This window comes from Drosophila willistoni, assembly GCF_018902025.1.
Source record: "Drosophila willistoni isolate 14030-0811.24 chromosome XL unlocalized genomic scaffold, UCI_dwil_1.1 Seg141, whole genome shotgun sequence".
Lineage (NCBI taxonomy): Eukaryota > Metazoa > Arthropoda > Insecta > Diptera > Drosophilidae > Drosophila > Drosophila willistoni.
Genome location: NW_025814052.1, coordinates 10,086,466 through 10,230,644, shown reverse-complemented (window position 1 = coordinate 10,230,644; position 144,179 = coordinate 10,086,466). Strand labels below are relative to the sequence as shown.

Sequence of the window (144,179 nt, the reverse complement as noted above, 5' to 3'; positions counted from 1 at the left end):
GAGCACACTAGCGCCCCCACCAGCCAACGGCCAACTCCGGCCATATGGAAAAACGTTTATATGCATAACTTGGCTATTTTTAGTTCGATTTTGATTAAATTTGGAACTTTGCTGGATATTAGTATCAAATTTAAGTGTGCCAAATTTGATTGCACAAGGTAGAAAATTACGCGAGATAACCAGATTTTAATTTTAAATTACGGGGGCGGCTAGGGGCGTGTTAAAATCTTTACACATACAAAATGTGCGCATTTACTAAGCAAATATACATACCAAATTTAGTGTCTCTAGTTAGTATAGTGTTTGAAAAAACCGGTTATTTAATTTGCGGGGGCGGAAAGGGGCGTGGCAAAAATTTGAAACAAACTTGATAATTGTACATACTACACGAGTCTACATACCAAATTTGGTGGCTCTAGCTCTTATAGTGTCCGAGATCTAGGTGTTCATGCGGACAGACGGACAGACGGACGGACGGACAGACGGACGGACGGACGCACAGACGGACGGACGCACAGACGGACGGACGGACGGATGGATGGACAGACGGACATGGCTAGATCGAATCGGTTGTTGATTCTGATCAAGAATATATATACTTTATGGGGTCGGAGAAGCTTCCTTCTGCCTGTTACATACATTTTGGCGACTTTAATATACCATTTCATCCTATGGGTGTATGGTATAATTAGATTGGAAGCTCATTGGATCACTAATGAGAATCTAAAATTTCAAATGTCCTCTAATTGTTTAAATTAATAAGATTTCCATAATTTTAAAAGAATACAATTTGATAAAAGGATCTTGGGATGAAGTGTCTCTCTAACAATTAGTCAATCTGTCAATAATAAGAGAATTGATGTCACCTGGTGATTTGATAATTTCCTTTTCTTCCTGCTACTGTTATCACTCACTCTCTCTCTCTCTGTCTCTCTCCCTCTCTCTCTCTCTCTCTCTCTCTGCTAGTGTATTTTTCTAGCTGGAAGAACCGCTCTTACGTGTAACCTTAATTAAACGAGTCAGCGATAAATGATTTTAACGCCTGTCGAGCAGCCACACAAAAGAGCCAAAAAAAAAGGAAAAAAAAGAAGTAAAATAAAATAAAAATAACAGAAAAGGTGACGGGATAAGCTGCGTAAGCAAAACAAAAGCATCACACCTGAAAACCTACTTAGAAGAGACACACACAGAAAGATAGCTAGAGGGAGAGGGAGGGAGGGACGGGTAACAGGTTCATTTTCTGTTTTGGGCTCACATTACCTACTTGAAAAGAAGGAGAAGGAGCGAAAGAGACAAGGACAGAGGGAGAGTCCTACCGCTCGCTAAGCGGCTTTAAAGGACACGTCTCTGTTTATCTAGCACTACCTTTCTCACTCTCACTACCTTCGCCAAAAACAAAAAAAAAAAGAAAACCTAAGCAACAAACGAACAAGGACAAGGGCAATGACGCCACAGAAAACCCTAAAAAAAAAACATACAGAGACCAAAAACAAAATTGACACAAGAACACTGCAACAAATTTGAAATTTCAGACACTTTATTAAATAGAAAATTAGGAAATTTGGATTCAATAATGATTCTATAAAGATTTTTAAAGACAAGCATAACACTAGGACAAAGCAACAAGTGTTCACAGGAATGGACACAGATTGTCTTTGGATTGGATAGGCTTGGCCTTTCCGATTCTACCAGAATCGAGGACAAATAGTTTCCAACCCGGCCAAGTTAAATGGAATTAGCGGCGGATCTTTGAAGGGAGTTGCCAATAACTCTCGACTTTCCCCTAACGAAATTTTGGACTAGATCAGTTACTAACCGAACAAGTTTATGATTTGAACACAGAAGTCCTGTAAAGTTTACAAAATCCACTTGAAATCTATTTTGGATAATTGCTAATAACAAATTTTAATAATTATCAAAAATTCTTCAAGAAGGTTTTTGACCTTCAAGTTCTAATATCATCAGATAGAGCCTTCAGAATCTCTTAAGCTTACAATGACATTCGGAAGGCTTTATTTGTTATTAAACTGGTTGAGAATCATAATTAACCGAAGCAAGACATGCACCTAACGCCAAGGCCTTGAACTTATTTTGATCATCTTCTTCAAAGAAGTTTCAAATTTCTCATAAAAATTAATGAAAACGAAAATTATTTTAATAATTTGTAATACTTTTAATTGGAAATTTATAAATGTTTATAGGAATTATTCTATGTTTTGATTGTAGATTTTTGGCTCAGTGTATAACATGTGCAACCTTTGTAGGTAGCTCTTCCGCCTGTTTCTTCATGCGTGTGTGTGTGTGAGTGAGTGTGTGTTATCCTGTCATGTCCTGGCCAGTTTTGTTTTCATTGCGGCCAACATAAGTGACCAATTTTATGTGTCATTAAAATTGGACGCGCTGGCACTCATTCCCCTCATTCCATTCACCTTGTGTCCTACATCTCCTTCACAGTCCTTCCACTTGCTCGTTCTCGTTTGCTGCACTTTGTTTAATAACACGCCAACAATAACAGAACAGAACCGAACAGAACACCCGCTCTACATTCACCTACTAGCTTGCATAATTAAATTACACCTGTCCCTGTGGCTGTGTGCCTGTGTTTGTCCTTTCCCCGTCCTGTCTGGTCCTTGTCCTCATTTTCTTCTATTCGACCATTGTCTCTTTGGTTGGTTGGCTGACTATGAACGCTTAAAAGTTCATTAACGCGCCTGCGCACCAGCTTACCGCTTTTCAGATCTCACAGGAGGCCCCCTAACTTACCGGAAATGAGAGAGAGATAGATAGAGATGGATGGATGGAGTGGGAGAGTGAAAGATCCAAGCGTTTCTGGGCTTAGGGTTAACCCAGTGCGGCGATTATAATTAGCTAGAAGAAAACGGGAACAACAACAACAAAAAATGTGTACAGTAGCTACATCGTCATCGTGGCTGCCTCGAGGTCTCCCCATTCATAAAACTGAAACTATTTTGCGGCCAAATTAAAGCCGACTCTAAAATGCTCTAACTTAAGTACAAATCGTCCAGCAATTAAGTCCCTTCTCCTAGTCTATATGCTTCATTTTTTGGGGTACACTACTCTTTCCATCACGAAACGAAATTTCCAACGGCGAAGAGGAAATGTGTTATGCTACGAATTGATTTCATTTTGATATTTCTGATTTTTATAGTTTCTGTTTCTGTTTTGTTTCCATTTCAATTTAAAACCAATCTCTGCAAACCAGAAAACCCAAAGCCAAAGCAACATCCGAGACCTTACCATAAACGTCGATCATTAAAGGATCATTAGTGTTCATAATCTGATTATAATGCGCTCAGTTTGAGTCTGTTTTAGTTTAGTTTTCGTTTTATTAACAACTTTTACCTGATTTTGGTTTTTTTTTTGTTTTGTCTTTAGTTCGTTGCGTTTATGTGGATATCTCTCCCGCGGTGGGTAGGTGGCGTCGGAAGGGGGAATGGTAGGCAATTAATGAATGAAGCAAACATCCCGTTGCCGTGTTCTTTTTGGCTCCGGGTTGCGTGCCAACGACAAATCTTAAAAATATTTTCAAGATATCTCTTTGACCTCCCTCTCCCTCTGCCACTCTCTTTCTCCATCTCTCTCCCTGCTCTGTAGGTCTATCTTTATCTTCTCATCTCTTTTTGCGCTGCTGCTAATGATTGCCGGAAATAGAATTATGAATATGTTGGCGTGCATAATTTAAGGGTTTTTTTTGTTTTTTTTTTTTTGGTTGGTTTTTTAGTTATTTTGGCTAATTGGTCGACCGCCGTAGCAGCAGCAGCAGCAACAGCATCAAAGCTTTTAGATTTATCTATGGCCTAGCACTAAATAAACTGCAACAGATGGACAAAAAGAAAAAAGAAAAAAGGAAAAGAAAAGAAAACACAAACTCAAACGGAGAGACTCTTCGAGTCCGAGTCCATCCTGTCGTCAGCGTGTGCGTATAATTTACACTTGAGGTAAAATATTGATACTTGAAAAGCAATTTAGATAAGACGCCACAGAGACACGGCCACAAGCAGAGACTGGACTGGAAATTCCGCTTCACACCTACCAAAAAAATAACAACAACAACTGCAACAACAACAACTGCAAAAGGTGTGAGACGAGTTAAGTGCGTGGTGCACTCTACAGGACAACAAGGCTTGGGCAGCTGTCACTAGAGACGCACACGCAGTCGACCTTCACTCCATCCATCCTCATGACTCTGGACTCTCGTTAGAGCCAGTTTTTCTCACTCACTTGCTCTCTCTCTCTGTCTCTCTTAGGCTTTCGAGTGCTACCAGCTGTCAGCAAGAGACAGCCTAGTTCATACTATGAATACACCTCCTTTAGCTCTCTGCTACATTTACAATTTCTAGTGCTGTACTCCATCCATCATAATCATCATCCTCGTCGTTCTCCTCTACATACATTAATGACAGACCGAACGACCGACCGACCGACCTGGCAACCGACCCTTCGACGACCAGGCGACGGGACGACGATAACATCAAAAGGTTAGACATGATTTGTCCGTCAAGTGCAGACAAATTTCAATTCTCACACCCCCCACACAAAACATCAAATTCGAAACGTATAATTAACCTTCATTTATTTTCAAATTAACATTTGATCAATGTGATGCAAGTAGATGATGATCATAGCTCTTCCTCCTCCTCCTCCTTCTCATCCTTCCCAGACAGAGGAAACGAACTATTTAACGCCACTTTTTTTTTTTTCTTAAATTAGAGGAGGAGGGAGGAGCTGAAGTCGGAAGTAAGTAAAGGAATAGAAACTCATACGATCCGATTTAATACAGGCATTTTCTAGTTTAATAATATTTGGTAATATTTTCACAGTAAAGACCACAAAATTTCTAAAACTTTTGTCTTTTAAGGTCTATTGGAATAGAAAATGCTCTTACATATTGAATATAGATTAAAAACTCCGCTTATTAATTTCATTTTTCCTATACAAACATTGTATTATCGGATCTAGGGCTGTAAAATTAGTAAACTTTGCCCCTTAATGTATGCAACAGGTTTAATAAACTAGATTTTTTTTCAATAAATTAAACATTTTTTGTGAGCCAAGTATTTTGAATTTGTCTATCAGTAATGGTTGCTTCGGGAATCATTAAAAATTTGTTTCAAAATTTCTTTAAATGTTTGAAAAAGCGAATTCTTGTACTGCATATTTTAGGGGTCAAAGTTGCTTCATTTTAGAGCTTTATGTCCGCCACTTTACAGAGATGATTTTCCAAGTAATATTATCCCATCATATATCCCCACAACCATAAACTTTAGTTAACTATTGCATAGCTTTGGGGTTTCAGTTTTCTACATTTCACATATTTAAACGAGCTGTGAGAAAGTTATGCCAACTGCTTCCCCGTTAAATTTCCTGATATGATTTTAATTGAGATTATCGAGTTACCTTTGATATAATGATATATGTGTAATATATCCTGTCCTGTCCTGACATATTTACGGAGCGGCCCTCGCCAACAAATGTAAAGAACAAACAAACAGACACAGCCAGCGACCAGCATCAACATATTTTAAAAATTCCAAACGGAATTTACATAATATTTGTGAGGGACGACTCCAACCCTCAGCGCCACTCTCCCAACCACCCACCTTTCCCATCCACCCAGCTATTTTGTAGGTTCCATTAAGAGAGAGAAAAAGGAACATAAAATGGAAAAAAAAAAGTTCAATTGAAGAAAATGCTACAAAATGGCGCGCACTTATGCCAAATTAAACTTTTGCAACAAAAATGGCGCCCAACGTGGGGCTCACCAGCATCTCGCCTCCGGTTTTGGTCCTTTTCACTCACTCTTACTCGCTCTCTCTCTCTCCGTTTCTCTTTCTCTCTGGCTAACCATTATGTAACAAATTACTTTGGCAAAGTGCTCGTGTATTCGCTTTTTAAATATGCAAAAAGAGCGCAATTTGCATAAATTTGCCTCGACATTAAAACAATTTTAACTCGCAACACCAAACAAACGAGCAAGCAACAACAAAAAAAAAAAACACAGAACGAAAACAGCAACAACAACAACAAGAACAAAAAAAAAAATAATAATAATCCAAACAGAACAGAGTGTGGTCCACACCCCCAAAAACAGCCCAACCCACTTCAAGCCACCCATCCCAGCCCACTCTGCCTCCCACCAAAAAGCAAAGCTGCTGCTGCCTGTTGCTGGCTGGTGATACGTGTCCTGTTGGTGTCAGCTCCTGGTTTTCTAAGGGGTGGCTCTGGCTTTTTCTCCTCTCTCCCCCACTCACCCCCACTCACCCACTCCTCCCCTTTTGGTTTGGTTGGTTGTCATCGGTGGCAAATTAACAAATTTACGCCAACATCTCCAACTCAAAGGCGCAAGTGGGCTGCGTGACAAGGAGTGCGGGAAATATAAGTGTGGGTGGCGTGAGGGGGATTGGTGGGTGGTTGTTCAAAAGAGGAATGGGGGGGACTGGTGAACTTCACATTTGACATGTTTTGCGGTGTGTGTGTGTGTGTCCTTAATGTACTTTCGCTTTTGGGGCCCTTTTTTCCCGAAACTTTTCTCTTTGCCTCTTTCTCTCATTTACTTATTCGCCCATCTCTCTTTCTCTCTCTCTCTCTCTCTCTCTGTCACTCAAAATTAAATATTCCGGCACCATTAGTGTTAAAAGTGTTCACATTAAAAACATTTTGCATTTTTTTTTTTACTTCTTTCTCTCTCTCTCTCTCTCTCACTTTGCTTTTCTTTCGTTGAAAACTTGAAAAGGTCCTCACAAAATAACTTCGTCTTAATTTTCTTCTTGCCAACTTTGTCATTAGGCACTTCAAGGTGCTCAAATGGGATGAGGTGGGCCTTAATGTATTAATTGCATTCTTACTGCTTACTCGCAATGAAATCGAATCAATGGTTAATGTAAAAACCAAATTGAAATTGCTCAAAAATAACAACAATTATACAAAATGGTAATCGAAACTAGTACAAAAGTTTCGAAAACGTTATCCAAAGAAATGTTTTTCGATGTTTAATTTATTTATTAATTTGAAATCAAGAAAAGCAATTAAAAAGACATATATATCTAAAGACTTACTTTGATTCACTGTTCAAACGGAGAGCCCATACAAATTCTATATACACTCATGGACAAAAAAATAGATGTGAGACTTAGGAATGTCCATATACAAAAAATGTATGACAAGTTCTACGATCATAAAACTGATAACCAATGATTAGTGGTATTATCATGAAGTAAAATAAGTCATTCACATTTTAATTGCTGTTGAAAGCTTAACAACATTTGTAATTCAATATTATGAAAGTCTTGTTTTTCTACCATCTTTTTTTAAGATGTTAAGAGGGGTTTCTACCTTGTTGCGCCGAAAAGGCGCTTTTTAGTAAGATTATAATAGATCAATGAATGAAATTTTCAACACAAATGTTGGAAAAACTTTATTCTATGTATAAAAATTTTGTATCGGCGATCCGTGAAAAGGGGGAGGGGGGAGGAATTTTTCAATGGCATCCCGATTTTGTCCTTATGAAAGTCCTACCGTTCGCAAATAAAGTTTAAATCCAAAAATGAAAATTTTTTCTTAATCTAGACACTTTTCCGCAGCGCTGGTAGTAGAATTGGGAAAAAAGGATGAAAAATGAAAAAATTATGAGCTTTTTTAGAAAAAAAATAATTTTTTGCCTATTTTTCGTTACTATTTAATTTTTTAAATTAACAATTTTTAATATTTTTCGCCAATTCTTCTCCAAAAATGTAGTTTTGAGAAAAACGTGCGAAAGTCCTAGCTAAACCTTTTTTTATTCCAATACTATCCCTTATTTAGAAAAAAAATAGCATTTGAAAAAAATTCCCTTTTTTATTACATTTTTTTTCATCATATCTAAAACAAACATAATAATATGTCCAGGCCGTTTTTGGGTTAACCGATTTAAATAGCCCACTTTTTTTTTAAGCGCTTCTATTGTACTTTGGACTTACTTATTTTACTTCATGATAGTATTAACAATCTTTGAGAATCAGTTTTATAATCGTAGAACTTGTCATATATTTTTTATATGGACATTTGTCAAGTGCTAAGGCTCACACCTATTTTTTTTGTCCATGAGTGTATGTAGGTAACTATCAGATAATACACATTATTTTATTGTCGAGCGTTTATAATTGGATTTGGTATATTTTTAATAAAATTTGCCACCGATTTTAAAGAACTTTTGAAGTTGTAACAAAAAATTCTTCGATATTGAACAATTTTTCTCGAAAGTAGCTTTAGATCTTTCATTATCTATATCAAGAGCAGAAATCTATCAAATCCATAAAGAGAACATTTCTAAAACTCTATAATATATGTATTTCTACAAACTTGTTTGTCATTTTATTATATAAATTTTTTAAGTATTAAGTTTGAATTTTTGAGTGAAAATAAATAAAACTTCGAATTATCAAGTTTTTATTTAACTGCTAATGTTTTACATATGTATTTATAATGTAAATTAATTAATCTTTGAAAAGAACTTATTAAAAAGTGTTTGTTTTGGAGTTCATTGCTGGTGCTCAGACTTATCAATAATTTTTTTAAGTACAAAAAGTGCAAAAGTACAAAAGTTCAGTTATATTACGAGCATTTTGTACTTGAAATTGTGAAAAGAATAACTTTCCTTTAAAAGAAAACATTTAAACATTAAAACATTTTTTAAGGAAGAATTAAATTGGAGTTTAGAATACAACAATAAATTGATTCTATATATTGAAATAAACAAAAAAGAAGTTAAAATTTCGATTATTTATATTAAAGGTTCAAACTAAGCTTAAAGATTCTTAACGAAGAACAGCCTAAGCATGTTTTTTAATCCAAAATATTATTAAATTTTTACCCAATTTATTGTTATATTAATAAATTCAATTCTTTTGATTAAATAGTAAAAAATGATTTCAAAATTCACTCCGAAATTTCATGTTTCTTTTAAGTTTAATTTGAGTTGAATACATTAAAGTTATAATTATAATATTAAAATAAAATTCAAAAAATTTATATGTGTCGATTTTTATGGTCTAATTGTGGATAGATTATTTTAGTTGGTTCAATTGGAAAGGAAGAAAGGTAGAGGCCATTTAGGCCCTAACTTAACCTAACCTAACTGACCACTCTCTAAATCACACACACACACACACACACACAACAAGTAAGTGAGTGAGAGATGAGTTTGTAAAAAACACCAACTAAAATGTAATTAAACTTAATTTATGCGCTAATGAAGAAATTTTCAACCAACCAAAAATTAACAAATAAACACGAGACATGAAACGAAATGAAATGAATATAACGAGCTGAATATACTCGAACTTGTAGAATGGCTGGCGGGGAAAGAATGCCCAAGAGACGGACGAGGGGAAACGGACGTGTGTGCATTCATTAGCATGTAGACACAGGTATATAAATATGTATATGTATTTGTATAAATTTATATGTATTTTGTGTGCATATATCTTTTTTTCGGGTGACAAAAGTTTCCGGTTGGCCACGGCTATGAACTAATGGTCGTTGGTCGCTAGGTCGGTGACACACACACACACACACCATCTATGCGTGTGTTTGTGTGTGTGTCAACTAAAAATCACATAACAAAAGACATTTTAATTGAAATTTAAGTTAATTAGTGTGGCCAAGTTTGATATTTACGCATGACAGAAGAAAAAACTATCCAATGGGGGGCCAACTCCCCCATTCCCCTTCCCCAAACGGAATCTGAATCTGTTTGTAATTGACGCATAAAAATTATTATAGCCACACATAACGGCAAACGGCGATTTTTTAGTTGTCTTTTTGTTTTGTTTTTGTTGTCACTAATGAGACTCGGTTTTCATTATAATGTATATATGAAATAATTTCCATTTTCTATTTTCCTTTTTTTATTTTATTCATTTCTGTTGTTTTCGTTATGATTTAAAACCACAAGACAAAAATTTATGATGACCACCTCTTCGCTTCTCCTTTTGTTTTTCGAGTATAATAAATTGTCATTAGATATAGTTTATGACTTAATAATCGTTAGCAGAGGTTCACAGAGGTTTCAATTAGGTTTTCCACAAAAACAATTGTTGTTCATATCCCTAAGTCATTAAGTATTATGTTTATGTATTTTTAATTTGGCCTTCTTCATCCTCGAGAAGTTAAAAGCTTTGCTAATTAGTCATGAAGACTGGAGACCACTAAACAATCATTAATATCTTATTTTTAGTATTTGTTTTCTTTACATACATACATATATTTAGTAGCTTTTCTTTCTGCATTCTTGTGTTCAAAATTTTTATTGATTATGCCCAAAAATACATATATGAATGAAAACAGGAAAATAGCTCAGACTTTACTTGTAGTTTAATGGATTCGGTAACGTAAAGTCCTTGGGGAACCTTACTTTGAAATGAAAAAAAAAGAACCAACTGATAAAATTTTCAAAAAATATAAATATTATATTATTTAAAGATCTTAGACAACTTCTTAGGAAATCTCTTATGTAATTCTGTAGGATATTCTGAAAGAACTTCTTGATGGAATATTCTTAAAAATTATTATAATATTTTTTTCTTCTTTACTGTAAACTTTACTGTTTAATATAATAAAAGTAATTCCATTAATTAACTGCAAAACTCCATGAAAAATAAAAAATTCTCCGCGTTTGATAATATTATTTGAATGCATTTTAGGTTTCTCATTAATTTTCCAAATTTTTATACCCTTCCAAAAGGGTATATTAATTTTGGTCAGAAGTGTGCAACGCATAGAAGGACCATATAAAGTAAATATATTCTTGATCAGAACGACGAGACGATTTCAAATAGCCACTTTTGACTTTTCTCAATAACTTTGTTATTTTCTGAGTTATTGTCGTGAAATATAATATTGGTGAGTTTATTGCGCCTTTAAACGACTGTACCAAATTTGATCAAGATCGGGTGACTATATCATATAGCTCCCATAGGAACGATCTTTCGAAAACAGTGACTTTTGTCAATAACTTCGTTACTTTTGACGCGATTGCTTTCAAATTAAACATTTGTTAGTTTAATATATCTGTTAATGACTGTGCTAAATTTGATAAAGATCGGGTAAATATATCATATAGCTCCCATAGGAACGATCGGTGGAAAACAGTGACTTTGATCAATATCTTTCCTATGCTAAAATTGTAGGCCGTTCTTTCGCAAAGTTTAGCCTATTTAGAAAAAACGTTTTTCCATTTTGATGGCTATAGGTAAGGAAAGAGGCAAAAAGTCTCTTGTGCTTAAGAACGAAGAAATTATAAGTCAGGGGTTATAAGGTTTTATGTAAGTTACCTGAAAAAAAAAAGAATTAAAATGCTCAATTCATGGATAATCCTTTTATATTTGTATATAACAAATGTTTGTAGTTTTTTTCGTTAGTTAGTCTGATTCCATTAATTTGGTGTATTTTTGTTCTTTGTTCTGTTCTGTAATTTACTCCTATCCGACTGTTAGCCTACTATGGACAACATCACTTCATTAATCATATACCCCATTAGGCACGCAAACCAATTGATTGTCAAATACTCAGCAAAATATAGAGAGAAACAGAAACCAGAAGAAATACGAAACAATTATTTTTATATATTTTTATCGTTGCGTATTTATCTTAATTACTTTTGGTCTATTGAGTGGCGTCCTTCCAAGCGACTCTCATGATGTGTGTGTGTGTGTATTTTTTTTTTAACCTCTACCTACATATAGTACAATTCAATTTGGTTCTTTGTAACTCGATAGGGGGACAATTCGAAAAACGTCAAAACAAAAACCAAGCAGCAGCAGCAGCAACAGCAACAGCAACAATGTCGTCGATAACGTCGACAACGAAAACAATTCAATCAACTTTAGGCCATGTTATCGCCCCATTGATATCCTTTATATTGATAGGGTCGAGCATGAGGCGAGGAGAGGAGAGACACAGAGGTACACAAATGCTGACCAAACCTTTTTATTTCATTTCATTTCACTTAATTTGTTCTTTATTTTTTTTCTAGCTCCGCTTGCAATTAGAGAACCAAAGGCTTGACAACAACATCATCATCATCATCATCAACGACATCATCGTCATCGTCATATCAATTTACCTTTGTTAGACTGACCGAAGCAGATGGAGATGGAGTTCGGGGGGTTTGAGGGTTGGAGTTAAAGTGAAATATGTCATCAAAAAGGGGGGAAAACAAGAACACAAAATAAAATTGAAATCGTTTTGATTCACCGCAAAACGAAATAATTCATCAATCATGCACACTTGACCGAACGAGCCGTCCGCTTGCCCGATTGGGCCAAGTTCGAATACAAATTCAATTTGAAAATCCGAATCCGGGTCGAAGCAAAGTACCCACAGTGGTATGCCCACTCACATCTCAATTATTGTCGATAATTAATCGATTAATCTGCAATTGCTATAAGAAACATATTAATTCCATTTTATTTTCAAATCGATTTCCCATATACAACTACAAATTGTTAAATCCAAATTGAATCCAATTCATTGAAATCACAACCACTGTGCCATTTGACAAACGTTTACCTTCTCATACCTGAAACGATTCCTCGATTTGATGCTTAGAGACGAAGCATTAGAGCGCAGCCGCCAATTTTTATGGCCACATCCTTTAGTCTTGTGTTTTGGTCTCTTAATTGATCAACGACCAATGTGTGACAAATTGTCATCAATCGTGCGTTGGTGTTATCGATGATTGCCACGCCACGCCAACGCAAAATTAGTCCATAAAGAGAAAGAAAGAGATAGAGAGATCACGTTCTTGAACGATCCCTTATTTATGATTTATATAGACATAACCACAACGTTTAAAAACAGAAACCGAAATGTCGTCAATTTATGATGTCTCTATAGACTCCAATTAAACAGCTTAGATCTTAATTTATAGTCATATCTATATGAGATTTCCGCTTCATGTAATTCTCAACTACTTTTAGCGTTAAAGATTTGGTGGGTGGCAATTGCAATTCTGGAGCTCTTGAGCAAAGTCTACTGATTACGGCACATGTTGGTCCTTGAAATAGCTATACAGACAACATTCTTATCTCTTTATATTTGTAAATATATCAAAAAGGTCGAAACACAAAACTGGAAGGTTTCCAGGAATATTTTACAGAGGATTCTGATCCATCCCTGATTCAAACGATTTACATATAATACCTTTTAAAGTATCTTAACTAAATAAAGTATGATTAAAATATTCTTATTTTCCATGTATGTAGATCATTGTTTACTTTGGCAAAAATTTTATAGTTTTTAATTGTGAATTATTTGTGAATTAATGTAAGATGTAAGTTTTAAAAGAATTCTGTTGATACTATTAAAAATAAGTAATAAGGATCAACTGCTTGATCCTCCTGTTAAAAAGGTTGAAAAGCCTTAATCTAGTTGGTCATCTTAATGCGGTTTCTGTTTTTCTGTTTTTTCTTTTCTTAATCAACTGCAGTTGATTGAAGTCATTTTATTCCCACCTTTGGGATCCTTTGAACTAGATGGTCTTCTCTTGTGTAGACCTCACAGTATTCTTGTGTTTTTTTATCATAGTTTTCTTAATGTTTCGCACGCTTAACGACTGAATAATTTCAAGCAATTTAGCCAAGTTGAAGAGCCAAGTGAATGGGTGTCTTTGTCTCTGTCTCTCTCTCACACTCTCCGTGTGTGTCTGTAAATTGACAAACGTTCAAAATGTAATCAATGCGAGATGCGTAACCGAAACCAATATATGTATGTAAGTAGAGTGGATTGAAGAGGACTGAAGTGGAGTGGAGTGAAGTGAGGTGAGGTGAAGTGGAGTCATGTCGAGTGGTATGTGGAGCAGGCAAAAGGGCTTTTTGACCAAGTTAAATGCTCATTAATGCGTAACACGGAGATTGGCTTCAAAAGACATGCACCGAATGACTTTTAATTGTTATTAAATTACCAAACAAACTCGTTCAAAGTGAATGTGAACAACTGCAAGAGTGTGTATGTGTGTGTGTGTGTGTTTGAGTTATAATAGCTATATATGTACATACATATATATACGATATTTAACTATCTATTGTATGCCAGACTTTCGCTTATGGCAAAACAATGATTTTGCATATTATCTAAAGAAAGATGCAACTATTCCATTCCCCAAATTATTGACACTTGAGAAGAATTCAACTCGATTTGGTTTTTTTAGCGTAAATTGTTTGTTAATGAAACTTAATTGATTTCATTCATTAATCATTAATACCATGAAGAAGAAGAAGGAGAAGAAGATGAAGGAGTTGTTGCTTTTCGTTCGCTTCCAAGTTCAAGGGTTTTTCTCACATTTAGCTACACCTGACAATGACAATGACAATGACAATGATGACGATGATTACGATGACGTTGATGACGATGAATGTGAATGTGGGGTGGTCCCTGTATCCAGCACAGTTTTTCATTCCCCCCACCGACTTTCACTTTGTCCGTCCTCAGATTACACCTATTAGAAACAAACTAAATATAGCCCATATATCATCTTTCTAAGCTGTTGCAACATTATTTATGAAATAAAAAATATGATAATTTATTGTCTTTCAATCGACCATTACGTTAGACACACTCGTATACCCTTACCGAAGGGTAGAACTGTTTTGACGATTAATTCATCGATTTATAAGTCGATTACTTTTGAACTTTTATTATTCATAATAGTTGGCTATTAGTATTTGTATTTATTAATTAACTTTAACTCTAGACAGGCGAATTTCCAAAACGTCAAAATTATGTCGACTTATAAAATCGTTTAGGCAAGTTATCGATAAATATACGATTATTTCAATTTGGTAGTTTTCTATATTTCCGTTAGTGTATACAATTGTGAGTGATTGTATCTTTTTCATTTCGAAATATGAACATGTGTGTGGGGCACCGCTGCGGCACCACTTGGCGGGGACCGCACAAAAAGTGAACCGCAACGCAAAAGGGTGACAAATTTATGAGAGGAAGGTAACAAAGAGATTTAAGAAACCTGGAAAACTCTTTTGTTCTACCTTTCCATCTCTCTCTCTTTCTCTATAGTTGTCTCTGTCCTCTATGCATCTCGCTTGCTCTGTATCAGATGCAGGTTTTGGGATTGTTAAATTTATGTTTGGCTTTTAGCTAAATTCAAATTCTATCGCTCAATTATGTTTGAAAGATAAAAGGAAATTGTTGCGACATTAACACTTTCTTAATCTGATGTTCTGAATTTATGTGCGGCCATGGAATTTTGAGGCGGCGTCTCGTCTCCAGGTCTTTAGGTCCGAGGCAAAAGGCAAAAGGCACTCATGATGTGCCACGCGTGCGCACACATTGAGCAGCGGGTTTCATGATCTACTCGAAGTGGGGAGCGAGAGCGAGGGGCGGTTTTTTTTTTCGTTTCGTTCGATTTTTGAAGTTGTTTTCAAGTTGTTTCCTTTAAAGAAAACGACCCGAAAAGCCGAACCCTGTTTATTTTAAAATTTATGACCAAAATTATCGACTAAACGATGCAAGCAAAAACAATCGATAAAACTGAATTCTTCTCTAAAGGAATATATGTATATACATATGTATGTGTGTGTGTGTGTGTGTGTGTGTGTGTGCGTTTGAGTGTGTGCCGTTTGTCGGACAGAGATTGAATTTTTTAAAAGCCATTGCATTAAACGTCAAGAAAAAGAAAACCTTTTAATTTGCTTGTAACAAAAATTTGTTATCTCCTAAACTGTGCCATAAAAAACGAGAACGAGAACGGGAACGGGGACAAGACCAACACCGAGACGGAGGAGAATGAGTTCAAAAGGAACAGAGAGAGACAGAGACAGAGACAGAGAGAGAGAGAGAGAGTCTGTGTGTTAAGGGCTCTACGAAAAGCCAAGATCCATTTTAATATATCACAAGACATTGAACGGGGAAACGAAACGGAACAGAACTCCATCGAGAGTGATCCCGATCCCCACAGACTGAATGTCTGGGTTCAGGTTTTGACTTTGGTTCTTTTTTTTTTTTGGGTTTTTGTTGTTGTTGTTGTTGTTGTTGTTGCTGTTTTGGAGTTCACCTTGTGTGCACGCTCTTAAAAGGTGTTGATGTTTAAGTTTAACATTGTTTCTCGTTATCGTTATAGTTTAGTGGCAGCGACAACAAAAGCGGTCCAACAAACAAAACAAAAAAAAGAAACCAAGAAGAAACACCTTCAAACGATCTCTGGCACTCCGAAAAACCGAAAGAAAAATACACCAACTTGGGCTAATTGATGCAACTTTTATTGATGGCAACGCAGGTAGATAGAAAGAGAGGGCGCTAGCAAGCACAAATGTGGCAGCAGGGAGAGGGCGGGAGGGGGGAGTACGACCCCAAGAGAGGGTGGCCGATTGTGGGTTGTATTTTTACCTCAGCTCAGATAAGCATCAGTGCAGTGCTATGTAAATTACACCAACACACACATACACAACATCCATGGATATGTGTGTGTGTGTGTGTATGTTTGTATCCCAAACATTCACTTACAACATTTTACATTCCACACTTTTCCATACAATGAGATAAGCAACATCTTCTTGGTTCATTCTGCTGATTGCAAATTTATGATTGGTACTCGGCATCGAAATCGCATGGGATCTACATTCGAATAACGGTTTATTGCTGACTATAGCTTGAGTGGAAGTGAACTTGAACTTATGTTAAGTTTTTCCATATGCTTGGGACTATATTGTAAAATTATATATCTGATGTATATATCTGTTATATATACTCTGATGTCCGCTTCCCTCTAGAAAAAGCTATCTATTTTGTTAGCTTTTTCTAGAAGGGAAGCGAATATCAGAGTTGCATTTTTCTTTTGCAGGAGATCGATATTACCTCAGTGATATCGATAGAATTTAAAGAATATGAAAATATTTAAGTCATATTCCATAGACTAGGGTTCTTTGAGTTCTTAATTTCTGTATTATAACTTACTATTTCAAGTACTTTAAAGGAATGCTTAAGCTACATATAAAATATTTAGATACCCAACAAAAAAAATTTAAAACCATCAATTAAATATTTATGAAATTGTAATTATACGTGAATTTAGCCTCGCATATACAAAGGAACAATTGAAATAAATTTTGGTTGGTCGGCAAATTTTCTATATGTTTTTTTCTCGTTTTCTATTAAAATCGTTTACAAATTAAACGAACCTTTATTTCCGTATGCACACAGTTTTGGAAGTATTTGAAAATACAGTAGAATCCGGTAATAACGATTCCGCTTATAACGTCTGTCTGATTATAGCGGCTAAAGTTCGATGAGTGATTGGTTGGTCCGAATACAAACTTAAATGAAAGGGCCTCCGGTTAACGGATATAACGACGAGAATCGTCGGTCGATATAATCGGATTGTACTGTATGTAATTCGTCCAGTGCGATTGATTCTGTTCTTTGCACTTTTTGCCATCATTTTGGAATTCTTTAGCAGTTCTTCACTTAAAAATAACACTAAATTTTTAGATTTATAGATCATACCCATATGATACATATATCTACCCAAAGTATAATTCAGAGTCAGCACAGAAATCAGCATCCTAAGCAGAAACGTTGAAACTAGTTGGGAATTACAACGAAGTGAACTCTGCGTCAACCTTTTTTTGTTTTTTTCCAGTAAATTGATCATCTAGATTTAAAAACATTTGTTTGGCAAGTAATCGGTATTATCTATCAAGTGATTGACCTTTATAAATACAAAAGCAATAGAATTTCGTGTTGCCAGAATGCAAAAATCCGTTATAGAATGTAAAATGTTCTCGTCCATTCATTTTAAAATGATTTATTTGATTGGCAATTAATCATCTAGTCATTAAATCACACACACAGAGAGAGAAAGAGAGAGAGAGAGAGAGCGAGGAAGGGGGAGATTTTTGTTTGATTTTTGCATTGGGAAGAGAAATTGAGACTTCAAATGGATATAAAATAAGTATAAGGTAGCAAGTTAGTTCATCAAACGGTTTGTTCTTTGCATATTTCGTTTAAATATATTCATCACACACAAGAACCAACAACTGCAACTGATGGGCACTTCCAGCTTTAATAAATGCTCGGGGGAGGCAATTCGCAGGGAGGGGTGGGCAAACGATGAGGATGCAATCGAAGACCTTAAGACCCAGTTTGTTTTTTTTTTTTTTGTTTGTGTCGAGTTAGAGAGCAACTAAAGCCGAGAAAGGTAGGTAGGTAGGTGTGCTAATTGATGTGCCATCTCCTTGGCGCACGTCGTCATCTTCTCCTTCTCCTTCTCCTTTGTCGTCGTGGTCGTGGTCGTCGTCATGGCGTGGGCTTATCGCTCGTCCAAAAGTTTTTTTCTTCTTGTTTATTTTTGGGGCGTCATAATGTAAAGCATGCCAGAAACCAAAAAGAATCCAGGCATTTCCTAAGAGAGCCAAAGAAAGAGGAGCTAATGCATCAAAAAAAAAAAAAAAAAAACAAAAGCAAAAACAAAAAGGGGCAACTCGCAACTCGAACTATTTGATTTATGTATATGGATGGGAACAGGCTGGGTGACTTGTATGTGAGTGTGTGTGTGTGTGTGTGTGTGTGTGTGTGTGGTTCATTCGTTATATGTCGTTGGCTTAAAAGGAATTTAGAAATTTCAATATATACTAAATCTGTTTGCCCTGGAACCTGCCCAATTATAATCAATAATCTCATAACAAAAGAAACGGAAACACAAACAGAAAAAAAAAAAACAACAACACAAAATTAAACAACCACTAAAAGACTAACGAAAACAAAACGAGAAACCAAAAAAATAATTTAGCACTTATCTTTAAGCAAAATGTTAACTTAATTAGATAATTACTTTAATGTCATTTTAAACAAAACAAAACCCAAAAACTCAAATTCAAAACCGAACGCCGGACGCCGAACCCCGAACCCCGAACCCCACACATGAAAATTTCCAATCGTAGAGGCTTTTAGTGAATGAACAACACACATGGCCAAAAGAGTTAAGATGGGTGACCAACTGGCTATCAAGGGTGTGGTGGAGGGAGCGAGAGGGGAGACGTGGGGCATGAGCACACGCAGACATAAAACGAATATCGAATTCGAATCGAGTTGAAAGACAAAACGAGTCGTCGTCGGTCAGTCGGTCGGTCGGTCGGTCTGTCTGTCGATTCCATCTGAAATTTAATTAATGCACAATCTTTTATATTGTTTGGGTGAATTGACTTAAATTATTTATTAGCGAATAAAATTAAAAACTTAACGCCATAAAAGTGTTAAAACCACTTAGCGAGTTATTTGCCAAGACGATGCCGAGTGAATCTTCTTCACATTGACCCACCTCCTCTCCGGCAATCACCCCCCCCGCCCCACTGCCCCACTGTCCCCCGCAGTGCTTCAACAACTTTTCAGAAGTTCCAGCAAAGTCCCCGCTGATTTTACTCAAAATCCAAAATCAGAAATCGCTTTATTTTTTCTACTAAAACTTAAATCGATTTTCGATTTCAAAAAAAATTACAAAAGAACATATATATTTAAGGATATGCTGCAAAAAATGATATCTTTTATATGCTAACCATTCTTACTCTTGTTAAGTGTCTTCTAAGTTCATTGAAACTAGACTAAGTTTAAGTACAAGTATAAGTTATTAGTTGACTTCTTTGGCTTTGGTTTTCATCTCTCAAAATTATACTAGGAAATTGGATGCCCCTCAAGAATCTTCTAAAAGTTTTCTTACCTTTAAAATAATTTGAATTCATCTTTTAATTTTTTTTCACCCCATTAAGCAAATTTGAAGCCAACTAATCTACGTTTTCTTTCTACTATGAAACTTTTCTTACTCTTTTCCCCTTACTTTGCCTCTGTGGCTCCGATCCATAGAGATCGATCGATACAAGATCTTGGGGCAACTTGTCCACTTGTCAGCACGGTCAGATTTAGCTTTTGCTTTAACGTTGCGTTTTGATTTTGTCATTTTTCTTGTTGATATAAATATACTTAGTATGCCTTTTCGATTAACATAAAAAAGCAGTTAACGATTTGTACAACATTTATCTAATTTTATTTTTTGGTGCTTTTTATTTATATATATATATACATATATATATATATATATATAAATGTGTGTATTTGTGTGGATATATTTTTAGTAATTTTGAGTGTTTAGCAATAGCAGGCCAACGATTTTATTATGTGGTCTTTTGTTTAGCTTTGTGAAAATGATTAAATACAAATATAGAGAGCGTAGTGTGTAGGATATGAATGGCAGATCAGACTATATGTGGGCATGGTTTAAGTCGAAAGAAAACAAACCCAAAACCAATACTGAAAACACACACAAAAACCACCACATTGATCACATATTCATTCATCGTTTCGGTCAACTCAACTCACTTTTTTATGTTAATCAAAAAGCATCGAATTAGCTTCAAACTGTAGGACAAATTAGCCATATATCACGATATATGTAGGTATATACATATAGCTAACCCATTGTTCTCAATCAATGTCGAATGAAATCGAGTTAATGCCATTTTCATGCTAGATCAACTGATTGCATATTTATGTCCTAATTGCCTAATGGTCCTAGTTTAGTTGAATCGAAATTTCAATAATTTTCAATATTGTTTTAAAAATACTTTATTTTCTTCCTTTTTGGTCAGATGTTTATAACGCACAGAAGAAGACGTTTCCGATCCCATAAGGTATATATATTCTTGATCAGCATGGAAAGCTGAGTCCGTCCCTCTGTGCAAATCAACTTGACGCCGCCATCTTAAGAGCTTTTGGGCACTTGACACTTGATATTTGAGCTACTTATAGCCTGGAGCACATAAAGTATGAAAATTGTCAGAATCGTACCAATATATCATATAGTTATAGACGAAACATAGATGAAGAAATTAGAGTATCTCTATGAAATTTACAAATATGATAGTTTTGGTTATAAAACATCAGATTCCGAAATTTCAATCATATCGGATAAATATAACACAAGTTACAGTTAATATAAATAGGCTATACAACGTCATTGCTTTTATTCAGACTCAAGGCAGGTTAAGGCATATAATTTTTAATATTTAAAAAGGGACATTGTTAAACAAAAAATTATAGTAAAAAACGTTGTCTTTGTTTGTTTAACTAAATTTGTGTTGAATTTGTCTTATTTTTCTAAAAGAACATTAAAAAAAAAGTGCTACTAAATTGAATTAAATTGTTTTTGCCTTTGAAATGTTGTTTTATTTCAAGTATATATAGAGTACATTGTGTGTGACAATTCATTTGGTAATTTGAAACGCTTACAAAAGTTTCCAACCACCCTAAACCCCCACCCCCCACCGCTCTTTACCCTCACCTCTCGATACACCATTTCCATATCCTTCATCCTTGTGGCTGCTCAGTGGGAATTGAACATTGAAAATGAAATGTACATCAAAAATGTTCATCAAAAGTAATTTGCAACAACAACAACAACCAGAAGTGAAATTAAAATGAGATGAGAGAACGAGAGAGAGAGAGATAGAGAGTAGCCACATCCTTTTGAGTAGCTGTAAATGGCAAATGGATAGCAAGGGGAAAAGGAATGTACTCAAAACAGTCAGTCAGTCAGTCAGTCAGTCGTATAGCTTATGTTATATGACAACGGGGTGCTGCCCACCCCATATACCCCCCCCCCCCCACACTCTTCTTGCTCACCCTCACCCACCCATCCTCCTTGTTCTGTCATTCAGACCAAATTCCGCCCGCCCCATTTACCTTCCACTTGGTTTACCGCGCACATCAACACCCTCGGCTAATTGATGACAAATTATTATGAGCTGTGCGGCCACTCGGCAATGGGCAATCGGGCACCCAAATAAAACAGCCAAAGCCAATTTTGATGAATGGAAATGAAAATGGAAATGGAAATGAATGTGGAAATGGAAATGAAAATGCGCCAACTGACATTCTGTCGATTGTCGAGCTGACAACTGTCAAATTAGCAAACGAAACAGTCGACATGTTGAGGGGAGGGGAGAGAGAGAGATGAAAATACAAAAGGAATTAAGGCCAGAAATTACAATTTTACATATGTACAAACGAGAAGAGAGAACAAAACGGCAAAGCCCAAGTCCGATCGCCATACAAGGACACTGGCAGCGAGGGAAGTTTTAGGAATTGTTCAAAACTAATCAACTATTTTGTTTAATAGAATTTCAGCAACAAGTCATGATATCGAATCTAATGATTATTCATTTAGGTATATATACTTTTTTCTCAGTTGTAATAATTTGTTTTAGTTATTCAATTTATATTAAGCTCAATCAATCAACTCAGAAGTGTTTGAATATTGAAGATGCAAATGCCAAGTCAAGTACTTAAGAAATTCATGGAACTACCCTCGCTGGCTAATCCCCTCTATCCTCTTTCTCTCTCCCTCTCTTTATTTGTAGCTCTTTCTTTGTGTTGCGTGCCAGGCTAAAAATGCAGTCATCGCCTGCTGTTGCCTTTTTTTTTGTTGCCATACTCTACCCAAAAAATGGAGCATATTCTGTAAGAGACATCATTTCAGTTTCTATTAACTGCATAGGGTATATAAAATCGGGGTGATCCTCTTAATTTGTTCGCCCAAATTGGCTTAACAGCGAGTCAGATTCAGAGTCGTGATCAGAGACGGACAAGGAATCGGAATCGGAGTCGAAGTTGAAGTTGAAGCTGTTGTCCTCTCGTAATTGGATCCCAAAAGAAAAAATTATTATATACATATGTACATACATATATGTATGTATATGTATGAATGTAGCAACTGTTTGCTTTCTGGTCCTATTGTTATTGTTGCTGCCTTTTGTTTGGCCATTTGGGCATTAAAACCAATAAGCTCACGGGGTTTCCAATGCATTCGACTCTCTCTCAGCTTGACGTCCAAAACGGAGTAGAAGAAGAAGAAACACTTACATTGCTGCGGGCGCCGTTTAGTCACACATCAGTTGGCCCCTTAACTACCCTTACACCTCTATAACCTACACCTCACGTGTACTCCCGTACTTGTACCCGGATCCCTCCGCATTCATCCATTCTCTGTGCTCAAAGTTTCGTTACTCAAATCGGCCACGTGCCGTTTGTCAAACAAAAGCTTGACTTTTGGCGCCTTAATGGCCCTGCACACGCAAAAAACAAAAAGGAAACCAAAAAAAGGGCAACAAAAATCACACACACACACACAAAATCTTATCCTGAGACAGAGACCTCCCACATAGAGATATTATATTTATAAAAAAAAGCTAACGGCACTTGTAACCCAATAAAAAGTATCGTCTTTCACTAGACGATATCATTATCATGGGACCCTTAAACACACACACGAACACACACACACACACACAGAAACCTTTCTCACATTGGCGTGTGCCTGCAAATATATGATAAAGTGATAATGTCCTTTAATCAGCTCTCAAGAGAGAGTACTTCTATTTAAACAGAGGATTCTCTGTTAAAGAAATCGAAACTAAAAAACACTTGAAATATCCTGTAATAATACTAATTTGTTGTTTATTACCTAATTAGTCTGACAGCTGAAACTATTGTTTAAATTATTAATGACAATTTCAAATATGTGACTTTGAGAGGCTGTAAAACCCACAAAAATGCATTAATCGATACCAAATATTTAACAAAAATCCACTAATAATATATAAAACGAAAAACAAAGAATTTTATTCATTATCTCCTCCTTAGCTCGAATTATCCATAAAAAACTTAAAAATGAGCAAGTATCCACTTTTGTTCGTATAACGTAAAACTGATAGATTAAGGAATTTTTTCAATATTTAGTGCAAAGGACTTTGCACCTGGGCATACTTTCCACCAATTTTTCTATCAATCCGTGCGACAGAGTGCTCCATTCCGCTTGGACTCGACTCCAAAGCTCGTCCATTGTCCTGGGCGGATTATCGTAGCAAAGCCCATGATTTTCGATCGGATTTAGATCTGGGCTTTGGGCCGGCCACTGCTTCTTCAGAAAACTTTGATTTTCGAGCCATTCCTTTACAATTTTGGACGTGTGTTGGAAAATGACTTCGCTCTCTTAATACGCACTTTCATCTATAAAATCAGGAAGATTGGGGTCCACAATATGCAAATAATCTTCCTTTTTCATAACGCCATTTATTCGGACCAATGTGCCAGCGTTCCCATAGTAGATGAAGCACCCCCAAATCATCAAGCCGCCTCCTCCATGTTTCATAGTTTCTTTTACTTGGTAATTTTGAAGCTTCTCATTAGGACTATGCCAGTAATACTCCTTTCCATTTGATTGATATCTATTGATTATGGTCTCATCTGACCAATCATCCACATCCAATGAGCCTACCACACAATCTTGAATATACCTTGATCAAGTCACTAATATTCAATAACAAGTGTTGATAATTTTGAGCAATCTTTATGCTTAGTTAATAAATTTTCGTCTAGATTTAGATAAAACAGTGATCATAGGGATATTTCAACTCAAGGACCCATGATTTTGATCACATCTGGGTAAGTTAATTGGTTTGGCAACCCATTTTTGTGTGTGTTCGTCGCTTTAAGGTAAGATTAAATTGATGGATTAAAAGCCATTTGAGTTTACATTTACTTTAATAATTGCTTCTATATGATGATGCTATATTCTAGAACCGAATTTTCACTCCAATTGCTGTTGGGATCAAAATAGTCATATCAACAAGTTGGTCTTCTATTTCCTCTATACTCTCTCTCTCTGTATCCTTTGATTTCTGATAAGTTCGAAATAGCTATAAACCGATGGCATATCGACAATTTAGTTCCCTAGTTCCTCCTCACTACAGATGATTGGGCTTTCTTTGTGTGGCAACGGCAACGGCAACTGCGATGAAACGTGCTGTTGCACACACACAGTTAGAATTGATTGAAAAATCAAAAAGAAAGAAAAATCAAACGAAAAGCAACCTAAAACCGCAAATGCAATTGCAAAGCGAATTGCAAATCGAACGCATGCAAATTGGGACGCTGCGGCGTAAGTTACAAACCAACAAAAAAAAAAAAGAAAAAAGAAAAAAACAAAAACCAGTAGCCCATCAGTGAAAAATGTGCAGGTTCACGATGAAGAAACAGAAGTTCAGGTAGTCCGGCGGCAGTAGTAATCGGTAGTCAGTCAGTCAGTTAGTTGGTTGGCCAGTAATTTTCAACGTTTAACTGGCGACGACCGCCAAATCGATTTTGTAGCGTGGCGCCACAAAGCCATTTACGATAATTTAAAGCTAAATTCGAGACACGGAGAGAGGGACAGAGACATAGAAGACATCTTACATACATATATATATATATATTATTTCTATATATAAACCCTTCTTTGGCATCATTCAATATCTACCCCACTTTCTGTATGTGTGTGTGTGTGTGTGTGTGGGTGGGTGGGTTTACGGCTCTTTCCGGCATCTAAATTCGTTAAACACACGCACCAAAAAATGCCAAAATTTATTGATAACGGAAACTCGAAATTCCGCCATTTCAACGAAAAACTGTTTTGCGTTCTTTGTGCGCAACAAATTGCCTGTGTAATGAATAGACCCCACCACTCTCTACGTCACACGGAGAACCACCCAAACCATCCAACCACCTAAACCACCCATTCTATACCATATCATACCCCATGCATGATGTCCTGTGACAAATTTGCCTCACAAAGAAGTCGAAAGCATAAATAATAAAAAAAAAAAAAAGAAAAGGACTCAAAGGAAAAGTTGTCAATTAGCAGGGGAGATGACGTCGACGACGGCGAACGCATTGCACTAGCTTCCGGTGTGAAAGCATTTTGTCAGTTCGGATGCACAAAAGAAGCTGCCGCCACCAACGAAATAGAAGAATAAGGAAGAGCAAAAGATATCCCCATATTCAAAAATGAAAATGCAAATGAGCTGCAAGGAACATAAAAAAAACGACAGTAAAAAAAACCTAAAAACTTATCAATTTACACGTTTTATAGCATCTTTCATCATATGATGTAAAACTTTGAAGTAATGTCAAACTTCCAATCGCAAAAAACATCATGTGATGTAAAATTTTGATGTAAGCATATGATGTAACTTTAATGATTGTTTTCTTATAATTCTCAACTTGTTTTAATAAAATTGAACTGATAACCTTTTCAATAAAAGCAGTAACTTTCAAAATTACTTATTTAATGGCATTTTACATCAAAAATTGTAAAATTTTGACGTAATTTAATTAATACTTTCGTGTAATTCTCAATTAGTTTTAGTGTTTAACCTAATAACCTGTCTATAACTTTCTCTGAGTTTGATTAAGCTCATAAACCTTGGTAAAGCTTTTTTTCCAATTGTCAGAGTCAGAACTTAGTGATAATTGAAATCAAATCAAGAAAAAAAAAAAAAAATCGTTCCACCCATTTTATACGCATAAATAAATATTTCCTCGTGCAAATTTCTCAGTGGAAAAATGAAACTAAACTAAAACTTTCGCACGGTCTGACGACGATTTGACGGGCCACTCATAAATTTATAAGTACCACACACTTATTCGGCACTCGTTCAACTTTTTGGCACTCAATTCCAAAAAGAAAAAAATTTGTTCAAATCGATGCGAACTGAAACCGCAACAAATAATCAATTTGTTACAGAGGCGTTATGCAGACGACTCCCAGACTGTCGAAGGAATGAGGAACTCCCAGGCAGAGCAACTGAGTCACAGGAACATTACGCACAATATTCATAGAGAGAGAGAGAGAGAGAGACCCTTTGCGACCTATTTGAGACACTTGACGGGGCGATTCGTTTGTTTCCCCGCTGTTGACGCAGCCACTTCACGCGCAAAAGTCAGAGTCAGAGTCTCAGTTTTTGGTTTCGGTTTCAGTTTCAATTCCAGTTCTCCGAGTCCTCCGAGTGGATCTCAAGAAGGGGTTGGTCTTTGGCCCCGGTAGTTCGATTGCCGACAGCGGGCAGAGCAAATTGCATTCGCTTAGCCAGGCAACCCCATAAATTAAATCATTAACATGAGTGAAATCAAAATGAAATTGTCATAAAAAGAAAAAAAAAAGTAACGAAAATGGCCAGCGGCAGGCAGGCAGGCAGCATGTAAACAGGCTACATAAACAAACAAAGCAGAGTAGGGCAACCTAGAGATGGCACAATTCATTAAAGGTTCAAGTTGATTGCAGAAATCGACCAGGTCACTAGCTACTGCTTCTCTTAGAAATTGAAAAATTGTGATGTACGGACATAACTAATGTTTTACGCAATGTTTTTGTCATTTGGTTATGTTAGGCGAAGTAGAAGTATGCCTCAAAGGGAACTCAATCATGATTGTTTGACAGCTATAACTTGTAATCAACTCGACAGTGATTATCTGAAATGTCTGTAAATCGTATTACCAGTTGAATGATCCTGCTTCTATGTTATATTTTCGGATATTTCACTTTGATTCCACTAGCAAATGTTTCTCTTTAAGATCGTCACTTATCGATGTTTAATCAATTACTTATCGATAAAGATCTACCAAAAAGCACTTATCGATCTTTAATGATCAATTACTTGTCGATAACTTTTAGTTTAAACGAATGAAATTGAAGAAAACATTTTTCGATTAATCGCCCAAGTGAGTCGTGACTGTGTCTTTGTGGCCATCTCTATAAAGTGGCCTTAACCCCGTTTTCAATAGAGGGTTGATTGAAATTCCCTTCGCTTGCGTTTGCGTTTGCGTTTTTTTTTTTTTTTTTTGCAACTCAATTAGAAACGTTTCTGTTCCGGCTTGCCACTCGACTTGCGAGCGCGCTACGCGGCGGCGTCGGCGTCGGCGACGTTGGCAACGTCGGCTTCGTCTTCACATCAAGAGAAGGCCAAGCACTTTAAGAACTTCTCAATTTCTCCCCTCTGTCACGGTTAGAGCTCCTCGAAATGGCAAAATGTTAACAATTTTTAAGTGAGCAGTTTAGTGGTCGCTTCCCAGGCGAAAAGTGCAACAGTTTTTTAAGTGTCCTTTTGCCAAGATTCCTTCCAATCGAGTTCTCGAGAGTTTTGCTTTGAAGAGTTCTTCGGCTCGTGTGTCAGCTTGCATTAGGCTCAGGGATTTCCTTTCCCAAAACAAAGAGAAGCATTTTTTTTCATTTTCTTTTTTTTTTATTCATTCATCGACTGCTCTTTTTTTCTTTATTATTATTATTAGTACTACACACAATGGAAGTCTTAAGACTACGCACAAAAAAATACAAAAAAAAAATGATATATATATATATATATATATTTTATACTATATCGTTGTTGGGACTTAACAGAAAAAAAAAAATTTTGTTTTTAATATATAAATTTTTGGGGGATCAAAATTTCTTATATACAAAAAAAATCATTTACAAAAAATGTACAAAATATTTCTAATCATGCTTAGAGGCATTTTTATGGTGGAGAGGGGGGGAATGGGGATGGGACGGGCCTTAAATGTGATTGATAATTAATTTTTGCAATCAATTTTGCCTTGTCTTGGCCATATATATGTATGTATGTTTGTATCTATATATAGATATTTGTGTATATTTTTAGTTACAATCTGAGATCCAGCTTAAAGCCAGTTTTTTTGTTGTTTTTACACAGAGACAGAGCACTCACACCTCAAGAGCCAGATCCTCATCGTCCTCATCACTATTATCGTCCTCATCATCGTTATCGCTACGCAGTATTTTCCTTGAACCTCTTTCCCCCAGAGCCTCATCGCCGCCGCCGCCGCCGCCGCCACCGCCGCCTCCATCATCGTCTCCTTCTATATCGCCGTCATCATCGTCGACGTCGTGCTCCAATAACATTGCCCTCTCGCGACGCGGTGGACTACCCGGATTCAGTGGTGGACTGGGCGATTGCAAATGTATGCCCTCCGCCCCAGCATCAGACATCGTTAGGCCACGTAACGATTCGCTTTCACGTTCCCTGTCTCCATCCGTTTCGCTATTGGCGCTCTGGCTGGTGGCCGGCGAACGTTCGGATCGCTGGCCCATCAATTGACTGGCTGCCGCCGATGAGGGTGGCGGCGGCGGTAGTTGGGGTGGAGCTGGTGGGGCCTGTCCTGCGGCTGCATAGTAGCCACCCAGGCCAGTCGGTGGCGGTGGCATTCCTGGTATGGCCATGCCGGGCGGCATGCTGGTCGGATACATCCGATAGGCGGAGGCGGGCAGCGTTGGCTTTTGCAGGGCAGCTGCCGCTGCTGCCTGACGATAATAGATATCAATTGCTGAGGGCGGGGCACCGCCATGCGGTGATTGTGTCGCAGCAGCGGCTGCATATGGCCAAGCACTCAAATAGGGCGTGGCACCGCCATACAAACGCTGAAAAGCCGCATAGTTGCCAGCCTCGGCAAGTAATTCCAATCCCACAGCCGTTTGCCTTTTCCATTTAGTTCTGCCGAGAACGAAAAGAAGAAAAAAAAAACACACCAAATTTTTATTTCAGGATTAACACAATGTGTCGAAACAGAGAGTGAGAAAGAGACAGAGAGAGGAAGAAAGAAATTTCTATTAATCATTATTCTAAAGCCAAGGATGCCGCCGAGTCATGGTAGCCCCGCAGAGCTCAAAGTCCTTAGTCCTGACTCTTCTTCTACTTCAACTGCATTATGTATTATTACTGTTTATATTTCGCACTTAATTGTTTTGTCATTTATCTTGTGCCCAAAAAAAAAAAACAACAAAAAAACAACAGGGGGAACAACAAAATTAAAACCGTTTAAAATTGAACTCGAATCTAATTACTAGCGACCCGCCCAGAATGAGTTTTCAACTTTAAACTGCTCCTCATCCTCCTTTTCCTTCTATTTCTCTTTTTTATTTTCCCATTTTTTTTTTCCTTAATTTTCTTATTTTTGGCAAATCCTTTAATTACATCCAGGCGCCAGACACTCGGATCTCACTCTACTTGAAATGTCTTGAAACATCTGTAACATTTTTAAGCAAATCAAGTGACTTTCTAATCAATCAAGTGTATATAGGTTTAAGGCTTCTCTGGTGATCTAAACCACAAATAAACACTTGTTCTCATTTGCCATTCAAATTTTAGTTAGCTTTAAAGTACACCAAAAGAAAGAAGGTAGGACTCCCCCCCTTCAATAGGTTTTTGGAGAATGGGCCAGAAACGGTTACCACCCTCCACTAAATCGGACTCTAAGGGCTCTGCTTGAGGATTCCTGAATTTCTAAACCAGAGTGGCTGGTTTTAAGAAGGAAGAATCCAGTCAACCAGGTGGATACAGCGATATCACTAAAGCCACAGAAGAAAACTGCATTAATCGAAGCAAAGGAATGTGAAATTTAGTGAGAACATTGACCTTTTCCACTTGTAAGTTGTATCTAAAAACACAGAAGTGGGAAAACTACAATAATGGAAATAGAGAAATATAAGTTTTGTGAGTCATTTTTAAGGTCTTTATCAAAAGGAGCTCTTATTATATGTCCTTTTAGACCTTTTTTAGACCAAAAGGCGAATATCTAAAACGTTTTTAAGACCACTTCCGAGGAATAGTACATTCTGATCTGGATTTAGATCTGTCGATGTCCTATTACTTGTTAAAGTAATTAAATTAAATCGTTAGATTGAGAGCAACTACATATATTATACATATAAATGGACAGCTCAAAATCGATTCGTCTAATGGATTTTTCTTGGATTAATCTAAGAATTCGTAATTTATCTGATTTGTACATTCGATAGAGTACATTTTGAGTCTTATTCACTTATATTTTATATCTCACACACTCTCTACTCTATATATACGCTTTCCATATCCGGTTTGGTTTATGATTACAGTTACGGTTGTGTATTGCGCTCAGTTTCAGGTTCTTTGAGAACCTAAAAATATTAAATGTTGTGTTTACTCTTCTAGTTGTTGTTGTTGTTGTTGTTGTACAAACAATTTATAGAAATGTGACAAGTCATTGGGCAATAATTAAAAACGAAAATAGAATGCTATTAAACGTAATAAGGCAGCCAGACCAAATAGACAGAGAGACAAACAGAGAGTCAATCAGTCAGACGAGTGAACTGTGTGAACTATCTTTCTAGCTCTCTCTTCCTCCCTCTCTCTCTCTCTCTCTCTATGCCTATCGGTGTTTATTATTATTTGTTTTTTCTTTTCTGCTTTTCATTTCCTTGTCAGTTTCATTTACCATCCATCCATCCATCCATTTCGTCTAGTTGCAAAAAAAAAAACGAAACGAAACGAAAGACTTAGGCAACAAACTTGCGCACGTTGGGCGCAAAAAGCCAAACAACTCATTTAATAAACTGGCAAAGTATTCTTTACTCTTCTCTCATTTTACGATTCTTTGCGCAAAATGCAGCAAATTAAGCAATCAGCATAAAAACAAAATGCATAAACAGAAGGAAGAGAAGACATTAAAATGATTTTTATTGGAAAAGTGCGCGAATGGGAATGGGCGCGCCTCGTAAAAGGCGCTGATTAGCGACCAGTTTTCGAGCATCATCTACTCTCCGTAGTAATATGTTAAATTTTACAAAGGATACCGACACATATAGAAGAATGTGTGTGTGTGTAAACTAAACTCACCTGCGATTTTGATACCAAGTTTTCACCTGGCAATCACTCAATTCCAACTTATTCGCCAATTCCATACGATCCTGAACACTCAAATATTTCTGACGCTCAAACGATTTCTCCAAAGTCTGTAGCTGATGATCCGTAAATGCAGTCCGTGCCTTACGTTGCTTTTTACTCAAACTCAAGCTTAAATGTGAAGATGAATCACCATTGGCCGATCCATTGCCATTCTTAATACTATCCTCACCATCATCATCTTTGCCACCTAAAACAAACAAAAATTCAATTTACATAAATTTAACATAAAGATCAGTATAGAAAAATTGTGAAACAATTAAGATTAAATTCAATTCTATATATCAAGCAAAATGTGACAGATTAACATAGATTTCTAGATTTGACAAACAAAATCGGTAAATCGAAAAACGAAAATCATTTTGATGTGAGACACAAGCCAAAAATCAAAAAAAAAAACAAAAAACAAAAACCAATTATCGAAACCCCAAAACCAAAAATAGATACAGTTCTCCGACTCCCTGTCATGCTTTAGCCCATGCTGTGTGACTGACTCACAATCAGATTATTTTCTCTCTTCTTTCAATCTAATACCCTACAAAAGGGGTATACATATAAGGGGAGATAGTAGGGAGAGTTTAAGGTAATACTTAAACTTAAGACCAAATTCACTTTCCAAGTCATTAAAATCCATAACTGAGGTCTAGTTTCGAAAAAAAGTAAAATATAACGAATTAAATACACTCTGTACAAAATTTTACATACATATTTAAAAGAATTGTCAATACAAATTTTTTATGGCCCTTTCCAAGTGATATCCTCTGCCTCTGTCTATAGAAGCCATCAAAATCTTCGGTTTTAAAATACTTTACTTTAAACTCACTTCAAATATAATGCATAAATATGCGAATATAGAGAAGCAATTGAGGACAGAGGAGCAAAGGACCTTAACTTGAGAAAGAATCCAAACATTTTTGGCACAGTATTGACCGCCTATAAGTAAAAACACTCGCGTGTCACATGAGACGCGTGCGAGCGCAACAGTTGTTGCTGTTGCTCAAAAAGGATGCCGTCCGCCTATGGATCCTTGTTATTTTTTGCTTTTTGTTGATATTGAGCCTAAGCTTGAGAGCAAGTGAACTGTTCACTGATCGATCGGGACAAGGCAAACTGAACACGATTGCCTCGAATCACATTTCAATTTTGCTTACGCCTCAATGCCTCCTTCGGACTTTAGAGAGCCAGCCAAGTGCCAAAAAAAAATCGAAATATTGCATTGCTTTGACATTCTTGCTTAATTGAAATTGATATTTTGTCAACGAACAACAACAAAAAAAACCAAACGAAACGAAACGAAATGAAACGAAAAAGAATGTGAATCGAACGAGTGAGAGAAGAGAAAGAGAAGTGAGCAGCAAGTTTGTTGTTCAAGTCATTTGTTTGTAGGGTAAATTGTGGAAAATTGTATTCACTTGTTAGAAAATACCGTTACATAATAAGTAATTGTTGTTGTTGCTGCTGGACTATTTCTGTGTGCAAGGCCCACTAAACGCAAACATTATCAAAATGTTGATAAACGTTTAACAACAAACTGCAAAACAGACGAGGCAGAAAGATAGACAACAACAGCAACAACAACAATAATTAAAATGCAAAATGCAAAAAAAAAAAAAAAAAAAACTAATTGCAAGTTGTTGTTGTTGTTGCTGTTGTTGCTGTTGTTGCTGTTGCTGCTGCCGTGGCTATTATTGTGCAATTAAATGTAGAAGAAGCAAAAAAAGCAACCAGAAGCAGGTAATACGCAAGCAAAAAAGGAATGAGCTGAAAACCAAATACCGAGAATGTAGTCGATTTTTCAACATACCCTAACTTCTTCTTAGCATGGCAAACACTATAAACAGATATGTATTAACTAAAAGTACATTTGATTAGCCGAAAAAGTGCCTCAAATTGAGCTCTGTAGATGAAATAGTCTAGAACTGGTTTGATGGCAAATGTAATATACTCTTCATGGCGAAAGGGTATCTCCCTCATGCAATAGCAAATGATGAACACAAAAAAGGAAGTCTCATCGCTGCACACTTAAGCATGTTTAATACAGTTTAGCCACAAGCACTTAACTACAAATGCGAATGTGAATGCGAAACTGCATATGAATAAATGAATGAATGAATGAATGAATGCATAGAGAAGATAGAGGAGGGAGGCAGGGAGGGCAAGCTGAAGCAGTAAAAGAAAGGAAGATAAAGTGCAACACTCTCTTTTTCTCTTTCTCTCATAGATATTGGAGTGTGGCGCAGACATTGCGGAAATGCTTGGCTAACTGCGCTTTTTGGTAGAGAACAAGTCAACACACAGACACACACACACACACACACACACACACATTAATATTAGGTACTTCCAAAGTCAAAGTCAGGCAAAAGAGCGAATAACGAAACGAATGAAAAAAGAGCAAAAAACAGGCAACGAATTTATATATAGAAGAAGTGAGACGATTGGAAAAGTGTGGGAAGTAATCAGAGACCAGGGCGATAGTTAACGCAAAAGTTACAGAACTTTACAATAAACCATAAATGAAAAGACAATTAATACATTTTGTTGCTCATTAAAGATGGAAAATGAATAATAAAATAAGGATTATATAATTCGAAAGTATCAAAATGTAAACAAAAGATTTTCAACAATACATTTTAATAAATGAAAAAACTTGCTAAAATGATTCTCTAGTTATAGATTTTCTAAAATTCTATATATATTGTATTCTCTATATAGTAGATTTTTCTAAAATTCTATATATAGTATATAAATGAATCACAATCAGGTCTGTTGTTTTCGCAATTAATTTTGTCGCTTTCTTTTTATACCCTTGCAAAAAGGGTATATTAATTTTGGTCAGAAGTGTGCAACGCATAGAAGGAAGCATTTCCGACCATATAAAGTATATATATTCTTGATCAGCATGACGAGACGAGTTCAAATAGCCATGTCCGTCCGTCCGTCCGTTCGTCTGTCCATCTGGATCAACGCAAACTCCTCCTAGACCGCCAAATTTGATAAAGATCGGGTAACTGTATCATAAAGCTCCCATAGGAACAATCGGTGGAAAACAGTGATTTTGATCAATATGTTCGTTATTTCTTATGCTAAGATTGTAGGCCGTTTTTTCGCAAATATACGCCTTCTTAGATAAAACGTTTTTCTACTTTGATGGCTATAGGTAACGAAAGAGTTACCAAAAAAGTTGCAAGGGTATACAAACTTTCACGTGGTCGAAGTTAGCCCCGGCCCTCTGGTTAAAATTCATTTACCTACTTAATTTGCTAATGAATTGTTTGCCGTTAAGTGGGAAATATATTCATATATATATATATATCATCCTCTCTCAAATATTTCAATTTGTTCAATATGTTTTATTTAAAACAAATGAAATAAAACTTTATTATCCTTAAAAACAATTCGGAAACAAAAAAAAATGCCCTATGTTATCTCTGGTTATAAAAAAAAAAATTCTATAAAATAACCAAGACCATTAAATTTCAAAATTTAACACAAATTGTTAAAGTTGACAATTCCAGACGATTTTTAGTAAATATTTTAGCTTTTTTGATTTTGAGAAATAATATCAATTTTTAAGTTGAATATTGTAATGAATATCTTTTGAAAATTTCTATAATCGATTAGATTTTTAAGCCTTAATAACTAAAGTATATACTAAATAATGGCTTAATAATAAAAGAGAAAGAAACGGAACAAAACAAAATGCATCTAAAAAATGTTTCTAATGGCATTTTTTTTCTACAGATTTCAGAAGAAAATGGAAGATTCATCATTCACAAAGAGAAGAGGAAGAACTGAATGTATATGTATCTGCATAATTGTTGCTGTACCTTTAACTGTTTGCTGCTGTTGGCTTCTTTTTTTTTTTTTTTTTTTTTGTTCTTAGCAATTTGTGCTCATAAACTGTTTAATTGCAAATTAGCAATGGCATTTTCAAGTCCAAGACCAGCATAATGAAAGAACAAACAATGTTGCTGCCCTGCCTCAAATTGTTGCATGTGGCTTGGCCATAAAACAAAACAAAACAGAAAAAACGTTGAAACAACAACAACAACAACAACAACAGCAGGCCAACAGAAACAAGTTCAACCAGCAACAAAGGATTAAAAACAACTTATCAATCAACAGAAAAAGGAACTTTTATTTCTGCAACATTTACCATTATCTAATAGCATTTTGTTCTAATTTGCATAACAAAATGAGAAAGAAAATGTCTGAAAATCAATTAAAAATGTTGCCCCCCCTCAAGGCCAGATAAAAACGTAGGTTAAATAGTATATAGAAAACCAATTAACGATAAGATCAATAGCAAAAATTATGGCATACAATTTTTCTTAATTTATTCAAAAAATTGATTTCTTTTTTCTAGCTAAAGCTTTTAATTTGTTAAGTTGAAAATTTCTATAACAAAAACCCAAATTCAATTCAGTATATATCTTTTATTAGGAGTTTTATATTCATTGAACTCGAATATTATCAAAAAATTATAGTTCAGGTCACTTGAAAATGAACCGACTTAACGGTATCCATCTTCCCCTCCGTAAGTTAATAGAAGATATTCTTAGTTTTAATTTTGTCGTTGAAATCGATCTTGTTAATCTAACAGATGTTATAGAAAACTCTTATTAGTGTCCTTCTTCCTTATTTGTCTCTCTTTCTATGCCAACAAGGTCTTCTAGTTTTTAAGTTTTTGTTACGAATTTTATTTATAAGCTTTTTTTAAAGTCACATTTGAAAAGAATTACAAAATCGGTCAAGAACCAAAAATATATATATATAAATGACGTATCATGAGTGTTTTCAGCTATATTCAAAGGCAGGAAGGGTACATACATATGTATATAAAAGATTGAGCTTTTTTCATATTTTGAACATACAAAAACTAGATTCACCGTCTAAATGTTTCATGCAACGTTTTTCAACACTGAATGCCAAAGTGATTACATTTAGCAGTGTTTGTTTCTAAAGAAAAAGGGTATCACGATGTCGTCATTTAATTTGTAATTAACGTCATTTACTCAAGTCCGCACACACACACACTTACACCTGCCTGCTGTTATAGTAAAATTTTGTAATTGGTGGCTCTTCTTCCTCGACCTTCTTCTTCTTCTGCTTCTTCGTTCGTCTTCGTCTTCTTCCACCGACACCTTCCCATTGCCTCCCCCTGCAACCAAGCAACATTTCACTTTTTCCTCTTCACTACTTATTGCTCAGCTAAGCGAGTCAGTTTTTCCTATTTCTTTTGGGCCAACCGCACGCCATGCACCTTTTCCCTCCCCTCTCCCCCCGGAGGTAAGCTCACTGGTTGTTGTTGTTGTTGTAATCTATTAGGTTTTTATTGCAAACAAACTGCGTGTATTTTTACTGTTATGCCAGAAAGAAACAACAACAAGAAACAACCAACTCGAAAGAGGAAACATGCAAAATGCAAATACTGCAAAAGACAAGAAGCAAAAAATTTGAGACTTCTATGTAATAATAATTTATTTTTCTCCTACTCTTTTGGTGGTCGTCTTCGAAAATGGGCTAAGACAACTCTGGAAATGACTAAAAGTTACTTACACACACACACACACAGAGTTAGATGGGTCTTTAGGCCTTTTGCAAAACATAAAAAATTATGGTTAAGACGACTCTTTTCTAATGAGTAACTTTGCCTCTTACTCATGGAGTCGTCGTCCCCAGGCTAAATTTTTGTAGCTACTGAGAATATGAATTAACTACAGTTATAATGGGCATTTAAGTTAATAGTATATAAATAAATGAACTGAATATTCGTTTTTGTGAGTTTGTACTCTAAAAATGATTATGAAATACATGTTAAAAATGAAAAGCCTCCGATTAGCATTGTAATTTCAATGAAAAACATAAGGAAATTTATCAGATCTGGGATCTAAAGAACTCTTCATTTTATTCACAATTTTCAAACGATTAAATAAAGAATTTCAAAAGAACTTTTTCTACATTTTCTTAGGAATCCTCAAAAGAATTTTGCCTGCTTCCTTAGGAAATTTAAAGCAAACTATTTATATGAATGTCATGAACTGAAGAAAAACTACTCGAAGAAAAGTCTTCTCTTTATATTATTATTACTGTTTTCAGTATAGGATATGGTTGTTAACCTAACTTCATATATTTTACTATTGGGACTCGAACTCGGATCCTCCTTGTTCAGTCGCTCAATTCACTGAACAACTCAATTTTGCTAAGTTTATAAGTAGCTTCTAACTAAATTATTATAAAAATCAATTAGTAGAATTTGGGAGAAGTAAATAGTAGGTAGAAAATAAAGCCATTTCATTATATCAGAGTTTCTGTATAAGGATCTTAAATACAGTAGAATCCGAAACGACGCTCAAGGGACCGACGATTTTTATCGTTATTCCCGAAAGACGTACTAACCGGAGGCCCTTTCGTATAGGTTTGTATTGGAACCAACCAATATATATACCTACCTATATAAAACCGGACGGACGTTATAAGCGGAGTCGTTATAACCAAATTGTACTGTAGTTAGATGCAACCAAGGGCTGATGATAACTTAAGGGAAATTGTTCCTTTAGAAATCCAAAACTTGCAGAAATTATTCACACATACTCACACACACTAGCACACACACTAGCACACTTGCACACCTAACAAAATTTGATACAACATTTGAAACTAAGCTAAAACTCAAAAATTAAACCTCTGTTTGAGTTTGAGAATAGTTTGTATCGCTGATCTCCCTATAGAGGGTGAGGGGCGAAAAGGGGGGGACGGGGGACGGGTAATACTCACCACAATCATCACTATCACTGTCATCAATTGTGCTGGCCTGATCACCGCTAATGCTGCTGCCAGTGCCGGCGCCAAGAAGAACGCCGCTTGCATTGCCATTTTGAGAGCTACTGACACTATTATTGTTGTTGTTGTTGTTGTTATTATTATTATTCGTATTTGTGTTATTATTATTGCCCAATTGTTGGAGTGTTAAAGGTGAACGCGAACGTTCATCGTGCTGGCGATGCAGCGCCTCCAATTGTTGCAGCTGAAGATGATGATGTTGTTGTTGTTGCTGGGCATGATGCGGATGATGGGGATGAGCATGCGGATGCTGGCCATGATGCGGATGTGGGCCCAAGGGCGGCGGCGGCGGCGGCGGCGGCGGCGGCTGAGCTGATGCCAAATGCGGATGTATGGCATAGTGGGAGGCCGGAAAATGTGCCAAAAGCGCACTGGGAGGTAAATGGTTAGCCATCTGATGATGTGAGTGTAGGGCATTGCTCGTCGGTGAATGCCGTTCACGATAGTGTTCCCGTTCCCGCTCACGTTCACGTTCACGTTCACGTTCCCGTTCCCTCTCAAAGCGCAAAAGTTGCTGCTGTTGCACCAGATAATGTTGCAATTGTTGCTGCTGTTGCTGATGATGTTGATGAGCGGCTGCCGCCGCCGCTGCCGCTGCAGCAGCCGCAGCAGCCACCTGGTCCCGCTCTCGATCACGATCACGATCGCGTTCCTTAAGCCTATCCCGATGGTCATAGCAATCGGTTTCGGGTGGCGTCAATGAGCCACTACGTCGTCCGGATGAGGCTGATGATGATGAGGCAGCAGCCATTGCCGCAGCGGCGGCAGCAGCAGCAGCAGCGGCGGCGGCACTACCCGCCAATATATCGGTGATCATGAAACGCGAACGTGTCGCCTGGGCGGTGGTTGTGGCGCCAATTGCTGCTCCGACCGTGGCTGGTGGCGAATCACGCGGCATGCCGACGGCGCTGGATGCAATGATGCCTGCGGGCGCTGTTCCAACGGGTGCTACAACCGTTGTTGTGGACATTTCCGGTGGCATTGTGTTCATGTGGTTCGACAACTAGCACCACTTCTCGCTCGTTCGCTCTCTCTCTCTCTCTCTCTATGTTTCAGGCAATATTTCTCTCGCACAAACAAAACAAACAAAAAACATAAAAATTTACTTCCAAAAATATTTATATTTTTGGCAAAGAAAAACTACTGCACTTTGTTTTTTTTTTCTTCGGGGTTATTTGCGTTATTTTGTTTCTCGATTATTTAAATTTTAACGCACGGATTACGACGTCGTATAATGACAACCGTTCGCTTTTGCCTTTCGACTGAAACTGAATTTGGCCCGGAGTGCCAGTAAGCCAACAGCCGCTAACAACAAAAAACCAGTTGACTGACTTATTTCACAATGTATCTGTGTGTGTGTGTGACACACTCTCTCTCTCTCTCTCTCTCTCTCTCTCTCTGCACCTGTCGTGTTGTCCTGCTCACACTTGAGTGTGTTTGCTTGAAGTGTGGTGAGTTTTGTTGGTGCTGTCTATTGCCAGCATTTATTGGTCATAATTGGCAGCAATTGACATTCATTAGACTTCAAAAGCGGGCGGGTGGAAGAACGCTTATTTATGGGGGGTGAGTGCTAAGCATGTTGACGAAGTGTGTGTGTGTGTGTGTGAGTGGTGAGTTGTCGCCCACTTGGCCGTTTTGGGCTAGATAACGGTTATATTTTATGGCAAACAATTTTGTTAGCAGCATTCAAATACAAAATGCATGGATCTCTTTGCCCCAAATGACTCGTAAATTGCCAGTTTAAAGTTGTCAAATTATAAAAATCAAAAACAAAGAAAAAACATAAATTTAATATTACTATAATTCAATTTATTGAAACTTTCCAAAAAGTAAGCTTTCCGTATGAAAACGGAAACGGAAACCAAAAAACTTCAACTTCAATCATTTGCCATAACTTGCTATAAATGTAGTTTTATGGCAATTCGGATATTCAACATGGTTGCTTTATGGCAACCATAGATGTTTGTTCTCGTTTTGATGGACGACGGATGGATGATGATGTTGGGATGTTGTTGTTGTTGTTGTTGCTGATGCTGTTGAGATGCCAATTCGGCCAACCCTCTTTCTGACTGGTTCACGCTTACCCATACAAGCGCTTGAATCGAGAGCAAAACGAGAGAGCGAAAGAGAAGGAGATCTGCAAGCATAAGGCTAACTCGCTCTAGCGCAAGAAAATCTTCACACTCTTCCCACCATTCTTGCTTACACACACACACACACACACACACACATATTAGGACACACGCACATTTGTGGCACGCTCTCGCTCACTCTCTTTCTCTCTCTCTCTTACTCTTACGCTGCATCTCTTTTTCGCTCAGTTGTTGCTATTGTTGGTGTCTTTTGTTATTTTTGCGCTTGTTAACACTTTTTGTTTGGCATTTAAACAGTAAATTGGCAGCAGTTAAATGATGCCCGCTTGTGCTTTCTGTTTCTCTCGCTCGCTCTCTGTTGCCCAAAGTTATTGTGTGCGTCTCTCCCTCCTTTTGCTCACTCTCTCTCACTCACTCTCTCGCCTGCTCGTCTTGCTCCTTTTCTCTGTGTATCGATGTCAATTTGCTGCCTAATGTGCAAGTGAATAACTGAAGCGTGGCAACATCTTCAAGTTGTAGCTGCCGTGCCTGAAAAAAGGATGCTTAAGGATGCTACCAGGTCTCATGACTTGATCGAACGAAAGGGGGGTTGTGGGGACTCCAATATTAGATGCTTTGTTTGCTCTTAAATTACTTCAAAATGAAATCTAAATCTGTAATTTGCGTACTTCGTTTTCAAAAAACTTTCCAATTGAAATTCTACAACATTTTATAGTTCTTCTTCTTTAGCTTTGACCTTTTACTAATGAGGATTATGGATATATGAGACAGTGAGAGTTAAATGTATATGTACATATCTGGTTTATAATTAATTGACATATTATTGATATTTGAGTTTTATTAAATGGTATAAATTGGCTTCTTGTAGTTGTTAAGGGAATCAATTATTATTCAATTCAGATCATGAAATTATAAATTTATAATTAAATATTCAATGGAAATGTTATATTTTTTTACAGTCATTCGGATTAAGTCGAATTGAACCCACTAAACTAACTTTTTAAAATGTTAAAAACTATTATAAAAATGTCTAATTCTGTTGTTTGATAACTTAAAGAAATGAGTTCAATGATTATATGTATATCCTAAATGATTTATCATATTGTCGATTTTGTGATGATATTCTTCGTCTGCCATGTCGTTACTTGCAATACCAAACGAATCGGATAATGCCACAATTTTCTATATAATATTTTCCACAAATTGTAGGAAATTTCTTATGCCTTATTGTATAGCTCTCAGTTCCATATTTGAAAGGTGAATATTTCGATTATTGATTAGGTGAAAAAGCCGCAAAACAATCAATTAAATAATGTTAATTACTTTATATACACATTTATTAATAGTTTACTTAAAATATAATATTGTTTTAAATATTTTCCAAAACAAGCGTAGTTAGGATTTCAGAAACTTCCAACTGTTTTAATGGAAGGAATCAGGGATCCTGAGTGTGGAATCCCAATAATTTTCGACTTTTTTCACTTCCCTATACTCCCAACTAGTAAGTCTCAGAAAACTACCACGCCTCCCATAAAATATTTTCTATATCTTCGCTTACCTCTCAAAAACTGCAATCAGTGGCGGATCGTGCGCTCGATTTTGGGGAGAAAATCGAAGTCAAAAATTTGTTTGACCAAGTACTCCGACTCGGAATTTTCTTTTAATTTTGTTGGGGGGGGGGGGGGGGGGAGGGATCACCCTCTTTCACCCCCCATAGATCCGCTACTGACTGCAATGCCAAAACTAGTTGGGAATTACAACTAAATGAAGCTTAAAGTTTTGTAATTAATCATTTAATAATTATGATTGAATCTCAATTATTAAGTAAACATTCTAATTTTTCTTTCAATATGAAATTTATTACAAAAATGTGCATTTTATATTTTAAAAACATATAAATCTTAAATTTTTGTATAAAGAAATTGAATACTTGAAATAATTTCGACAAATTAATTTATCTTATTTGTTTTCATAGTTATTACTTATTATTAACAGATTGTTGTAAATTTGAGTTAATTTATAATTAAAATTAAGTTTTTTTGTGTTTAAGAGAAGAAAATTAAAAAGGGTCTAGAATCGTGAGAGTTGGTTAAAAAATCTGAAATGACAATTTTTTTTGAAATAGATCACATTGTGTCACATTTATGAGAATGATGTCTAAATTGGACAAATTGCGATGGAAGGGCGATTTGGGTCCAATCTCGTTGGGTTGGCTCTCACCTCAGCTCATAACGGTGATCCGTTATGGCCTGGCCCGGCACTGAAGCAAGATAAGTTAATTAAAGATGGATAGAGCAAAGAAATAATACAAAAAACAGAAAACTGAAACCCAAACAAAGAGCCAAAGACAAAGACAAAGTGGTAATGAGCAACACTTCACAAATGATTTAAAAAGACATTAAACAACACAGCAAAAAAGCCAAAAATTGTTGACAAATTCACGCAGTTTGAGCTCAATGGTCGGTTCCCAGCGCCCCCAAACTGCAGCTTCAGTTTCGGTCGCAGCCAAATGGAACTTTGGAGTCTCATTAAAAGTGACCAACTGACCATTAATGTGGTTGGCTCGTCACTCCACTCCACACCAGCAACTCTCTCGGTCTTTTGGCTTTCCACTCTGTGAAAAGTTATTTTAATTAGGCCTTGGACATCATTCCCCATCCCCATTTCCATTCCCATATCCATACCCATCCTCATCCCCACATACCCACAACAAACTGAAAACAACCCCCATGGGGATGAGCTTAAGTGCCTGTTGAGAATGTTCATCAGGGGGTAGTAGCTGACGACGATGATGATGATAATGATGGCGATGTATCCTGTTTGGCATTTTTGAAGGTGTCGTAATTGCACTCAACTCACTTGATTCTCGATAAAAGCGGAACACAAGGGACTGAGAGAGAGAGAGAGAGAGACTGCGACTGATTGCGATTCAGATTCTGAAATCAGATTCTGTTGATTTTTTGTTGTTTTTCTCGAATGCAAACAAATTAAAAACCACTTAGCACACAAAAAGGGAATATTGAGATAGAATAGATGAGTTGAGATGAGATGAAAGACCAAAAAGGCGATCAAATCACAACCGTGGCGTGTGGCGTCAGTCAAAACGAATTTAACAACAAGAGAAATATATTTTATATATATGTATACATAGGTACGTATACTTATTGATATATCCCCAACAACAACAACAAAAATATGACCAAAAATGTGAGTTTAACATCCTGTTTGAGACTTATACCTGAAGCCCCATATCCCATCTTAATTGAGGTTTAACACAACATTTACCGCTTTTCGCTAATCGCCTTGAAGAACGCCGGCCAGGCCAAACCCAAGCGGTATATATAAGCCACATTCATGCCACAGTGGGCATAATTCATACGGAAAACCAATTTAAAAACTAAATTCTAAATCCAATTTGAAATTGTTTCTACTCCTAGTCCTGAACATAATGTCTATAATCTTTGAGCTAGTTGGTATTGGTAAGGGATTATACAGATACCAAAATACAGTTAAATTGATAAAAAATTTTATTTCAAAATTCTGTAAAACTCTTAACTTTGAGTATCTGTAACTTGGCTTAATTCTTATCGATTTTCGAAAGTGACATCTCTTTCAAACGTTTTCAAATTCAATTTTAAAAAGGAAAATAAATCATTAAATCAAGTTAATCATTAAGATATCTTTTCGAAGCAGACCAAAAACTCCAATAAACAGTAAATCATTTCAATAAAACTTTTATTTAGTAAATTTTTTGAGTATTCGAAAACTTCATGTCTTTTTGTACAATCTTAAATAATGTCTATCAATCTGCATTAAAATCTCGAAAACTAAATTTTCGCCATTTTCGCATCATGTTTTTTACACAAATTCGCCTACATTTTAGTAGGTTTCTGATACCATTTTAAAATATACAAATTGCAATTCAATTGAGATATAACTTTTTGAAATCGGCTAGAAATTGGTCGCATTACAGGTTGGGAAAGAATAGGCAGATTAACCAAAATGATGGTTAATCTGCCTCTGATGGATGGTTAGTTGAAAAGTTTAAGAAAATAAAACAATTTTTTTGCGAATCATTATTGACCGATTTTCATTCATGTTCCAACTTACGAAACCTTTGACCCTGAATACTTGTATTTTCATTTGGATTTGCTTGATTTGGCACTGTTTCGCCTGAATAGTTTTGTATATATGTATGTATAGCTCATTGTGCTTATCAAGAAGATAAACCATACTTTTGTTAGTTTTTGTTATCGAGACAAATTAATCGTAGATTGAATATTAATTGTTAATTTTCTCATTAATTATTCATTTATAAGAATTATTCTAGTCAGAAAACAACTGACATTAAGTGACAAAAGTTTCAATCAACAATCGAAATGAAATCGTCCTGTTATCGATCCCCGAAATTATTGATAAATTTGCAATTTAATGCAAAATTAAAACTTTTTCTCTTTCTTATCTTTGTGTATCATTTCATGAATTTAGGAATTGAAATTTCAAAACGTACAGGACAACAAGAATTCCCAATCATTTTCAGAGCTGTATTCAAAAGATTCAACTAAATTATTGAAATGAAATGCTTGGAATAGGAACATCCTGAGAAATTTATATTGTATTGCCGTTTTATGAAATGTTGATAATATGTTATAATATGTTGATAAAAGTTCAAATATATTTAAAATTGCTTTGTTTGGAAATACCTCTCAAACCACTTGAATCGAAAACGGGTAACTATTTTCAGAGTTGTATTTGTAAAGGTAATCGATAAATAAGTGATATCAAATGCATGGAATAGGAACATTCAGAAATTTCTCAATTATTTTATGACAAAATTATTATCTTTGAAATAATTTTTTCCTATCAACAATTTATAAATGAGATCAGACTGAATGCTGTCCACTGTCCAATCGAAAATGGATGATTCCATGTTCCCCTTCCCCCCACCTTTTTTTGCTTCTGCTATGTATTTCGGTTTTTTTTGTTTGTAGGTAAATCTCGTGAATTTTCATTCATAAAAATTGTTGGATTTTTGATTATTCGCTTTTGTTTTTATTTCGATACGCGTATTCAGCTTAATAACAACACGTCTTGTCATTTCATTTTATTTTCGGGTCAGAACCTTCCCTCTCTCCTTCTGACTGACTGCCTGACTGACTGACGGATTGACTGTGGGTTTCCGTTGATCCCATTGAAAAACGTTCGACATTTCGTTTGTTCATCACGCAATGTCGCGTTTGCGTCTCGCGCGGCTCTTTTCATCAGGTCCTCTTGAATTTGTTGATTGTTGTTGCTGTTGTTGTTGTTGTTGTTGTTGCATTTATATTTAATAATATTGACGTTTTGGGACTCCACTCACTTTTTTGACCCTCGTTAGTAAGTTTCTCTACGCTTTCAATGTATATTTAATTAATTAATTGATTTAATTTTTGTCTGATTTCTGATTTGTTCGAAAAAACAGAACAAAACCAAAATGACACGAAAGTGTTTATCAAATTCTCTACTTAAATTAATTGCAACAAACGACTCAAATAAAATTAACTTTGTATTTATATTGATTGTGATTTGACTAAAAGAGATAGAGACTAAAATTGTTGAAACTTTTTCAAAATTCAAACTTAGTTCTCTTTAAAAAATGTCAGCAAACTTGGAAAAAGAAAGAAAAAAATTACAACAAATTTACTAGATGTACATGAAAATGGTTTAAAGGATAGTTTTTGACCAAATTCAATATAATTTTTCTGTCATTTTTTAAAACTATTTTTTAAATTTACTTACTTTCCATTTCTTTTTGCCATTTCTGACAGTTTTTTAGTTTTTAATTTGAAAAATATCGCTAAAAAAAAGTAAATCAAACTGTGTGGACAGAAACATTTCATGGAGTTGGTGATAAAATAAAAATGTAAAAAATATGATTTAAAAACGATTTACAGTATTCGAACCAAGTTATTATCGTTCTAATTCTAATTCCAAGTCTAATTATTAAAATTATTGTCAATATAATAGCAAGGACTCTTAATTACTTGCCTAAATTTTAATAAATAAATAATGAAAACTGGTCTAACTAATATAGAACTTATAATGAAATTACTGACTCACATGATAGGGCAAAAGATACATTTTTCGTTCTAGTTTTATCGTGTTAAATTATAGCTTTAAGTTGGACGTTCTATTGATATGGTATATAGTAGTGTTGGGTAAACAGCTTCAGCCGATTTTATCACTTTTCAACACTGAAATCTCGAGTAGCTACTCGAGTAAATATTTACATTTTATTTTGATAATTACATTGATTGTTTTAATAATAATTTATATATTTTAGTTAGTGGAAAAGTGAGCTCAGAATTGTCAGCTTCTTCACTTACTCATGAGTTACCCAACACTAATAAATAGTAATTCTTTTTCAACGAAGCTTTAGGCCTTTCCTTTCTCAGATGAGGATCATATTAAAAATTTCTAAAAATTGGCAATAGTCTCTTAAAGCCATAGAAAAAGTTGTAGACCAACTGTTTACCACAAATATTTAATTTAGCCCCAGATTCCAGATTCGCAGCCAATTGAAAAACTGCATTTTGTATAAATTTGGATCCTTCCTTAGAGTTGACTTTAATTTACACCACTAATTGTTTCTAAACTATTATTTTTCCTCAACTATTAAGAGTTTATATACCTTCTTTGTCGAAGAAAAAGAAGAAAGTTTTGACTTTTTTTTAGGTATATAGCAATTATTTCATTAGACAAATGTTTTCATTTATTGATAGTACACTTTATTAACAATGTTTGTGCAAAATTTCGTAGAAAAATATTGAATAGTTTTTAAGGGGTGGCTGTTTCCCTTAGAGGCCCTTTTTTGGAAGAGCCTTGCGGTGATAATTCCCCAGGGCGAACAGGTCAACCGACCCATATAAGGTAAACAAATTTCATTAGTTTTGTGTAATCAACGTTTGTGCATGAAAAGTGGATCGTTCAAGCACAAAAAACTTTCATTACGAACATTTTAAAAAAAAATTTAAGAAAATCGGTTCAGTAGTTTTCCCCCAATCCATAACACCGCAAAGTCATTATTCAAAAAACACCATTTCGAGATATTCGCGTTTAAAGTTTCAAGCTCGGGTTTTGGGCCGTGACGAGGCGCTTGGTTAGGAGGCGCTGTAACGTTTTTTTTTTTCTCGAATCTAAATTTTAATCCTGAATTCAAGAAGAAAATTCAAGAACTCATTCTGATGATTCTTGTCTTGCCTTTAACAACACTAAACTCTATACGAAAGAAAGATACATGCGTTGGATTTTGATCGCTTTCATTTCAAACCAATTTTTGAATTCAGATCTTTAAGCCCAACCCACAAGCTGATATGATTATGGATTGCTTTTCATATCTATCATTTCATTTGGTGTAATATATAGACTCGCCAACATCATGATGATAAGACTCGATCGTGTGTGTATATATGTACATATACTAAATAACAAATGACAAGGGACAAAATCGAAATACAAAAAGTTTTTTAACAAAACACACGCCTCGCCGTGCCTAGGCGATAGGAAAAATGTCAAGTTTTATGCTAATTTTGCCGTCTTTATATACCATCTATCTAACGCTTTGATAAGTTGTAATTCAAAAGAGCGGCTAAGTTAGAAGACGAGAGGTAGGAGGGAAGTAGGAGAGATTGGTTGGTATTTGGGAATAATATGCATAAAATTGTAATCAATGGGAATCAAAATTTCAATAATGACACAAATAAAAGTACAAAATCATGTTTGTTTAAAAGGCCATCGGTTTGTTGTTTTTTCTTTGAATGAGTGAATGAATTTATCGCAGTACAATTTGTGAAATTAATTTACGTCTATTTGGTTATATATTAGTGTGTGTGTGGAACTGGGCTAATTATGCAGTGTGTGTGTGTGTGCTCTAAAATGAGTTGATTGTCAGTTTTTGCAGATAAGTAAAAAGTCTTTTTGGTATGAGATCTTGAAGTTGGCCATTAATCGAAACTCTATCAAAATCTTATCGCAGCAAACACATCAAAAAAACGTTTCCCCACTCACTCATTCACCCACTCGACGAATGCTGCTCGCTCGCTCGCTCTCTTTCTCTCTCTCTCTCAACAAAAATAATAATAACAACAATCGGAGGGAATTGCCATTTGGCGTTGACAATATTTTTCATGCTAAGAGACTTTTAAGCTGTCAACGGCGGCGCTCATAAAAATCGACCACCAACTTGTGAACAGGCCCCAGACACTCGGACACTTGGACACGAGACAAATGCAGTTTGAGGTTGCCCAAGAGCGTCAAACTGTCTGCGGGTGCCATTGTTTAATGCATTTAATGTGGCCTCCAACAGGCATATTGGGGAGTGAACACTAATGGAGTCGAATTGCGGTGGGTCAAAGGGGGGAGGTGTGTTGGGCGGGTGTATTTGGGTTTTCAATCTACATGGCAGCAGTTAGATGCCGATCATGTTCGAGTCTTGTGCCATTTGTTGTTGTCTCAACTATTTATGTGCGTCTTTTCCATTTCATGCCATTAAGGCTAACTGGCAAACTGTAAAAATGATGAAAATCTGATAAAATATTGACTGAAGGAGAGCTCATATCATATTCAATTTACAGCTAATTGTAAATAATATTCTTCAGTTTAATTACAAAGAGTCATATAGGGTATAACAACTAGAATCGAGCGACTATAATCCACAATTCATTATCTCCCATCGAACTTCCCTTCAGTATTTCTATACCGTGGTGGGGAGGTGGCTAACGACACCTACATCGGGACTTATATATATTAGTTACTTATATAGACTATTAACAACTATTTTTAATCTCATGTAGCTAAAAAAATATATATTTTCCAATATAAATTATCCGTTGCATGATTTTGGGCGTAATATTTTTTAATTTTTCTATCGCTAGATTCACATTTGCAAAGATGCAATAGGAAATCTTGGGAAAAAGTAAAGTAAATTTCTTTCTGGACTTACAAACGAAGCGTTTTTTGAACTGAATCTGTCATAGGAACCCCAGGGGTTCATTTATTATTCTCTAAAGCTGTAAAATGCGAAAACTTTGCGCTCTAAAGTAGGCAATAGGCTGCTATTAATTGTTTTTTACAACATTTTTGCTCAATCTGCCGATTCTTTCCAACCTCTAACCGATTTAAAAAAAAAGGTATACCCTAATTGAATCGAAATTTAGTATACTTTAAAATGGCCTCAAACATTGGAATATAATATAAAAAAAAGGAATTTCGACACGATTTTTGAAAAATGTCATGATAAATGTATTTATTTGTCAAGATTTTATTCAAGAAAAAAAGACATTATTCTAATGTGAAAGCAAAGATATGAATTTTTCAAAAAATCCTTAAAAATGTAGGTACTAAATTAGAGTAAGTTAAGTTCATGAAAATTGTTTTTTTTTAATATTTTGCTGTTTTTTGACTCTTTTTGTCCTCGCTTAAAAATATGATTTAATAGTTAGAGTGAACTTAAAAGCATTAAAATAAGACATAATTTTTTTAAAATCCATTTAAATTTAGCTAAGTTCTAGATTCGCAAAGTTAAGTGTTTATTAAAAGTTTTTGGAAATTTGGAAATCAAATTTTTGCCCTTTTAGTTAAGTGTAAATTGGCAGATGAATGGAAAAAAAATCAAAGTTCATTTAAAATTCGGAACTGAGAGTAATTAAATAAGGAAAGTAAATTATGCTAAAATTTCATGTTGGTTTCGATGACGATTCGTTTTAATCACTATAAACATGGAAAAACCAATTTGAAAGACAATTTTCAGGACGAAAACAACAATAACAACAACAACAGCAACAACTCGCATGAATTTAAAAGGAATTGTATGACTTGATGTCATGTAATTTGGCAAGTCGGCACGTGCGCTCACTGCTCGTCTGTTCCTTCCCTTTCTCTTTCTCTCTCTCTCACTCTCTCTCTGTCTAAAGATGTTGACAATTGGCAATGGCTGCTTGTAATTCCCAATCTATGAATAACAAATAGGCTTGGAGCTACCCAAAACTAACTAACAAACCCGTTGGCCACGCTATACCCATGGAGGGAGATGTTTTGGGTGTTGGCTAGAAGGAAGAAGAAAATCAAATCATATTCTGAATTTTTAGAAAAACAACAACGAGGGTAAGCAGGAGAAAGCAAATGCAATTTTACAATGTTACATGAAACGGGAAATCGTCCTGTTTTGGAAAGAGATGAAGAGAGAGAGTGTATGTGTGTGTGTGTGTGTGTGTGTGTTGTGCGCTTTGACGCCCTTTTGATTTGATTGTCCCTGACAGGCAGGCAGTCAGCCAGGCATCCTCCCCCCGCCCCACGCCAACATCCTTCAGCCATGAATCCCCGTTCCATATTGCATGTGCGCCCATTTGTAATTCAAGTCAAAAGACATTCGTTGGATTATAATTTTCTTTTCCGTTTCAATGCATTTCATTTCCGTGCACAACGCATGAGCGACTGAACCTTGATCTATCACCCCCCACCCCCCTAACTCATCATCTATGCTTATGCTTATGAGTGTGTGTGTGTGTGTGTTTTCCTCTATATTTCTGCATTTTTTGACTAAATTACAGTTTTATGATTTTAATACCCTGTAATCTCTACCCACGACTATGCCGTGGTATATTCAAAATTGTTAAACAAGAAATTCTTAAATTCAGTCAAGCAAAATATTATTCAACTTCCCTATAGGATGTTCCTAAACCACATTGTATCATTTGTTGATGTTTTTAGTTGCTTTTTAGTTCTCTTACCAACACTGGTTCAAATGCCATTCGTTCTTTAAAAATGTGCTCCGCGAAAACGTTTTATTTTAAATAGTTAATTAATTTAACTCAGGGTATCCCATGGTCTGCAATCCATTCGAACTTGTGCCTTTTTAACAACATTATTATGCTAAAATAAGAGTCTGAAGACATCTGAAGAAAATAACGTGATCAAAATAGAAATGTATGCATTTCTCTCTTAATGCTCATTCTGAAATCAAAAGGTAGTTGGGTTGGGTAATGTAAAGGACTTCAAATGCCATCGCGTTATTTTATATGTGAGCTTCCTTTTTTATTATTTAAGATTTTGATTTATCTCTTTAAAGTGCAGTGAATGCTATAAGTATATAAATAAAATACAGTATGGTATACACCTATATATATACATATATATTAATAAATGTGATTCACGAATTGAAAGTATGGAATCCCCAAGAATTAAAAGCGAACGAACTATTACTATCTCTAATTGTCTCTAATTTGATCATTTTTTGAAGTATTTAAAAAGTATTTGCAAGCTAAAATAAAGTCTTTCAATCTTCATTAAATATCTCAACAATTAATTTGTTTGACATTTTAGCCAAATTTATAAAATAGAATTAAAAACAATATCCTGATTACAAATGAGCATAGTTGAATTAAAGAATAGCATACTTTGCGGCAAAAACCTGTAAGACCCCATTTTCATGGAATATCTTAATAAAAAAGAACTTGACGATTCTATAATAAGAAAATTAAACTTAAAATCAGTTACAAGTTGGCATAGTTTTAATTTTATTTAGCTTGAATCATATTTTTAAGGAATACGAGATTGTGGTGCGCGGAATAATTCGAATTTAAATTTTAAACCACAATTTCGATTTAGCGTCATCTATGAGATAAGTGCACAAAAGCGCTCTCTATCATTTTACTGTGAGTATTGAGAGCGTTAATAGTACTCATTGTGCTCGGTAAACTCAAATACTGGTTGGATTTTCGTAATTTTTGTGCTTCTTGCTTAAAACATCAATGGGAAAACGGAAAATCATGAATTAATCAAGGATTTTTAAACGTTACCCCTTTTTTTCGTTATATGTAGTTTCAACATCAATTGTTGAGAGAAATAGAAACTAAATAACTGTTATATTATTTGCAAAACATTGGCAAATGACGGGTAAAAGGAATTTTAAAATAATGTCCTGGCTGTTATTGCCTTTGTAAAAAATACTGGTTCAAATACTGGGATGTTAAAAAGCCCTTTGTGAAAATAATGCAATATAAAAGCTTACAAAATGGTAAAAGTATGACATGAACTTACGAACTTTTTAGGAAAGAAATAGGTTTTGGAAAAATGAAAAGTTTCAGCGCTGTTTGAATATCGATATTGCATGAAAAACACCCCTGGAAAGCACAATCATATCAGAAAGTGACAAACCAACACCGCTACGCTTCACTGTTTGAAAAAGAAAATAACGGTTGCTAAAAACAAGCTTTTATTCTGTAACGGTTTTACAATTTAAATATTTTCATTTTATTATTATTATCATTTTTAAATATATTTTGAGCCTAAGGAAGTCACTATATTGGAATACCTCGATGAACTAGAAATGGCATTAAAAAAGTTGTAATACCACAATATTGTATTTAATATCTTGAATTGCAGTTTGGCGAGGTCCAACCACTTGTTAATAACAAAAATAGTGTGTTATTTAAAAAATAATTTTCTAATTGTTTCATCCAAAAGTCTTCACAATTATTTTTTTTTTAATTCATATACATTACAGAATTAAAAAGATAAACAACATTTTTCATGACTTAATTAGGTTATTTGAGGTTATCTATGATTTTATAAATTAAATAAGCAAAATTAATTAATGACATAATTAGGTTATTTGAGATTATCTATCATTTTATAATATATAATATATAAAATTTCAATAAATTGTTTACTGCCCCCAGAAGCATATAATATAATAATAATATAAGTAATTTAATAATCAAATAAATAAATTATTTTAAATTAGCGATTAATTGCTAACTGTGTGTTTAAAAATATGAAACACATCTCCAAAATGCAATCGTTCTCCACATATACATATATATACATATTTTAATTTCAACACCCCCAAAACCGTGACATGACTCGGTTGCAAATGTTCGCTGGGTTATGCCCCATAAAAACGATGTTCGCTGGGTTATTGCGTTAGTGTTGTTTTTATTTACGAGGTGAGCGGTTGTGCCGTCGCTCGATGTTCAACAATTCTGTTTTTTAAAAGGTCCGAAAATATTTTACAAAAAATTTCAATAAATTGTTTACTGCCCCCAGAAGCAAGTAAAACAGAAGTAAATAAGTAAATTTGTGTTCTATTTTGTTGGTTGTGTTTTTTTTCTTCTTGTTGCTGTGTGTTTTTGTTGTTGTATTCAAAGTTTGTTTTGCCGGCAAAACGAATGGCAAAGTGACGCGCGCAACGGAATCCAGAAAAAAACAGAAGAAAACTGCAGACTGCAAAATATATTTCGAAAATTCGAATTCAAAAATAGCAACAAACGAAACGAAGCAGCAAGCTAGTGTGTGTGTGTGTGTGTGTGTTTGAGTGTGTGTGTGCGTAATTTAATATTACTTTCAGCACAAACAATTTGGTTTTTGTTTCTTGTCCAAGTGTTTTCAATTATTCCATTGTCAATAGAGGGGAGGTTAGTTGCTTAGTTGGTTGGGTTCGGGTATTGTGGGTTGGAGGGGGGATTAATCAGCTGAAGGTGAACCAGTTCGAATGGCGGCGTAACGTTTTTTTTTTTGGTTTTCAAGTGCAATTTATTTAGCCAAATGACGTCACTGCTCGACTCTACGATGATGATGATCATTAGAGCGTGTTTCTACTGTCTGCCCCTTCTGCTTTTTTTTTTTTTTTGTCTGTTTCCGATGATTCGCTTTGTCGATGATTCAATTCACATCTAAGGATCTGACGTCATTTCGATCTCTACTTTCTGCTTATGACTAAAAAGTTAAAAAGGCAACGAGACTAACGAATCGATATCAGCTGATAATGAAATAGAAAAACAAAGAAAAAAATAAAAGAAGAGGAATGCCAAAAGGCTGATAAGATTAGATAAAACGTACAGAAAAATTATTGCCCTTAGCCTCAACAGCAACAGCAACAAAAACAACATCATAACATCTTTTTGTTTATTCAACAATTTTTAGAGCAACATTTGAATTGGACAACAAAATAAACTTTGAAACCGGTTGCAAAACTTTTAGAATAAAAAATAAAGTACGAAAAAAGAAAAAACAAAGCTTACACACATACGCAAACACACGTCATTGTGCCATTCTATAGAGGGGAAAACGACAATTTAAAATCAGCAACAGGTGAGTCGATATATAGGTATGCATGAAAATGAAACGTATTTTGTCTAAAGGGGTGAATATACTTACATACATACGTAAAAGTGTATTTGTTTAAAGCCAACACTCGTTCAAAGTGCAGTGGCGGATCCTCGAGGAGGAGATCAAGGGAAATATCCCCTCCCAGGAACCATTCATTCAACAAAATTAAGAGCTATATCGGCTAATTTCAGAGTTAGTGAAAATTCCCGGTGTTCTTCTTCCGCCAAAGCTCAGGAATGTGCATGATCTCGTTTTTGTGATCCTTTTCGTGATCGACTTCGAGATGGAAGGTTAGGGTTAACGAGAGGACGAGAAAAGTGAATAGGGATGCTTGAATTACAAGAAAAAACTTCCATAATTTTATTGTGTTTTGAAACTAAAAGTTTTTATAATAAGTTTAGTTATTATTTATAGTAGTTACTGAATTGGGAACAGTTGGAAAAAGATATAGACAATTCTCTAAGATCAGTGTCTTCTACACTTTTAAATAAAACTGTTTGGCTTTGCTTTATTATTGTTTTATTAGAATTCTTACTAGAAATAAGTTCCGATGATTTACTTTTCCACTCATGGGCAATACCAAGGCGTCAGGGTGTTGCTCTTAAAACCGACTATAACCTCTTCGGAAAGCTACATACATATATTATATATAAGTTTGCTCCATTTTCAAAGTCTGACTCAATACGATAGCCTTCAAAATACTAAATTTTTATCATCATTTGAATATTATGCCATGAAGGAGTCATCTCATGAATTCGCTGATAAACTTTCTGGTTAATTTTTGTTTGCTGATTCTGTATCAAGTTTTCGACGAGAAGAGGTCTTGAATATGGTTCGTTGTATTGCATGTTTTCCACATGGCCCCGTCGTTTATCTTATACATTTCCGCTTCACAAGTTTTGTTGTCGCAATTTCTTTACAAAATGCTCATTTTTATTCCATTTTGTTGTTATGGTTGTTGTTGTTGTTGTTTTTGGCATGACCTGCATTCGTTTTTCGGGTTTTATGATCGCTGTCCGTCCGTCCCTCCGTTCGTAGTCTAACATTTAATGTTTAAACTTTAAACAAAAACAACACAACTGGCCGACAACCAACAACAATTCTCAAATATGGAGGTGAAAACATCTTTAGAAATATTGTAAATATTGCCACAAGAAATTCTTAAACTTGTCTTTCTCTTTGTAATTTTAAGAAAATTTTATTTTCTCATCGTTTCTATTTACTTAAACCATTTTCTTTTATTAACATATAGAAATATCAATCAGATCGAAGGTTGTCTTTACCGTTCTAAATGCCAAAATAATAAAAATCATTAAAAAATTATAATTTTAGTTGTGTTTTTCCCCTTATTAGTAGATTAACTAAAAAGAAAGTCATCGTAACCTCCTATGCATTAGATATAGAATTTAAACCCCAGTCAACTAGTTTTCATTCAAAAGGCCTTTCCTTCAGATTGTGTGGGATTTAAAATAATCAAGTTTTGTTGTTGTTGTTGTTGTTTGCAAGCAACATGTTTTAGTTTTTTTTCTTTTTGCCTTTAATACGCCGCAATTTGCAGTAAATTGATATGACTTAACCTCATTTGCGTGTGTGCAATTTGAGATGCCATCACGACACTCAGTTCCTCCCCCTCTCTTTACGCCTGCTCCTAACCCCCTTCCAATTGTTAGCACCCTTTGGCTTTGGCTTTTGCTTCTTGGAAACTCATCAAACATTAGAAAGTTGTTTGCTGGAAAGTTGTTGGTGAAAGAACATTAAAATTTGCTGATTAACTGGGTCACATTATGACCCTTTAATCCGACATTCGGTTGATAGAGGGCACTCCTGCCAACCCCCATTGTTGTTGCCTACTTTTGGGGTGGTTGGTTGGTTAGCTGATGCATTTTGTGTTGTGGCCATAAAACTGTCAGGTTTTACCCATATTGCCAGCCAAGTTGTCTAATTTATGAAAGAGCCAGCCAAACCAACGAGCCATTGCATGTATTGGGGCCATCGAAAAGGTTAAGGGTGGTCGGCTTGATTCTAAGAACATTTGCTCCACACAAAAGAAAGCCGAGCCAAACTACCCTTGCTTGGAAGTGGTCACCGCTAAACAAAGTGCAATACAATTGCATATTGAGTTACCCTAGATCGAAATATTATATATGTATATATCAGCTGTTTATGCAGTAGCAGATCTAGTTATAGATTTTTGGGGGTGAAATCAATTATATCATGGGAAATATATCGAAATGCTTAAGAGGTAAAAAAACAGTCTTGGGGGAGGAAATTTATTTTATTTCATCCCCCGTAAATGTCCCATCGACAGGTGTAGAAAAAAAATTAGAAACTGAGAAGGCGGAATTGAGATGAACGTAGCAATCAGAATTTAGAATTATAATTAAACTTGAGACACTTTTTTAAAATATTCCTAAAAGTTCTAAACACAATGCGGTCAATATCCCAAGAATTGATAACTAATTCGTAATTATGTTCTAAGAAGAACAGAATTCCACCAGAAGAATTTTATAATGTTTCCATATTATAAAAGAAGATAAAAGATGATTCATCCAAAGCACAAAATGGCAACAAATAAAACGATCCCAAAAAGGCTTCTCCAAGAAACGAACTGAAGATTTCACAAATCAATACCAATAATAGACTACTACAGCCCAGACACTAAACAATTCTGATGGCTAAATGTGACTCTCCTTAGACTTCATCCCCCTTCGCTCGGAATTGTACATAACAGGTGAAAAACATCGTCAAAAATCTTTACCTTTCCCATGTTATGAATTATGTTCCCAATTCCTCAAGCTCACACCTATTAATCTGTAAATTTGCTGCTTTTTTTTTCTTAATGCGCCCCGAACTTGGATATGCGACTCAGCCTAATGTTTTTTGGCTTTTATATCAAATGTGGAAGAGGATTAAATGGCAACATTGTTCTTAATTCTCTACAAATAAGGTAAAAACAGAAAAATCTAACTATAGGCTTTTTTAGTGCTTTTTATCTAAAGATGATAAATATTTTACAAAAGGAATTTTTAAATTCTAACATATTCGAATATTGAGACCAGCTTTCTGTACTCTAGTAATATTTCCTCGAATGAATTGTAAACTAAGGAAAGTCTATCCATGTTGCAGTTTTTTCCAAGTACTTAGATGTTCTTAAAAGACATTAATGATTATTAAGTAGATGGTTACGGATTCTATACTTATTTCTATGACGAGTTTCTACAGAAATTCCCTGAATATAAAGGCAGAATAGCTTAAAAAAGTTTGCTGTGTAAAAAGAGTGCAACAATTTGGCCAATAAAAAGTTTTTTATTGTGGATATTTTGAAATCAGATTCGCTTACTACGATGATTCCTAAGAAGGTCAAAACACCGTTTTAGACGGATTCCAGGTGTATGTGGGATAAAATCGTATTGTTAGGGTATTTAATTATTCCACAAGCATATGTAATTTTCCCTCCCTCGGCTTTATATTATTGCCTTTGCGTGTGCCGCCGCCAAAGACCAGTGAACTGCAAGAACAGAGGGAAGGGTAAGAGGAAGGGAATGTCCGAATGCAATTGGCGGCTATTTAAGTGGGTAAAAGAGAAACCACACACACACACACACAAAGTATGTCAAATTTATGTCGCTCTCTCTTTCTCTCGGTCTCTGTCTCTGGTATAATACTTTTTTATTATTGATCCAAGTCAACCCCGATCTAAGAACCAAATGACGCATGACACAAACTATGATGAAATTGTTGCGATTGCAACACACACCCACATCTAGGGAAGTCCCCCAACCGCCCCTTTACACCAACACTTGAGATTTAATAATACCAAAATAAAGAAAAAGGCGTTGGAAAAATTCTTTTTAAACGAAAGATTTATAGAATATATCAGAGAGCGAAGTAGAGAAAGAGAGACATTTGCGCAACAAAATTTGTGTCCACAACTTGTTGATTTTAATTTTGTTGTTGTTTTTTGTATAATAATGATTAATATGAATTCCCTTTTTACAAAAAAACCAACGAAACATTAAGCTAAAAATCCTAAAAATCTTATCAAACTCGGCGGTTTCCTTTCTCTTACGATGACGACATTGATGATTTAATTTTGTTCGAAATTTTTATATGCCTGTTGATTCAATCAACTTTGCTGCGAATAAATAAAATGCAAATCTATATGTTAATTTTGTTGTTGATTTCAATTTGAATTTGATTTCTTTCTTTCCACTAGTCAAAAAGTTCAAAGTCAATTTCCCTCGATAAACTAAAAGAAAATTCAAATGTTACAGAAAAAGATGGCAGTCGACCCTAGAATATACCTTTATCTAAACACGATTTTGGAATGAATATAGAAATTTAGAAAATTCTTAAGGTTCTGAGACTAACTCAAGTTTTGTTATTTAGTCGAATCATTTCGCATATATACCCTATTTGTTACCTCCCATGGCTAACCGAGGGTGTATACAAAATACAAAAGAAAAAATCTAAATTGTTTTATAAACAAACACAACAGAAAGAGAGAAAAAGCCAAGAGACGAAAATTGTTTTCAAGTATCCAAAAAAAAAAAAAAAGAAGAAATAATTTAGATATAACCTTGCCTTGGCGGATAGCGCTTTAGAAATTATGATGAAAACAGAAAAATGTCCAGAAAGATATAAATCTATATACATAGAACCGAGTATATATGTACATACGTATAGATATATATGGATATCAAGTCAGTAGATGGGGGAAAAAAATGGAGCAATATTGCAACAGTCGCCAGATGTTATACGTGTCTATATAACTGAGGACCTTATATGTATTTAACTTTGCCCCCCACCCTGCCCTCTGCCATGCCCACCCAGTAAGTTGGCTTATCGCTTGTTTGCTCGAGCACGTTGACTGTTAATTACCCATCAAGTAATGCACATATATACATATATATATATAGAATGTACACACAGTTCAATTGAGTTTCCTTTGCCCTTTTTATGACTCATTTTGTGCTCGAGCTGTTGTTTCAATGTAGATCGATCGAATGATTGACTTTATGTCACGTCCATATTATGCCTTCACCTTAATCTTCTCATGCTTTCAACTCCTACCTAATTACCGAACTAAACAAATTAACTTAAATTATGCGGCAATTAGCCGTCATTACTTTGTATATACTATATAGATGATATATATACATACAAATATATATATATTTGTATAATGTTTCGTGTTCAATTTGCACAAAGCACTCACTCAGTATCGTTACGTTTTTGTTTTGTTTTGTCAATGGGAAAACTTTTCGTGAGTTTTTCCCACCCATCAAATTATTATATACCCCACATAAAGGCCACATATACATATCTAACATTGTACAATGTACATGCTAATTGTACAATTTGGTATACATTTTCCCATTGCAATGCATATAAAAGTTAAACTTTATAGGGAATCAAAACTAAGTATATAGTAAATATTTTTCAAAACGTAATTATTATACAAATTCTAAAAAGTATGTCTTCTCGATTCTTCTAACGTTAAAACTTTATGGCGTTGAAAACAAGATTTTAAGGCGTTTTCAGCTTTAGAATTTCAAATATTTATACCCTTGCAAAAAGGGTATATTAATTTTGGTCAAAAGTGTGCAACGCATAGAAGGAAGCATCTCCGACCATATAAAGTATATATATTCTTGATCAGCACGACAAGACGAGTTCAAATAGCCATGTCCGTCCGTCCGTCCGTCCGTCCGTCCGTCCGTCCGTCCGTCCGTCCGTCCGTCCGTCCGTCCGTCCGTCCGTCCGTCTGGATCAACGCAAACTCCTCCTAGACCGTAAGAGCTACAGAGCTGAAATTTTGCATGTAGGCTTGTATATACTGCAGGCGTTGTATATCTCGGATTCAGCCGGATCGGATCACTATATCATATAGCTCCCATACAAATGGCAAAGTCACGAACAGTGACTTTTCTTAATAACTTCGTTATTTTCTGAGCTATTGTCGTTTAATTTAATATTGTTAAGTTAATTACACATATAAACGACTATGCCAAATTTGATCAAGATCAGGTGACTATATCATATAGCTCCCATAGGAACGATCTTTCGAAAACAGTGACTTTTGTCAATAACTTCGTTACTTTTGACGCGATTGCTTTCAAATTAAACATTTGTTAGTTTAATATATCTGTTAATGACTGTGCCAAATTTGATAAGGATCGGGTAGCTATATCATATAGCTCCCATAGGAACGATCGGTGGAAAACAGTGACTTTGATCAATATCTTCGTTATTTCCTATGCAGAAGAAAAACTAAGATTGTAGGCCGTTCTTTCGGACACATTAGCCCTTTTAGCTTAAACGTTTTTCCACTTTGAAGGCTATAGGTAAGGGAGAACTTACCAAAAAAGTTGCAAGGGTATACAAACTTTGACGCGGTCGAAGTTAGCCCCGGCCCTCTGGTTATTAATTATTTGTATTTATTTTTGCAAGTTCTTATTATTTGCATCTTAAAATAATCAAAACAACTCAAAATCGACATTTACTTTTTTTAAAGGATTTTTATAAATATAATTATTTCCTAATTATAATATAATTAATTTCTCAATAATCCTCTAACTCTTGCGAAACAAAAAAATCTACACCAAAACTAAAATTCGTTTCATTTAGTTGCAATTCCCAACTAGTTTGGGATGGACTTTGCAATTCTGGAAGTCTTTAGCAAAGTCTGCTGATGATGGAACTTGGCGGTTCTTGAAATAGCTATGCAGACATCCTATTAACGGCCAAACCTAGTTGGGAATCACCATTAGATGAAATGAATCAAGGGAAAAATGAATAGCACACAACTCAACAGTTTAAGAAGTCGTTTTTTGCTCCCCATACCTGCTTATCCATAAGACTAAGCCCAATAATACATTAAACCTTATGAAAGTTTAAAAGTTTAGTACATGAAAAATCAGCAGTTTTATAGTCTCAGTCCAAAACATACAGAAACTATAAAAGAACTAAAAAATTCATAGAAACTAAGTTAATTCTTGATTTTTTTTTTTGAGTTTAAATGCATTTTAAGAATTGGTGACCCCGACGCTGAATGCAATCATCAATAAATAAATCCTTATTTAATTTAAATTTTCTTTTGTTCCCTTTTGTAACACACAGAAACTAAAAAAGAACCAAAAGGGAATTATCCGGCGGATAAACTCATTGAAAGTGGACGTAATGTAGGTGTGCATACATATACCCATTTTGCATACCATGTGAGGGTTTACTGGGTATGCCGCTATAATAAAAGCGAATAAAAAACCACAACTGAAATATTGTTGGGTGTTTCAAAGTGTTGATAGGGTAAATTTGTAGCTAGTTCGGCACGCCCATAAAGCGGAGAGGGGAGGGGCGAGGGAATGGTAACAAATCAAGCGGAAAATTCTTAATTATAGCACCAAACTAAAATGAAATAAAGCATCCACCAAATCATACTGCTGATCACTTGATCTTATCCCTTAAGTTGTGTAGTGTATTAGTCGCCCCCCATTTCATTCTACGCCCCATTCTTTGTGTATATCTACTTAGTTTGTGTAGGTTTTGTGGTTTGGCCTCAGAGCCCGCAGCAATGAACTTTAAACAAAAACAAATCACTGCAAATGTTGCAAAAAAAAAAAATCAGCTAGAAAGAAAATCTAAAGTCGTTTTTTGTATGTGGGCTGGTGAAACTGAACGGAAATCGCCTTCCCCATTTTCAGTTTTGTTTTGCTTTTTTGTTTTCTTTCGAAAATATGAAATGTGACTTTAACTTCAGCTCTGCCAGGCATAACATAGGCCCTCATCGAAGTTACGCATCGCCAGTCACTAACTCTTGGCATTGGAATTTTTAATTTCGTTTTCACGTCACTCGAAGTTCCTCATACCCTTGGCTACTACCAGGTCTTCACGGGGGCGTTAGAAACAAATTCTAGTGAAGAGAGCCAGTCCTATCTATCCCAGGGCCCAATTTTATGCGCTAATCACAAATAATGTCTCTAGGGTGATAAAAATCTATCCTGATTAAGACTTTATATAGTCGGTGATACCTTGTTTCGATGTCAAACAAATCGTTCAACTAGAAAAATGTTTGCCAACTAACATGTATTTTCCCCTACCCCCATTTCCATTTTGCACCTCCTATTCGCTCTCTTGCGGAGCGGAAATGAAGAAATGCATTTAAAGGTAGGCGAAACTGTACTTGCCTCTTGCAGTGCAATGTATGTATGTACATATGTGTGTATATTATTTCGAGGGCTTGGCATAAATTTAGCAAAAAGGAATTTATTTTTAATTGAAATCCCAGACGTCAAATAATTTCCGGCCATGGAGATTTGAGTGCACCCTTTTCGGACTATTTTTAGTCAGGCGCAAAGCGGTAGGAAAAAAAAAACAAACAAACCTCTTTAATCTAATTAAGAGTGAATGTAATGGGATGATGATAAGAGTAAGCTTGTCCGTTGATCATGATGATGACGATGATAAGTTGATATGACATGACTGATGCAATGCGTTGATTAATTGAAATTCTTTTTTGTTTTTTTTTATTGGTGTTGTATTGTCGCGCACAGCAAATTCTTTTAAAATTTCAGGAAGTATTCAAGTTCAGTGTATATCATTTTATTTTTTAACCGCTCAAAAATACGGTGACCCCGACCCCGACAAAACTAAAACATTTTTAGCTTGAATTTCTTCAATCCGCCTTAGTTTCGACAAAAAATTGAAGACTGACAAACTGTCAGCTGGCATATAGAAATTTGGTAACCCCGACGAGATAAAATAGATTTTTGGTATACATTTCTTTTCTTGTGTTCTTTAGTGTTCTGTCTAGTCTTTAAAATATAGTTAAAAGTAGATTCTGAGTTTTTAAGAAATAACTTGAATTTGGAATGTATAATTTCATCTGTTACCGACATTTTTCTTAAGTTTTGTTCAGTTCTTCTACCCCAATGTTGTTGTGTGCGTGTGTGTGGGGGGTTCATTCGCCTTTCTGTGTTTTTTTTTTTATCATCACTTGGGATTTGCCTTCTGTTGTGTCCTTCTTGTGTGTGTGTGTGTGAGTGTGTGACTGGCTACTGCCTATTTCATTTCAGTTTGTTTGCCTTATGCAAATTTTAGACTTAGCCACCCTCTTTAGCCGCAAACGGGTTCAAAAACCTTTTTGCGGCACTCTGGTGACATTTGGCCGGAAGTTGACTTTTGCCTTTAATTGCAGGAACAAGCCCAAAAGAAGTAGCAGCAGGGAGTTAGTTTTACCCGTCATGCTAATGGGGGGTGGCAAGTGTGGGAGGGGATGGATGGCATTTAGTCGTGTGGAAGGGCTTTGCGATCCGATACGGTTGTCATGCACTTGGCGAAACGAAATTCCTATTGATTTTTGTTTTGTGTTTTTTATTTCGTGTCGTTTTGTGTGTGTGTGTGTGTGTGTGTATATTAGGCCAACCAAGTCACTGGGTCGCCAGGTAATACCCCAAGAGTTCCAGTGACTCGGGTTGAATTTATGACACCAATTATTTATGAATTCTAAATTTGTTTGGCGCATTGCCAAAAGCAACCAGCGCGCGACGTACGACGCAGACAGATAGACCAACTGGTAGATGGCGAAGGAGGAGGATTTTCTGGTGGGTAATTTGAATGAAATGGGAGGGAAAAGCAGAGGTTGGCTTATACGAAAATGTAAATACCCAGACTATAAATAACCAACGACAGTGTTTAGTCGCGCTATAAACCAGATTTCACACACTATATGTATATAAACATATGAATACTCTTTATCTCTGTATCTTATGCACATTTATTGCGATTTCGAAATATTGCATTCTGTTTATTCTCAATACTCAGCCACTTGTAAAAACATTTCAAAAACTCTACTTTCAAATATTTCTAATTACCAATGACGAAAAGGAAAACATTTATACAATAATGTATTCATTTTTTTTTTGCAATTTCTGAAAGGACATCTTGGGATTCAATTTATAAAAGAGGCCAAGACAAAATGACCAACATTTTTTATTGGCAATTTCAATTGAAAAATTAATATATTTACACATTTTAAACAATTTGTTGCATTTGTTAAAGTTTGCTTCGTTTTTTTTTTTGTTGTTTAGATTCCTTTTATTAAAGTATTACGTTACTTAAAGGATATCATACTAACGATGACTTTTCCTTTCAATTTGCTTGTAGCTCGGGCTCAAGGACGTCACCACGAGGATACCCAACAGTCCCCCACCTGAAACTACCCAAAAATAAAAAAATAAAAAAAGAAATAGAAAAGAAGTAAAAAAGTGAAAGGATAGTAAAAGTAACGAAACGCCAAAAGTATATACATACATATATATATATATAGGTAATCGGAAATATGTCAGGGCGCAGAAGTCAGACACAAATGGCGCCTCCACCGCCGCCTCCAAAGCCAAAGAAATCGCAGACAAATGGCAATGTTGCCCCACCGAATGGCACCGCCAACGGCAACAGCAGCAGCAACAACAACAACAATTTCAACAACAGTTACAACAGCAGCAGCAATAGCAATAAAATTGTCGCAGTCACAACAACAGGGCCAAAAGTTGAAAACTCCTCGTCAGAAATCGCTCAGAACTCGAGCGTCAATCCAAGAAGCCAGACGCCACCGCGCACAGAGCAGGTTGTGATGACGCCCCGTGGAAAGACAGCGACCAGCACGGTCATTTTGATTGAACGCAAACTGATCGATGAGATCAATGACCGTGTCCATGTGGCCGGCGGCGACCACACTGGCATCATAATCAACAAGGACACAATTGCCGGCCAGAAGAGTGCCAGCAAGGCGGCGGCCCTCTCATTGGAGTTTCGTGTATTTCTCGTCAGCGCCAATACAGGTAAACACTCGCAAGAGTCGCGTACATTGAGATTCTGGTTTCGTGATTGGTTGACCAACGATGAGAAGCAGGCACACATTGCCCAGGACTTTTTCAAAGAGCTTGTCAGTCCGCAGGACTTTCCCAGAGGTGAGTAAGCCACTCAAGTCGAGTCGCACATTCCTTCATGGCGATAAATTTGGCATTTTCCATTGCAGATTATGTGGGTTTCATTAAAAAGATAATGAAACTAATGCAACATGGCTATGCTGAGATACAATCGATTGAGATTGAGTTACGCATATTGGAGGAGACATCGGCACCGCCATCACGACCGCGTAAGTATGGCCAAAAGAAGGGTCCCTAACCCAATCTCCTAAACCAAGACCCATTTCTTTATCCCTAACTTTTTTTTGATAATGGTTGTTTCCCTCCTTTCTCTTTACTACCCCGTTCATGATGTGTTCTTCTTCTTTTCTTTTGAATCAATTATCATTGTTATTTTTCTTGGCGGGGTGTGACGACGGCGTCGGCGAAAAAAAAAAAAAAAAAAAAACACACACACAGCACGCGATGGCTACATCATCTACTGCTATGGCGACTGCAATCGCAAATTTGAGGAGGCGCTGCTAGCGCAGAAGAAAACAGGTGATGGCGACAATCTGATGAAGGCCATTTGGCTGGACATGTACACTGAACAGCTGAGCGCCAGGCGCAAATGAGTAACCAAAACCGTAACCCAAACCGAAAACCAAAAAAAAAAGACAGCCAGCAAGCAGCTTCTTCATCGGCGCGCTATCAATCAACTAATTATTGGCAAATCTAATCCTAAACTTATAACTTTTCCTCCCCTGTCTCTTACTTTTTTGTTATCAGTTTATTTGTTGTTATTGGCTATTGTTGTTGTTGTTGTTGTTGTTGTTATTTGTTGATTGTTTTGTTTTTACTCCACCCGCCCCCCTTCCCCCTTCTCAATTTCTAAATAATAATCTATGCAATTTGAAATATCAAGCACCTGAAACTGAACAAAATGTATAAAAATAAAAATAATCATAAAATAAAAATACAAAAATATATGTAAAAACTTTTCAATTTTTAATCTCATAACTGACGTTGCCACGCCCCATTTTAATGACATCTCTTGTGTGACATCCCAAGTGGCCAATTTGTCTGCTGCCTGCAATTAAAATGCGCTGCTTAAGCAATTTAACCAACTCTCAACTGAACTTAACTGAATTCAACTCGTTCTCTCTTTCTCTCCTTTGCCAATTCTCACGCCTCGCTCGCCTCGCCTCGACCAAAAGCATTGCTCTAATCCTGCCCACCCCCCATTCCCCTAGAGATATTTAGATGCTCCTGAATATGAAAACCTTTTTTACTAATAATCATCATCCGTCTGGCTGAGGCACTCAACTAAACTCATGGCAAATGCTGAATGCCATTTACGAATGCGTTTTTTTTTTTTGATTTGTAATAGTTATTGCAAAAAAAAGTCCTTTACAAGATCTAATCTGCTTCGCATAAAGTTCTTATCTATTTCAAATCAAATTCGTATACATAGAATAATCAGATCTGTCATTGTTTTCGATTTTATATCAATTAATCGGATTTGTAATTAATATCTGCTTTTCCATTTTGTCTACTTCAAAAATATTTTGAGTTTAACATCCTATTAAACCGATTCAAGTTCGAAAACGAGAACATTTCTATATAAAAATTTATCATAATAACTGCATGAAAATATTCAAAAAATGCAAATATTGCTATCGAATTTTACATTATAAATTCATTAAGTTTAAAAAAAATTCAGAGGGTTAGAAATCGGAATTAAAATCCGAAATTCAATGCAACGTTTTTTTTTTAACTTGACTGATTTGTTGTTAGAATTTTTCAATACCCATTATTAAATATTTTCTCTACTAGTTTAGAAATAATGTTTTTTTCTTCCCAAAAAGCAAACCACTTGCATTTCAATATAACTAACTATAAATTTTTCTTTCTATATATTTTATATGAACAGTTTCGTTAGAGGAATCACAATTTGAATCTCCGCCATTGACACAGGAAAAGGTGCTTGAACTCATTGAACAGGCATATCCCAATCCCGTGTCACCTGAGGATTTGGCCAAGTAAGCTTTATCAAAAATTGTTATTTATAATTGATATTAAATTTCTTTGCAATTGTTTTTAGGGATTATGGATGGAGCGAACAGGATGTGTTGCTGGTCATACAATCGCTGCAGGAGCGCGGTTTGATCAAGTTAATGGAATATAATGCCTACACTCGTATCCATCATGAGGATAAGGAGATCAAGGTGGTTAAACAGATGCCAACAATAGCCTCGAATAAGCAACCCACAATTGCCATCATAACGGCTCAGTATTGTGAGAAACTTGCTGTGGATGCCATGTTGGAGAACAAGGAGACGTTTGTTCGCTATACAACAGTCGGTAGGTGATTCCAGCTTATGGGCGAATCTTTTGGCTCCTAATCCCCAGCCGACCCCATTAAGCAATTCTGTCGAGCAAATGCAGCAGCAGAAGCAACCAAATGAGATTAACATATGGCCATTGCCGCGTTCTTATTCTCTACTAATGTTTTTCATGTCTTTTCACTTCTCTTTCTCTCTCTCTCTCTCTCTCTCTATTCTCTATATATTTTCTCTCTATCCTATCCCTATTCGTATAACGTTACCCAATTTGTTTGTTTGTTTGCCTGCCTGCCTGCAAAACGAAAATCAAAACACCTAAATCCAACTCTGTTAATAATGTTTCCCCCCCTTCGAAAATCAATATATATGCATATATATAACAGATTCCGATCCCAATCTAACGAACTCACTCAGAAAATCCAAAAAGAAACGAAGATTTGGTAAGCCCACGTTGCCTTAGTTCAAAATTTACTTACTCGAAACCAATTCACAGTCAAGTTCACAAAAATATATCAACAAAGGATAGCAACATAGTTAAATATTCAAATTTTATAAACTGTTATAACTAATTAATAATGTTTATTAGTAATAATTTCTTGTTTTGTTTTTAGTTTTGTGAACTTGACTGAAATTTATCGTTTTTTGTGTTGTCTTTCGTAAGAATTGTTGTTGTTGTTATTAAAATCTCTGGTAGAGGACCATTATTCAGTTGATTATCCTTGTCACGCACATGTCATACACAGCACACACACACACCATTACCCACCCACCCACCTCACAAGACCACTTATTACACGGGCACCCTGTATATAAATAGAGTCTACTCTGTTTTTTTTCTTTTTGTGACAAAATTTTTGTTTTTGGTTTATCTATGGCAATACGTGGAACTATATAGGATAATGTGTTTATAATTGATAATTGTTTAACCCGTTCACGCACAGGCGAATCGAATGTTTATACCTTGGGCAACATTGGAGCACATCGCATTGTGAGCACCAAACTGCCATCTGTGGGCAGCACACGGGAGGCGATGACAGCAACTGGGAACACAACAACCCGTCTACTGGGCACATTCCAAAAGGTTGATTACGTTTTCATTGTGGGCGTGGCCGGCGGAGTGCCACATTATACGGACTACAAGAAGCATGTAAGATTGGGCGATGTGGTCATATCTTATGTGGATAAACAGCGGGCATTGCTCAGCAACAGGTGAGTAAATGAACAGTTACTAAATGAATCAATTCAATTCAATTCATTTCCTATTCAGCAAGGAGAAACCCTATGTTTATGTGTACGAGAGAAGCGGCGAGGATGTGAAAACCTATTTCCCAATCAATGACTCACTGCAGCAGATTGCCGAGAGTCTGCAGGCGAATATGGAGCTAAAACGCCCTTGGGAGCAGTATCTGAGCGATGCCCAAAGGACGCTGGCCCAGAAAACGGACAGCGATTTTGGACGTCCCGATGCCAAAACGGATAAACTGTTCATGAACATTGGCCACAACGAAGTCATCGAGGTGGCCCATCCCATAGCCGCCGATGAGCAGCAACTTGTCAATGGAGTGCCGCGATTGCGTTTGCATCTGGGACCCATCGGTTCTGGCCGAGATCTGGTGCGGAGCGACGAGTTGCGCACTCAGTTTGCACGCAAAAACGGACTCCTGGCCACCGATGTTGAGATGAGCAGTGTCCTGGACAGCATCATTGGCAATTGCCGGGAGAGTTTCGTACTGGTCAAGGGTATATCGGATTACAAGGATGGCATGTCGACACGCAAATGGCAGAACTATGCATCTTTATCGGCCGCATCCGTGGTTAAGTCCATCATTTGTGGCATGGATGCACCCACCAATGTCTGAATGCACACAGAGTTTCCTCCTCCACGTCCTTTTCTACTCCTTCTTGTTGCATTTCAACAATTTTTATCAAGAATTTTATTCATTTGTGTTTATTAACCCAAAGGCAAATCGAGGGGATGGAATCCCCGTTTCCTCTATACAATTTTTGTTATTTATTTTGTTATGCTTATTATTTGCATTTGTTTTTTTTTTTTTTTTTGTACTACAATATTTAAATAATATATGCAAATGTAAAATGTATGTAATGTAATTTACACAAGAAACAACCAAAACCACATGAATAAAAATCATTGCAAACTTTTTGCAAAAGACCAACACACATTAAAGTCGTAGAAATTCAAATTGTTAACCATTAACTTTGGTATTTGATATTTCTTTGGTATTTTCCATGTATTTTTGTTTGGTATTTTTGTCACTTAAGCCCCCAACAATAAATAAAGTGAGGTTCACATTGCACAGTGGTCAGCAAGCCCACCAAATGGGTATTTTATGATATTAAACAAAAATATAATTTAGAATACAAAAAAATATATTAGATAATATACCAAGGTAGCTGACCCCAATTAACCTTGATATAAATAGGGGAAATAATTTTACATACGCTTAGTTTTTGAGCTAACTTCGAACCACTGTGAAGCGGTGAGAAGCTCAGTTTTGTTATTTGTTTGTTGTTTCTTTTGAAGCACGGACGCATTTTGACTTTAATTGAAACGAAATTAATCGAATTTAAAAGTGAAGTTGCAACACTATTCTCTAGCTGAAACATCACTTTGACATACAAATGTACGTTTTGATTTATTACAAAAAGGAGTGAAAATAAATATTTTATCAGGGGCCACGTGCATTAAAAACAGGAACAATAAAATTGAAAAACCAAATGTAAGTGGAACGAAATGCGGTTTTATTTTTTTTTATCACAATTGCGGCGTAAATTATTCTTACTATTTTTTCTGCCATGTGGAGTGAAGAAGATTGTTATTGTACTTATTTAATTTGTTGTTGTTTCATTCAAGTAACCGGTTTAATAATAATAACCAAAAAACAGACAGACACACACACACACACACTTTTAAGCTGTTGCTTCTTAAACTACAGCTTCATGAAAACGGGATACACGTGCTTACACGTTCCTCTGATTGTTCTGTCAGTGTATGCATGTGTGTGTGTGTCTGTGCGTGTTTATGCCTGTGTGTTTGTGTGTGTGTGTGTCTGTGTTGTGCGTATTTAGGCCTGGGTGTGTGAGTGAAACCGCTGAGTAAATAATACACAAACTGATAAGGTCTCGTTTCCTTTTCATACCTCAATCAATTTAATGTTCTGCTTTCTGTATCACTCTTGCGAACAGTATACGCAATACAAAAACAAATCGCCAGCAACATGTTGCCAGACAATGGCCATGCATGTGGTCGAATTTGGTTAACTGTCTGTCTGGCCACATGTTGATAAAGTATATAGACATTTGTTCGATATACAAAAGAAAAGATAATAATACATATAACTTTTGATTAAAGTAGGTTTAAACGAACTATTAGAATATGTTTTATCTATCTGTTAGAATAAAAACAAAAAAAACAATTGTTGAGCCATGCCAGGAAAGCTTTAGTATAGGAAATTTTAGTAAATTATAACTCAAGAATTCGAATAAATTTTTTTGAGAAAATTAGAGGAGATATGTATGTACATATGTATGTATAAATAAAATTCAACATTCCCCTTTTATAAAGGGAGTTTTGCTTTTAAAAGGATATTAATTCATGTCCTGACAGTTTTATTTATACCGTTTATCTTTGTTCTGCAAAATTTTCTAGTTTTGAACCAAATTAGAAAATTTTGTCACACTGTGATAGTTTAAAAATCTAGCAATGCTTTCCGGGAAGAATTTTAAGAGTATGTATTTATGTATTCCATTCATTCATTTATTCACTTTTGTTGATATATAGATACATACATTTAATTTGTTCGAGTAATATTCGAAGGATTAAGAGTTTATGCTACATTGGCATTTTCTACTTAAATATGTAATAATTTGCTAGCTATTCATGGTTAAAGATAATAATTATGATAATGATTATGAAATCAGTTGGGGAGAAAATTTGATTAAAAAACCCTTTGAATATACATTTATTAGATAAAACTAAAAACTAGAACCAGAAATGATGCTAGGATATTAATATGAGAATACGTTGAATACAATAAACAATCGAAAGTTATTGTGGAAACGTTCGAGCCTCACCGCTACTTGTTTCACATTTGGTCTATGGTGCAGTTTGCTTGTGAAGAAATGCCAGAGCAAATTATAAATTATTTTAAGTAATTTGTTTTGAGTGACTTGCAGTTTTTTAATGAGACAGATTGCGATATCAGCCTAGACCGGAGCTCCATAGAATAGTATAGTTTAAAATATTGTTCTGAATAGATACATACATACGTACATTTTGTTTACTAAGCTCAATCTGGAGTATCTATTATTGATAAACGGGTAAAGAGAGCGAGTTAGCATATTTATCTTATGTATTTATATATTGTTGATCAACTGCAACATACAACGGGCAAAATATTTTCCTAAACTTTAAATGTCCTTTAATATAGATAAATTGTTGAATTTTGTGAAACTGTTTTTTCTATTTGGCATTTTTTGTTTCGAGTTTTTTTTAAAGTGATTGCCATTTTTTTTTTTGTTGAATGATCTTTAATCTCTGGATTATAATCTAGAAAAACAGCTTTAATTGAAATTTTCGCCAATTTCCATCTACTTATTTCTCAGTTTTTGAGTTATTTTGGCGAATCTTCATATTTCAGCTTTTTTGAGATATACACACTTATCACATTTGTCGGACTTAATCTAGATCTCGGTCTTCTATAACATATTACTATACGATCTGTGGTACTTAGCTTCAACCATTAATTAATTAACTTTAACCTTGCTTCTTACTCTTTCTTTTCCTTTTAGCGTCATGTCGACTTGTTATTTGGTTCTCGAAGATGGCACAATTATGCCAGGAGAGCCTTTCGGGGCTGACAACGTACCTATCAGTGGCGAGGTGGTCTTTCAAACGGGCATGGTTGGCTACACGGAGGCCCTAACCGATCGTTCGTACAGTGGACAAATTCTGGTGTTTACCTATCCACTGATTGGAAACTATGGTGTCCCTGATCCCAAGGAACTGGATAAGTACGGACTTCCTGAGCATTTTGAATGGTTTGAGGGTGCCGTCCAGGCGGCTGGATTAGTGGTGGGGGAGGTATGCGATAAATCGTGGCATTGGCGATCCCGCCAAACGCTCTCGCAGTGGCTGAAGAAGCACAAAGTGCCCGGCATCAGCGGAGTGGACACACGTGCCCTTACCAAGAAGTTGCGTGAGAACGGCAGCCTCCTTGGTCGCATTGTCTATGGCGATGTGTCACCATCGACCGTAAAGCAATTGGAATTCATTGATCCCAACGCCAAGAATTTGGCCAAGGAGGTCAGCATCAAGACGGAGCAAGTCTATAAGAGCATTAGTGGAGCTGGTCCCCGCATTGCTGTGCTGGATTGTGGCTTGAAATTGAATCAGTTGCGTTGTCTTCTGGACCGAGGAGCCTCTGTCCGACTGTTGCCTTTTAGCACTGAGCTAAACGACGATGATTACGATGCACTTTTTCTGTCGAACGGACCGGGTGATCCGGAGAAATGCACCGAAATAGTCGAGCAAGTGCGCAAGGTTGTCAGTGCAGGTAAAAAACCCATTATGGGTATTTGTTTGGGCCATCAGTTGTTGGCCAAGGCCATTGGTTGCTCTACATTCAAAATGAAGTACGGCAATCGAGGACACAATCTGCCCTGTTTGCACCGGGCATCGGGCCGCTGTCTGATGACCTCACAGAATCACGGTTATGCCGTTGATCTTGAAAATTTGCCCAAGGATTGGGATGAATTGTTTGTCAATGCCAATGATGGCACAAATGAAGGCATTGTGCATCGCACAAAACCGTATTTCTCGGTGCAGTTTCATCCGGAACATCATGCCGGACCCCGGGACACTGAGTTTCTTTTCGATGTCTTTCTAGATGCCATCAAGGGCTCAACACTGTCAATTCCCCAGTTAATTGAGCGTCACTTGAGACCAGAACGCGTGGAGCCGCCACCAAGAAAGCCGAGGAAGGTATTAATCCTCGGCTCTGGCGGTCTATCTATTGGCCAGGCTGGTGAATTTGATTATTCTGGTTCGCAAGCAATTAAAGCCATGCGCGAATGCAATATCCAAACGGTTCTCATCAATCCCAATATAGCCACCGTTCAGACATCCAAGGGTATGGCGGATAAATGCTACTTCCTGCCCCTCACCGCACACTATGTGGAGCAGGTAATCAAATCGGAGCGTCCCAGCGGAGTTCTGCTCACATTCGGCGGTCAAACTGCGCTCAATTGCGGTGTGGAGCTGGAGAGGGCTGGTGTCTTTGCCAAGTACAATGTGAGGATTCTGGGTACGCCGATTCAGTCGATTATCGAGACGGAGGATAGAAAGTTATTCGCCCAGCGAGTGAATGAGATTGGTGAGCAGGTCGCACCATCGGAAGCGGTTAACACAGTGGCCGAGGCATTGGCTGCAGCCAATCGTCTTGGTTATCCCGTAATGGCGCGTGCCGCCTTCTCTCTGGGTGGCCTCGGTTCCGGTTTTGCCAACAATGCCGACGAACTGGAGACACTGGCCCAACAGGCCCTGGCCCATTCCAGTCAACTGATTATCGACAAATCCCTAAAGGGCTGGAAAGAGGTCGAGTACGAGGTGGTACGAGATGCCTATGACAATTGCATCACTGTGTGCAATATGGAGAATTTCGATCCGTTGGGCATTCACACGGGCGAAAGCATTGTGGTGGCTCCATCGCAAACTCTTTCGGATCGCGAATACCAAATGCTCCGCAGCACTGCCCTCAAGGTAATCCGGCACTTTGGCGTTGTCGGTGAGTGCAATATCCAGTATGCCCTGTGCCCGGACTCGGAGCAATACTACATCATCGAGGTGAATGCACGACTCTCGCGTAGCTCGGCCCTGGCTAGCAAGGCTACTGGCTATCCATTGGCCTATGTGGCAGCCAAATTGTCGCTGGGACTGCCTCTGCCGGACATCAAGAACTCCGTCACCGGAAATACCACCGCCTGCTTTGAGCCGAGTCTTGATTACTGCGTGGTCAAGATTCCACGCTGGGATCTGGCCAAATTTGTGCGAGTCAGCAAGAATATTGGCAGCTCCATGAAGAGTGTGGGCGAAGTGATGGCCATTGGTCGCAGCTTTGAGGAAGCCTTCCAGAAGGCTCTGCGCATGGTGGACAGCGATGTCCAGGGTTTCGAGCCCAATGGCGCCATTGTGGATGAGGAGCTGCTGTCCGAGCCCACGGACAGGCGTCCGTTTGTCCTGGCCGCTGCCTTGCATTCGGGCATGGACATTGATGAGCTGCATCAACTGACGAAAATTGATCGTTGGTTCCTCCATAAACTGGAACGGATCTGTATTTTCAAAAACGAATTGGACTTAAGCAAGGAAAAGCTATTGAAAGCCAAGCGTCTGGGCTTTGCGGACAAGCAGATAGCCATGGCCACCAAGAGCACAGAGCTGGCTGTGCGTCAACTGCGTTTGGAGCACTCGATCCGGCCATTTGTGAAGCAAATCGATACTGTGGCTGGTGAGTGGCCGGCGAGCACTAATTATCTATACAATACATACAATGGGCAGGAGCACGATTTGGATTTCCCTGGTGGGCATATAATTGTGGTCGGTTCGGGTGTCTACCGCATTGGGTCCTCGGTGGAGTTCGATTGGTGTGCCGTTGGCTGTCTCAAGGAGTTGCGCAAGCTGCAGAAGCAAACCATTATGATCAACTACAATCCTGAGACGGTGTCCACCGACTATGATATGTGCGATCGCCTTTATTTCGAGGAGATTAGCTTTGAGGTTGTCATGGACATTTACGAGTTGGAGAGATCCGATGGCATCATCCTATCGATGGGTGGCCAGTTGCCCAATAACATTGCCATGGACTTGCATCGCCAGCAGGCCAAAGTGTTGGGCACATCGCCCGAGTCCATCGATTGTGCTGAGAATCGCTTCAAATTCTCCCGCATGCTCGACCGCAAGGGAATCCTGCAACCCCGATGGAAGGAGCTAACAAATCTGCAGTCGGCCATCGATTTCTGCGAAGAGGTGGGCTATCCCTGTCTGGTCAGACCGTCTTATGTCCTCTCTGGCGCCGCCATGAATGTCGCCTATTCGAATCAGGATCTGGAAACGTATCTAAATGCCGCCTCCGAAGTGAGTCGCGAGCATCCCGTGGTCATCTCGAAATTCCTTACCGAAGCCAAAGAGATCGATGTGGATGCAGTGGCCGCAGATGGCCAAGTCCTTTGCATAGCCGTTTCGGAGCATGTAGAGAACGCTGGTGTCCATTCGGGTGATGCCACACTGGTTACCCCGCCGCAGGACATTAATGCCGAGACTCTGGAGGCCATAAAGCGCATCACTCGCGACTTGGCCAGTGTTCTGGATGTGACGGGACCCTTCAATATGCAACTCATTGCCAAGAACAACGAACTCAAGGTTATCGAGTGCAATGTGCGTGTCTCACGTTCATTTCCCTTTGTCTCCAAGACATTGGATCATGATTTTGTGGCCATTGCCACACGTGCCATTTTGGGTTTGGATGTGGAACCGCATTTGGAGGTGCTACACGGTGTTGGCAAGGTCGGCGTCAAGGTGCCCCAGTTTAGTTTCTCTCGTCTGGCCGGGGCCGATGTTCAGCTAGGCGTCGAAATGGCATCCACCGGCGAAGTGGCCTGCTTTGGGGACAATCGCTATGAGGCCTATTTGAAGGCCATGATGTCCACCGGTTTTGAGATTCCTAAAAATGCGGTTCTACTCTCCATTGGCAGTTTTAAGGTGAGCCCGAATGAATTCCACAATTATTACACTTACTATAATCCCACTCCCTCTTCTTCTTTTCTTAATTGATAGCACAAAATGGAATTGCTATCATCGATTCGAGACTTGGCCAAAATGGGCTACAAACTATATGCCTCAATGGGCACTGGTGATTTCTATGCCGAGCATGGCGTTGATGTAAGTAAATGAATTATTTTATATAACGCAAAGAAAGCCTTTTTCCCAATCCCCTTAACTATCCAATATGTTTCTGATTGTTTCTGTCCCCTATGCATAACAAAGTCAACTCGATTGGTTCGATAAGAACTGTATCTCTGTGAGTGGCTTTTGAGATAAAAGTCTATTGTCTAACTTTCCTCAATATCCGATTTATTGACCATGGCCCTCGTTAACTTCGATGGGCAATCTTCAGTTTCAATTACTGGACATTCTAGTGTGCGATCTAAACTGACTTTTAAACACATTCCAAACTCGGGGCGGGCTTATCTTCTATATAAAATGACTTGTATATTTATATTTGTATGTATGTATGTATGTATGTACAGTATTTATATATGGCTGGCTATATCTATACGGGTCTTATCTTAATGCATTTATGGATTTGCGCATTTAGTTGAGGGCTTCTTTAAGCTTTTGTGCATTACGTTTAACCATATGACGTAATTCCTCACGCTTGGATTCTGGCGCTAAGGTCTGCATTAGCTGATCCGTTTTCTGTGTTAAAGTTTGAACTTTATCGGGTTGAATATTGAGACGCTGTAGAAGATTTCCCAAAGACAAAACACTTTCCGTGTTTGTCTGTGTTGGTTCTGCTTCTGCTTCTGATGGGATAGTTTCATTCTTTTCTTCCTTGTTCTCGTCCTCGTCCTCGCTTCCGCCCTCTGTTTTCTGATTGTGTTGAGGCGGTGAATGAATTAGAACCACATGATCATCGAATTTTATAGATTTACGTGGATGCTGGGGACTGACACTGCGGCTGGGTAAAGTTGGTGGTGTCAGGAACAGCGAGGAGAACGATGACGACGACGATGATGGCATTGGAGACGTCTCCATCTTTTCCAAATTGTTGGCCTCTTCGCACAACTGCTCGACAAAATGCTGGGCATGCTGAGAGCAACCCAATTGTTGATAGAGCCGACACAGACGTTGACCCTGCTCCAGATAGAGATGAGAGTGATGGCAATTGCGAAACGCTATGGCCTTGCGGAGCATACTCAACAGATGATCGAGCAGCAGCTCGAGGAGATTAGTGCGACGCAATATTTCCAGGCCATTGTTGAACTGGGGTTGCGTTTGCTGTTCAATGCCATTGCTATTATTCGAGTTGGATCGTCGGGTGGCGATTAGCAATTGCAAATCCAGGTTGTCCACCGAACTGGTGACGGATATCTCCCGCTGCAATTGCTTCTGCCGATGCTCAAGGAGTTTCATTTGCTGCGCCGCTTGCATGCGTTGGGTCTTGCGTCGCAGCTTACCACGTGAGCGCTCCTGATGCTCGGCCAGGCCCAACCAGCCCTGGGCATCTGTGATGACTTCCTTGCTCCGCTTATTGTCTTTTTTCTCCGGAGTTACTAGCTGCTCCTCCTGCCAGGGAGCAGCCGAGGTGCTGTTTGCTGGAGTTTGCCTCTTGAATTTACTCCATTCTCGCAGTTGAATATAGTCTTCGGTAAAGATGTTCTCCAGCAAACGGTTGTAGTCCAATGGCGGATAGAAATTCTTATGATGCTGCAAATGCTTCAAGGCCTCGACCATATGCAGCAACGGATGCTCGGCTATGCCCGCCATTATGGTGTGAAGCTGCATTAATGCATCCTCTGGCACATGCTCGAGGAGATTGCGCTCCTTGATGAAATAGTCGCGTAGTTCCTTGCGTGCCAGACAGTCGGCAAAGGTGCGCACAAATCGCACCAACTGTTCTCCCAAGAACTCTTCGGGCCACTCGTTGGTATTACTTTCGCAATGCCAGAACAGATGGGCCCGCAGTTGTTCCATCAAGGATCCCATGGCCGTATACTGCTCGCCGACAAATGTCCGTACTAGAAGTTTCATCAGAAGAAATACCTTGAGCTGCATTTGATTCAACTGTCTCTCCAGATAAATTTCCGCCTGGGGGAAAACAATGCGCCATTCCAATTCTCGAAACGGATTCCTTCTATGCTTGGGCGAATGACCCTCAGGAATCACATGAAAGCCAAAGGATTTAATCCGCTGACGCATCTGCTCGGTGGGCCATTGGAATTTCTCTCCTGTATGCAAATTGGTAAGCACTGGTCGCGTTCGACGATTGAACTCGAAGGCGCAATCTGGCCAACCATGTGGCACATGGATTGCGGGCACCATCATCTCTTGGTCCAGCATTAACGTGCAGCCGCGATAGCTCCCAGAGGCCAAATGGGCCGCCGGTATATGCAAATCTTTAGCCAAATGCTGGCGGAAAAGCTCTCCAAAGTAGTTCATGAACTGTGTGGAGCTCAAGTAGCTTTGCTGAAGCAGTGTACGCCGGTGCTGTTGCTCCAGCCGGCATTGACGCAATACCTCTACGGTCTCGTAGCCAGAGGGAGAATCAGAGACAGTTCCTTGTTGCTTTTCTGCAGTGGTTTCTTTATCCCTTACCTCACACTCTTCATTCTCAGAATCATCCTCCTCGTCGTCATCATCATCATCATCATTGTCGTCATCGTCGTCGTCATCATCCATTAGCCAGGGTGGCAGACATTTGGCCAACTGAGAAATACATTCATCCGGTAAGACATTCCTCCTAAGTGGAACTTGTGTCATCCGCAACTCTTTCAAGGGTCGTGGATTATTCAAACGCGACATATATACATGATCATAATCCTTCCAACTGTCAGCCGTACTATAACCAGAACTGGAACTGCCATCCGTATAGATGCCGCCATCTATATCTTCGTTAAAGCTGTTCAAAGATCTCGTTGGACTTAATATCGATTGCTGCTGTTGCTCGCGCAGCTTTAAACGCACATAGCCCATCCAACGGGCGCGCTCCATCAGTTGTACATAGTCCCAGCGTGCTGGTGTACTCTTGTAGTAGTCTGTGTCCAACAGAACTTTGCACAAGGCCGCAATCGAATCATAATTGGCATCATCCGTTCTCGCTATATCCACATTCTCGAATACCACATATGTCAGGGGTTTCTGTAGCGGCTGGCCACCAAATTTTACCTGCCTTTAGAATAAAATTACAATCAATAAGCTGCAGAAAAAGTCGTTCGGTTGTTAGGTTCATTCAACTTACACTGCCACATCGATGACACTGGCATGAAGCAAACTGTGCTCACTCAGCAATTGGGCACTGGCCCTTCGCTTGGCCTGCAATTGTTGATCCATGGTTGACATTTCTGACTCAAAATGGCTAAAGAACTGCATGCCCAGTAACACTTGGTTAAGCAGAAATGTCTCCAGTTGCCTATCCAACTGATAGAGGGTCTTCTTCTCGATAATTCGATGATGATCCTCGCGTTGCTTCTCCACAGTGCGGGCATATAGAGCACTGCCGCATTCGGTGGCACTGCTTCCATTGCTGCCACCCAATAGACGCATGGCAACTTGGGAATTGTGACGCCAATTGGAACTTGACCTTCTCTGGCTTCCCGATTGGCTTGGATGTTGCTGTTGTTTGCCATGCCTTTGAATTCTACCATTACCTTTCTGTAGCCTATGGCGTTGTCGCTGTCGTCGTTTCTCCTCCTGGCGTCGGCGACGTGACGACTTCGGCAACTGCTGATCGTTTATCATCTGCAGGGCATTTTGCTGAACGCTCTGACTATCGCTTAATGGCCTCGAGCAGGAGCAACCCATCGCGACCGTTGGCACCAACTGAATGTCTACGAACAGTAATAGCATTTTGATAACAATCGCCATTCAATCGAATGTCATTTTCTTGTCATAGATAAGAATCGCAGAAAGTAACAAGTGTCTCCAGATAATGGCTCTCTTCCTATACTCCTCCATGCTTCCGGCTCTGCCACGTTATATGACTGTATATCAACAGTGGTCGATTGTTGGTGGATTTTGTAATGTAAAATCTGTAGGCGAGGCAAGTCCGTCTTCTGTTTTCCTAGATACACCATTTGACCTTAAAAAAAAAACGTAGAAAAAGGTCCACAAAAAAAGGGCGACGATCGCTCTTTCAATACTGAAAGACATTCCTTTATTTCACACATTATTTCGTTTGTAATTCCCAACTAGTTTTAGTTAATAGTGATTCTGATTTAGTTTTTTCTGGGTCATTCGGCCATTCGATTCACCATTGGTTCCACTGTTTCTCAAATAAAAATAGTTCTTAAGTCAAACGATATAGTATAAATAATGTAAGTGCGAAATTGAATTCTACATCTAACCAGTCGCACCCAATTTTCTGTGTTCCTTTCGATCATTATCGTTATTAGTATTTGAAGAACATTATACAAGTTCTTTAACTGAGATATCGTTTATGGTCACCTGAAATTCTGGAAATTCCCAATATAATTCCTAAAACCCCTTAACTTTCTGCAGGTGGAATCGGTTCAGTGGACATTTGATAAGCTAACTTCCGATGACTTCAATGGTGAACTACGTCATCTGGCCGAATTTTTGGCAAAGAAGCACTTTGATTTAGTCATCAATTTACCAATGCGAGGTGGCGGAGCCAGACGGTAAGTCTTCGATCTTTCGATCATAATTCGATATCATAACGTTTTGTTTTGCGTTTTGCGTTGCAGTGTCTCGTCATTCATGACACATGGCTATCGCACCCGCCGCCTGGCTGTGGACTATTCCATACCTCTGGTCACCGATGTTAAATGCACCAAGTTGCTGGTGGAATCGATGCGTCTGACTGGACGTAATCCGGCAATGAAAACCCATACGGATTGCATGACCTCGAGACGCATTGTCAAGTTGCCAGGATTCATTGATGTCCATGTGCATTTGCGAGAGCCAGGTGGCACGCATAAGGAGAATTTCGACAGCGGCACGGCAGCTGCTCTGGCCGGCGGTGTGACCCTCGTGTGCGCCATGCCCAACACGAATCCGTCAATTGTGGACAGGGAGACGTTCCAACAGTTCCAGGAGCTGGCCCGTTTGGGATCCCGTTGCGACTATGCCTTGTATTTGGGTGCCTCGGATGCAAATTGGCCGCATGCCCATGAATTGGCCACCCAGGCGTGTGGCTTGAAGATGTATCTCAACAATACGTTCGGCACATTGAAGTTGAGTGACATCGGGGCTTGGCAGCGCCATCTATCACATTGGCCCAAGCGGGCACCCATTGTGTGCCACGCTGAGAGACAGAGCATGGCGGCCATATTGCTGCTGGCCCATTTATTGGATCGGCCGGTCCACATTTGTCATGTGGCGCGCAAGGAGGAGATCCAATTGATACGGGCGGCCAAGGAGAAGGGCATCAAGGTGACCTGCGAAGTGTGTCCGCATCATTTATTCCTTAGTACCAAGGATGTGGAGCACTTGGGCGCAGGAATGGCAGAGGTGCGACCCGTCTTATGCTCACCCGAGGATCAGGAAGCCCTGTGGGAGAATATGGACTACATTGATGTGTTTGCCACTGACCATGCTCCGCACACACTCGAGGAGAAGCGATCGGATAATCCCCCGCCAGGTTTTCCGGGCTTGGAGACAATTCTCCCAATGCTATTGCAGGCCGTGAATGAGGGTCGTCTAACCATTGAGGACATAAAGCGAAAGTTCCATCGCAATCCGAGAAGTATATTCAATTTGCCCGAACAGCCGCACACTTATGTGGAGGTCGATTTGGACGAGGAATGGACGATTAACGCCGCTGACCTAAAGACTAAGACCCGCTGGACACCGTTCGATGGCACCAAGGTCAAAGGTCGTGTGCATCGAGTTGTTCTGCGCGGCGAGGTGGCCTACATTGATGGCCAAGTGCTGGTTCAGCCCGGCTATGGCCAGAATGTGCGTGCCACCGCATCGGGTCAGCAATGCCTCGCCGAGGCGGCGGAATTGCCCAGCGATACTGATGCCAATGATACATTCGCTCGTCTCCTCACCGGCAGCGAACAGGCACCCAAGGTTCACTTCGAGGACGACGCGGGTACGGGTGGCGTTGGATTCCTGCGTCCCGTTTCGCCTTCGCCTCGCTTACGTCTCGACTCGTCAACCCTGCGTGAGTATCTGCAAAAGACCACACAGTTGCCGAATAGTCCGAATCCAGTGGCCCATTCGCTAGTGGGCAAACACATTTTGTCGGTCGATATGTTCACCAAGGAGCATCTAAACGATATCTTTAATCTGGCCCAATTGCTCAAGTCGCGAGTCACCAAGGATCGGCCAGTGGATGATCTCTTGCGCGGCAAGATTATGGCCAGTGTCTTCTATGAGGTGAGCACAAGGACTCAGTGCAGCTTTGCAGCGGCCATGCAACGTCTGGGCGGACGGGTTATCAGCATGGATCAGGATACATCGTCGGTAAAGAAGGGCGAGACGCTGGAGGATAGCATCAAAGTGATGGCCAGCTATGCCGATGTGATGGTTCTGCGTCATCCGGAGCCAGGTGCCGTCACAGTAAGTAACAATTGAAAATCGGCCGAAACTTTAACTGACCTAAACTTTTCTGTAGCGCGCTGCCACATTTACGCGCAAACCCTTGATCAATGCCGGCGACGGTGTGGGTGAGCATCCCACCCAGGCATTGCTGGACATATTCACAATCCGCGAGGAAATCGGTACAGTCAATGGACTAACCATAACCATGGTGGGTGATTTGAAAAACGGGCGAACTGTTCATTCCCTGGCCCGCCTTCTTACCCGGTACGACGTCACACTGATTTATTGTGCCCCCGAGGGCCTGCAGATGCCCAAGGAGCTGACTCAATATCTGCACGATCACGGAGTCAAGCAGTTGTTCTGCAGTTCCCTGGAGGAGGTATTGCCCGACACCGATGTCTTATACATGACGCGCATTCAACGGGAACGTTTCTCTAGCGAGGCTGAGTACCAGCGGGTGAGTAGTCCCCCCACCCTTGAACCCCATCCTAACCACAAAACTGATCTTCTCACTCTCTCTGTTTCACTTCCTGCAGTGCTGTGGCAAATACATTGTCACTCCCAAACTGATGACACTGGCCAAAAACCGCACCATTGTACTTCATCCATTGCCGCGTCTGGATGAGATTAGTCGTGATTTCGATTCGGATCCCAGAGCTGCCTACTTCCGGCAGGCCGAGTATGGCATGTACATTCGTATGGCTCTGCTGGCCATGGTTGTCGGTTGCCGCAACACCGCTGCCCTATGAAGGAGGCAAATGTGACTTCTACTCGATTCCTCTCTATGCATTTATATTTACCCATCTTTTTTTTACCTTTATTATGTGATAGTTGTTCAATTGAAAGAAACAAAATAATAAAAGCCGGACAAAATTTATAACAAAAGCCCTCAGATCTTACATTCCTCATCCTGATCCGGAGAGAATACATATTTCGGTACTCATTGGACCCAGAGCCAGAAAATCAGAAAGCTCGACAAATCGAGTGGCCAATTTCAACGTATCAATACAAAGAAATGTTTCTTTAATTCGAAGAAAAACTTAAAAATTCAAGAGATAACGACGAGGAAAACTTCAAATAAAAAGTTATCTCTTTTTCATTATAAGTACATTTATATAACTAACTAATGATAAGTGCTCAATTGTCGATAATTTATAGCCTTGTTTTTAAATTGCGCCCAAAGTTTGTTGTGTTCATAGGCGGATCCCAGCGGGGGAACTGCAATAAGCCCACCAAGAATTCGATTTTTGGAACATATAAAGAAGATTTGGAAAATTCTTAAAAGCAAAATTTCCCCCATTTCACAGTGCTAGATCCACCCATGTCGACTTGTGGCTCTCCTGAATAATCCTTTTTTTTTCGTAACTTTAGTGCTGGATAATTTGTTAAAACAAATTCAATTTCCTGCTCAATCAATTCCATTATTTTCACATGATTTGAGATAACTCTTTAACATTTTCCGTCTTTGAGTTCCTTATAATTTGACATCTTTATTCTTCATTCGCAATTGTAAGCCGATTTTCAAATATTATGGGAGACATTATTTTTGGTAATTTCATTTTGAGAGGTGGCCCTAACTAATTTGATCAATTTACCACAAACAATCGGAGTAAAGTCAATTAGCTGAAAATCCTGACGTTGAGTAATACAATCGTTTATCATTTCTTTAATATTTTTTTCCGACTTTAGAAGAACTTATCAGACCCTTCAATTGCCAAATTCTCTTGCCCCTTTTTCCATAAATTGCCCCACAACTTGTAATGCTTTTCCATTGGAATCGATGATCTTGTTGGCAAATAGTTCTCTCTGTAGAAGGAGCTATGTTTAGATACCTTGAAATATCAGCAACTTTTTACGTTTTAGTATAATTTTTGCTTTTTCTGTCGCAAGAAATAAGTTTTCGGATCTTATTGCAGGGTGCACATTCGTGTGTCAGTGTCTGGGAATCCCCTTTTAACGAAATAGTGATTTTACGCAGCTGTTTTTAGCCGCACGCACATGTTTATTTGGGATGGAGAGCTAGTTACGAAATACACATTTAAATTAACAATAAAAAAATATATAACAACGGAAAACATAATTACCAAATATAACTGTAAAACCACAAAATTAAAAAAAAATCAAGCTAAAGACGAGAGCGCAGGCGATAAAACGTTATCGATAATTTAAATGGCAACTGATCGAAACGCAAATTGAGTCAACCACGATAAAAGCTTATCGATAACTGAAAGGGAAATTAATCGAATGGCGTTGCCAACTCTTTTTATTCAAACTTTTGAAAAAAACCAACTGCCTTGAGAACAATCTCAACTGGTTCTTATCTTTCCTTAACGATAGATTGACCAATGGCTAACAAGTTAACAAAGGAAGAAATTAATCTCATCAATTAATATCAATAGGTGTGTGCAATGTAGTTTTATTTTATAGTTAATAATAATGTTTACATGTTTGTTGCAACTATTTATACTAGACAACGATAACAAAACAATGTATAAATATACATATATACATAATTGTAGATATTTGTATAATAATAATAACGACAGCCAATGCCATCTCAGTCTTATAATTTTTGTTTTTCAATAAAATCACGTTGCATATTAATACCTTTCCCTTTCGATAACCACCACAGCTGAGGGCCATTCTTTATCCTTATCATTATCCTGAACGCGTAAGGATAATGTGCTCTCGGCAAAGGCGGCATTTAGATTGCCTCTGCCGGCCACTGGTGGACTCGTCATGGTCAAATCAGTGATTGTAGCTGGTGGTGTTGGTGTTGCAGCTCCAGCTGTTCCACTTTGCCGGCGTTTACTGTAACGTAATGGAAGGAGAATGGAGACCGTTACTTTTTGAATTATCACTCGATTGCAATTTGAGATTTCATACTTTTTGTGATTGCGACAGGCGACCATGGATACAAGCACTGCCAGAATTATAATGCCAGTTAATAGTCCAGAGAGACCAGCAACCATGGTCAATAGGGGTTCCCCATCCGAGGTGACCTTGCTAACTGTGGCACGTGATGTGAAAGTGTCAGAGTGGCAGGTGGATGATGTAGCAGAAGAAGAAGAACCGTAATTTTCATTTAATTTTAGTACTTATGTTATTATAAAAATTTGGATGTTTTTTTTTTTTTTGCCTATTTTTATTTGTTTTTGTTGTTCCGTTTAATATTATTTGTTTTTTGTTTTCTTTTCTGGTTATTGTTTTTTTTTTTGTTTTGTTTTTTTCGCGCCGCGTTGTCGTCTGCGTTTTCAGGGCCAAAGCGATTGAACTTCAACGGATTGAGAATCCGGTTTGCAATTCAATTCACCTTGTACTTGCACTCTCCGACTTGGACGCACTTCCTCAAGCAGTGCGACTTTCTAAACCGGAAATCGGCTTACACACTCACCCGAATCCTCATCGAAAATGCGTTTGCTATTGCTGCCCGTGGCCGTAACATAGTTTTCCATCTGTTCCATGTTGCTGCATGATAACGACGATGATAATGATGATGATGAAATTAACCAAAAAAAAAAAAACAAAAAAGAAAGACAAGACTATTATAATTATATGTACATATGTATATATCTGTATATGTATATTTGTAATATTGGCCCAGTTGCAGCAACCGCAACACGGCCACGCTCCGCTGCTGCTAATGGTTGGCCAATCTCTGGGCAAGCAACTCCCAACCCTCTGGCCCCGCCCCCCATTAACCTGCTAATTAATTGATTTGATTTGATTTGCTTCGCCACCGCCGCCGCAGCCGCCCCTCGCCCTAGATCACAGCATTTACCGCTTATCAGTTGCCGTTAGAGTTACGGCAGCAGCAGAGGCAGCGGCAGCGGCAGCGGCTGCTGCTGCTTCTGTTCGTCGCTGATTTATTTGGCTTTAATTAATTTCATTTAATTGTTTACAGACATTTTTGCTATGTTTCGGTAATAGACGATCAGACAACAGAATAATCAAAATAATAAAACGAACGACACTAGGCTACAAATCAAGGGAATCAAGAGTCATTCATTTCTTAGTTTGTTTCTTTTCCCGCTGTTTCTAACCTTAAAAAATGAGTCTTTTATTTCCCTTTTCTCGTCTATCTCTATATTTATTTGAATTATAAAGTGTAAAACTTAATTAATTGATTTGTTTTTAAAGAGCTTAAGTTTTAGCTTGAAATTGTATTTTGTATTTCTTCCGTTTTATATATTAAGAGACACATAAAAATTGCAATTAAATTTCGCATTTAAATTTAGTTAACAGCTCTTAACCAGTTTTTCGGGGCTTCTGTGTTTTGTTTGTAGGCGGACACGTGCCAACAAGATGAGAAATAAATAATTTACATGTTTTTAAAGAATAGTTAAAAATGGTGAAATACATTTTTTTCTTCTTTTTTTCTTCTCTTTTGCTTTTTAATGACTGTCGAAATGTAAAGTTTTAGACAAAAATTGGCAATCATGATTTGAATTTGTGAATCGAGTCTAGTGTAGATATGTGATTTGCATTACAAGTGAATAGAACTATCAGAAACTATATACATATATGTATGTATATATATATATTCGTATCCGCTCAAAATGGAACGGGAATGGGGAATCGGTAATCGCATGCCCGTCGGGCGAAATGGCTGGAGAAATGCGAGCACGATTTTGCTATGTTAATCATTTAAATTATTTAATCATTTTAATTTTATTTTTTTTTTTGTTTTATGCGATCTCTGCCGTTGTCTCTGGCAACGATTTGCAAGTTAATTGCACAAAATGAATAGTTTATAAATAAATAAATACATATATGAAATATGACCATTATACAGTCACATGAGTTTTAATTAAAGAATATCACAAAAAGAATAAACTATCTCAAATTTTTGGGCCCGAACAAATGCAATTTATTGGTGATAATTTGCCAATTCAAATAAGATTAATGGAAAATTTAAATTAATAAATACATTTTTATATACACTCTAAAGTCTATATCTATAAAATTCTAACAGAAAAAATAAAACCCAAACGCTCCACTTTCACACTTCTGACTTGCATTAATTTGAAAGTCAAGCACCAACCGCGCGCACAGCACTTGGCCAAGTCGAAAACACTTACAGAAAGAAACAAAAAAAAAAAATAGTTAATGAACCACAAAGTCCAAGTGAAGATTTCAAAATTCAAAACCGACAAAAAAAAATAACTGAAAAATTAAATTCAAATAACGTTGAACTGATGCCGCCGACACTCAGAGTACGACTAATGCGGTGCTACGTAAAGCCAAAACGTTACTTTCGATTGCGCCTAAACGAGGCAAGGCATGGCGAGGCGTGGTGGTGGGCGGTGGTGGTGGTGGTGGTGGTGGTGCTGGCGTCGGTGGTGGTTGGTGGGAGAGGGATCTCGAGTCAAACAGCAGCTCCAAACGATGCTGATCGTTGAAAATCTGTGGGTCTGCGGATTGAGGATTGGGCATGTAGGGGATGCTGTTGCTCTCAAGTTCAACTTTATGCTGCCTTTGAAATGATCTTAAATTCTAGAAATTCTAGACCCACACTCAATGCCAATTCGAGTTCTAGTTCTAGGTCTTAGACACACTCACTCACTCATACACTACTAGTCAAAGCATTTTGTATGTGTGTGTGTGTGTGTGTGTGTGTGTGTGTGTGTGTGTGTGTAGTAATGCATTACTCATTTCTACATAGAATTTCGTTTAGCATCTTCAATTGATAAGCTAGACAAATATAATTTTTACACAATTCGATAACTAATTGTAAGATATGATATACAAAAATGTAGCATAACAAAAGAATTTTTCTCTCATGTCATTCCAAGTGGTTTCAAAAAAAGAAAATAAAAAAAAAACGCGATATCTCCATCTTCATCTCTCCGCCTCCGTCTCCGTCACTCGAAGTCAACAAGTGTTTTCGCCGTGACGCAGATAATAGCATTTGTGTATAAACATTATTTAACAATTCATATATGTATATCTACCAAAACGAAAACCGTTGTACCAATTGGCAACTGGATCCATAGATTAGTCATATATTTATTTGAACTATTTTAAACTTAGTCATTTGTATCATAAAATAAGTCTTAAACACCTAAACCCAAACTATATAAATAAGATATTTAGAAATATTTATTGGAACTGTATTAAACTTAGTTAGTCGTTAAAAATTCAAAGCTCAAACAATTGTTTCATGATCTGTATTTCATTACAATCTTTTTTTTTTTTGGCAACTTTGGCGTACTTTGACTTTTAATGCACTGATAAGAATCTGATTCGTTTTTATAATCATCGAGGAGAACACACAAAATTTCTATTATTAACATATCTTAGATCAAGTTATAATAATCTATTTGCGTGTCTGCCATGGAATTGAGATTTATTTGAAATGACGAATCATATTTATATAGTAAAAACCAATCAAAAAGTACGCCTAGTTGATAAGATACTTATACTAAATTGTTTTCTCGTGGTTTGTTAAGAGCGCACACAAAAAGAGTATGTTTGTATATAGAGACCAACCTATAGACTACTTAAATATAAATAAGAAGTCGCAACGACTTTGGTATACCATGCATTAACTAAGAAAACGGTTTGAAGAATAAATAACGCAAAGTCTATCTCTCTCACACTGGCAGATACTTAAGCATCCCCTTGACATTTGGCATTAATAGCTTGACTATTTTTTATTAGAATTTTATGAAATTTACTAGGGAGATTAATATTGATAAGATATATAAGTGTCCTAAATTTAAATAAAATAGCTAAACAATTTCTTCCAAAAAATACAATTTGTCAGAATAGAAAAAATTAAAGTGATTTCCATGTGATGGCCAACAAGTTGAGAGATACCTTAACTCGTGTAATGGGTGAGAAAATCTGTTGTAGTTGAACTAGGTAGGCGTAGAAGGGCGTGACAAAAACAAACTTAATCTACATATATACTATACGAGACTTTCTATTCAAATTTGGTTGCTCTAGCTTTTATAGTTTCCAAGATCTAGATGTTCATACAGACGGACAGGTGGGCGATCCTTTACGATTACGATTTCTGGTATTGGAAATGTTTTCCTTTGCCTGTTACATAGATTTTGGTGACCTTAAATATACCATGTAATCCTATATGAGCATGGTGTCAATACTGTTTTGTGATCTATAACTTTCCAATCATTATAAACGCAACTCATTCACGTTCTGCCATCTCATCTCCGGTGCGTGGCACGTACATAGTGGGCGGACGACTTCTCTCTTTCTCCCTCTCTCTATCTCTATCTCTTTCTCTATATTACGAATAGTCGTACTTTCCCAAAATACAAAATAGACTGTCTCTCTAGATAAAGATACTCCAAAGATTAGGCAAGTGTGTGTATTGTGACGTCGGGCACTCAGTGGCATAGTACGCTATAGAAAACAAACACAAGTTTGTTTTAACACACAAATTCTAAATATATATTATTCTCCAATTCACCCAAAAGAGCGACCACAATCAGAATATGCAATCAGTAAATCAGAAGACGATGAAGTGTTTTAGTTGTTTGGTCGTTGGGTCGGTCGTTGGGTCGGTCGTTGGGTCGGTCGGTTGATTGGACGATCACTCGGATCAGTCGGTCCGGTCCGGTCGCCCGGTCGGTCGGCCAGTTTGCCTGCACGGTGATAATTGAGATCAGATACTCTACCAAGTACTCACTTACTTATTTGGGGCCCAGATAACGGTGACCATTTATTTATGGCTTTTACTTTCGCCATTCAAATTGTTTTTGTCACATGAATTTGCGTTTTAACATTTGCCAATTGTTGTTATCGTTGTTGTTATTTGTCTTGTCATACATAGATGTTAGTGAGTATTGTTTAGCTCGTCAGTCAGTCAGTCAGACAGTCAGTCTCTCTTTCTGTCTCTCTCTCTCTCTGGTTGTCTTTCTAATCGTTAGAGTTGTCTCTCGAAGTGTGCCTGCCCGGGCCCTTTAGTTAATAAACAATATATGTTTACAATCTGACAGACACACTAGACAAACGATTAAATAATAATATTGAATGATAAAACTCGAAGAAACAATTGTTTATTGCAACTCGAAACGAAGAAAATCAATACAGAATAGGTGCATATGCACCCAATTGAAAGTGTTTATTTTGTGGTAGGGGAAAAACGGTTTTCTATATCAAATTTATGAGGAATCAAATGGGGAGTAAAACTTACTCGCTTCTTCCCTTAACGATCCCTCCAAAAATCTTCTTCTTTTTCTTTATAATTCCATAGTTAGTCCCATTTGATGAAGAAAACCAAGAAATATTATAGTACTCACCGCTAGGAAAACACAATTATCATTGACCACATCAGAGAAAACCTTCATGCATTCAGTTTGTCTTTCTATTTGTTTAACGTTTTTCTAAAATTTTAATAACTTTTCTCTACAAAACACAATTAGCAATAATGCCAGTGAAAATCAGTGAGGTATATAAAGTTGGGAAAAAAGTTTTAAACCATTTCTTAATCTAATCTCTTTTCAAATGCCACAAGGCGGAAGGCAATTTATACATATCCAAAAGCCAATTGCTCAATAAGGCAGCCGCCAAGAATATCTTAAATATTTCTGAATATATACTATATAGATAGATAGATTTGTGTATACACATTCAAAATATTCAACGTTCATATGTACTGGGCCTAAATGCGTCGCAAACAATTTCTGGTCTTGCCAAAAATCGAGGCAAACGTATAAAATCGACTTTTTAATATCCTGTAGCAAAATTTTTTAAAATGATAATTGTAAAGCAATGGAATCCTGTCCCTTAAAGTATGCAATATGCTGCGTACGTATTCATTGTTTTAAACACATTTTTAACTTTTCTTATGTCATGTTACTTCAAATATCTTTATAATATTTTTGCTTTGAAGATTAAAATAAATTTGTTTATTTGCTTGAAAAAGCAAATTCTTGGGCTGCTTGTTACATACTTTAAGGGGCAAATATGCCCTTCTCAGAGCCCTAGTTCCGAAACAGCATATTTGATATATCAATTGCCCATGTGCAAATGTTTTTGAAAAATCAAAACTATTTCTTATTCTAGTACAAATCACAATCATTTTGCAATTAGTATTAAAACATTAACAATAGGAAGACAGGAAGAATTTTCCTTTTAAAACAAAAATTTTTAAATATTCGGCGGATAAAAAAAAATCTTCAAAGCTAACTTTGCTTGCGAAAATTATTAATATCGAACGCATACGAAAAGTTTTTGCAAATAGTGAATACACTTCCAGATTATTGCCTACTTTTGGGAGCAAATGTTTCTCATTCACACACAAAAACAAAAACCATATTTGTCCGAGTCAATTTCTTATCCAAGATTATTAAAGAAACTTCTCAACTTTTCAAAATCAATTGGCGAAGAGTCTATTGTAAGTAATGATTGAAAATTGAGTCTTAGGTCTAAAAATTCATTTTAAATATTGAGTTTTATGATGAAAGTTTCTTAGAATTCTTCGTAGAGACCAATTTTGGTGTAGGATTATAATGTTGTTTTTTGCATGTTTTCATTTTCTGAAAGGAAATTAAAACCTGTTTTCACTTTCGTTTCATAAGCATCTCAAATCGTTTGATTTTTGGTCAATAAAACAAAAAGCGATTAAAAATGTTGTACACTTATCCGAAATTCTTTATTAAACCTCAATAACCTTTTAGTTTTACTTTCTAATTAAGTTATTTGTTATTAATTTGTTTTAATATTATGAAAATCTTAGATATTTCAATGTTGCCAAGTCTTATGTGCCTGCACTTACAATATCTAAAGGGTATTTGGCGGTACTCATATATTTTGAGATATTTATGTATATATAGATGCCATGACATTTCCCATATAATTTGTATAGGAAACAGATTGTCTCCCATGGCGATAGTGCAAGTACCTGAATAACTATAATGTATTTAGTATTATCGTGATCGACAAACAGACAACAAAAAACCTTTTCACAAACTTATCAACGGGTTGACACAACTGAAAGGGGTTTGTTTGTAACTCTTTCATTTAACTTATTTGCAATTTGCAATTGTTGTTCACAAAAAAAGCTCAGCAATAAAATAAAATTACTAACGTTTTATCGCGCACTCTTCTTTTTTGTTGTTTCTTTCCGTTTTTGTTTTTTTCTTGTTTTTTTGGTGTTTTGTGTCAATTTTAATTTTATTTGCAACACAATTTAGTAGATAATTTTCAATAAATTACATTGGAAACATGATTTTTGTTGTTGTACTTGTTGATTGTTTTACGTTTTAACTTATATATAGATATATATATATATATATATATAGTATGTTTATTTTTCGATATTTTGGCTTTTGTGTTTTTGGCAACTGGCAACGTCAGAGGCATCTGCCCCAATGAAATGTATAAAAATTTGAACACAAAAGTCAATCTCTTTCTCTCTATCTGTATAGTACACATAAACATATATATATATATATATGTATATATATATATGTATATATAGGCATCTACAGAAAGACATGTGTGTGTGTAAAATGTTTTCTCATTTTGTTTATAAAAATAACCATGAGAATTAACCCAAACACACAAATTTATAAGACGTAGCAAGTGAAAGTGCTTTACAAAGTGAACAAATTTATCAAAATCAGGAACGGATCCAAACAGAATTTTAAATCGATTACAAATTTTGTAATGCCACACAAAAGTCAGCAACCTTTAAAATAAATTAGTGAAAGCTACAAAGAAAGATCGCGAATTGAAGGAATAGAGTGGAATGGATTTTGGGATGCTGTCAATCTCAGGATTTCAGAGAGAAAAAGAAAACAACAATAAAGCTTCAATCAAAATGAAAAGGTACGTTAAATTGAAATATTTGCCCGCTGGATTCCTCTCAATTTCCTAGAATAGTGAAATATCGATTTATATCTATATTGTCAGGCTCTTAAGTTCTAATTTCACATTCTTAAGATTTACTAAGTAAATCACTTTGTTCATAAGTAGTTTTTAGATGTGTAGAAAAAACTGTTTATAAATTTGTCCTGCAAGCATTAATTGTTTATTATTATTACTACATATAATTATAATATAAAACTATTAAGAAACTTAGCTTAGTGGCTACTAATTCTTGCCCGCCCCCGTTCAGCTTAAAAACTATTTAAAAACTTGTTAAGAAGTTTTGGTATGAACATTTATTTTCGGGACTGTTATTATTAAATTTAAAAAATAAAAACTATCACTTCCTTTTCATTATTCGATAATAATGATGATTTAACGAACCTTGTCCTTCTTTGGGGAGAGCAAAAAAAAAAAACAACTAGTGCATATTTTAAGATCAAAAAGTTTTAAATTAATCGGTATAAAATGGGTATGTATCTATATATCCACAGAGTGTGATGATAATTGTCTATGTGAATATTAGTGAGTATTTTAGTTAGAGTCGTTGAACAATTTGAATTGAAAATGAGTTCTTATGTTGGTTTAAATATGGCAGAAAGTGGATTAGAGGACGGAAAATGTTTCAAAGGAAACCGAAGTACAATGTTGGCAGGAGTTGGTGCTGGTGGGGCTGAGGCGTTGGGAAAGGGGGTGGGGAACTTAGGACAAACACGTTTGGTCTGTTAAGTCTATGTGCAAATATCGATGTTCGTTTCCAAATAGTTTATAGTAATAAACATTTAAAACTCAAGCCATAAGACATCATTTGGGAATTTCAACTCCTTTGTGGGACTCGGGAGAATAAATTCACTTTTTGTTGCATACTTTGGGGATGCCAAGGAAATAATAAATATAAACTATTTATGGTTCGATCCTTTTGTAACAACTTGCCATGGCTTACGAGGAGGCTTCTTTCTTTTTTAAATGTGTGGCAGATATGTTGAACATTTTGCCTCGTTAAGCATGATATCCAATCTGCAGCAGCTCTGAGGCAGATGAAGAAATTCATGCAGATGACTCACATGACTAGCATGACTTAGTTCTGGGTATGTCAGCAGAGTAAAGAGTGTATAATAGAGACAGAGACAGATTTCACTTTTACGTGGCATGTTCTGTGTGTTCCAAATTTCTTTAAAAATTTGCTAGAAGGCAAGAGAAATTCCAAAAACAAAATTGATATACACCATTTATAGTGCGGTAAAACTTGATATACGATACATAATAAAGAAGCTGTAAAGATTTGTCTAAAGTTTGAAAGTTTTTGGAGGGAGCCCAGAACCCCTGGACCCACCTCTTGGATTCGTCTCTGCTATAGGGCAGAAGCTTGCTTTACCTCTACAAAGGCTCCATTTAAAAATATTTGTCATGTGTTTTTCTTAACCCAAAAGATCAGATGATGAGGGGTTAGTTTCATGTTTGGAAGATCGAAGAAGAATTTGAGACATCATTAGTAGAGAAATTTTGCATTCTGGATCATATTTTTGGTTTTGTGGCTTGTGTATTTTTATAGCCATAGCAAATATTTGGGGAAAAAAACTAACACAATTAAATTCAATTTCGTCAGTAATCTTCTAAAGGCTTCAAATTTGGGCGGGGTCCTTGTCAAGTGCCTCTGTGACCGTTTTGAAAGCTCTCTGTCAAAGTAAAACAGTCGAGTAAATGACAAAAACAAAATGTTCTCTTGCACTTGGAGATATGGAGTTCAAGTCTAGAGGACTACAGGAGGCAAAAATTATCTGATTCTGTTTAATTTCTTATTCATTTTGTCAAAATAAAACAAACAATAACCCATGGATTCTCATGAAAATTCAAAACAAACAAAGGAAACAAGAGAAATTTACAAGGACTGAGAAAGCGAGGGTTTTGCGACCTTTAAGACAATTTTTATCCTTTCTTTCAACTCTCTAAGAAACTTATAACAAACTCCAATCAAACATTACAACAAATATCTATTGACTCTCGATCTAAACATATTCCAAATGCTGAATCATTTTCGACCAATTTCCGGTCTGAAAGGCGGAATTATGTTTTCCATCTGAGATGAGCAACCAACCTTGAATGCAACTTCCAGTTATCCAAAAACCCAGTCATCCAATCTTTAGCCGCTTGGCAACGATGTAACAAGTGTTTACATAAAGTCTAAACTGCCATTTAGCTATGAGTACTTGAAAAGATTGGTTTGGATGCATGTGCAAAAATCGTGACCGAATTGGCAAATTCCTAATTGCAGATATATGGCTAAACAGAAATAAGTAAATATTTATGCAAATATGCATTCGCCAGCGGTTTCAATTGTTCCAGCCAATGACGTCAAACCAAAACTAAAAATAAAAGACGGGCTTAAATACCCTGTAAAAACATACATATGTACTCCCCCTGACCATTCCATTTTGCGGGGCATGTGCAAAAAAGTGAAGAGTAATGAAAACGAAAACCGTTTTGATCACGCTAAATTGTCTCGCTGTGGTTGATAAATTACACTAATCGCTGTATTTTGCCGACAATTTAGCTCAGACGCCTACGCTTTCAAATTCGCTTCCGTCTTTCATCTCAACGATCTCTCTCTCTCTCTCCACCTCTCTTTGTCTCTCTCTAAAGAAAGTCAAATTGCAATCAATTATAAGAAACAAAAAGAGAAACCAGACATTTGACCTTTCGATGTGTGAGTAGGGATTCCGGGAGAAGGAAAATAACCCAATCTTCATTCGTTGAATTCAAAATATGAACTGATTTTATTTACTAAAGTACGGAGTTTATATAGGAAATCTTAGGCTCTAGTAGGTAACAATTGTTCTTAAGTAGATCTTATTCTAGTACGACTCACCCCACGCATTCGGGGGTTGAAAAATTATTATTATTTTGGGCACGGCGTCGGCCACTTGACATCCTGCCGTTGTGATCGTTTGGGTTAGTTTACAATTACAAGTGTTTGTTCCCACAACATGTGTGGCTGATTGTATTTCTAGTCATATGCTAGGTTAGTTGTTTTGTGACAAAGTACAGTTGTATTATATTTTCTTTAGTGCATCTGATTTGGTGAAGCCGCTTCAGATGAACCCGATGTTTATTCTTAAACAATGTGTTTTGTGGGTTAACTTTAAATTCTGCATTATTTTCTTTCGAGCATTTTGGAATATAAATAAAATATAATTTTGGAACCCAAAAATATTGAAATATATTCTCTGGCAAGGGCTTAGCCAGTTGTAGACAGGTAAAACAAGGTAGCTTTTGAATTTAACGCTTATTTTTGAAAGTTTCTTAAATTTGTATACCATGCACTCATAGGGTGAAGTGGTATATTGAAGTATGTATGTATACATATATGTAAGAATTTAAAAATTTTAGACGATACGGATAGTCTCAGTTCAATTTTTGTTTGCCCGTGTGATAATACAACATTAAAACAATATGTACGAAAATTTTCATCCAAAAATATTGAAAATTGAGTAGATATAGGCAATCTTCGGCGGGACCTCGTCACAGAATCATCGGAAATGAAAAATGAAGTAAGTAAGTCGACTCGCCGACTTGGGTATACCATACACCACGTGAAACAAATATTTAAAATTTCGAAAACCAAATGAATGTCTATTAAATTGTTTTAATATGCCTCATACCATATGCTATCTCGCTCACTCTACAAACACACGAGCACTCTAGCGCCGCCACTGGCCAACGGCCAATTCTGCCCTTATGGATCGCGTAGCAAAATACGTTCATACGTATCTATATTTAGCATGTTTCTAGTCCGATTTCAATAAAGTTTTGTAGTTTGGTAGAAATAGAGAAGTAGGCGTGGCAACATATTAAAATATATATATTTTGCGCGCATACTAAGCCAATATACATACTAAATTTGGTGACTTTAGCTTGGTTAGTTTTCGAGAAAATCAGTTTTGTTTAATTTGCGGGGGCGGAAATGGGCGTGGCAAAAATTTTAAATAGTCAATATCTGCGCGTTTATTAGGCTAGTTTACATACCAAATTTAATGTCGGTAGCTTTCATAGTTTTAAAGAAAATCTGTTTTATGTAAATTCCGGGGGCGGAAGGGGGCGTGGCAAAAAGTTGGAGCAACTATTTTCTGCGCGCTAACTAAACGAGTATATAAACCAAATTTGATGTTTCTATCTGTTATACTTTTCAAGAAAAACAGTTTTATGTAAATTCTGGGGGCGTAAGGGGGCGTGGCCAAAATTCCAATTAACTCTATATATTTACATACCACACGAATCTACATACCAAATTTGGTAGCTCTTATAGTCTCCGAGATCTGCGTGTTCATACAGACGGACGAACGGACGGACAGACGGACATGGCTAGATCGACTCGGTTTTTGATCCTGATCAAGAATATATATACTTTGACAGTAGCGTTTATTTGAATTACAAGAATACTAGAAGAATACTTGCAAAATATAAACAAAACCTGGTCCTCCCATTGATTATTGTCGCTTTGTACGAAGAATTCGCCGACTCCAAAGGATTTCGTGTGGAGACCCAGGGAAAATTGCCCCCCTTTCCCTTACACAATTTATATTCCATTTAGATCCAAGAAGTTAAATGTTATGCGCTACTAAATGACACTTAACTTAAAACTGAGAGCAAATAAGACACACGCAATCGTCTTATATGGTTAAACATTTCTTCAGAAAATTACGCGATTTGTCTGATTGTTTAATCGCATTTATCTTAAGTCTAAAGTTAACAAGTGTGATCGTGTAAGATTATAAAAAAAAAAAACACTGTGTAAAAATTTAACATACATTTTTTAAAATTTCTTTTAACCAAAAATTACCTTTAAATTTTTTGAGACAAACAAATAACAATTATTTTTGACTTTAACTACAATAATCGGAATATACAATAAGTTTTGTTTATTAGTATAATATTTGATTAATAAAATATAAATCTAAAATAATTTTTAATTAATCAAGTATATAAATTTAGTGGCTTATTGAAAGGTGGCTTATTTAGGAAACTATTAAAATATAGGTTTTCAGATTGTGACATTAAAGGTAATATATATAATATATATAAATGATTAACTGTTATTTTGGGTCCCTAATTTTTATTTTATGATATTAAAGAGAATTTCGTATTACTTTGGATCGATAAACATGTTCGTTTTAAATTTTTATATCAAGAACTTTACCAATGCCCAAAAATTTCAACTGATATTGATTTGTTTTAAGTTTCTTCTCCTTGTAAAATGTGTCTATTGAAGTGACGCGCGGTGTAGGAACTCTTCGATCAATCATACCATTGCCTTGCTAGATGATAAATTGTGAGCAATCATCAGATCTTTGCTTTCGATTATAGTAATCTATTCCAAAATTTTCGTTTTGTTTTTATTTGTGTAAATGTTTTTCTACTCAATTCTACTTTTGAACACAACAAAACAATTGTTGTAACACAAAAATTTAGTGTACAAAATTTTCTTTTGCCACTTCTGAGCGGATTATCCAGCCATGTGTATGCAGTATTTCAGCAAAATCTTTGGGAGCGGTGATCGTCAAGATGAACGCAACGCTGTAGTGGAGAATGCTGGTCCCACGCCGCTAAACAGTCTGGCCAATATGCAGCAGTTGTCGCTGGAGACAACGTCATCGATGAATACCAGTGGCGTCATCACAAGCAGCAGCTCCAAGAGCATAGTGCCACGCAATGTGATTTCCCTTTTGCCAGAGCGGACACCGGAGGTGGCCAACGATGGCAATGCAGCAACAGTGGCGACAGCAGCAGCAGCAGCTGCGATTGGTGCGATTTCCAGCAATGTAACAGCAGCAGCAACTGGCTCCAATTCGCGGGTAAATCCCCCAAATTCATGGTGGAGATATTTTGGCATGAACAAGAATAAAAAGACAAGCATCGAGTCACTCTAGAGCACAAGAAAATCCCCCTCCCCCCTCCTCTTCCTACTTTTTACGATATGCAATGCCACAGATGGAAAATCTAAATATAGAAAAAGGAAACCTTTGTTTTTGTATATGTTTCTTTGCTTGGGGTAGGTCTAAGGGCAAAAGACAATCCAGGATCTATAATTAGAATGATCCATCATCTGGGAAGAAGATGCGCAGTGAGTTGTTTCTGCTGGCAGTGAGTTTTCAAGCATCTTGAGCACAACATGTCTTCGTTTGGAGTCCGTGGGATGAGTCAACCTCTGGGTATAAGGATCTGTTGCTGCCGCATCTGTACATGCATTAATTTCGGATTTGTTCTCTCCCGTGCCGGGCTGCTCAAGCTGATGCAACTGGGCCTGGCCATGTTGTGTGAGGGTCTACTCATACGTTATGGTGTTCCCTATGCCGATTCGATTGGTCAAGCTCTCACCAGCTTCTTGGCCACCACAGGCCATTGTTTTGCCACCAATGGCATTCTTCTAATGTGCTATTGCTTCTCAGAGAAATCCTATGGCCTTATACGCCAATCGCTATTTGTGAGTCCAATAATAATACAAAAAATAATTTAGACTTTTGTAAATTATATATATTTTTATTTTTTTTGTTTTATAGGAAACTCTATTCAATGCCCTGGCCAGTTGCATGTACTTCAGTTCGTCCAGTTATATGGGATTCGCTTGTGTGATTTGGCTGCATCCACAGTTTTTGGTCCGTCCCGGCTTCTGGGCATATCCAGCCATGACAGCCTGCTATGTAAGTGAGACAGAGAGATAGAAAGAGAGAGACATAAATTGTAAATTTCAATTGCCATTTCAGTATATGGGCTATGCGGCGGGTCTTCTTCATGCAATTGATGCATTCTTGGCCTTTAAACAATTTCGAGGGATGCGCTAGAAATAATCAGTGATTAAATGTAGTTAGAAGATATCTTAAGAGTAGGTTGATTCCATTTTTTTAAATATGTTTCTATAATGCAATCGATTTATAAAAAGTTTTTGACTTATTCTAGAATTTCTCCTAGTTAGTCTAAGGCAATGAAAGACATTCGACTAAATGACATTTCATGTTTTTCAAAGATTTATTGAATAAATAAATTTAGATGTATGTATATCATAACGGTTGTAAATATAAATATTTGCATTACACCACATTTTGCAGCTAATTAAAAAATGTTTGAAACATTCAAAAATTAAAACTAAAACATTAATTTGGACTGGTTTTCAGAGACCGGAGTGGATAACAGAGAGATTATGTGGGCCACACTCAGGCTGACTTGCTGGCCTCCGCCTTAAATTTTCTGCAAAATATTGAAATTGAACGAGTTTTCATTTTGTCATTTTGCAATAAATAAGACAAGTTTAGCCACTTACTTGAGCTGCTTGAGAGCCTGGCTAGTCTCAAAGTCCGCCTTGAGCAGGCCAATGCGTACCCAGCGCGGTCGCTCATGGATCACTTTGTGTATGAGAAACTTAAGGCCCAATAGCACATGCTCGAAGATCACAAACGATAAATCGGGCACGGAGGGCAGCCAATGGGAGAAGAACTCCTTGACATTTGGCTGGAGAAAGAGCAGTCCACAATTGCTGAGAAGAGACATCACCGAGAGTAGTTCAAAGGCCAATTGCCAGGCACCAATGTTCTTGGCCCGACGGGCAAACGGACGCTTAAATATGTTGCTCAATTTGAACATGTCAATGTGGACGGCAAAGACGTTGTTGATTAGCGCTCCAATGGCCGCAAAGGGAGCGACTGCAGCGAAGAGTACCACGAAACCAAACTGGATGCATACCTGCAGATAATCCTCGTATGTGGAATGATAGGCATCCAGGCCAGACTCGTAGAAGCTCTGCTCGTAGCGGGGCAAATTGCTAATTGTTCGCATTTTCTCTTCGGACACCTCGTTGTGACGATATTTGGCATACTTTTGGCGTATTACCGCCATCAGGGGGATTCCAATCTCTTGGGCTATGCAAAGCAATTGGAAAATGAGCAACTGCATCATCAATTGGTACTTTAATTGCTTCAAATCCTGCAGCACGAAGGCTATGTAGAATTGTGAAAAGAAATTGTTGACAATCTCGAAGAGCATCAGCTTATTGACCCGATGTCTGTCGTATTGGGAACGTGTGCGATGATTCTCCAAGTTTGTGAGGAATGTGGCCAATTTCTCATAGGCCCACGAGAAGATGGCAATCAGCACCGATTGCACAATCACAGGGATATATAGCAGCCACGAATCCGCACCAAAATCAGCCAACACTTCGGCCTCGATCTGGAATTGATAGAGGGCAAACCAGGCGGCCGATATCACACAACCAATTACCACCGGATACGAAATGCAATACATTTGCAGGTACGTATAGCGCATGGGATAATGCAATGTCATTTTGCCAGTTATGGGATCAGGCTTCAATTGACCCTGATAGGAGGAACGCGGTTTGTCCAGGCTGCTCATTTCTATGGTGCCCCAACGATACGAGTAGCCAGCACACTTACGTTTCCACAATTCGAGAAAGATCTGAAACAAAGTGAAACATTCACATCAATAATCATAAATTATGACGATGATGATGATCTCTCTAACCGTGGTCCAGATCACATAGAAGCTACACACAAGCGACAGATTCAATTCGAAAAGAGATTGCAAAATGCCGAATACAGCGGGAAATATTAAGGCCTTGGTATAGAATTCAATAAATCCAAAATAGAGGCCAATGCTGGAACCAAAATAGTTGCGTATATCCTCAATGGGAAGCTTGGTCCTTTTGAGATTCCAATTGAAACGATCCAAAAAGAGCTGCAATAGGAAATAACTATGCATTAAACGATTATGATTCTACAGATTTTCATATGACTAACAATATCATGCAACGGAAAGATATCCTCAATATAACCCTTTTGGATATAGGATCTAATGGCTGGTTTCACTGCATCCTTGATGAGCACAGGAATCTCGCAAAAGCGCAGAATCTGTTCCCTATTTATGCCAGGCAGCAGAAAGTCTGAGATACAGCCATGATTGAACTTCTGCATACTTCCCGTTGTGGTCATCTTCTCCAGCTCGGCAGCATCTGCCAGGCGGAGCAGTGTATCCAGACTGGCCGATAGGTATAAATACTTTTCGGTTTTTCTACATTACAGATAGAGATAGAGAGTGAAATGGAAGGAGAAGAGATACACCCACATCATTATTACCCGACAATTTCCAGGGTGGTCTGTATGCCAAACTCTTGGATTATCTTCTCCACATCCTGGCAATGTCGCAATTTCGCCTTCTCGGTAAATATGATGACAATGTGAGTCTGAAAATCATAAGCATATTAGTCATCTTTCGAATATTATTAATTCTGCACTAAATCTGACCTTGTTGAAGGGCTCCTCCACATCGTCCACATGGTCAATTGCATCACCACCGCTCCCATCGCCAGATCTACCAAATTGGGATCGTTTACGTTGCAGTGCCTCTAGCTTGAGACTGTGCTGGCGGCGGAACAACTGATTTTCAATTATATTCCGTGTGCGTGGACCTGAAATCGAATGAAGATCGCACATTAAACATCTCGGATTTGTGTAAAGGGCGAACCCCTTTTCGATACTAACTCTTGCCATCTAAAGACATAATTTATCTTCTGCTTATAATGACGAACTGACTGACTTGACAGTCGTCTCCGTCTCCGTTGTCGATCTACGCCAGCGGAATAATAAAAACAAAAACTTTTTCTCGCCACGAAGCCGCCACAGTGATTGTGCGTGTGAGTGTTCCACTGTGCATGTGTGTGTGTGTGTGTAAGAGAGAGAATTTTTAGCTTTTGCGGACCAATGCCAAAAAATACATTTTTAATAATGCCAGAACACTTTAAATGTTGCTATTTTGATGAATATTTATGTATATACATACATATCTGCTTTGCTTTGCTCTGTATTTGTATTTGCCTTGTGCTCTGGTTTATGCCGGTTTTATTGTTTAGTTGTTGTTGTTGCTGTTGCTATTGGCGCAACTCCCAACACACATGTGACGTCAGCGGCGCAGCGTTTAGAAAAAATACATTCAGGCAGGTAACAAAAGTCCAAAAGACAGCTGACTGACCGGGTATATAATTAATATTTTGCTAAGTGCCTTTTAATTACCACCCCTCCTTCCCGAAGACAAACCAAAACAAAACATAAAAGTTATCGATAACTCGATAGCTGCTCACAAAATTGGTGTTGCAAAACTCACGAATACGGGGAAATCGAAATGTCAAGTTCAGTGATGGTAAACAAAAAGATCTCCCCCTTTTTTAAAATTATGAACTAAATATAACGGAATTATTAAAACTTTTCCAACTTTTTCAGTTAAGGGAATAATAAACTGCACTTTAAACTAAACTTTTATTTTTTTAAAAGAACTTTAAGATTGAAGTTTATATAAAACTCATAAGGTTTAAGTGTGCTATTCATTTAACTCTATTAAAAAACTAAAACGAGTTTTCCAAGTGTTTAAAAAACAATTTTCCATGTTTCTGGTTTAAAAAAGGCAACCAAGAAAATTCAAAATTACACCATATTTATTGTCAAAACATTACACAAAATGTATTATATTATTACAATATATTAAATACACAAAGAAAAAAAAAAACATAAGGAAGATGATGATTTTCTTTTGTTTTTTGCTTTTATCATATATCAGTTGTTAAATGCGACCAAATAAACGAGACAAAAAAAAAAAAACATATTAATCTAGAGGTCTTTAGTAAATTAGGTGTACATATATTGTGTATCGATCATCAATCAATAGTATTTGCGATTAGTTCTTGCTTTCCTTTCTCTTTTGTTTTGTTTTGTGTTCATTTTATTTGAGTTTTACTGTATAACCGGTGACTATCACTTGCGTAGAAGTAGAAATATGTATAGTATAGTATGTGGTTTTTGCTTTCGTTTTACATTCTCTTTAATGGATTATAAGTTTCTTTTGTTCTATTTTTCTTATGATGCACCACGTGGTTGTAGGCGCACACGGAAGCCTTCCTCTCGTTTCAGGATAATGTCCGCCTGAAGTTTAAAGTCCGACTCGCTAAGATCTGAGTAGACGCGATAGTTCCGTAAAATGGTCGATAGTAGAATTTTTAGCTTTAACATGGCATATTTACGACCTGGAGGGTTAAAGTTTATATGTAGTCATAGTTTAGGTTTAGATTTAGATACTATACTTACCCACACAACTGCGTGGCCCAGCCGAGAATGGGACAAAGGCATAATAGTGCCGATTGACCTGACGTTCGGGCAGAAAATTATCCGGATCAAAGACATTTGGATTGGCATAGACCTTCGGATTGCGATGCAATAGAATTGTGGCCACTGTGACTGTAGCTCCACGTGGTATAATATAGTTGCCCGAATTAAGTTTCAAATCCTCTTGCAATTCACGTGCTATCAATGGCACCGGCGGGAACATGCGAAGTGTTTCCATGAGACAACGTTCCAGATACTTCATTTCGAGGGTATCCTGAAATGTGGCCGGACGCTTCGAATCACCAAATATGCCATCCAATTCGGCAATAACCCGATCCTGTATATCCTGATGTATGCCCATCAGCGAGAGAAAGAACGACGAGCCAGCCGCTGTGGTGTCATGTCCCTCAAACATAATGGTATCCACTTGCTCTTTAATTTCCGTATCCGTGATGAGGGCCCCATTCTGGGCACTCTCCAGCATTAGATCGAGGAAGGCCAAACGCTTCTTCTCGCCAATATCATTGTCATCCACATCCAAATCGTCTTTGAGACCAGCCGACTGGCCATACGATAGACCAGCCACTGGCGCTTGGGATTGTGTTTGTGTTTGCGTTTGCGTTTGATTGGCTTTCGTTTCATTTGTAGCCGTGGTAGATGGTGGAGATGTAATCAGTTCACCATGCTCCTTCTCCTTTTCCTTGGCCTGTTGTATCTGTTGCTCCTGTAGCTTCTGCTGCAATTCCGTCTGGGCCAAAGATCCGCGAGTTCCCTGCTCGAATGCGGCTTTCTTACTTCTAATAACCTTGGTGGTCAGGCCATGGATGATATTGAGCAGACGTCCCTGCTCCTTGTAGTAGCGGGTCAATGTGAATATGAATTCGTTGCGTAGGAATATGCTGCGATGACGGGCATGAAGTATGTCACACATTCGCATCACAGCCATTGCATATTCGAATCCTGATTTGTCCTGTGTCTTTTTCGATACGCCCATTGCCGTTTCTGTTGTCCAAAAAGATAGATTAAGAGATAGTCAGTTGTGTGTGTGTGTGTGTGTGTGTGTGTCAGAGAGACAGAGATTATAACAATAGCATTCCCATCGATGTGGGGGAAGTGGAATGCACTCGGCTGACCCAAGCGCCAATTGAACTTAACAAACATACAACAGGCGATTGGATTGCCTCCGACTGGCTTGACTGTCTGACATAATTGTGGATACACAATGCATAAATAGTTCTACATAAATCCGAGATTCTATAGCATAAACGAGCAATGTGCTTTTGCCTATGTTTCGCTTTGCATTTGCATTCCAAATGATGTGGGAAATGGATAACAGATAAAAAGAATGTTACTTTTAGTAACAATAAAGTTAGAAGTTAATTGAAAATTATCATCAACATGATGTGCAATGATGATGATGAAAGATATTTCAAGTATCATTTTTCATTTCAAAACACACTTACGGATACGGGTCACCTATAGGGGTCACATTAACTTCTATCCATTTATTATTAGTTAATTGATAGACTAATTGGAATGTTCAACCTTAAAATTAAACTAGTTTTGTCTAGTTTTCTCTAAGGATCTAATGAAACTTGAGACTTGAAATTGACCTAATTGACAGATTATTCATCTTGATTTCTCTGTAAAGTGAACTATGAGAATTCTAATAAATTATTAGATATTAATTTACAAACACAATGAAATCTATATGATTTAATTGTTATGCCTAATTGATTCTAGATCAAGTGGAAAAACTTGTTCAAATAATTTTCTTCCGTCATTGAAATACGGTCAAATATCCTCTTCAATAAGTCAATAACTCAAATTATTGCAAACGCTTGATTGCGCAAGTTTATCTATGGAAAATCAAAAATCTGGTTTTTGCCAAGTTTTCGCTTTCGCTTTTTTCCATTTTTCTTTTTTGTTTGTTTTCCTTCACTTTTCTCCTTGTTACATTTCCCAGCCATTTCCTAAACTTGATATTTCTATGTATTACATTTCATTATTACTTTTTTGTGTTTTGGCCCAGTGGCCTCTCTCGGGCAGCTGGATAAACTGGTTATCATACAAAAGAAAATTGTTTTCATATTATGCAATACAACAACAACAACAACAACAAGAAACGAAAATGACATTTGGGGTTTCCTTCCATATGCATTTGAATTTCCATTCCCATTTCTCTTTCGGTTGAACAAATCGTTTGTTTTTCAAATAATTTTTCCTTCTTTTTTTTTTGTTTTGGTTTTTTTTTTTTTTTTTGCTTTTTGTCACTCTTCATGTTGGCTCTTAATTGCTAATTGCCCGTTTGCGTCAGTAGTCGCCATTATTATGAGTATTATTATTAGTATTTTTTTATTGTACAGCGTCTAAGCAGTTGCATTCAAATTTTCCTGATTAAGCGCTTTAATGGCAATGCGACGTGGTTTTAATTGCACATTGTTTTCGGTAGGGGAGGGGGCTATGGAAACTGGGATTGGGGCTAGGGTTTTTGAATAGATATGCTAGTTTTTGGCTGCTTTTCAATTTGAATTTAAGTGAAGGTGAATTGAGTACAGGGCCCTGCCCAGCCCTACCCTGTTCAGCCCTGATTATATTATGCAATTGGCGGACTACAAAACCGAAATTGACAAATCAATCGCCGATGACAATGTCATTAACATTGGCTTAATTGCCAGACACCGGGCATCAAGCCAACTAACTGGCAACAGGTTGCCCCCAAAAACGTGTTTGAATTTAAGTGAATGGGGGATGGCCATTAGGATTTTCTATATCTATTCATGTTAAAGGAATACTTAAAAAAAACAAAGTGAAAGTTTCGAACAGAACTTTCGATTTCAATTCAAGTCCTTGAAATATGCAAAATTTTGACTTCTTTTCTCCTACAGCAGTAACATTTTCACTTTATTGATCCCTTGAAAGATTTAAGTAATCGATAAACAATCGATTATTTGCTAACGATTACTGTCATTCTTTTTGAGAGTGTTAATCTTTCTCTCTCTCTCTCTCTCTCTCACTCTTGGGGGCTACGTGACCTGAGCGGAATGGAAGATGCCATAATTCAGTTACGTTATCCATTGTCTAGCTAAACAACAACATAAATTTTTGATTTGTGCGAGTTATATGTGTAGTATATAGGGAAATGGGTCTGTGCTCAATTTGTGGCAATATCTATTATACATATATAACTTGTATATATGTATGTATGTACAAACATATATACATATGTATGTATGTATAAAACGCACACAATGAGAGTAAAATGCAAAGATCAACTAAAAATGATTTAAAATCTGAGTGCGTATGAGTTGACTGTACTTTTCTCAGTCTACTCTCGCACTCTCTCGATCTCTCTGTCTTTTTAAAACGGTATCACTCTGTGGTGTGTGTGTGTGTGTGTGTGTGTGTGTGTGTGTCACTTACCCAATAGAATCTCTACAGTTGCCTCACTCATGTAATCATGACAATCAAATGTGCGTCCATCCTCTGCACGCAGCTTCCGCACCACATTAAGCGAATTCTCGTTAAACAATTCAATGAAACTCTTTAAGACATTCAAATGGAATGTGGGTGCGATTAGTTTACGATGCGATCGCCATTTTTGACCTGTGTGAGAAAAAGATAGAAAGAGATGACTAGATTCCAGATGCTAAAATACAATAATACAATACATTCATACTAGAATGACTGTTATATTTATAGCCAGCCATTATTCTGTTCTGCTCTGTTCTGTTCTGTTGTGTCAACTGTCAGGCTTACAAATCGTTTAATTAATTTATGATTTCAACAGAAAACGAAAAACGCTAAATTGAAATTGTCCGTTCCGGTCCCGGTCCAGTCCGGTCCGTTCGGGTCCGTCATCCGTTGTCCATTCACCATTCATCGTTCTCGATTCTCCATTCTCCATTTTCTTTTTCGTATTGTGGACTGTACCTGTGCTTATCAGCAGGCCATCACCTAGCCAGGGCTTGAAGAACTTGTATTCGGAGGCCTTGTCAATGTATACATGACTACTGAGCAGCAACTCGACATCCCTTGGATCATAGATGAAGACCACTAGCTTGGGGCCAATCCACATTTTGGCTATATGCTCGAATGGAGCACTCTTGCGTATGACTGTTTTAAAAACAGCTGCAAAACAATAAAACAAAAAAAACAACAAAACAAAAAAAAAAAAAGGAAACCAATTGAGAGATGATAGCTTAGGCAAATAGTCCTTGGTTGACCTACACGAAGCGGGTCCAATTACATCAAACAGATGACCCACTATGGGTAATCCTCGCGGTCCCGGCAGCCTGTCGGCCAAACGATAGAGATGAGCACGCGATAGTCGCCAATAGATATACCAGAGCACTAAAGTGGGTAGCAATAATAGATAGAAGACACTGCTCGGTGTCCCCAGAGCCGCTGGGGCATCTTTCCTTAGCATCTCCATGCGAGCACTTTTCGATCGTACGACACGACACACCAAAGTAAAACCAACAAAAACCAAAAACAAAAAAAAAAATAGTGAAGGGACTTAATCACACACGCACACACACACACAATTCCACAGGGCACGCATATAACAATGGGATACACCTGGAACACCTGAACTCCAACCGGACGTACCCACACACGGGAGGGACGCACAGACTCGAACTCGCGAAACTCTCCACCACGAGACAAGAAGAGATTAGAAGTTTTCCATGCGGGGATCGCTTGGGTTGTTGTTTGTTTTTTTTTGGTTTTTTATGTGTTTCTTTTTGGGGGATAGTTGTTGGTCGCTGCTCGTTCAGCGCACTACTGACCCAAGCTTACCCAAACACAGATTTACAGAGAAAATAAATATATATATACAAAGTGTATATAGGTATATATGATAATAAACAATATTAAAATCTGTGTGGGGGTACACACAAACACACACACACACACACACACACACACACACTCTCCAACAACAACAACAACAACAACAACTAAATAATAATAAATGAAATGGGGAAATGGATGAACCCGCTTTACGCTCCGCGCAATGACTAGCCCGCCACCGACAGTGCGAACGACTTTTATAGCCAACAATGTGGACAACGAACTAGTGCGAACGATGGTAACCTGCCTCCTGTCATCCATCTCCTCCGCCCCCACCCTCTTCCCGCCCCCCACTTACCCACTCACCCAATCACTCACTCACTCACTCACTCTCGCTCTCCATCGAATGTTGCTCACTTGCTTCTCCTTCTCCCTAACCATCATTTCCTTCCAAGCATTGTAGTTAGTTAGTTAGATATACCTATCAACTAGTAAGTATATACTGCTATACTGGGTGTCGTATGTGTATTTAGTTTTAAAACTGGCGCTTACTTTCTTCCCTAGGTGATATTTTGGATAAAAGTTTGCAAGCAAAGCAAAAGCTTTCATTTACAGCTTATTGTGGAAAAGCCCCAACCCAAGTTTTAACATTGATTTCAGCTTCAGCAGTCAGAGTTGAACCTATCCTAAGGTCTAGAGAAAGATATATAGTTTATATTTATCAAAATCTTACTACATCAATCTAGGAATGTGAAATTTGAAAAATTATGCTCCTTAAACTATGCAATAGAAAACTTTGGGAAACTCTAAATTTATTCTAAAGTGTGCTATATCAGAAAATTATCTTTAAAAAAGAAAGATCTTTAATTTTAAGTTATAAAACATTTCAAACATTTGTTAAGTGTTTAAAAAAGAGATTTCTTGTACTGCTCATTGCATACTTTTGGGGGCTATTTTTCTTTATTTCACTTTCTTGTTAGATTTGAGACTGCAAAACGTTTGGAAATTGAATTTTTGAGACATAAATTTTAATAATTGATATTAAAATATAGTTAAAAAAGAAAATTTATATCTGTATCAGAGCTTTAAGTCAAAACTTATTTTGGTTGTGCAAAGTAAAAAAAAAAAAATAAAAATTCAAAATGTCATGTGTCGACTGTTACAAATGATAACGTAAGAAAATAATGATCGAGGTAAGTTTTTAAACTAGTTACTTGAAAAATATTCAAGGGACAGATATGTAGAAGACATACATAAATAACATAAGAATAATGAATTGATTTTTAATTTTCATAAAAAGTTAAATTACGTTCACTGTGTTTCGTGAATTAGGACTAACAAGATGACATAAAAAGCTGCGAAAATTATATTACATTGGTTTGTAGTTATACATGTCATTTTTCATCGCTGACGAATATTTCGGAAAGTTCGAACTGAGTAAGTTCGAACTGAGTAATCATTCAACAATGATATTCAGTGAAGTCTTCTGGACTTTACTTGTTCATCAAAATTCCGAATGTTATGTGTATCACAAGAGCTAGGATTAGCACACTCAAATTATGAAAGTTTATTGATTGTTGTTGTCTTGTCCAATAATTGATTTTTAGGGCTCGCCCAATTAATAACAATGCCTAAAAGTATGCAAATTACGCACTTTTCTGTTAGTATTACGCGAGTCTCATTAATGTGACTGGAAAATTTCGGAACTTCGGACCAGTTTCGTTTTGACTTTCTTAAATATACTTCATATTGACTTCTATTAGTGAGAAAATCGAAATGCATTATATTACTTCATATGTGTGGAAGACGACGTACGGCTTTTCGATGTTTTTTTATTGTCAAAAAATTTTTATAAGCATTTACGAGAAAAAGCTATGTTTGGCTTCGTTGAATTTCGTTATATTTATATATTTATATATTTATATATATAAGTTTAAATTATGAGAAATTTCCTTCCATCTTCTAAAAATTCACCTTTTGAAACATACAAATTTTGTGAATACTTCGGGAAATACCTGACGATGATACGCTAAGTTGTTGTTTGAATCATATAATTAAATAAATATTATAATTAAAAAAATACTAGATTTACAATTTAAAAAAAAAAATTTTACAAATCGGTATTTATGTACATATATAGCAAACATATTTTAGATTAAATTAGAATATGGTAATTTAAAAGCTTTGTTAAGATCATTTGTGAATCGATGATTTGTCAAAATACAATACAACTTGGAAAAAAGCAAAAAAGGCTTCAAAGCAAACATTCCTTATGAATTCGTGGCCAATACTTTTCCGACCTGTTGCATATTTTAAGGGGCAAATTGCTCTAATTCACAGTCATAGATCCACCTATGTCGACATGGCTATATCAATTCAGCTTATCATGCTGATCAAGAATAAGTATATATGGTTCATGGGGGTCGGAAAAGTCGCCTTCTCTGTGTTACAAACATCTGACTAAAATAATAATACCCTCTACAAGGGTAATAATACCAATATCTAAGGTATATATAATTCTAAGAGCCATAGGTTGGAATTTAAAACATTTGGAAGTCATATTTTTTGTCAAGTCTTTTTTGTATTTTATTATTATTATTTTGTTTTCTTTCTCGGATGATATTTTTATGCTTGGTATGGACAAAAGTTGAGTGAAACTTAGATTATATTTTTGGTTAATATAATTACTTACTTAAACAAAAAAATCACCTTTCTCGATATTATAATGACCTCAGTACGTATGAGCAATATGCTATTGCCTAGACATTTGACTATTTATATATACATATACATATATCTCTATGTGTATATATGGTAGATTCTTAGATTTAAGTACATATATTAAACATTATGGAAGTCAGCAAATGAAGAAGAACAATTATGGAAGCCTAAGTGAGTGATATTATTTCGATATATGTATGTATATATACTTTAAACCGATGACTCATAGATGACAATTTGAAGAACTTTTGGTTTATTATTTTGTGCCTCCTTCACCTCCTTGAGAATGGCATTGGTGATGGCCTCCAAGGCCGCAATATCTGGACTATGATCACTCTTTTTATTGCTATTCCATTTGGGCATTGATACCTGAGAGAAGAGATGTTAATTATAGTTTTAAAGTTAGTTTCTCTCACTCACTGTCAAGACTTTCTGAAGTGCTGTATAGTCCAAGCCGGTGCCAGCTGTTTCGCCCAGGCGTCGCAAGGTCTCTGCCATGGGGCCGGATAGTTCCTATCAGAAATATGTCACATTACCATGTAAATGAATGAAAAACTGAATTTATCCTATATTATTTGCACTTACCTGCAATTTTGCCCAACTTGTGGCATATTGGCGACGCACCAATTCTATAATGGTCGATGTCAGGGCCAGACCAATCAAAATGTATAAGGTACATAGCAGCATATAATTTGGTTTCTCTGCCATAATTCAAGTGAATCAATTTGTAGTGATTATAAATGCTAATTAAGTTTACTCACTTGGCACTAGATCACCAAAGCCAATGGTTGTCATTGTTATGAAACAAAAATAGAAACCATCAAAGAATGTCCAATCATCTTCCCATAGCAAAAGTAAACCAGCTCCAGCTGCCAAATAGACGCCAAGAAAGCCAACAGCCAAAATGGCATAGAACCAGGTTTTACCCATGAAATTTGTAAACTTGGGTTTGGCTAGATAGAAAGCGATACGAAAAGTAAATACAGTAGATATTATAGCTTTGGCATGGCAAGTCAAAAGTTATCCCCATTAAAAAATCATAAAAAGAACCGAATTGAAAAACTTTTGCGTGAAATTTGTTGCCTACTTTTAGGAGCTGGCTTCACCTTCCTTGCGTATACTTGATTAGATAATTGTGAGAAATTTACATGCAACATGTAAAGCAACTAAAATTGTCCAACTGCTAATCAACACGAAGGTCTCTCTTGTTTCTTTCGCTACGGAAGGACTTAAAAGTAGCACGGAAGTAAAAAAAATCTGATTTTATACTCTCCTTTCCCTCAATTCCCTCCCAACAAAATAATATTTTACCTCCTAAACTGCTCAAATTTCAATATCCAAGACCAATTTCCCTCTTAAATGAGCGTTTTCAGCCGCCAGAGACTTTACCTATATCCGCCGCTATCCCCCCATGATTAGTGGACTAGCCGATGGGCTTATCTAAATTTAATCATAATCAACATAGTCTCGAGTAGGTTTGGTGTTCAGGGCTGCATTTAAAGGGAATATTAAACGAGAGTCACACATTTGAGATGAGTAGAAAAGTAATTTGCCTTTTGTAGAAGAGTTGTTAATTTTAAATTACGTATACGCAGAGTATGACAGCTGAAGTATACACAATCATGAACAAAACGATTAGAAATTGAAATTATTCTCGAATGATTTCGCCAACTGGCGAAATGGTATTATAAAGACAAAAAATACTTTTTTTATACGAATGAAATGGGTAAAAAAGGTTACATCAAACTTAAAACTAAAAAAGCTTATATACTTTTCCCCTCTGTGGGAATGTGGCTGGCCTACGATATTGCATTCCTTCTTCTACATCAACCCAATTCTCGAACCTTAATTCTTTATGGGATGAACTGGATAGCGCTTTATCGGAAAGCTATCAATTTTGACTAATTGTAAGTCGGAACTATAGCAGCAGAGAGGAAGGGTTAAAAATGGATAACAAAATCTGTAAGAATTGCTGTATTCAGAAAAGAAAACAGAATGACAATAAAATACTACTTTTTCATTTTGTTTAAATATTTTCTAATACATTTCGTATTACCAATACTTTTTTCCATTTCAAATCCAAGATGCTTTAAACAAAGATCCTTTGTTAACTTTAAAATACAATCAACAAATATCGAAAAGAATATTTAAAAAATATAAACAATGAACTACTCGTTAGTTTTTTAAATTTTTTAAGTTGCCAATACTTTTGTCATGACTGTATAGTCGGGATAAGCAAAATGATTACCATTCTAATGATATCGAATGTTGAAAAATTAAAATATTTTGTATGTTTTTATTTTGTGAAAGGCAAACAATTGACATTTAAGCCTCGAAGTCTGCATATGAATTGTAAAACAATGATGCAAATTTTAAGGATTCAACAAAAGAAATAATAGCCCAGCCAATTATTATTTGATTTTTTATTTAGTATAGTCAAATGGCATCTAAGGATAAAAAGTGAAAGAAAAAATTGTAAATTCCACGTTCCTATAGGAGGAACCGTATTCCTGTTCTTTGATGGGGTGATATTTCCTCTATTCAATCGTGAAAAATAAGAAAAATTGGAAGAGCGATGTTTTACTTTAAGCCTAAATAAAAAAGGCCATTTCAGCCTAAATGGATTTTAAGGGATGTCCTGACAATTACGACTATACAGTTTTTCTACCATAATAGGGTATTTATTTCCCAGGCATCAAACGACCTACATACGGCTGTCCATATGAGTATACGAGCTAATTTTACTTACTAGGCATATGCCTACCAAATACAGACACAGCGGTGGCAAAGAGACGACCCCAATCGGCTATAACCGTCAATGTGAAGGGTATGCCAACGAGGGCAAAGCAAATGCAAAATACTCGACCACCGATTGTGACAGGAACAATATTGCCATAGCCTGCAGATGGGGAAAAAAGGAAGAAGGAAAAGATCAAGAGAGATGAAAATCATTAGACAAGTAGGCACATATATACCTATGGTGGTTAACACAGTTGATGAGAAGAACACAGCTTGCAGGATGCTCCAGCGCTCATAGGGCTCTGGAAAGTCTTTATCGGCCACTATAAGGAGGCCACCCTCCGCCGCCTGTTGAACAGCCTGCTGATTCATGGATCAATGATTATTTAATTCTATTTGGCGATAGTTTGACACTTTACCGCTTCATATTTGGCCAGCTCAAAGGACAACAGTTCGTTGAGATTATTCACTTCGGTATTATTCAAAATGATGCTCATGAAACGTTCCCTATGCGTCTTGACCACATCCTTTAAATGGCTAAGACGCTCAACCTCTGCCGGACGTTCCAAGTGACGAAAAATCTATGAAGAGAAAGAAAACCCATTAGCATTTAATTAAAGTGAAAGCATACAGAGTAAAGAAGAGAGACCAGAGAGAGAGAGACTGCAATTTATTGGCATTTCTTTGGTTCATTAAATGCTTCTACTCTCTTATTTAATTTATTTAAACTTGAATTCAAGTTCTAGTAAATTGTTGTACAATGAAATTGAAGAGAAACGCAAAAGGCGCCAGCAAAGGGGCCTCCTCATTAGGTTTTGCCCTCAATGTAAGTTGACCCCTTTATGTAAGACTTTAGCGATTGCTTTGAGTTCCTGAAAAGCAAGGTATCTCAGGAACTGTTTGCTTTAATATTAATATCTATTTCAAAACTGTAAATGAAGTCAGGAGAATATAGATAAAACTTAATCAAAAAAAGGCAACCAATCAAAGGGTGATCTATGCATGTAACCAGTTTTTCCTTTTAAGTATGCAATAGAAAACGCAGGCCACCATTTTTAAATTCATGAAAATGTGTTTCAAATTCAATACGTTTGCTATTGCCATCGGGGAGTGCTAATCCAGGCCCTGTTCTTATGACCAAAAAAAAAAAATGTGTTCGAAATTTTGCTTTTCAAGTAACTGCACTTGAATTGAAATATTTTCAAATATAAACACAATTTTATAAATTTATATATGTAAGGTACGATGGAGAGTTACAGAGGTTTAACAGCAGCAAGCGGACAGATGATCATGATCAGCAGAGTTTAACAGCAGAACAAGAGAGAGTACAGCAGACAGCAGAATAGAAGAGCACAGGAGAGAGACACAGTTGAAGTTGCAGAGTCGACGAAGCAGCAGAGAGAGAGAGAAAACAAATGAATCGAAACAGCAGATTAAGACTAGAATAATTGTAACTTTTCCAAACTACTTTTAATTAAAAATAATCAATAAACTTAGTTGAGTAAACCCACTCAACTCACATATGTATATTAGGTATCTTAGAGAGGTAATTTACAAGTAATTTTTAAAGGCTTAGACGTAATTTTTAAATTTATAAAATGTGTGAATTTGAAAAGAGAAAAAGAAAAAAGAATTTGAAATTGTTTATTAGTAATATTAGCAACAACAGGTAAAGAATCTAGGGTGAAACGGTCTTCCCTTACTCCCTAAAGTATGCAAAAAGCAGCTGAAGAATTTGCTTTTTGAAACATATCAAGAAATTGCTCAACATTGTAGTAAGCAAACATTCTTTATAAATAACAACGAATACAAAAAAACTTCTACTCCAATATTAAAGTCTTTAAAAATGATGTCTGCCTATGTAAAATAGACTTCTTCGTAAGAACGACTTGACGGTTTAAACAAAAGGCTTGATCTATTTCATCAAAGTCGTAATCTATTACAAAATATAACTCAAAATTTAATTTTCTCCCTCTTATTGTTAGTTATATGTCTTTTTAACTTAAATTTTATTATGATTAGTTTTTTCGATCTTTGTGTATTTGTTTAGCCCTTAATATACAGATCATTGACCTCAGAAGTTTCAAGATCGAAATGGAGTCAAAAATAATGCCCTGTGAATTTTTTGTGTAAGGGTGAATAACTTTTAGAGAGATTAAACATTTTTGAATGATCTTTTTATCTGATGGAATTTTTTCTGTATCTATACACATGTAGAGATAGTTAAGTAATCTATCAGAAATATTTATGTTAAATTGAGATGCCCGCAGCTTTAGTAAACTCACGATGCGATGGTTCATTATTTTGCTTGATGATGTGAACTCGAATCCGATCATTAATTCGGAAACTCATAAAAACTACATGAACAATATAAAGAAGAAAAGAAATAGGAAAAAAAAAACAACATTGTTCTTTTTTTTCTTTTTTGTGTGTGGTTTAATTATAAAAACATTTTGTTAATATATATTTATATATATATATGTATTTTTGATGTTCACGTTTTTCGTTTGAAAGTTGAAAAGGCAAATTCTCACACATCATCATAATAAATTTCGCAGTGCTTTCTTCTTCTTTTTTCCCGCCCTCCATCCCTCTATCACAATTTTTCTTTGTCTTACATTCTTGATGTTATTGTTATAAAAATAGTTTGCACAAATTGATTTTCAGTTTTATTTTGGAATAGACAAAAAGGCAAAAATGTAGATAAAACAAAGAAAAAGAGAAATGTTTGCCGATTGTGCGGAAAGAAATTGAAAAAAAAAATTCAATTGAAATGTGTCAGCAATTTTTCTAACACACACACACACACACACACAGAGGCATGCAGTGAAGAGGAAGATGGTGATGGTGAGAGGGGGAGGGGTAGTGGAAGATAGAACTAAAAGTGGAGACAATAATATGTAGATTTAATAATTATATTTATAGAATTATGTGTATTCCAGTGATGCATCTCTTTGGTCAAATGTCTGACTACATTTTTGAAGCATTTGCCTAATTAGTTTTGCTTTCCCTTTTCACCCCTCTCTCTCTCTTTCTCGCATCCTCGTTTTGTCTAGTTATTTGCAATTGACGTCGACAAGTTGTCCAACTTTTCAAATGGTGCCATGACACACAAACCGAACCACAGAACCAAAAGCCAGAGCCATCTAAATACGTAGGGTTGATTCTTGGACAGGACATGAAGGAGGCTTGGGTTGGGTTTACGAGGAGATCTGTAATTTGGTGGCATACACAAGGGACAAGCAACAAGGAACAAGAGAGAGAGAGAGACAAGCTTTAAATCAAACTAACACCACTGACTGCCACTTTTGTCCATTTGGTCTCTCTGTCTCTCTCACTGTCTCTTTCTGTGTGCCTGCGCATAAATTATAATTATTACAATTCAGACTTGCATCACTTCACTCTGGTATATACTTACAATTAGTTGAAGGAGTGGATAATAAAATAAAAGTGCTACCAAGAATATTTAGTTTGTGTTAACAAACTAAATCTTATCTGTCATATGTTTATTTTGCTAGCATGTCCTCTTAAATTTAATGCAGATTTATGTGTACTTTTTATAGGTACTTCTAAATGAAAAGGTGGAACAGAAGGAGGGCTTAAGGCAATTGTCAGTTTGTCACACCATTTTGCACGCCATAAATCACACACACATACACACACACACACACACAGACAAACTCATGGGCGGACAATTGCCACATGACAACCATATGGAGAATAGGGGAATGCTGAGCAATTCCCAGAGTACTAAAATCCTTAGACCAAAAAATATATATATATATGTACGTATATATTAAAGTCATACATATGACGGCAATTGTACAGGAAGTTAGTTAGTCTAAAATATCAATGTCTCTTTTGGTTTAGTCCCTGTCCAAAATATTTGCTGTTTACTTTTGCTTCATTTCAACAATTTCTCTTCATTACAACAACAAGCGAGAGGAAAAGAATAATGCGAACGCGCCCATTTAGCGGGTGATAATTCATTTCCGTTGTAACTTTTTGGCCATCCTTCCCAAAAAGCACCAAAATCACCAAAAGCGAACCAGAGGGCGCCCAAAAGCAGGCTATGGTCAGTTAGAATAAATGGACATTCAAGGCCAGAGGCGAAACACACACAGATTATTTTCAATATACATACACACACACACACACACACACATACATATACGTTATATGGGTTGTTTCTGTCTGGTTTTGCTTACATTATAAATGTTATATGGGTAAATAACTCAGGATCCCGTCTATATGTATGAGAACATCATGAAATTTATGAAAAATATTAATATTCTAAGGGCGGAATATACATAATTGTTATTTATTGAAAACATTTATAAAAATGTACATTTTTTTTTTTTGGGAGATTGAAGTTTTTTTTTGTTTTCGTTGTTTAAGAAATTCTGAAAAATCTCTTTGTGTGATGGCATTTATTAACATGGATCATTATAATTAAGGTAACCTAAAGTAAGACTAGGGAAAACTTTAAGAAATTTTCAATACTACTCCAAATATCCTTTTGGAGTCGAAACTCCTTTTATGAGAGGTTCATATTTCGAGACTAAATACAATTTTTTTATTATTTCTTTTTTGGTTTGGATAGAGAAAGCCAAAAACATGTGGGGATTGATAAAATTCGAAACTCAGAATAGAACAAATAGAACCGAATTTATGCTCTAATTATTATTCTAAAATCAAGGGTGGATCTAGGGAGTAGTGAAATAAGGGAAATCCCAAAAGTATGCAATAGACAATCCAAGATACGATTTTTGAAAAAAAAAAATATAAAGAAGTTTTGAAATATTCAGTGGATAAAAAGACAATTTTAAAGTTGATATTTTGACAAGACAAAATGTTATCAATTTGTGTTTTTTTTTTAGTCTGTTGAATATTTTAATTTGTTTCTTTTCTCATAAAAAATCAAATTTATATATTTATAGAAGCATAAAAGTAATAAAAGAGACGATCATATTTATTTACAATTTACAATTTAGGAAAAAAATTAAAATTACATGAATATTTCCTATAAAATTTGTTCGATTTTCATTTTAAAAAGACAAAATTTATGCATAGCAAAGCAATTAATTGATTATTAATTGAACAATATAAACCTAAAAGGTATATAAATATAGACTTTTCAATAAAAATAAGATAAAAAGTATATATATATAAAATAGTCAAAAAGTTACATCTTTTGAATTAGTTGCTGTATATAGTAGAAACATATTTAAACCGCATCCAAAGTCGGAAAGGATCTAACCCGTGTGCGAACAAGGGTTAAGACCAATTGACAAACATTTGGAAAATGCTCAGTTGGTCTGACCTAGAACAACCAGATATTGGGGCGACCTATATATAGACGTGGGAAAAATCTAGAAAAGTTGAATCGAAAGTCAACGATTTTAAATTACACAAACTACAAATACAGTGAATCCTTGGTTAAAGAATTTAATTAGGCTCAGTTTTTTTTTCAAAGAATCGTTTGGCGGCCACGAATTGATGACTTTTTTTCTTTGACTTTAGTTCTGATTTTCTCGGCTCCTAAGTAACAATATATTCAAAGATATTATACTTCTATCTGTTATATTTAAGACTTTAGCAAAACCGTCTTAAGTGTATGCCCACCGAAACTTGAGTTTACTTTGTTTAAATGCACCTGTGGAAAAAATGGAATAAATTAAAGAGTCTATTTTTACCGTTCATCTGAATACTATAACCGACAAATTACAAAGATTATTCCATTCCTATTCCAGTTTCTTAGGAGTCGAGAAAATTAGAATTAAAGTCAACAAAAAAAAAAAAAAACTTCATAAATTGTATTTATAAAGAATCCAACAAATATTCCTTCACGTTTCGCTGGAATCGGTATTTAAACTGTTCGTTTTGAAATCGACTTATGTGTTTGTGCGAATCACCTTGTTTTTTTTTTAATTTTTTTGGAAGCGAAGTCTTCTTTAATATGATAAACTAAGGTGCTAATCAAGAGCTATGTATATATTGTGTTCTTTTTCAAAACGAAAAAATGTTTTGAAATATGTTTTTTTTTTTACTTTGAATGCGTGCGAAGAGAATTGCCCATAAACTATTTTTTGAAGAAACTGAATATGTATTGGACGGAAGAAGACTTATGAATTGAAAAAACAAAAAAGTTTGAAACATAAAATGGTTAAAATGGTCACTCTGGACAGCTCTATGAAGTATATTTGGGCTTTCCCCCACAGACAATGAAATGTTATTAGTTTAGCTGGCACACCGTGCGTATACGTCATACTGAATGATGGAACATAACTAAACGTTTTAATGAGAAAACTGACAACTACTTTTCATTCCACGGACTAAAAGAAAAAGGCTTTGAATAAAAAGCAAAATCAAATGTCTACTAGGATTCGGAATAGATAACAAGAAGAGATTCGATCAATTGACACGGTTATGTATTAGGGTTAAAATAAGTGGGAATTAGTACCCTAGAACCTAGACCCAAAAACTGTCTGTTGTTTCTTTTCTCAATGTTTCAATATTTATGGCATTATTCAACCTTTTTAAATTACTCCACATAAAGCCCTAGAGCAATTAAATTAAATATGCTTGTTGGTTGTGAGAAATCAGTTCAAAAATCAAAGACTCTCACTCACTCTCTCTTTATATATATATATATATATCTTTAGGTCTCACTCTCAGTCTATGGGCAATAAAAATGAAATTTACTATTTATGATTTTTTTCTTGGGCGATGGGGGTCCGGGGGGTTATAATAAAAACAAATTGTTATTATTATTTATTGAAAGTTAGTTCCGGCCAATGACCGAACCCCATAGCCAAGCCCTTGGCCCCAACTGGCACACTCGTAGATCAATGCGATGAGAAGGAAATTATCACCATCAAGCAGCCGGAGCCACAGCTACCAGCCCCCCTCCCCATCCTACCCCACCCTAACTAGAGACCGACACCGAGTCCCAGCCGTAGCCGCAGCCGCGACCTTCATATCGCTTGATGTCTGCCAAAACGGAAGCGCCGTGTAAAATGCGAAAATTGGCAAGGGCGTCAAATGGGCGCCTCATGGAAGAGAAAATGTGTGTCTTACCAATTCCAATGAAAAGCTTTAACATTAAAGATGCTAAATAGAGTAGAGCAAAGCAGTTTGAGTTTTGACTTTTTTTATTTATCTATATATAATTTCCAAATCGATGCCTTCGAGATATTTCAAATTTTTCATGTACTTGAACTTTACTTGAATTTATTATTATTATTATTATTATCATTGTTGTTGTTGATTTAACGAGTAATGGGAAATTATGCTAAAAAACATATAATTCTCAGCATCGCTGCCAGTTCATTAAATTTCGCGATGGCGGGGATAGGAGAGAGGAAAGACATATCTTGGGTAGATCATAAATAATACATTTTACAAGATCTAAAAACAAATAATAATAGAGTGCATATTTAGTCTGTGTATAAGCATATCGAAGTAAGACAATGAATGACTTTCGATTCCGGATTAGCTGATATCTTTAAAAGTAAATAATCAAAAATATATTACAAACGGAAGAGGTAAGCAAGACTAGCAAAAAGGTGGGGCTAATCAATGCCTAAGTGTCTTAGGATAGTATTTCATCCTCTCCTTCATCGATTTTTCGTATGTGACTAAATGATATAAAGCTACGATTCGAAAAATTTGCATACTTGAAATAGCTTTAACACTAAGGTTCATCCTAATTGCTTTTAAATTGGCGGAGTAAAACGCACACGCACCAAAGGACGGGTAGATGGACATGACTATATAGACTTAGCTTGTCAGGCTGATCAAGAATATATATACTTTCTGGGGTCGGAAACATCTCCTTCTTTGCGTTACAAACATCTGACCAATACAGAGGGTATGCAAGGGTATAAAAAGTTTTACTTTTTCACAAAACCGTCTAAAACGTCACTCAATAAACTAGAAAATTTTTATATAAAAACTCTATTTATTAGAAATATCATCAAATTGCCTAATTTAAAAAATGATTAATATGTATGTACATAGATAAGCTGAAGAACTAACATATTTAAAATAATTTGAGAAAATAATTCAATCGGATTAATACAACATTTGAATAAGTGTGAGACTTTGAAAAACTTTTCCTCTATTAGTTTGTATAGAGAATCTATAACAATTTATGTCTCTATATAAATATAGATAGCCTAAGGAATTAAAACGAGTTAGCCAACATTTTTGCTGACTTTCAGAGTCATGATGGGCTTAAAAGAAATCTCATGTTTTTGCCATATGTAGACAATTATAAGTACATATACATATATTGTTTATATATTTCCCCCTTTTGTCCATCATAAATGCAAACGTTTATTACAATTTTATTGCTTTCAGCAGCAGCAGCAGCAGCAGCCAAGAACAAACCACAGGGACCACCCATGGCCTAGACCTAGGCCTAGATCTTTCTCTCTCTCTTTCCCCTTACCCACTTGATTTGGGCACTTGACATATTTATTGTGTAATTATTATGGCCGAAGGTCGTACTTAGAGACCACGGGATGGATGGATAGATGGGTCCCAATTGAAAATTGCCTCAACACTAAAATCAAATTAAAATTTCAGCCAACCAAAAATTATAATGATAATAATAATAGCCATGAAGGAGGTGGAGGTGGACCCCACCTGCGAGGCACCGTGGCTAATTAACCAACCGAAAAAAAAACAACAAAATGAAATGAAATGAAATAAAACAAAAGCAAAGCAACAGCAGGTAAGTGGCATTTTGCCCCTCAAGCTCATTCCCGTAATGCCATTCGGATGTTTATTTTATGCTAATGTGTCTCCAACAAAAACTTGACCCAAATATCTGCCAAAAAAGGAACAAAAACCCCACATGAAAAGGCATAAAGGACAACAATAACAGGGAGACGAAAAAAATATCTAAACAAAAAGACTCAATGCGTTGCAGATTAAGATGATAATCAGGTCTAGACAATGGACACTATATATATCGATTCACGATGCTGATGCTAATGAGACCGCATGCTCCTGCTATCACTTATTGTCTTGTACGTGTTGATTTCCCCTTGGATCATTACATGGCCATAATTGAAGTGGGCTGATTGCTGGCTGTTCCATAAGATGGTCAATTCAAATGGAAACGCACAATTGTGTATCTTGGCCTCATTACAACAAACCAAAAGACTTTAAAAGTTAATAGTTGACTTATTTTAAATCGGTAAAGTGAATTTTATAGGGCTATAAGCACACAAGGCATCCAAATCTGTGGTCAAGAAAATTCGACCTATTTTAGTTCTGGGCAGAAGCGACTTTGAAATAACTTTATATGAAATAAGTATTCATGCATTGACCTTTCTTAACACTTTTTCTGGTAATTATGAATACATTTTATCGCCCTGACTTGTTTTAAAGAGTAATATCATCTGTCTTACCCCACTCTGTCACTAAAGCACCTTTCAGATCTTTGATTGTCTCCAAAACCCCCTCAATTGGGCTTAAATCGGGACTGTCTTGTTGATAGGAAGGCTTCACTTTGGTTTGCTTTGCGACTGGAGAACCCAGTCACCTCCATATTTATTCAGTGTCCAAGTGAAATTGGATCAACAACTGACAATAGAAAGTCAAAGTCCATTCAAAGTTCATTTGATATTACTTGCCTAGTTAGGCTATTCCTATGGGCCTTCGATTTGGATGTGTAATGGAAACAATTCATGAGTAACTAAGAGATAACAATTACGACTTGAAATTTCATATTCATATCGATTGAATTAAGGTATTCCATTTAGTTTTAGAAAACCTACAGGAGGAATAGCCTAACTAGGCAGTAGCTGCTTATGCTAAAAGCAAATATAACGCACTATATTTCTATAGATGTAGTTGCGTGTCCTGCTGGATTATATGGAGTAGAACCTTTTTGAAGAACTACTTACCGACAATTTACATGCAAGCCAAAAATCGAAAGAAAAACAAACCAAACCAAACAGTTCAAAGATTTTTACAAACTTTGTGTGTGTGTATATGAAATGTGTGTGAGCCAAACATGGCAGCTGCCAGCTACTGGCAGAAGAAGCCAAGGTGGATGGAGATTATAGCCATTGCGTGTACATAATCTTATTTCCATCATTTCACATTGGACACTTGCTCAGGTGTTTGCTCTCAAATGGCTAACAAACTGAGAAGCCATAATTAATAATAATAATTTGTGATTTGACAGCGTAAATCGTCGTTTTTAATTATGTGTGTGTTTTGAGATTTGAAAATTATTTAATTTTCTCACTGGCTGACTCATCGATAGGGGCCAGGGCAGTTGGGGATAGGAGTGACCAAGTGGTAAAGACATTGATTGACACTCTGTTGTGGGCAGCTGCCGGATGAATTGTTGATTGTTGTTTTTGTTGCTGCTGCTGCTACTGATGATAATGTGAATGATGACGTTATCATTGGATGTATATACATATATGTATATAAATTCGTGGGTAGTGGTCAGTGGTCAATGAGTGGAGAGGGGGGCGGGTCAACAATAGACAGCAAATTGACTTAATATGGTCCAAGTAGTTTTCAGACTTAATGAGGCTTACAATTTTTCGGGTTTTCTACCCAGCATATTCAAGTGTCAAAAACGGGTATATACATTTCATCATAAGTATTAAGCAATTACAGCTGATGCAGGGTATTCGGGAGTCGTTTAAAGAAAAATATTATTCACCAAATTAATTCAATTTAAATTACGTTTTGTTTAAAATATTTTTGATATATTCAAAACTATTTCCTCTATAATTTATAGAAATTTATAAATGGCATTCCAAGGTTAATCAAGAGGTTTGACTTGAAAAAAACATAATAACTAAGTAGATTATTTTATAAAATATTATATTCTCGATTCGAAACACTTTCTCGATCACATAGTGCCGCCCCCAAAAGTATGCTACACTTCAATCTAAATGACTTCTTTCTCCATCCAACTCTTCACAATTGATTTATGATGGTTTTTGTCAGGCAAAAAGGCGGAAAACTTTTAATGCATTTTCCCGGCTGCAAGGCAAATGGCAAAGCTCGCTCAAGTATCACATCAATTTGTATTGGTATGTGTGTGTGTGTATGTGTGTGTGTTTATGCATGTTGTTTACCGCTTTATGGCAAATATGTTTAGTCAGGCGACAAGCAAATAGATTCCCACAGCTCGACATACACTGCGTATGCGTATTATGTGCTTTTCCCCTAACATCAATCAACGCCCCACATTAAAAATGATTTCTGCACGCAACTTCAACAAAGGAAAAAAAACAAAAGGAAAGGTTATCGATAAACAATTTTACACTAATGTCTCAATTGATATAACACTGGCCAACAAAATTGCAGTACAATCAGCCCATGATCTGTCGATTTTTGGTTGGTAATTAGAGTTTTTCCTAAAATGTTAACAGTTGATTAACGTTTCGAGTACAAAGTCCTTTTTTACAGTTTCGTACTGAAAGTCCATCTGGACTACTATTACTAGTACCAGAAATCTATTGACTATACAGAATGACAAGCTATATATACCTAGTGTAAACTTTTGAATAGGCACCCAGCAACTGAAGTATTCTACAGTTTCGTAGAGCACATTTATTTTTCCATGCATTTTTTTTGCTTATTGTTGATTTTTGCGACCTTTTTATTGTTAGTGGTATGATTTGCCGCCTCGAGATCAAATTTGGTCTTATTTTCTTCTCCGATATATTTCGACCACTCATCGGTGGTTTTTTGGCTGATTCTACCAAACTCTACCAAAATCCACCGATGTTAAGATGCAAATTGCTTTATTGAGAGAATTTGATCATGGTAATTTTGGTCAATCTTATTTGTATTTTAATTACCTTCAATATGACACTTTAAAAACTTAAATCAGACCGCAGGTTTGTTTTTGATGATTTGTTGTTATTCTCTTGTGCCCCAGATCTAATTTGGCCGACTTTGATCCTCAATAATAAGACAATCGCTAGATGGAAATTTTTAGATCCAGCCCTGTTCCGTTTAGCCAAGAACGGGCCATATTTATATAATTATATATAATCCTACTGCTAGGTAATTTTGTTTCTCAGATAATAAACTCAAAGATTTTTGCACAGACGTGGAAAATTTATACATGGCTAAACTTTACATATCTTTCACTTTTTCTTCAAATGATTTGTTTTACAATGTCATTCTTCTCTTTCTTTTGAAAAAAAATTGAGTTTTTAATTTTTTAAAATTGCTTTAAAAAGGTTTTAATTGAAGAGTAATATTATGCGAAAACTTTTCTAAACATTTTTACAATATTCCGATTCCGAGCCAAATTATTTGGTTTCGGATCGTTTGAGTCAGTGGAATGAGAAGTTATTGCAAATTTTCTTATCAATTCTTCATGATTTTCCGCATTTTAAATATTTTTCTATTAATCTGTAATATGTTGAGAACAATTTTGAGTATGATTCGATAATTTCGTTTAAACGTATAGCTTTAAAAACGAAAAGGATTGACATTTTACTCGAAACTGAGAACATTCGAAAGCAACTTCAGCGAATTGCTCTGGATTTGCGTTTGAAAACGGTTTAGAATATTTGAGTTTTAACAGGTTCAGTTTTTCAAGTTCATCGCAATTTTGGTTTTCGAGGCATAAGCAATACATCGTAAGATTGGACTATCTTTTCTCTGTCCAACCCAAACATTATATTCATATTCATCAAACTTCATGATCGTACTTAAGAACTAAAGCTGATAAAAATCAAGTAAAAATTTGTAAGTTACTTTTAAGCCAAGTTAAAGGACATTTAAAGGTAAAGTTAAAAGAGTTAACAAATTATAATAAGATTCAAATTGAAATTTTCTTCTCCAGAAAACAAAATTTCAAATAGTTTTATATAAATAACACATGATGCATCATTCTCTACATAGTGAAACGAAAATACAGTTAAGGTCAAGGCCCTAAGTATAAGAATCTTTGAACAAATTTTCGACTATCAACTTTTGGTGCACCGTGTAAAATGTAATTTGCCAAAATTTCGTGCCAAAAAAATCCGTTGAGATATTGATGAGGGGAAAAACCTTTATATAGAGTAAATATATGTGATTTAATTTTGTGTTTTTTTTTTTTATGTTTGTGGTTTGGTTAAAAAATTGAGTTGGTTTTTGATGTTTGCGTGACGTCTTTCACTTTGCTCTCTGCTCATTGCTCCACCTCAAGTCGGAAAGGAGAACTGCCAAAACAATCAAAGCTTCGTCAAGGCATGTAAATGCTTTTGAGTGGCTGTATCAGGATGGGATTTGGCCTGGCCTAGTGCCTAGTGCTAGGTAGGGTTCGAATTGGTTGGGATCGAAGTTTGGGGTAGTTGCACGTGCAACACGCAAGGCGACGCCAAGATGGCCATGCGAAATTTGACCGAGTTCTATTTAGTGTTATTTTTATTTCATTTCACTTTCTTTTGTTTTTTTCTTTTTCTTCTTTGGTGTGGTTTGTTTTTGTTTTTTGCCCTGGTCTTGTTTTGATTTCACTTTTCGATGTTTTCGTTTTGGTAATTGCTGCGATTTCGTGTGTTTCTTCGTTTAGGGTAAAGACCGGGTACTCTGCTGAAGATTAGCAACTTTCATGATATATAGAATTAACCTAGTTACATTAAGCTACTAAGTTTTGAATTGCATTTCCCTTCCTAAGATACACATTGAGTTTAGTCTACATCATTTTACACCTTTATAATAGCATTCTTATATATTCTTTTATTGTTTCATTTTTTGAACAATTTCGATTTTGACCATTATCAAGGGTCCAACAATGTTAGATAATATTTTAAATTCGACTTAGAAAGGAGTTTTATTATATGGACCTATCTCAAATAACCAGATTTGGCAGAATCTGCTTATTTATTATAAGAAAAGAAACATTTTATGAGAAAATCATTATCACTTGATCTTTATCTAAAACAGCAATTAAGATTATTTATGTTTTGGTTTATTACTTATTCTTAATGAAATTCCCTGAAGACATAAATAAGAAACAATAGGAAATTCACTGTCTAAATTTAATAGAGTTTACGCTTTTTTCCTGGTCTTATGGGTTTAGATAATTCATTTGATTTCCCAATGCTTCAACCTTTTAGTTTGTAAAAATATTTTTTGGCGGCTTCTTTATAATATTTGCCCGAGAAAGAGCAAAAAGTTAAGACTACATGAAGTATCAAGAAACAAACAATAAAAAACAGATTGATTAACTTTCTGACTATCACCGAATTCGCCACACTCTGCCCTAATAAAAAAAACCTAAGAATGTAACGAAAAGATATTTTCTCAAATTTGGAAATCGCAATCAAATTTATGTTAACTATAATAACTAAAATAGTTCAATAAGTTCAGTTCTCAGTAGAACAAAGAGGATCCCGATTCGAGTGCAGGGCTAATGTTAGTGTATGGATGTTTGTAATTATAGTCTTAGTCGATGGCGTAGTTTAAAACAAATAATGAAAACCGACTCTCGTTAATTCAAAATTCACAGGACTCTTCAAATATTGCGAATTATGGAAGGTTTATAATATTAAAGGCTTTAAAGTCGTTGAGAGAAACGAAATAAATGTTCGAATTATTAAGTTTCTTACATCTTAATGAACTCATTGATACGGCTTTGCCTTAAGACACATTGCTGCTGCTCAGCCTTTTTAATAATGTGGCTTAGTGCCCAGTGAAGTCGCGAAATTCAAAGTTCTTTCTAACACACCAAGAAACTTGGTCGAGTGTATGATCATATGAGTTTCAATTGCCACATCTTATCAGTGATTTCATCGAAATATTTTAATGAGAGATAATTGAAATATCACAGGATGGAGTTAACGAGAGTCGACTGTAGTTTAATAGACATATTTATTCTGAAGTCAATAGAATCGGGCCTCAGGCTGGAAAAGTGTTCAATATTTGCAACAAAATTGTAACTTTTTGTATGCCTTGTAAAATGAAAATTGTAAGCAATGTTTGCTTTAATATGATTTTTGTTTTTTCCAAAACTCCTTCGTTTTAAACAGCGAATTCTTGGACTGTTTATTGCATACTTTCGGGAGCAAATTTCACACATTTTCCCGACCTTGATTCGCGTATGGTGAGCTCCTTATCTAATATGTGAATGAAAATTTGGGATTGTTAACCAAAAATTCTGTTAATTTATTCCTTTCTTTGAATTTCACACGAAAACAAATCAATTATTACGAAAATTTTTAAGAGTATTTAAGGTTTATAGGTAAACTAAATTCTAGTGAAAGTTAATTGCATCAAACTCATTACTCTGTGTGCAAGAGTATACAGAATATTTGTGTGTGTGTGTGTGTGTGTATTTTTTGTTGTAGGGTCTGCCGTCTTCATTTCAATTATGCTAATTCATGTCGAACGTTTTGTTATGAGGCACTTCCTGTGGCAAAGTGTGGCCACAGAGAGAGAGATAGAGAGAACCTTGAGCTCAAGAAACAGTAGTTAATGGGATTGTTCCACTAAACAATTGTTAAATCTTAAATATATTTTGCTAAATAAATCAAACAAAATAAACATTTGAACATTGATTTTACACGCTATAATTTATTAATATTTATTTGTTATTTTTTCTACATGTTACTAATTTTGAAAATTTTTCTTTTCTTGTGGTGTTTTTTTTTTTTCTTTTGCTTGATAATAAATTGTGGAAAATGAAAAGTTTCGCCTTTTTTATAGATAGTTTATTTTGGCAGACATACAATAACAACAACAACAGCAGCAGCAGCAACAAAAATAAATAGTTTACAAATTATTTTTAATTTGCGAAATGAGCGAATTGTACACTCACACATACACACACACACACACACACACACACATACAACCAAAATATGCTAAATAATTATACATTATTTGTTTTCATCAACAACAACCAAGCAAAAATAACAACAAAAACGAAGAAAAGAAAATTTATATTACTCATACGCCGCATCGGCCAGCCGAAAAAAACTAAAAACAAAAAAAAAATGGAAATCAAATGATGTGAGAAAGATGCGTAAGGCAAACAAATTAAACATAGAGAAAATAGAGTGCAAAAATGAGATAGCATGACCAATTGAGAGAGAGAGAGAGAGAGAGAGAGCAAGAGTAATGCACTTGTCCATGCATAATGCTCGATCTGACCGACTGATTACCCCCCCACTCTCTTTAGCTGCCAGAAACAATGACGTCTTGTGAAGAAAACAAACATCTCCTCAGCTGGCTGATCAAGCTTTAATGTATTCCCAATATATCAGCAGGTAATATCGATCGATTTATATATACATACATATATATAGGATATCGTCATAGTGCCCAGAGATTGATATAGACTGAAATGTAATTGTGTCTATCCCACATTTGGTAAAGAGTTTTTGATGGAAGCATAACAAACCTTTTTTTTTTTTTCAGAGTCCCTCCCTTCCTTAGTTACCTTGAAACTTATTTTCGCATTGCTCTGGCGCCCCTTAAGTTAGGCAACATTTTGTGTTGATGTCTGTTCGAAATTCCAATCATGTCAGAGAGAGAGTGAAAGTGGAAAATGTTTGCAAATTGCTCAACAATGACCAAACAATGATAACAACAATTCCCCACACCATTCCCCCCCCTTCTCCTCCAATCCAAATTCTGTTTCGTTTTGTGGGTCCAAAAGTGTTTAAGTGTATTAAGTGAGAGGACATGAGAATAAGATAAAGTTTTTTTTTGTTTTCTGGCCACGCATGATTCGCATACAAATGAAACATTTCACTTGAGCCATCGCAAGTCATAAAATCACTTGACCGCAAACCCTATAACCTAAACAAAAATCGACAGAATCGACAAAACTTGACAGATACAAGATACAAGATATGTTTGTATGTATGTACTTTTCACATTTGGCCTTTGGCCAAGTGGCCAGCAATACATGTATATGGCATGAAATTTATTAACAAATTATGTGCTGACAGGCAGGTGACAAGAATCAGACAGATTTATTAAAAAATAAACCACAAACAAAAATTATTAATTTCAGTTTGAATGTTTCAAATGTCGCGTGGCACTTTCCATTTTAATTTTTCAGTTTTTTTTTTCTTACTTCCATGCCAAATATGTATATATATTTGTGTACATGTGGGTGTAAATTTTGTTTCGCTGTCTGGCCTGGCCTGGCCAGGTTTGGTCTGGTGTGGTATCGGTGATGATATATACTTATTCTATATATATATATATAGTCCATTCAGGTCACCAGTTAACCCAAAATTTATCAGATATACTTATAATAATGGCCAAAGGGCAATGAACTTGAACAAAGACTAAAAGAAATGTTGAACAAGACAACATTTTGCAGAAATCTTCTCGATTTTGTATATATGTATAGTAATTGCAGATGCTTCTCAAAAGATTTAATACTGATAAATTGCTACAGAAATATCATCAAATTAATATACACTTTTCGAAAACTATTCTTAGCTTAAACGTATTAGACTGAGAAGTTTTTGTTGGCCTTTGAGAAATTATTCTAAAATTTTTACCACAAGAATTTAAAGGTAGGAAAAGGCAAAAAAAATGGAATAATTTCAATAGTTCCTAGCAAAAGTCATTCCCAAAACCAAACTAAATATCGTTTTAAAATTTAAATTTAAATTATTTTGATTAATATTGATTCATTAAAGATATGATAAGAAAATTTTTGAATTTTTGAACATTTTTTGATTAATGAGAATTATTTGAAAAATTTTAAAAAACCAATATAATTTTAAATGCCATGAACAAATTGCCGGATTAAACATATAGTAGGATTAGCTATCTATGTTTTTGAAGATAAAAATATTTTTTGATCTCTAAATAACCATTATTGGTCATTTATTTACCAATATAGAAATTGGCAAAAGTTTATTTAAAAAAATTATGAAAATTCACAAAAATTCTTAGCTTTGCGTATCAGTAGCTTCGTTCAATTTTTACCAATTTTCGAAAATGATATCCCATTTTAGGGCTTTTAAATTGATTTAAATACAGAGTTTAGTCACGCTTATTATTAAGATCAAAAAAAAAATGTCAAAAAGATCAGCGAAGTATTCCAATAAAGTTTTAATATATTGAATTCTTGGAATATGTTAAATATTCATATAACTATTTTCATATAAGAATGATTTCTGTTTTAAAATCTCATAAATTAGACATTTTTGAGGTAGATTCGAGACTGTCAAAATTGCAGTCTAGGTAGATGGCCAAATTTGATCCCCATTTATCTTCATACTCTTTAATGCCGTTGTAGATCTAAAAGAAGTCTGAGACTAGCTGCCAATTGAAAGGCTTAATTATGTATGTATGTAACTACGTACGTATTTACTCTTAATTATTAATGAGAGTGAAACGGATTCCCGTTACTGAACTGCATATCAGTCGACAGGGAATCCGTTTCCGGACCTCGATTATCCGGGACGGTCGAAAATCAAAAAAAAAACCGGTAAATCGACAGTAAAATTTCAACGTATTTCGTATTTGGAATTTTATAAGTACATATGTACATACATAACTTTAAATCACGCATACTGACTATAAAAATATGTACATACACGCGTTTTTCCCATTAATTGATAACTAAAATGGGGAAACCCCGAATTCGTTTTATTATTATAAAAAAAAAATTTCCCTTGAAATCACGGATAATAGGGGTAATCACGGTTAACAGTGAGAATGAAACAAATTTAACTTCATCCCGGATAATCAAGGTCTACAACTGTAGTTATGAAAATTATGAAATAATTTATGAAAATCTGATAAAAATTAGATAGCTTTTACAAGAATGAGCACAATTTTATTCATGTCTTAAAAACATTTTACAAAAATCAATATTTTGATAAATCATAATATTTGAAATAATATTGGAATATTGTTATTAAAGCACAAAAAGTATATTTGAAAAGTAAATAGACTCTTTGATTTTGTCTAGTTGACAAAATTTTCAAATCCTAAAATTTTAATACAAAAACCAAAGCGAACTGTGTAGTGGAAATTGCCGGGACAACACTAATTATTCTTATTATATATTATATACAGAAGAATCCGGCTATAACGACTTCGCTTATAACGTCCGTCCGGTTATAGCGACTAAAGTTCGAAGAGTGATTGGTTGGTCCCAATACACACCACTTAATGAAAGGTCCTCCGGTTAGTACGTCTTTCGGATATAACGACGAAAATTGGTCGGTCCCTTGAGCGTCGTTATAACCGGATTCTACTGTATTATTATATTTTTAGGATAATCATTCTTCTAGAGTCAAAATACCTCTTCTTTAGAGAATAATTGAAATATTTAGTCAAATGTTAGACACGATTATGAAAAGTTATATCATTCAGCTTATATTATATAAATATATTTCCCAATTAGTAGTTCTTAGTTCTAGTTCTAGTTGCCCCTAATCCAAAAGAAATGAAAAATAAGAGAGTTTGCTTAGTTTTGTTTGTATTGACTTTAAGGCCAATTTTTCCATTTTCATTCTCTTTGTCACATTTAAAGTGTTTGCCTAATGTTGGGCTGGCGTGATTTTCCATTTTGGTGTTGCTGTTGTCTTTGGTTTTCCATGTGTGTGTGTCTGTATCTGTCTGTTTGTGTGTGTTAGTTTTTAGTGCGGGAAATCAAAACGCAAAAATGCCCCGCCTAGTTCCTGGCCAAAAAAAAAATTGGCCTTAATATACTAGTAGTAGTCGTAGTAGTATACAATAATATAAACTCATGTCGTCTGGCTAAGCTTTTGGATGTTTGGTCAGCTGTTAATCAGATAACCCAACAATGGGTTGGGTTGGGCATGACTTGGCCTGACTTTTGGCTAATTGCCTTTGCCTTTGCTTTTGCTTTTGCCATTCATTGCCTTGGGCAACAACTTAATTCATTTTCCACCTCAACTCCAAATTTTTGAGGAGTTTTCGTGTGTGAGTGTGTGTGTGTGTGTGTGACACTTGTGCGTATCGACGCCTTTAAGTATGCTACAAAATGCTAATTAAAATGATTTATGTCCCACTCGCTTTGACTTTTGGCCCCCTTTTATTCCCTAAACATATGTGTGAGCGGGCAAATTTTGTAATACGAGAGGAATTGCCTCATGAGGATTTTCTAGAGCTTAATTAATACAGACCATACAGTCCAATCCCCCCACCCCCATCCAACCCGCCAGCCCACTCTACATGGTTGTACTTATTAGTCAATAGCAAAAGCATAAAATAGATAAACGTCAATTGGCTTAAGCCGTAAAATTTAAGTGCCTAAAATGGCAATGAAAACAAAGCAAATTGTTTTCAATTCAATTTTTGATAAATTGGATTAACTTTGTTTTTGAAATTATTAAGAAATTCTGTTGTTAATTCTCAAAACCTTAACAAAACAATGAACTGAATCAAATGGTTTCTCTGAAAAAAATAAACAAAATTGTTCAACTTGAGACTCTTTTGAGCAAAGTCTTGGCCAAAGGTTTCCGAAGTCGAGAAAAACCAAGCTCATATTGAATGAGGTCCTTGCCTTGATCTGTGTTATATAAGGAATATAACATTTCCATCAAATCAAGTATCATTTTGGTTTTTCAGGGATGTTGTCCAAGGATTTCAACAAAAGGATTTCTTTAAAAAAAAGAAAAGTTGATGCTAGAAATCATCTTTTTTTTGGTAGATTGACCTCGAGCCGGCTTAAGTTCAAGATTTGACTTAACTAAAAAGTTCGTAATCTAACCAGGTGAAAAGTTTTTTCTCTAAATTAATATTTGGAAATGACAATTCTGACAATTTCTAGTTTTCAGTTCTCAGCTCTCAGCCCTCAAAGCATATAAATTTCTAGCTCTATCACAAGTTGACATAACAGATTTACTTGCCGTGTTTAATTTACTAAAATAAATACAATTAATTTCATGTTTCTTTAATCATTTTGTATAGATTTTTGAGAATGTTGTATTGAGGACTTTTCTTTTATTTAATCTCAAATTTCCCGCTGGTCACTTGAGTGTCACTGAGAGTTGATTTCCGGCCAAAAAAAAGGACAAAAAAAAAAAAACGAAATCAACTTTACTAACATGAATTCCATAATACACTCTAGCCCCCCCCTCCCCCTAGACCCCTTTTCACACTGTCACAGGATATGCTGTGTGTGTGTGTGCGTGTGTATGCCATTCACTTCCGTTTCATTTGGCAGCTGGCACTTTGATATGAAACTTTATTGTTAATGGAGGTACATACATGTATTTTATTCTTGTTTTTCTTTAAATTCAAAGGGTGCAAAACGAAAGAAGCAAAAAATGTGAATCGAAATCTGTAAATGCAACAAGGAAAACATCGAAGAAGTCATGTATGTAAATATGCACATAGATAATGCCAAACAGTTTGTCCAACAAAGGTCAATAGGAGATCATCTGACGGGATGTCATCTATGGCCCCCAAAATGATTTGCTTAGAAATATAAGCAAAGCAAATTTTTGAAGAATTCAAGAAATTTGTATTAGAATGTGTAATTTGTTTTAATACATGTGGTTTGTTTTTTTTTTCCCCCCTCCCCGATTTTTTGATGAACAATTTTGAGTATGAGAAGTGCGCATAATTAGCCAACATGTGGTGTGAGATTTCAATAGATTTCTTTTTTGTTTCTTTGAGTACAAGAGGAATGAATAGAACGAGTGTTGGGATGTGTGGCAGGCGGAGGAGAGGGGGTGGGATAGTGAATTAATCTATGAATGTGAATTCTTCACAATTAAAAACAGAAACAATAGGAAAAAAAAATCTGCGTAAATGGCAAAATGGCATCAAGTGAGGTGCTAAAAAGTTGGGATCAAAGTTCATGAATAGGGAAAATGAGGGGGAAAATTGAAAAATTCAATTGAATATTGACCAGATGAATCGAGTATGAATCATTTGCAAAAGAAAGAAAATCAAGTAAATTAAACGAGAACCATTATAAACTCTACGAACGAAACAAATTATATTTATTTCCAATTAGATATTAGTCAAGTCTTTTTACCTTCTAAAGGACATAGAGAGGATATAGAGCAAAGTCTTTAAATTTAAAATTTTAAATTTGAAAGAAAAATCTATATCTTTTGTCGCTCATGTGTCAAAGCGAGTTGACTTTCTGATAAACCAGTTAATAAACCATCATAAAATTATTAAACAAAAATAATAATTTGCATCTGTAATTATTAACAAGTTTTTGTACTGTACAGTACTAACTCTGAAGGGTGGACAGCAACCACTGGCAACAAAAAAAGGTCTAAATAATTAATGACAATGACAAAGAGTGAAAAGGATTGAGAAGGAATAAATTAAGGATAAGGTTTTTAACTCAATATGGACATTAAGAAAAGTAAGCTAAGAAATTAAAGATGAGCTGTTTACTATCTACTTTACTGAGATACATATATATATATATAGTAAGTTATTAACACGGACAGATCTAGAAAATGCATATATTTCCAGGTAGTCTAAGTCCGGCTTAGAAAACTTAGCAATGCTCGAGGAGGTTTTAGAATTCATATATTAAAACTATCTGTCCACTTCAGAATCGTACAAAGGCTCCACGGAATTGAATTTTTTATTTTTTCGTCAATAAATAATCCAACTATGGACTTCTCTGTAAACCAACAATAAAATGAATCTATTAATATCGTTGTAGTCGTCAAATCGTGGGTTGAGGATGATTAGAAATGAATTTGTGCAATTCAGAAAGTCAGTCCCGATCTTTTAAGGAACTCAGAAATGGAATTGATCTTGCCTAGGATAGATTTTGGCCGATTGTGAGAGATAGATTTTGGACAAAGAGTGAAAAGGATTGAGAAGGAATAAATTAAGGATAAGGTTTTTAACTCAATATGGACATTAAGAAAAGTAAGCTAAGAAATTAAAGATGAGCTGTTTACTATCTACTTTACTGAGATACATATATATATATATAGTAAGTTATTAACACGGACAGATCTAGAAAATGCATATATTTCCAGGTAGTCTAAGTCCGGCTTAGAAAACTTAGCAATGCTCGAGGAGGTTTTAGAATTCATATATTAAAACTATCTGTCCACTTCAGAATCGTACAAAGGCTCCACGGAATTGAATTTTTTATTTTTTCGTCAATAAATAATCCAACTATGGACTTCTCTGTAAACCAACAATAAAATGAATCTATTAATATCGTTGTAGTCGTCAAATCGTGGGTTGAGGATGATTAGAAATGAATTTGTGCAATTCAGAAAGTCAGTCCCGATCTTTTAAGGAACTCAGAAATGGAATTGATCTTGCCTAGGATAGATTTTGGCCGATTGTGAGAGATAGATTTTGGACAAAGAGTGAAAAGGATTGAGAAGGAATAAATTAAGGATAAGGTTTTTAACTCAATATGGACATTAAGAAAAGTAAGCTAAGAAATTAAAGATGAGCTGTTTACTATCTACTTTACTGAGATACATATATATATATATAGTAAGTTATTAACACGGACAGATCTAGAAAATGCATATATTTCCAGGTAGTCTAAGTCCGGCTTAGAAAACTTAGCAATGCTCGAGGAGGTTTTAGAATTCATATATTAAAACTATCTGTCCACTTCAGAATCGTACAAAGGCTCCACGGAATTGAATTTTTTATTTTTTCGTCAATAAATAATCCAACTATGGACTTCTCTGTAAACCAACAATAAAATGAATCTATTAATATCGTTGTAGTCGTCAAATCGTGGGTTGAGGATGATTAGAAATGAATTTGTGCAATTCAGAAAGTCAGTCCCGATCTTTTAAGGAACTCAGAAATGGAATTGATCTTGCCTAGGATAGATTTTGGCCGATTGTGAGTTATAACAAAAATTCGAGCGACTCTCAACCAATTCTCAAACTGGGGAGTAAAGTAAAACTTGAAAACCTTTCATATTTCATATATTAACTGTGAAATCAAAAGACATTTATTACATTTTTAACTAAAATTTTTAACTGAAATCAAATATTTAAATACACCAATTAACGAAATCCACTAATTTGGATATTTATTTGTAACTCATGCTTCTCTGCTAAAAAGTCATTAACCTGCAAGTTACAAGAAGCACATCTTAATATAAGAAAAATACAATTTAACAAATTTTGAAATATTATATGTTTTGCTTTTGTATAAACGTCTCTCAAATATTGAGAATCCGCAGATATATATTTCCTTTAGAAAGTCTTTTTAAGCACACAATTTAATGGTGTGTTTTTCCTTTGCTTTTGCTTAAAAACAAGTTTTGAAAATTTCTTAATAACACGTTTAACTATCGTCTTTATTTTGTGTATATTAAAGTTTGTATTCCTCTAAATATTATTAAAAATTCATCAATCAATTACCTGATCTACCATTTAGTCTACCATCATATAAGTGATTCAGCAAAGTCATTCTTATGAAAGAGTCTTACATTTCTTTTAATTTTAATTTGCAATTGGAAACAAACCAAGGATCCAAGAGGATCACTAATTGTATGACCATTAGTCCTTAATGGTATAATCAGGAAGAGTAGTGCAAAATGGGCAGTGTTAAATCCTACTTTGTGTAGTTTTATTACGATTTTTAATATTGATATATAATAAACTGATAAATATTAAAACGAACACTTAATGTGACATAGAGAATTTTCATTTTAAATTGAATAATTCTGGAAAGCTTTTCAAAAGGCACATTAAAGAATATATATATGTAGGATCCTTTGGTTATTTCTGAGTTTATTTTTGAATTAAATTAAATGAATCATAGATAAATAAGCCTAAAGAGACAATTATGAACTCGATATGCTAGAAAAACGAGGTAAAAGAAAAACTCAAAATACTAACAAGTAAATTTCCAATGGAGATCTGAAAACTTTAGAAAGAAACGACTTACTTATCTATCTATCTATCTATTATTTACCACATTCTGAGATAAGCAAATAAAAAGTTTATACATTTGATACGTTCTTATCAATCAGGAACAAAGAAGTCCAGTTCCATCATTAAGAACGCTTTTCTGATGGCTCAAGGATAATGTGGCTCACAATCAGACTTAAATTTTAAAAAAATAAACATTTCTATTCTTAAATTTTCTCTCTTAATTTTAAACCCATTTATATATATGCAAGTTACTGTTTACTTTTTATGGCAATCGATTTTTGTTATCCTATTCTAATTTAGATTTTAAGTATAAATTCGAAAAAAAAAAACAGAAAACTTTTTCGAATAAAGGCGGCAAATGTTTGACAAATATTACGAATTTTTTGCAAATCTGTTTTGAGTTTCAAACACTTGAGTCCACACTTTCATAGTTCATTTGGCACTTTTCAGAGAGACAAACAGAGCACAAAAAAAAAATGGTTTTCACAACAATTTGGCAAATTCTTTTGTTGGTGGTTTGCTTGGTTTTTGATGAATATTGACCAGACACGACACTTGGCCATATGTCAAATGGATAATTAAAGCTTATCGAGCCAAAACGATGGGCTCTAGCCAGGAGATGGTTAAAGTTTGGAGGATGAGAGTTCTGCGACCCAATATTGACGGTTTTTGTACGTCAATTCTGTGTTCGTTTTTTCTTTTTTTTTCTTTGTTTTCTTTGGTTATTTTCCTTGAATTTTGTTGCCGTAAAATGTAAATGTTTAGACAAGAGAGATCAAAAAATGAACGGACGGACTGGCTGTCCTCCATTGGATGCAATTGCTCCACCTTTGCCTCCAGTCATCAGTCAGTCGGGCAGTCAGTCAGTCAGTCAGTATGTAGCAATTAACATTGCCTGCCATTTATGACCAACAAAAAGCACTTAAAAATTTTGTGTGGAAAAATTAAGTATATTGTTTTATGTTTTAATTTTTACGCTTTCCATTTAACATTTTTCTATTTTGTTTTTTTTTTCGTTTTTGGGTGTTTTAGTTATTTTCCAAAATTTATTTAGTATTTTCACAGTTGTTGAATTTTGTTGACTTCGTTATAGATGATAGATAAATATAAAAATGTTCAACGTGTTTTTTTTTTGTTTTTGTTTTGTTGTTGTTTTTATTACCAATCCTCCCACGCCGCAATAGATGGACAATGATACAAGCAATCCAATATGATTTAGGGCCGATTTCCATTTAAGGGATTGCCAACAGGCCGAGCTGCGTCCACAGATGCCATTGGCATTCTCCACCACCTCGACACGTCGATCCAAATGCTTGAGCTTCTCCAGCAGCTCCGTGCTGGCCTCATCTTGCGAATCATAGTCAATGGCCGCCGATTTGACCGTTCCGGGCATAATACCTTTAATTTCTAAACTTTTCGCGTATTCGATTTTTTCCCTCTAGCCCCTACTCTATGTATTTCTCCTCTCACTCTCACTTTTAGTAGAAGTGTTTGCAAGTGTTTTCAATGTTTTTGAAATTTCACATGTTTCATGGTAAATGTTTGAGACATTTTTTTCGAATATTTCTTTCCGTTGGTTTCAAAAAACACGCACGCCGCCAAAATGTAGCCAAGTAATTCAAGTCAATTCAAATTCCCGTACCGACCACCACACGCTACGATGTCAGAGTGGCGACTGAAATGACTGAAAAGCCAAAACAAACCACAGGGCCGGGGCTAACTACGGACGCGCCGAAGTTTGTATACCCTTGCAAGTTTTTTTGTTGCTACTCTTCCTACAATCTTAGGCTAGAGCAATCTGGAGATCTTGCCATTTTAACGTATGTTTGTATGATAACCATATAATATAGTTATCCGATTTTAATAACAAACAAATTTTCAATTTTTATGAAAATTGCGTCAAAAGTAACGAAGTTATTCACTAAAAAATCAAAAGTCACTATTAACTACCGATTGTTCCCATGGAAACTATATGGTATAGTCATCCGAGATTGGTATAGTTATTTGTAGCTATACGAAACTAGCAAATGGTTATTTTTATAACAATAGCTCAGAAAATAATGAAGTTATGGAGAAAAGTCCGTCTTCGGGACTTTGTCATTTGTATGGAAGCTATATGATATAGTCAACCGATCTTGCTCAAACTTGGCACAGTCGTTTATAGGTGTAATGAATTCACAAATATTAAATTTCACGACAATACTATATAAAATAACAAAGGTATTGAGAAAAATCACTGTTCCTGATTTTTCCGTTTGTATGGGAGCTATATTATATAAAGATCCGATCCGGCTGAATCCGAGACATACAACCCCTGCAGTATATACAAGCCTACATGCAAAATTTCAACTCTGTAGCTCTAACATTCTAGGAGGAGTTTGCGTTGATCCAAACGGACGGACAGTCGGACGGACGGATATGGCTAATTGAACTCGTCGCGTCGTGCTGATTAAGAATATATATACTTTATATGGTCGGAGATGCTTCCTTCGCGTTGCACACTTCTGACAAAAATGAATATACCCTCTTTGCAAGGGTATAAAAACGCGCGCGCCGCCCACAGCGTCTGTGGATGAAAATGTGGACGAGCTCTGGTCACTTTAAACGAAAGGCGGCAAATGGATTGGATGCGACACCTTAATTCGAATAGAATGTGGAATAAGTGAAGATGGTCAAGGGGGTGATGGAGAGGGGAAGAGAAGGCGTTTCATTTTTTCATTTAAGAAAGTCTTCTTGGTTGGAAAAATTTGATTGTTTTTTTAGCTAAAACTATGCTTTGGGGTACAGTGGTAACCGGGGTTGACGAACGGGTCAGAGAACAAACAATTCGGATAATGAACACATACAAAACTTTTTGTTCTTATTTCATTTCAGACTGAAAAATCTTATAAGTTTCATTTTAGTTTCAGTAAAATCTGAGGTAAAATAATAAATAAATGGTGAATTTTTCAGCCATTTCATTTTACATTATTTTCAACCGGGAATTGATTTATATGGGAAAAATGTTTTCGCTTAAAGAACAAGATGCTGGAAAGAATTGTGTTCGTTTACCGAGGGTCCACTGTAATGAAAATATTATCCTAAGAGGTTTTTTTTTTACTTTAGGAGATTTGTTTTTAGTCAAACTTTAAACGAGTTTATCTCGAATACGTGTTTTTTGACGACTGACGACAGAGACAGCCCGTAAATTTGAACCGATTTTAATGAAATAAAGTGCCATCGATGTAGAATTGCCACCAATCTGATCCTTACTTCATTTAGAATTTTAGTATTCTCTTTATTATGTTTTAGTTCACACCAAGCTAAAACAAAAACAAACACAAAAATTGTCTCTTTTTTGAACGGCCGCCAGTTTGTCAAAAAAAAAACACAAAATTTTGTCAAAAAAAAAAATCACAAAATTTTGAACTAGATCGGAACCAGAATTACATCCATGCTGAATCTAATACCGACTGAAACTTTAAAATCAGATGATCCTGCATAGAGTTATTCTTGCCCCCAGCAGCATGCCTTTTTTTTTGTGTTCTAATTTTGGAAGCAGACAACTGTTTGAATTTATTCTGACTAACTCCAACTCTTTCCGATATCAAAAGATATGGCCCGAAAAACAAGCTCTTGACCAAGAAAAAACCCTTAGCAATAAATGCCTTGACTTTCATTATGAAGCTTCTATGTGACTTTTTCTAGATTGAACTATATATCCTTATATATTATTTCATTTTGTTTTGCTCACCATTATATATACAGTAGGTGCTGGTTATATAATTATACTCTCTATAATCGGTGTTGAAGAACAAAGATTTATTCATATATTTCCCTTTTTTTTTTTAATTTGTTTGGGCACCTTTGACAAAAT

General features: G+C 36.2%; 10 protein-coding genes and 1 long non-coding RNA gene across 16 annotated transcripts; 4 read left to right on the top strand and 7 right to left on the bottom strand.

The window, feature by feature from the left end:
- Window positions 1-28,490: 28,490 nt before the first annotated feature.
- On the bottom strand, window positions 28,491-39,565 carry LOC6641356 (homeobox protein B-H2). The gene is made up of 3 exons (XM_023175249.2): window positions 38,391-39,565; window positions 31,545-31,800; window positions 28,491-29,384 (listed from the first exon to the last, which is right to left on the bottom strand). Exons 1-3 carry the CDS (start codon window positions 39,445-39,447, stop codon window positions 28,598-28,600), a joined length of 2,100 nt encoding a protein of 699 aa, XP_023031017.1. The 5' UTR covers window positions 39,448-39,565; the 3' UTR covers window positions 28,491-28,597.
- A 13,964-nt stretch (window positions 39,566-53,529) lies between these two features.
- On the top strand, window positions 53,530-69,978 carry LOC6641311. Of its 6 annotated transcripts, none has more exons than XM_047011416.1 (10): window positions 53,530-53,582; window positions 54,509-54,676; window positions 64,859-65,661; window positions 65,730-65,849; window positions 66,079-66,159; window positions 67,532-67,640; window positions 67,703-67,962; window positions 68,327-68,383; window positions 68,885-69,152; window positions 69,211-69,978. In XM_047011416.1, exons 3-10 carry the CDS (start codon window positions 65,034-65,036, stop codon window positions 69,800-69,802), a joined length of 2,115 nt encoding a protein of 704 aa, XP_046867372.1. In that variant the 5' UTR covers window positions 53,530-53,582; window positions 54,509-54,676; window positions 64,859-65,033; the 3' UTR covers window positions 69,803-69,978. The 6 variants fall into 6 exon arrangements, with proteins under 6 accessions (XP_046867372.1, XP_023031013.1, XP_023031014.1 ...); XM_047011417.1 differs by lacking the exon at window positions 53,530-53,582 and adding an exon at window positions 53,631-53,649; XM_023175245.2 differs by lacking the exon at window positions 54,509-54,676.
- A 476-nt stretch (window positions 69,979-70,454) lies between these two features.
- LOC6641338 (CAD protein) lies at window positions 70,455-84,129 on the top strand. The gene is made up of 7 exons (XM_002063997.4): window positions 70,455-70,681; window positions 72,753-76,716; window positions 76,792-76,896; window positions 81,235-81,374; window positions 81,441-83,262; window positions 83,318-83,701; window positions 83,781-84,129. The coding sequence occupies exons 2-7, from the start codon at window positions 72,757-72,759 to the stop codon at window positions 83,991-83,993; spliced, it is 6,624 nt and encodes a 2,207-aa protein (XP_002064033.1). The 5' UTR covers window positions 70,455-70,681; window positions 72,753-72,756; the 3' UTR covers window positions 83,994-84,129.
- LOC6641339 lies at window positions 77,236-80,810 on the bottom strand. The gene is made up of 2 exons (XM_023175242.2): window positions 79,976-80,810; window positions 77,236-79,906 (listed from the first exon to the last, which is right to left on the bottom strand). The coding sequence occupies exons 1-2, from the start codon at window positions 80,599-80,601 to the stop codon at window positions 77,329-77,331; spliced, it is 3,204 nt and encodes a 1,067-aa protein (XP_023031010.1). The 5' UTR covers window positions 80,602-80,810; the 3' UTR covers window positions 77,236-77,328.
- A 187-nt stretch (window positions 84,130-84,316) lies between the features above and the next one.
- On the bottom strand, window positions 84,317-85,382 carry LOC124460493. Its single transcript, XR_006954392.1, has 2 exons — window positions 85,329-85,382; window positions 84,317-85,263 (listed from the first exon to the last, which is right to left on the bottom strand). It is a non-coding gene; the product is annotated as an uncharacterized LOC124460493 (long non-coding RNA).
- A 248-nt stretch (window positions 85,383-85,630) lies between these two features.
- On the bottom strand, window positions 85,631-93,328 carry LOC6641447. Its single transcript, XM_002063996.3, has 4 exons — window positions 93,305-93,328; window positions 86,639-86,712; window positions 86,131-86,254; window positions 85,631-86,055 (listed from the first exon to the last, which is right to left on the bottom strand). Exons 2-4 carry the CDS (start codon window positions 86,706-86,708, stop codon window positions 85,845-85,847), a joined length of 405 nt encoding a protein of 134 aa, XP_002064032.1. The 5' UTR covers window positions 86,709-86,712; window positions 93,305-93,328; the 3' UTR covers window positions 85,631-85,844.
- A 6,130-nt stretch (window positions 93,329-99,458) lies between these two features.
- On the top strand, window positions 99,459-100,114 carry LOC6641446. The gene has a single exon (XM_002063995.2). It carries the CDS (start codon window positions 99,597-99,599, stop codon window positions 100,008-100,010), a length of 414 nt encoding a protein of 137 aa, XP_002064031.2. The 5' UTR covers window positions 99,459-99,596; the 3' UTR covers window positions 100,011-100,114.
- Window positions 100,115-100,185: 71 nt separating this feature from the next.
- LOC6641501 (protein singles bar) lies at window positions 100,186-101,103 on the top strand. Its single transcript, XM_002063994.4, has 3 exons — window positions 100,186-100,564; window positions 100,641-100,781; window positions 100,845-101,103. Exons 1-3 carry the CDS (start codon window positions 100,253-100,255, stop codon window positions 100,920-100,922), a joined length of 531 nt encoding a protein of 176 aa, XP_002064030.1. The 5' UTR covers window positions 100,186-100,252; the 3' UTR covers window positions 100,923-101,103.
- LOC6641500 (anoctamin-8) lies at window positions 101,088-104,181 on the bottom strand. Its single transcript, XM_047011442.1, has 8 exons — window positions 103,927-104,181; window positions 103,629-103,792; window positions 103,392-103,555; window positions 103,224-103,330; window positions 102,888-103,158; window positions 102,613-102,825; window positions 101,399-102,546; window positions 101,088-101,325 (listed from the first exon to the last, which is right to left on the bottom strand). The coding sequence occupies exons 2-8, from the start codon at window positions 103,645-103,647 to the stop codon at window positions 101,292-101,294; spliced, it is 1,956 nt and encodes a 651-aa protein (XP_046867398.1). The 5' UTR covers window positions 103,648-103,792; window positions 103,927-104,181; the 3' UTR covers window positions 101,088-101,291.
- A 494-nt stretch (window positions 104,182-104,675) lies between these two features.
- On the bottom strand, window positions 104,676-110,068 carry LOC6641462 (cytochrome P450 4g15). The gene is made up of 5 exons (XM_002063992.4): window positions 109,470-110,068; window positions 109,173-109,370; window positions 108,663-108,845; window positions 105,222-106,241; window positions 104,676-105,160 (listed from the first exon to the last, which is right to left on the bottom strand). Exons 1-5 carry the CDS (start codon window positions 109,672-109,674, stop codon window positions 104,994-104,996), a joined length of 1,773 nt encoding a protein of 590 aa, XP_002064028.1. The 5' UTR covers window positions 109,675-110,068; the 3' UTR covers window positions 104,676-104,993.
- A 2,582-nt stretch (window positions 110,069-112,650) lies between these two features.
- LOC6641427 (TWiK family of potassium channels protein 7) lies at window positions 112,651-141,984 on the bottom strand. The gene is made up of 8 exons (XM_002063991.4): window positions 141,486-141,984; window positions 115,913-116,074; window positions 115,730-115,853; window positions 115,504-115,653; window positions 113,516-113,707; window positions 113,340-113,455; window positions 113,175-113,267; window positions 112,651-113,123 (listed from the first exon to the last, which is right to left on the bottom strand). Exons 1-8 carry the CDS (start codon window positions 141,714-141,716, stop codon window positions 112,965-112,967), a joined length of 1,227 nt encoding a protein of 408 aa, XP_002064027.2. The 5' UTR covers window positions 141,717-141,984; the 3' UTR covers window positions 112,651-112,964.
- Window positions 141,985-144,179: the final 2,195 nt, after the last annotated feature.

What these genes read in the sequence shown, in the direction of transcription:
- LOC6641356 (XM_023175249.2), bottom strand. Translation starts at nt 39,447, where the DNA reads ATGAACACAATGCCACCGGAAATGTCCACAACAACGGTTGTAGCACCC. An exon ending in CAGTGATAGTGATGATTGTG is followed by an intron (nt 31,801 to 38,390) that starts GTGAGTATTACC and finishes TGTTTGTTTTAG; the next exon opens with GTGGCAAAGATGATGATGGT. An exon ending in ACTTGGTATCAAAATCGCAG is followed by an intron (nt 29,385 to 31,544) that starts GTGAGTTTAGTT and finishes CGTTCTCGGCAG; the next exon opens with AACTAAATGGAAAAGGCAAA.
- LOC6641311 (XM_023175245.2), top strand. Translation starts at nt 65,034, where the DNA reads ATGTCAGGGCGCAGAAGTCAGACACAAATGGCGCCTCCACCGCCGCCT. An exon ending in GGCACCGCCATCACGACCGC is followed by an intron (nt 65,850 to 66,078) that starts GTAAGTATGGCC and finishes ACACACACACAG; the next exon opens with CACGCGATGGCTACATCATC. An exon ending in TCACCTGAGGATTTGGCCAA is followed by an intron (nt 67,641 to 67,702) that starts GTAAGCTTTATC and finishes AATTGTTTTTAG; the next exon opens with GGATTATGGATGGAGCGAAC.
- LOC6641338 (XM_002063997.4), top strand. Translation starts at nt 72,757, where the DNA reads ATGTCGACTTGTTATTTGGTTCTCGAAGATGGCACAATTATGCCAGGA. An exon ending in TCTCCATTGGCAGTTTTAAG is followed by an intron (nt 76,717 to 76,791) that starts GTGAGCCCGAAT and finishes CTTAATTGATAG; the next exon opens with CACAAAATGGAATTGCTATC. An exon ending in CGGAGCCAGGTGCCGTCACA is followed by an intron (nt 83,263 to 83,317) that starts GTAAGTAACAAT and finishes ACTTTTCTGTAG; the next exon opens with CGCGCTGCCACATTTACGCG.
- LOC6641339 (XM_023175242.2), bottom strand. Translation starts at nt 80,601, where the DNA reads ATGGCGATTGTTATCAAAATGCTATTACTGTTCGTAGACATTCAGTTG. An exon ending in AGTGTCATCGATGTGGCAGT is followed by an intron (nt 79,907 to 79,975) that starts GTAAGTTGAATG and finishes TTTATTCTAAAG; the next exon opens with GCAGGTAAAATTTGGTGGCC.
- LOC6641447 (XM_002063996.3), bottom strand. Translation starts at nt 86,708, where the DNA reads ATGGAACAGATGGAAAACTATGTTACGGCCACGGGCAGCAATAGCAAA. An exon ending in CATTTTCGATGAGGATTCGG is followed by an intron (nt 86,255 to 86,638) that starts GTGAGTGTGTAA and finishes CACGTGCCACAG; the next exon opens with TTAGCAAGGTCACCTCGGAT. An exon ending in GCCTGTCGCAATCACAAAAA is followed by an intron (nt 86,056 to 86,130) that starts GTATGAAATCTC and finishes ATTACGTTACAG; the next exon opens with TAAACGCCGGCAAAGTGGAA.
- LOC6641446 (XM_002063995.2), top strand. Translation starts at nt 99,597, where the DNA reads ATGTGTATGCAGTATTTCAGCAAAATCTTTGGGAGCGGTGATCGTCAA.
- LOC6641501 (XM_002063994.4), top strand. Translation starts at nt 100,253, where the DNA reads ATGTCTTCGTTTGGAGTCCGTGGGATGAGTCAACCTCTGGGTATAAGG. An exon ending in TTATACGCCAATCGCTATTT is followed by an intron (nt 100,565 to 100,640) that starts GTGAGTCCAATA and finishes TTTGTTTTATAG; the next exon opens with GAAACTCTATTCAATGCCCT. An exon ending in CAGCCATGACAGCCTGCTAT is followed by an intron (nt 100,782 to 100,844) that starts GTAAGTGAGACA and finishes TTGCCATTTCAG; the next exon opens with TATATGGGCTATGCGGCGGG.
- LOC6641500 (XM_047011442.1), bottom strand. An exon ending in ACCACCCTGGAAATTGTCGG is followed by an intron (nt 103,159 to 103,223) that starts GTAATAATGATG and finishes TCTGTAATGTAG; the next exon opens with AAAAACCGAAAAGTATTTAT. An exon ending in TCTTTCCGTTGCATGATATT is followed by an intron (nt 102,826 to 102,887) that starts GTTAGTCATATG and finishes TTCCTATTGCAG; the next exon opens with CTCTTTTTGGATCGTTTCAA.
- LOC6641462 (XM_002063992.4), bottom strand. Translation starts at nt 109,674, where the DNA reads ATGGAGATGCTAAGGAAAGATGCCCCAGCGGCTCTGGGGACACCGAGC. An exon ending in AACTGTAGAGATTCTATTGG is followed by an intron (nt 106,242 to 108,662) that starts GTAAGTGACACA and finishes TTTGGACAACAG; the next exon opens with AAACGGCAATGGGCGTATCG. An exon ending in TGGGCCACGCAGTTGTGTGG is followed by an intron (nt 105,161 to 105,221) that starts GTAAGTATAGTA and finishes TTAACCCTCCAG; the next exon opens with GTCGTAAATATGCCATGTTA.
- LOC6641427 (XM_002063991.4), bottom strand. Translation starts at nt 141,716, where the DNA reads ATGCCCGGAACGGTCAAATCGGCGGCCATTGACTATGATTCGCAAGAT. An exon ending in AGCTGGCCAAATATGAAGCG is followed by an intron (nt 115,854 to 115,912) that starts GTAAAGTGTCAA and finishes ATGAATCAGCAG; the next exon opens with GCTGTTCAACAGGCGGCGGA. An exon ending in CAAGTTGGGCAAAATTGCAG is followed by an intron (nt 113,268 to 113,339) that starts GTAAGTGCAAAT and finishes TATTTCTGATAG; the next exon opens with GAACTATCCGGCCCCATGGC.